At 41.1% G+C, this 144179-nt stretch overlaps 1 protein-coding gene across 11 annotated transcripts; it reads right to left on the minus strand.

The window, feature by feature from the left end:
* Window positions 1-10263: 10263 nt before the first annotated feature.
* On the minus strand, window positions 10264-121469 carry MBNL2 (muscleblind like splicing regulator 2). 11 transcript variants are annotated; one of them, XM_040538502.1, is made up of 10 exons: window positions 104922-105172; window positions 82993-83814; window positions 45077-45241; window positions 41834-42034; window positions 40544-40807; window positions 34060-34113; window positions 33252-33405; window positions 29983-30018; window positions 28470-28564; window positions 10264-13216 (listed from the first exon to the last, which is right to left on the minus strand). In XM_040538502.1, exons 2-10 carry the CDS (start codon window positions 83164-83166, stop codon window positions 13202-13204), a joined length of 1158 nt encoding a protein of 385 aa, XP_040394436.1. In that variant the 5' UTR covers window positions 83167-83814; window positions 104922-105172; the 3' UTR covers window positions 10264-13201. The 11 variants fall into 11 exon arrangements, with proteins under 11 accessions (XP_040394436.1, XP_040394451.1, XP_040394468.1 ...); XM_040538475.1 differs by lacking the exons at window positions 10264-13216; window positions 104922-105172 and adding exons at window positions 27228-27744; window positions 111626-111773; XM_040538468.1 differs by lacking the exon at window positions 10264-13216 and adding an exon at window positions 27228-27744 and having other exon boundaries at window positions 104922-105472.
* Between the last annotated feature and the right edge of the window lie 22710 nt (window positions 121470-144179).

Genomic DNA, 144179 nt, shown 5'->3' on the forward strand with positions numbered 1-144179 from the left:
TGGTTGTTTGTTTTTTTTTCACGGTGTCATATTTGCTGGATTTACACTTTGGTGCAAGCTTCTCTTCCATATGGAAGGTTCTTTCCCTTTTTAATGTAGTGGCCTCACAACTCATCTTCCCCAAGGCTATGTTTTCATGGTATTTAGCTCTGACCAAGAAACTAGATTACAGAATTCCTCCTCTTCCACTTAGCTGCTCACCAAATCAACCCCTAGTGCTTTTTTATCAAGTTAGTCCAGAGCATTTGAGCTCCAACACAGCATTGCTTCTCCTCTTTCAGTCAAAAAACAACCAACTAACCAACCAAAAAAAAAAAAAAAAACCACCTCAACCACCAAACCAAAAAAGTCCCGGCTCTATAAACATGGTGTAGCTCTCAGTTTCCAAAATTAGCTGTGAAGGGTGTTGCTACTGTCTCTAAAGAGGGACAGCATTGAAGATCTTGCTTAGAGATGTCAAGATTGCTGCCACAAGCACCTGCAACTAAAACGTACTGGAATGTACAGCCACAAAATAGGCTGAAGAGTGAATTTTAAGAGTTGACAAGGCTCATGCTCTGCAGTGAGGCAGTTTGAGCACATTGGGGTCAGCCCTGATGGACATCTGCACAACCGTTTCTGAAGGACCTCAAGCGGTCTTGCAGATCTGGTGCTGTATTTTTCTAGTTCGTGAGGTTATATTTTGTCTTCCAACACGCTTGCAGGCCCTTCTCAGCTTGGTATCATCCTCCAATCTAACAAGCATCATCTTTTCCATGTAGTGCCCTGATAAGTGACTAGTTGCTGGATAGTGCCCTAATAAAATAAGTATTCATTATCTTTACTCTTATTACATAAGAAACTAGATTTTAGCAAGTACAGAAATGATGTGCATTGGATACAGCTCTGTAACCACAACAGTGACAGCAGTGCAGAGAACAGAGACCTGAGCTAGCTAGCATAGATAACATATAAATACTCACTTAACCTGAAACAGTAATTAGTAACATACTTTGCACTTTTCTATCTGATCATCTGATTCTCTAGGTAGTGGGTTTTTGTAGTTTTGTTTTTCCCCCCTGAGCAGCTCCTATCTGAAAAAACTTGCTGTCTTTAGATATAGCTGCACCATTGATCATGCTCACACCGAAAAAAATTACTGTTCAGGTAAAACTAGTGATGGCTCAGCTTTTCCATGGGCTGAGACATAACTCTCTCCACATCTCATGCCAGGGAGCTGTTAGTGAAATCTAATTGTTTAATAAAAAGTCTACTGAATAATACACATGGCCATATAGCTTTATTGTACTTACTCTTGCTTCCTAAAAATGTGCATCACGGTGTAATCAAGCGGATTCCTTTGTCAAAGCTGCTGAAAGCTTAAAAATCAAGCATAGGAGTTCCTTTAAGTTTTAGAAAAAATGTTTTAATTGTCCATTCTCATTAGTTTCAGCAGGGAATGCATTAGATAACCTAGAGAGCATGTAAATACCCAGGGAGAAATTGCAGAAAGTGGTAGTCCAGAGAGATGTTGTCATACATGTAGCATGCAGCAGATTAGACCTGCTGCTTGGATGAGAGCTGACAGAAAATCGATGCAAAATTGAACTGGGAAATCACATTTTAGCACAGGCCAAGAGCCATTTCTTTTCACGCAGCCTTGATGGGGACCTCCTGAAGTACCATCTTGGTGGCTTGTGGCCTTTAGGGCCTAAACCAGATGTGAAGAGGTTGGTGAGCCCCCAGGTCATCCAGGTGTTTGAAAGATTTAATCCTGTGTATTTTTGGCTACAGTCTCTAATTTAACATGGGAGGCAAATTCTGTCCCTGAACTAATTCAAAAGTTGTTTGGAACAAAACTCAGAAAATAACCATTTAGGTTTCCAAGAACAACTAGCTGTGGTTTAACATGGGAGGAAGAGGACCCAAGCCAGCAGTAGCTCCAAATCGACCATGAGTAAATGTGCTACCTGTCAGGAGGGGATAGATCCAGAACAGCACTACACATGCACATCTCCGCTGTGCTGAAGGTACGTCTGCAGCTCATGTCAGGGCTACGTGTTGATTTGGGGGCTGTACGGATGCTTGCCTGAAGGGATAAATGTGCAACCCCTTTCTCCATGGGGACTGGACCTGTACGTAGTTTAACGGAGAGGTGGATGTGCATGTATGCTAGCTGCAGTTATGTATGTAACTGCTGTGCCTGCTTTAGGAAAAATACACTTCTGTCAGATAACCTTATCTTATTCTTCTGTACACAGAGGGAGATAGGAGCAGGAAGAGTTACTGGTCACTGTGGCCCTGTTCTGTGAATCACACAGAGCAGCCACCACATATCTACTTAAGGTCTAACTTTCCATAAAATACTCTTATAAGCAAACTCTCGAACTTATAAAAATGTGGTGGGAAAAACAAACAAACAAAAAAAAAACCCACACAACTGTGTTGTATTTTAAAGAGTGATAGCTCAATTTGCAAATATTATTTAAGTTTCTGCGTCTGTGTATACATGCAAGTATATTCTCTCTCTGCGTTCCTGTGTTTGCACGGAGTTTTATCTAAACCTGTTTCATCAGGAAATAATATTGTTTCAAGTTCTAAATCAGGTAGATGTCCAGATGAAAATGATGATAATATAATATAGTTAAGTTCCCCCCCGCCCCCCAATCTATTTACAAAGAAAAGATGAAGCAGCATGTTTTGGTTAAACCAGACTATTTACAACACTCTTTGCCCTTTCTTATTTCTTTTGTTTTCGTATTTTAGCTAGTGCCTAAGAAATAGATTGTCTCTGAAGCTGATATATTGTTATATAGCGCCATTTGATTAGAGGATGAAACATCTATTTAAAAACACATAAAGGAAATTAAAGAGCAGGACCAGTCTTAGTTGCAGTATTTTTCATGGCCTTGAAAACCTTCAGGTAGAGTCTCAGCTGCTATAAATTGGCAGAAACTCCAGTGTCTTAATGCTGCATTGGTTTATGTGACCCAAGGAGGAGACCTCAGGGATTTGTGGGACTACTGTATAAATATCATAGCTTTCAACCTGCCAACGTCGAAATAAATAATGCGTTTGGTCCAGTCCTGGCTCCATGCTTACATGTCGCTCCTTGATTTAAGCAGTGTGGCGCGAAGCAGCTGAGGGGAGAGCGCGGCCTTCAGAGGCTCTGCTCTTCTCCCCGGCCAAAAGCCTGCCCTTCTGGGTGTTGCTGTTTCCATCTTTTGACACCAATGAGTTTATAATACCTCAAAATACCCTGCTCAAGTAACTCAACCCCATAGTCGCTCCTTTCAGCTGCCCATCCAGAGGCAGAAGTAAGTTTCTAATCCCCGCCACTGCGGATCTCGCTGCTGAGGAGCCAGCCGCCAGCTCCAGTCCAACACCGCCATGCTGCAGCACGTGTTCTGGGATAAAACTCATGTTGGGACACGTTCCCATCTCCGAGAGGGCTAAATCCCGGTGTTACAGAAACCAGAGCTTATTAAGGCCATTTTCTCTATCAGTTTTACTGTGAATTGGCTCAAGTGTATAGACTCCTGGAGCTTGAAGCCGCATCCAGCTATGTCTTAGAAAGAAGCTGAAAAATAAAGGAGAGACAGCTGTCTCTGTGAAAGTATTTGTGAGGTAATAATAGCAGTAATAAAGGAAAGTAAAATAGAGTGCTTTCACTGTGGTATTTTTTAAAAAGTAAGGATTCAATTGAATATGAAATGATCATTGATTTTAGGCACTTTGACTAATGTTTGATTCTAACCGAGTCATTTTCTGAGAAGAGCAGAAAGAAAGCTGTGCTACGAGGAAACAACTCTGGCTTTGTATAGAGGTGCTGCTGAGTAGCACTGCCGGAGTCCTTTCTTTAAACAGGAATAATTTTATTGTACAGGAAACTCGGATTTGAGAACAGTTCCTCTGATAATTACTCCTAAAGAGGAATATATCTGCTGCATTCACCAAAGCTTGAAGGCTGGTCCTGTGTCACAGAGGGCCATCTGCATTTGGGCTAAAATTAAAGCAAAGGGAGAGGTAAGAGTCACATAAGAAAGGACATAGATTCCCAAAAGACAAATCCGTGAATAAAAAAGAAAAAAAGGTTCATTTCACCAAGGAGGGGTAAAATGCCTCTTTAGTGTGAACACCTAATGTAGACAGATGTGAGAGGCAAATAAGAGAATAACTATGTTGTGCTTGGATTCCTTTTCAAGTGTCCCTGCTGAATTCTTGCTGGACGATGTTCTTTCACTGCTCTACACCTTCTGCTTTTCTTAGGGTTTCCACAATACCTGGTAGCTCTCATCAAAACCTGTCCTGTGGATAGCATTCCCTGTGAAAGACTGGCAAACTTCTCTTGCCCAATAATTGCATGGGGAGAGCTGCTTCCACTTCTGAAAGTAGGTTTATTTACAGCCAGCCTGGAATGAAGCCTGCCCTCTCCATCTTGTCTCTGATCTCGAAACGTTGCATGGAGCAGGCGCGTCACTGCCTGCGAGGAAGTTGGATCCTCTCCGGGAAGGTCCTGACCACTCTACCTTCAATGCAAAGCAAATCTGTAATTAAACAATGCTTTGAATACTCAGGCCACTGTGGTTTCCTGCTTTAGTTATGAAAATGAAAACTGTCCGGTCAGTCTTACTGGAAATGACTCTCGCATAAGTTTTCGTAAGACTTTCATAGGAAGCTTCTCCATGTGGTGCAGTATGGCTCTTAATTTGGAGCCAAAGGCCTCCTAAAGAAGGCCAGCAGAATCAAGAGGGTGAAAATAAATGCCTCTGCATGCAAACTAAACCAGGATCAGCTAATACTTTTCGTAAGTAGCAAGAGAGCATTTTTCCCTTAAAGTTTCTCTAGATAGTATGGGATTCACGTTAATATGTATACGTAGTGGTGGGGAAAGGTCTTTGGTTACTGCAGGACAAGTCACTTGCTCACAGGTCAGATCCTCACCTTTCAGGCAGCCTGTTCAACCTGTGCTGGCAAGAGAAATCAATTCATTGCAACTAATGGGCAAAAACGACCTGTTAAAGTGCTGCAGTAGAGCAAGGACCTCTGCCACACGATGATAAAAAAAATACATAAACACCACAAAAACAAAACAACCTGTGTCATTTCTAGAAAGAAAGAAGAAGAGGAACAAAATGCTTTAAAAAAACAACTCAGAGAAAAATAAAGGAGCAGAAGCTGGCCGGCAGCTTCCCACGGTGCACATATGCTCAGAAGCGAAGCTCGGGTGAAAGTCAGAGCAAGGAGGATCTGGCTGCCTGGGCGCAGGAGCGGGGATGCTCTGTGTGCCCCAATGCAACTCAGCAGGGGAGTCACCTTGGGCATCTCTGCAGGCAGCTGGGCTGGGCAGGCTCCAGAAGAGGCAATGCTGTGCAGAAGCTGGATGTTGCTGCCCTGACTGGGCCCCTGGCGAAGCCTTTCTCACTCTGTTTGCCTACACAGGAAGTCTGGGGCTGAATGCAAAAGATCTAAATTTTGTGGGGTAAAAATAAACTTCTGCTATTACTCTGATTCGTCTTCCACCTGACTTCAGTGGGCCCGTACAGACAAAAAGATGCCCACTAGAAAACTATTGCTGCAATTTGGGCAATCTGTATAAATACTGTGCTACATCTGGCAAATAGAATGGTTGCAAGTGGGAAAGTGCAGAGTTAGCTGACAATTTGATATAATTAATTCAGTTGCATTTGCCTTATAGGCTCTCTGTATGCTGTTGTAAATTATTTTTCAGATTGTGCTTCATAAAGCAGAATATTTGAAATACCTTGCTGCAGAATCAGTTCTCTGAAGAATAAGAGGAATTGATCTAGAAGACAAATGAGCACATCTGAAATGTGCATTTAAAGAGGACTAAAGCAAATCTGAAATATAAGTAGCCTGGCCCTTAAAAGCTACAAAGGGCGTGCAATCAGTCTAACATTCACGTAAGTTGGGGAGAAAAACAACCACCAAACAGAAGTTCCCATACATACCTGCAGCTCCAAATAAAACGGGGAGTTGAAGTTCAGCCTCTCCCATCAACCAATTAAAAGGAAATTAAATGAAAAGCCCACAAACTGCAGGGAGAGCCACCAGTGTGTTTCCACTGCTGCCCATGAACACATTCCATGGGCTCCAAGGTAGCAGCTGAAGAAGGGGCAGTGCCAGCAGCCCAGGGATTTCTCAAGTGGTCGGTCTGGATCAGAAAGGTCCCACTCATAGAGGAGGGAACTGATTCTCTTTTAGAAGAATTCAACCTCTTTTTTTTTTTTTCTTTTTTTTTTTCTTCCCTGAAATTAATATAAAGTAATCACTTTTAAGATCAAGGAAAAAGGGAAAATGCTTTCTTTCACATCTTGTTAGAAAGTCTACTGAAATCTGATAATCTTTCCCCATGTAAGTCCCAGTTTACTCATGTTTGCTCACGTAGCTTTTCTTTCAATCACATTTGTCTTGAGGAAGGACACAAAACAGGACCCTTGCCTTTCACCATTTATCTTAAACCTGGAAAAGAATGTGCAGGATCTACCAAACACTTGGTAGTGTCAAAGGACAGCTCATTATCTGGCCTTACAGACAGAGAAATTAAAGCAACATGACTAGATCAGACAAAGTAGGGTACAGTGGGCCCACCTGCAACATTTGGAATAGAACAATTTATTTTCATACAAGAATAGTATATCCCATTGCAAGCACATTCATACTAAGTTATACGGATAAAAATAATAATAACAAAATAAAGCTCACATGCAGACTAAGCCTAAAGAGACGATACTACATGCCAAAAGGGTACAAGATTTCTCAAATACTCCCTATAACTTGGTGAGAGATAAGAATATCTCAAAGTCACCAAACCTGTAAAATTCATGTTGTCGATTTTCATTACTTTCTCGAGAATGTTATGAGCTGCTCTTTACCTCCATGAGTATGTGGGCATCTTAGCTGACAAGAAAAGTATTTCTAGGCATCAAGGTAGGAGAAAAAAAGAAGAAGAAGAAAAAAAAGAAAGCTTTAATATGCAAGCTGAAAGTACTCCAAAAGCCTACAAACAAGAACAGGATTTGTAACCATCAGACCATTTAAGCCAATCTCGTGATTTTTTGATTGCTTGTGCTTGATGGTGTTTGGAAATCCATCAGAGCCATTGTTACAATTGACAGTCCCTTGTGAAAACAAGTGGAATTCATTGCTTAAACCCATCTGAGGTGTTGTGGAATCTATGAGACATCTGCAGGGGCTGGCAGACTTGAGTTAAGATATCTGTCAAGATCTGTGCTCCTCCAGAGCAGTGGCTTTAGGCCAAGTCGGTACCCTGCAATGTCTGAAATGATACTAGACAGCTTCAGATAAGAAGCTGAATCCCACCCTAACAGCTTTCCAAGTGAGAAAAACTTGCTTGCTCACAGTCCTGAGCAGTGCTGTTAGCTACCAACTTTAGCATCTCTGAATATGCTCCACTGCTACTCAGTGCGGTGACTGTAAGCATAAAACAAACAAACGAAAAAAGGAATTAAAAGGATTTCCCCCTTCTATACCCCCAGGAAAAGGAGAGGCATTCAAAGAAAATGTAAACACAGTGCTCAGTCACCCTTGCCACCACCACAGGCCAGCACCTGGTTGGTCCTGTGACCCTCAAAGGAGTGACCTACCACCACGCAGGCTCCACCCTGAGTTGTTTTGTGACTTGGACAATTGGAATAAGGAGGACACTCACCAAAATTTCTTTGCCTTAAAGTAGTATCCAAATTCAGCTCTTTGGAGAGGAGAGGGGCAGGGCGTCCTTCGTGCAGTGGTTTTCCTAGATCATAAAGCCACGTGTACTTCCCTCGCTCTGAAAGAAACTTTGGTGGCAAGAATGCAACTGCAACAGCACATTGCATAAGCAGTTCACACCAATATCTCCCTTTCGCATTTCTAAGAGTGTTTTTTTTTTTCTCCCGTAGCAGAAGGTATTTTCATAAAACAACATGTAATTTATTTTCTGCTGTTTCTGTGGGTTCTACAATTACTGAACTAGACGAATAAGAATTTAGAAGGCATTTCTGTAATTTATTCATTCACAGATAATTTAGCTATATAGTCTGTACCTATCACAATTTGCTCAAATACACTCCGTTCCAGAAATAGTAACTGCTTTGATGCAGCAGCTGAGATGGTATTCCCCCCCTTTCCCCTCCCCGCACAAGAGCAATAAAAGTCATCGTGATCCATCTGAAAAGCCCTCAGAACTGTCAATTATATGACATTAAAAAGGGAGGTTACTCGAAAAAGGGCTTGGCCAGAGAAATGATTGCAGGCATAAAGAGCATGGTATGCATGTGATCAGATGCCAAGGAAGGTTTTCAGCAATTCAAGGCATATTTTTGGGTCCCACGAATTCATGCAATAAATGCCTCTAGCAGAAGACTCAATACAGACTATGTTCACACTGTCAAACAACCATGCCCACAAGTCCCTTTTCCTTCATCACCCACAATACAGAAAATGTTGTGTTGTTCCTGGGCTTTCTTCTGGAGCGAAACAGCTCTTTCTGAAACAAACCCCAGCTGCTGCTTTGGTAACTTGCTCAACAGACACTCCCAAAATGCAGCATGGACAAGGCTGAACCAGTTTTGGCTTCCTCCTCTGTATACAAACATGCAAAACTATCCCAGCAGGCTCTGACCCCTCAAATGTCACATACCCTTTTGTTTCATGCTATTAATTCCAGTGGGCCAAGAAAAGAAAAAAAAAAAAAAAAAGAAGAAGAAAAGAAAAAGAAAAAAAGGCTTAGATTGCTTTAGACCTTTGAACTGAAAAACAAACAAAACCAAACTGAAAATAATAATTATGCCTTGTGGCCATGGCAGCACCGTGTGAGGCCGGAGGAGATGCACAGCCAAACGCAGTGAGCATGGACCTGGCCAGGCTGCTCTGGAGAAGGCTGATGTTAAGCAGCGCGATGTCCCTGGGGCAAGGGGACTGCTCTCTGCAGGGGAGACAGCATTTGGCACCAAAGCGGTGGCCCTGGTCTGGGCATGTGGGCATGCCGGGCTGCTGAGACACAACCCGCAGCCAGCTGCCTTGTGGAGAATACCGAAGGTCTCTAATGTCTCGTTTCATTTTGGAGGCACTAAAAATTATCTGAAGGAGGAATACTGCACGCAGAGAAGTACAAACCCACTGGTTTGGTGGGGCGCCCAAAAGCTCGTGCCTCCCACAAGAGCTTCTCCATTGCTTTGCAAGCGCCCAAGTTGACAAGAAACAGAGCAATTTTTAGGCAAGAAAATCAGCACGTCCTGACCCTCCCTGGCTGCTGACAGCTGTCCAGAAAGTCACTGCAGGTTGAGGTTTAGCGCAAGACAGTGTAAACAGACAGGGTTTCCACTCTTCAGCCTTTAGGAGGTGAATTTGAATTGCTTGCTGCTTCTGCTCCACAATGCCCTCTAACACTCGGTCCTCTAGCTCTGCCAAGCATCGCAGTGTCTGTTCTCCATCCCACATGCATGCTCTCAGCAGGCTTCTGGCTCAGTACGTTTGTGATACATCCAAATTGACTGGTTGACCTGGTGGTTTTCCACATCACTTGCGACCTTGGACTCCTCCTTTCAAGCCAGCCCCGTGCTGATGCAATGTATACAACCTTATGACACAAATCCTTCTTGATTCAACATGCTTCTAAGGGAGCGGGAATTGCTATTTCTTTTAAGCATTTGAGAAATGGATCAGAGGAGATCGTGTCAAGAAACCATGGAGCTGCAAACCAGAGGTTTTTATCCTTCCTCTGTCTCTAAGCTTGCTGTGTGATCTCCTGGGCACGTAACTCCTCTGCAGTGCTGCTCTCCCAGGAGGAACGAGTACCTAATGGGGATGACCTGTCAGTATGAAACCCTCCGAGATGTGGGCACGACAAGAGGAGGGGGCATAATGCGCTGACAGTCCCCCCTGGTGGTTACCCATCTGTGAGCCACCCCAGCAGGCAGGTGCAGGCAGAAAGGGCACAAAATGACTGGGGCTAAATCCATGCCCAAACCTCTGCTCTGAGCGGGGTGCATGCAGTGGGCACGGATGCTGGTACTGCGGTCAGTGGGTACGCGGCCTGCAGCAGGAGAAGAGCATGGGCTCCCTCATCAAACATCTGCGTGTCGTGAACCAAGGGACCACACTTAGTGAGTAGTTTCTTGAACATGCAATTAAGTAAAAAGATAAAAATAATCATAATAAAAAATTACAAGTTTTTAAAAGACTACCTCTGTTTCTTTTGGCCCTTTTTGTTGCCCCATCTTGTCAGAGTCACGTCACAAGAAAGGAAAGGCCTGACTCGTCTTTCACTTTAAAATGCTTCTTTTTATTTCAGTGGTTGTACATTGGGTGAATGGATTTAACGTCACAACAGAAATAGAATGGCTATTTAACAGACCACTAGTAGTTATATGCTGGAAAAGAGCAAATGGAGGGGTTTCTCCAACGGTTACCGAAGTATTCATTGTAAGCGTTGTCAATTATACTGTATGAGAGAGGCAAACAAAAAGGTATTTTGGTGAGGTGCTGTATCATTTGAAGAAAATAAACACTGAGGCATCTCAAGTAACTTGAAACTACGCCTCAGCTACAGTATTCACTGTCTCTGTGTTGGCCCATCTCATGGTTCTTTTAGGGGGGTTTATTTGTGTGTTTTTTGTGTGTTTTTTTTTTTTTTTTAATTAAACAAAGCATTTAAAATTTAACCATTTTCATTAGACTTTTTTAAAATATAAACAAAGTTTTGGCAAATAATATTTATACAGAAAAATAGTTTTAGATCTTCCCAAATTTTGAAATAGTCTATAAAATTACTTTATAAATAAATAAAATGCAGAATCTGTTGTACATGTATTTGCACATCTCTGTAATTGCCTCCTTACTGTTAGCATAGGTTTGTACTTGTACAGTTTTTAGGAATATTACAAAGTCATAAAGTCGGAAAGTGGATCTCTTATTAAAAATACATTTTCTCTTTTTGTCTGTCAGTTTATCTGGATGAAAGACCTGATGTATCTGAAGCTTCGTCATCCATGGGCAAAAAATAGTAGTATTGGATTAATTGTAAAAAACATAGAATAACAGTTATTTTGAAACATAAAAAGTTCACACAAAACAATGTCTTGAAGAGTTATCTACATAAAATATTTAAACAACATGGATAATTTACCATTTAGTATTGTACAATAAGCTACCCAAATGCCTAAATTAACTATTATAAAAAAATAAAAACAACTTTGACAGATATAGGCAAGTTGCAGTGTCAACTACCTAGTTATAATGACTGAGAAAGTCTACAAATATTAGTGTTTTAATAGTATATCATGGTGATACCTTAACTGCTAAAGTAACAAGTTAAGATACATTATTTTTCCACAAATTAAAACTAATGCAACGTTACAAGCACTATGTTAATTTTACAATCGAATTGTGATTATTTTTTTTCTGTTGGATGATCAAATCTCCAGCTTTATATATAAATAGATAGTAATTAGACATTGGACAAACAAGATTTAGCCTGGAAAATAATTTCCAAGACAAATAATTATATGGTTAGTGCCTTCAGTCGTTCAGAACAGGCAGTGCTGCCAAAGTTTAAAATAGTTTACAATCAATCTGAAGAGGTTAAGTTAAAATACTGCAATCACTAATAATGTCCACATAGAAAACTTATGCTGCAAACAATTATACATAATATCCACTTATAACAGCTGTCTTGTTTTTTAAACAATAATTTAAAAACTATGTAATTTCTGTGATACATGTGCAACATATAAAATGTGAAATATGAAATATTTGGTACAATAGTGCTTGAAACAAATCTCAAATCAAACAAATGAAATTTTAATTATACATATATAATTACCTTGTAAATCAACAAAGTATTTAAAAAAGTAAACAACATTAAAATCTGCTTCATCCATATATATGTATGTATGTATATATAATATGTATATAATTGTATTAAAGATATCTTCATACTTTTGTGACATAAAATATGTTTTTAAAGAAAAACAATTAAAAGAACTATTTTTTCTCCATTCTAATCTGGTTACAATCTTATAATCCAATTAAAAAAAATGCAAATACAGTAATGATTTATTAAACTGAATCTCATTCTACATTCTTAGTGTTCAGTTAATAACCTAGATTAAAGTCACTTATGAAATCTCAGTGACTAAACTGAATTTTAATTAAATTAGAGTATCATACAAATCTCTTCACCTACATCCTTCTTCTTCTCCTTTTCTTTTGTTAGTTTGGTCTTTTCGTTTGATTTTTACATTTATAGAAGTTACTTCTTAAGAGCTTGGATCTTTTTGGTAATGTGACTATGAGTTTGAGAAATTATTCGCTTCTGGTAAGATTGACTGTTGGCATCAGGCTCACTTTCATCAAGTCTGATGTGACAAAATTTAGGCACTTCTGCAAAGTTTCTTTTAAAAACATTATAAATATACTTGTAAAATAATATTTTCAAGACTTTGTTCTTTTGGGGATTGAAAGGGGTATGAAGTTCATACTGTGCAAAATTTTAAACTTTTTTTTTTCTGCTATTCTGCTATGACTCAAATGCAACTTCTCCATACAAGTCAAACACCAACTATGTGCATCTAAAGAATTTGTGCTTTACTTTGGATTTCTGGCTAAAAATTTTAGACTGGCAGGGTGATGTGCAGGATACCGGGCTTTGTTTCACTTCCTTTGTCTTGGAGTTAACTTGCTGCGGGAGCAAAACCAAGATTTTTTAACCAAGAAGAAAAACCCCAATCGTAATTTGGGTTAAAATCAAACCTGCAACTGGCATAAGTTTTTAGCCAATACAAATTAATTATTGCTGAGCTTGAAAGATTCATGAACACTGAATCTCCCAAGACTAACTTAATTGGACCATTTCCATTAGGTATAGTTATGGAGAAAAGACAATATTTGCAAGAATTAAACTATGTTTTTAAAAATCTTCAAAACTAAATGTTACCCTTTATGTCTTGAAACATCACAGCTGGTATCAGGTAGTTAACTATTTTAGGTCGGAGTATAGTAAGCATACCATATTTAATATTCATATATGACATAGCAGCACTAGCTTTTTAGAGTTTGTGATTTGTCCGTAAGAACAAATTCTTTACTTAGCATGCAGTTTGTGGCAATTCTAGAGAGGAGGAGACAGGATAGTATGTACAGTAGCCGTGCTTGGCCATCCGCAGGGAGGCTTCTTGACACTCCGTCCCATTCCTGCTGATTACTTCAGGATTATCTGTGGAGAGAAAGGAAAGTGTGATGGTGCTTCCAGGTGGCACTTCAAAGGGCGGGTCACCGGAACGGGTGGCACCGGTCTGACTAAATTCACCTCATACGAGACGGCCTCCCGTATCCTTAACGCTGGGCGGGAGGCCTGTGCGTTTCACAAACCTGTTCGTCACGTCCTCCACTGTGTGAGGACACATGAAGGGGACGCTTTAGGTATCAAAATATCAGAAGGGGGCCATTCCAGCTGGAGGACAGCCCTGTGAGGTGCCCCTGCCTCCCCAGCTCGGTGCCTCGTGAGGAGGCTGGGGAGGGCATCGGGGCCTGCTGCCCTTCGGCAGCCCCCATCCCCAGTTGGGAACAGCAAGGGGCAGAGGTGGAGGCAGGGCCACTCACCGCTATCAAGCCAAAAAAAAAATATATATACATATATATTTATGTGTGTACTGGGCTGGATGTTTTCAACAAGCTAAAGTGCCTTTTTAATGCGTTTTTAGCGACTGCTAATTTCCTAACAAATTATCTTCAGGTCAGTGAGCCGAGAGCTTCTTCATGCTTCCTTACAGCAGGAGGTCCAGGGGGATGGTTGTAATGGCACCTCTGTGCACCCGGCTGGTCACTAACCTTGCTGGTTTCCCTCCACCGTGTCTGAAACTAAGGGTGAGGCAACCATTTTGCAGCTGCAAGCTCTCTTGCTTCCAATGCTGCGATGGTTAAATGCAGGATGTGCCCAGCACTCTTCCAAAACGTGAGGGCAACTGGCTCAACCAGCTGGCAGTTTTGGGAAATGACCTGGATTTCCATCATCTGCCATATAAATGGCTATCAGTGGAAGGGATGTCAGAGACAAGGGGTGTGATGTTTTACCGTGCCATTGCTAATCTGTACTCCAGACCTAAGCACAAGTCAAGGAATTGGAGTGCATTGCTTGCTCTTCCTGTTTAATTTGGCACTTGACACATTTTTGAGCTGTATTTGTAGGTAGTATGCAAGGCAGGCATGACAGCACTTTGACCTACTTGTGTATTATGCAGACAGACCGCTGCTCAATGCAATATTTATTTTAAAAGGAAAAGAAAAAAAAAAAAAAAAGATGTTTTGAAAATAACTTCAGCAACATACTACCTCTGACATACAGAAAAGAAACACGCTCAGCACTGCGTGGAAGGCACTTGCTGTAGGCGCCCCCGCAACCACATCGAATGCACCTCACAACCCCTGCACCAGCGAGGAGGGCTTCGCTTTAGGTACAGCACCTAAAGCCGTAGCCCCGTCCATCACTACGTGCTCTCTGTACTCAGCTCCCTGACCCTATATGACTTGCTGGCATGCCTAGAAGTAATCTTTGATTGCCGCTGATAATCTGGTGACACTCAAAGCCCCATTGTAATGATACTGTACAAACACCTGCCAGCTCCAAGGGGCTGAACGTCTAAATACGCCATTCATACGACAAGGACATATATTTTTAATGACTTCCACTCATTGTGGGTTTGTTGGCTTATCGTCTATCTTCTGTTTCCTTTTGAAATAACAAAGAAATACCTTTGCTGAAATAATAAAGCCCTGCCTGTGATAATCCTGGTCCATCTACAGCACTGTGATTTGGCAGTGAGTACAAAGAACAGAGCCGTGCTGGAAACAAGAAGTGACCAACATTATCAGCACTGGTATTTTTAGCATGTTACAGCCCAACACGTCAATGTAATTAATAAAGCAGCTTTATCTATACTGGGTTAGCCATAATCACACAAATGTGTTTAAGGGATCCTAACATCAGTTTTAATGGAACATAACCTGAACGCTACTCAGTTTAAAAAAAAATAGGATTTCAGATACTGCAGCTGCCTACCTCTCCTGACAATTTTTGAGAGGATAGGACTTGTATTTTTCTATAACTTTTTTCTCCTTGTTTCAGAAATACTCAGAGAAAAGATAGAGAGAGATCATTGCGGTTTGTAGAGAGATGTCCTGAAAGGTCAAACAAGCCTGATGCTCCCAGCTCCTCCAAAATATGGGACAGATGAGGCAGAGGGCTGTAACCTGGGAGAAGGGCCGGGCTGTCCCCTGGCACTGTGATTGACCTGGGTGCAACTCACGGGGGGCTCTCGGCATTGTGAAAGAGCAGGGACCCCTTCCCTGCACCACTCAGGGAAATAGCAGAGACCAGGTGAGGACTTCCACCATCGCCTCCCTACTCCTGCCATTTCTCCCCATCTCTCAGCACTCAGGAAACAGCGAAGACAAGATGAACACTTTCCTTTTGTGTCCTGCTTATGTGGTGGTGGGTGCAGGAGGAGCAGACAGCAGCTGGAGCCCTCCCCACCGTGCTCCTCTGCAGCCCGTTCCTACCACATCTTCCTCGCCGCCCCGCCACGCACGCAGGGGATGTAACTAGGGCATGTTGCACCTTGGCTATTTCTAGTGCATGTAGGAGTCCTCCTAGGAAAAAACCTCAAGTCTCTCCTTCAGAAGAAGCTTCTCCAGCACAGGGACTCAGAACAGAGGAGCTACATTTCTTTTTTAACCTTAGCCACAAAGTGTAAAATGCATCCCATAGTCTTTAATTATATCTTCACACCCTATTTCTCTAAAGATATCACAACTCCACCACAGCTACATACACGTGTAGCAGCTTCTGCAACTGTTTTTTTTATTCTTCCTTCTTTTTCTTCCACTGTGTCTGACAGAGAAACATAAAATGCTAAGCTACTTTACATGGAAAATACACTGTGAACCTCTCCCGTTTAATCTACAAACGAAGTAATAAACTGTGATGGAACATGTAAGCTATCTAAGTCTGCATCACTGCTAATTGCTCCACGCTAATTGCACGCTGAAAAAGAAGAAGTTGTACAGACCACACCAACCAAAGGACATCCCTGCAAACACTTATTACAGACTCTCTACTCATTACTTGCAAAGAGGTCCAACAACCTTCATGCTCCCTGTTTGAAGGATTACGTCTCATGTGCACATCCACATGACTCATTACATTTGCTGTGATACTATTATATTCATTAAACTTCACAGCAACTTGATATAGTCCATCTGACCATAGTAAATGCAAGCAACAACAAAAAACCTGAAAAATAAGACTACACAATGAGTGCGTTTGTGTGTGTGCACGCCACACTCCATGTACAAACGTCTACAAGCCAAGCATGGGAAAGCACTTTCTCATGGATAAGACATATCAATGTCTGCAGGACTGGGTACAGACGTGCCAGAAAACAGACTTTCTGCGACTGCAGCAACAGAGCTAATAGGAACACTATTTCTTGCAAAAGCAGAATGGCCCGGCACTTACGATCTGGAATAGTAATGCACAGAAGATTTAATAACAGAAAAGGACATTTTTTTCTGAGGCAATTGCAGACATAGAGTACTCTCTCCACTGCCTTCTCACTTGGTACCTGCTTGAAGAGCCAGAAAGATTGCCTCTCTGTAGACTAAAATCACTAACACAGCACCAGTGTTAGTTACTAGACCTCACTGAAATGAGCATATACAGAGAGTGAACCTAAATTTCTGCTTTCTAACTGCCAGGAAGGGTTTGCTTTTCCAAAATTTCCAGCTGTAAAAAGTGTCTTTTTCACCTCCCAAATATCAAGACTTTCTTTCTCTCTTTTCTATTATTGTTATTATTATTTTTAATGTTTATAGACCTTCGGGAGCTCTGAATGGCCACAGCGGTCATTGAGCCCACTGTGCAGTACACAACATCCATAAATTCAGCCAGGGCAACCCTGGTTACTCCCAAGGGTGATACGCTCCTGCCGTGTGGTCCATGGGAATGGCAACCAGGAGATAAGTTACTGCCAGTCGTCTCAGCTTCTCACCAAACTGCTGGCCCACAGCTACACGTCAGCTGGCAGTTCCCTCAGAACCCCGCAAAGAAGGCTGTGACTGGTTACCGTTTCAAGATTTACAGGGTAAAACTGAGAATTTGTTTTAAATTAAGGTGGCAATTCCACCTTTGTGAACTCTTTTCTGACCCCTAGGTTACTCTGTGCACTGTTCCACTTGGCATGGCTCACATAATTACCTGAATTCCCTAGAACCACGACTGGGCACTACTGATTTCATGCACACAACTCATGGAATTTCTCTGTGTTAAATTGTTTCCAGTTCCGGATTTATCATAAAATGATGAACACAGAAAATTTACCTTTCTGCATGATTTCAGAGTACAAGAATCTTGTTCAATTTAGAGACCTGTCACAGTGGATCAGCTGGAAAACAAGACTTTGCATCAGTCTCCGAGATTTTGCTCTTTAAGGAGTTTTGAAGCAATTTCTCCAAATTACACTTTGCTCTGTAAGCGTTAATACATTCTAAGGTGGGATTTAAGATCATACTTGACCTCCACATTGCAAAGTGTTTATCCCTCTAAAAATGAACTCGTAACGTAGTAACATTTTTAGACTACTCAGCCTTTCATTTTTAGAGCAATGTCGTATTAGGAGTTCTTTGTAGACAAGACTCATCTCAATGATTTCAGACATGGCAAGCCTCAGCTGGTCACCCTGTTTTACATCTTGCTAGCCTACCTCAGGCAACTTATCTTAGCATGAGACAAATTATAAACTCGTGATGCTTCTTGTCCTCCACCCAACGTTAAGAGTCTGTGGCAAGCAGTTCACACCGAGGTATTTAACTCGTAGACACCTGCGTCAGGGCAGATGACTCCTACCACAGTGACATTTTGTATTTTCATGTTTTTCACACTAGTAGCAGAATGGTCAGATATAAGTAGGGTATACATTAAAAACGACAGATATTTTCAGACAGCCTGCTCATATCAGGCTGTCTTATAACTTCTCTCACTTTCTAAAAATAAAACTAACACCTAGTATTTCTTCCCTTTGACATGAAACCCAAGACTATTTATATTTCTCCGTGCCTTTGGGAAGTGCCGCCATCTCTTTATTTTTCATTTTCTCTTAGAATGCTCTTTTGTGGTATGTGCCTTGTTCTTTGTCTTCCAAATGAATGTCTCTCTTTTTCTCAATCAAAAGTGGAAATGGATGAGTTCCAGCCTGAATGGCTGAAAAGATTCAGACATTTACTGAGAGTAATCCCCATCGTATCAGTTATGCTTGGCCATGTATAATTTTTATGTAACCTTGTAGATGGATTTTTTTTTTTTACCTCTTATTTCTCCATGGCTGCAGCAGCAGCACCTCCAGGGAGCACCAAATGGAGCCATTCAACACCCCCCTCCAGGACTTCCACCAGTGCTCCCCATGGGCTGTAATCCCCCGTGGGAAGTCTCTTCCTGACTTACTGTCTGGATGTCATAGCTCTTGTCACTGTCACGAGAGCATCCGTTCCTTGTCTTGACCAAATACATCTATCTACATGTTGATGCATCCGTCTAACCTCAGGCTTGCCTTGCTGACCTGTCCATTTTCAAGTCTACACATTCTCTCCAATGGGAAATTTACCATCCAGCGCAGAGAAAACTGCGCGTTGTCACAGCCAGAATGAAACACACAGACCACACACCCCTACAAGCCAGTTCTGTCCAGTTCCTTTGGGTAAGATAATACGGCAATGCTTTTTCAGCGTGAATTCAAAGGGTCAGATACGGCGACAAGCATAAGCTTTGTTCTTATGGCTGCAGAAGGAGTAAGGAAAACATGTTATGATCTTCTCAAATCTGCATACTTAGTATATTTAGTTCCTTTTGTAAGGAAAAACAGGAGTCGTCTCTTATAAATAGTAAAGATCAATTTCTCATTAAAACAAGATTACAGGTTTTCACTTTTTTATTCCTGATTTATGAATTTTGGGCAAAAAATATGAACTCTCTTATAGTTGCTAATAGGCCTTTGGAAACAGCAGAGGGTCAGATGTCCATGCCGAGGTGAACACTACTCCTAGCATATTTTCACTCCAACAGGGACAAGCTGTTGGTCATCGGGGTGTTACAAAGCTGACAAAGACTTTGTCTGAACTTAGCTTTTCATGATGATCTAAAGAAAAGATCAAGGCAATTATGGGATCCCCAAAGGGCTCAAGGGTTCAGCAGCATCATTCCTCTCATTTAATACTCAGTCCAAAAAGAGAGTACAAACCCACTGGTGCTGCCAACTTCTTAGCATGCTTATGAGCTTTGATAGGTATTTACTCAAATAATACTTTATAATATTTAAGTACAACAAAATAGGTATTTACTCACTTCAGTGAAATAGGACTAGTTGCTTTTAAAATGAAAGCAATCTGGTTTTATTTATTCTTCTTTAAAGTAATTAATAATGCAGTACTTGAAATTGATCCTAACATACTCTTAACACATTCTACCAAAATCTATTTTAACTAATCATGCAGGCAACAGACAGACTACCTAGAAAATGAGAAAATTACTGCTGTAATACTTTAGGAGCCCCCATAGAGTGACTGTTTTGAATGGCCACTCAATGCTACCTTTCAGCAGACCTGAGCTACTGCAATCATTTGTGTTTTTCACTTCCTATTTTTAGGTCATTGTCCTTATCTTCTTGATCTTTAGAAACTGTCATAATGGGCTTGCACAGAGGAACTTAGAGCACAAAGGAGTGAAAGACCAAACGAAGCTGTGAAAAATGTGCACTATGGGATGTGCACGTTCCTCTTGTAGGAATATGGGCACCCTTCTTCAAACCTGTGTTTTCTTAGTCGTCCTCATCCAGCAATTCTTTTTTTTTTTTTACTTTTTTTTTTTTTACAGAACCTGCTTTATATTTTCCTCCTACATGCCATGCACGCCCATGTCACCCAAGATGAGCCTACCACTACAAGGCGAACACTGCCACAGCAGGCAGAGCTGGGCTAGCCCTTCTCCAGGCTCCTCAGCAGTAAAAGCTGGCGTTCAATTCAGATTCCCTTCAAAGCAAGAGATGCTCCACTGCTACATCCAGAACTTCTCCTGAACACAGAAGGGCATCAAATTCACATTTTCTTCATCAAGGTTACCGATGAGACATGACACTTATAATAGGATATATTTATTTCAGTTACTGAACTTTTTGTTGGTTTTATAAAACTCACTATAGTTATCTCTGAGGAGAACTTAATCTTCCTGACTTTTGCCTACTTAGAACTTCCTTAATTTTTTTTCTTATCTGAATACTCTCATACTTACTTCCCTGTCCACGGCAGGGAGGTTGGAACTAGATGATCTTTAGAGGTTCCTTCCAACACAAACCATTCTATGATTCTACACAAACATACCTACATATTCTTGTGTGGCACTGCACGTAATATTGTGCCAAAAGTGAAGGCTGTCAAAGTTAACCAACCTCTGCCTGAAGCCAAAAGACATGGCAGGTACGATAAATAAATAAGTAACTAAGTAAGTAAATAAATAAATAAAGTCAAGCAATGTTTCCACTGCAGTTATGTGGGCAGCCTCCTGCACACTCAAAGCCAAAAAGTGGCATTTCTGGTGTGCAAAATACTCATCCAATAAATCACACACTAGGATAAAAATATGATATTAGTTAATTTCAAGGGCAAATAGCTGCAGCAGCTGTAGATGTACAGACACAATTATTTCAAAGAGCAGAATCCCAAGCAAGTAGTACATCTGGAGCTCTGCACTGCACTGTCTTGTTAAAATTTTATGATGGAAAAAAACAGACTCACAAGAGCTGTGCATACATGCTAAGAACAATGAGACTAACTCATTTTTTCCCCAAATGCCTACAAAATCACTTGACCTCAGAAAAAAAATTTCCTATGTTTAAATAATAGATGCCCCAAAAGACTTTTACTCAACTTGTCAAAGTATCATTTGTTGAATTATTAAAAGAAAGAGCACAAAGGAAAGTTATATCAAATATAACTCCATGTATTAATTTCAATACTATAAAAGTTAAAACAGTCTATAACAGGAAAGAGAACTATGTCTAGATTTTTGTTATATAAAAGAAATGTGTTCGCCTTTGCTTAATGCTCACGTTATGTGATACTGCCATCTAGCAGGCTACCAGGGGAAGCCAGGCTTCAGTCTCTACAGGGGTGGGAGGGAATTACTGAAAAAAACAAATCGATTTTTCATATCTTCCCACTTGTTTCTTGTGTATGAGCATGTGATATAAAACTCTGCGAGTAAGACTGACAGAAGTCTTCATTATCTACACAGAGCAGCAGTCTATCCAAACTGAGGAGACAAAAAAAATATTAAAAGTAAAATGAAGACCTGGTTAAATTTTGCATGAGATTTAAAAAAGAGTTCCTTTAAATTTTCCAAGGTAAATTTTTGTGTTTGCTTCTTTGCTGACTTACAGTTTAAGAAAACATATTTTGCCACATATTTTTTAATGTCAGTTGTTTCAAGGCAATTCAAAGGGTCTTTTCTTGACGCTGCTTGAGATTTGTTGCGGGTTTTAAGATTGAAAACTCTCACTTCTTGAGTCTGAAAAGTGTTCATTCTGAAAGTTACAGCTACTTACATGTAACTCGGTGTCTTCAGACGTTATAACGATCAAATTGAGGCTTGTGATTTTTGGGTGTCTAGCATGAAATAGGCAGCAGCAGTTTCAATTTGCCTTTCATACTGTGACACAATATTGCTATTCCGATACCTTCCCTGGAGAAATTACTCTTCAATATCTTCATGTTCAATGATAGTTTAGGAAAAAAAAAAATCTCCCTGCAAAACAGTAAATGCACCTGTTGCTGCTACACATCAGAAAGGACAGAAATGGAAAAATTTAACCATTCCCCCCAAATGTGTTTGGGATCAGGACTTGTTCCTGTGCCACTCCAGACACAGCCAACCCAGCCGAGTTAATTGGTCAGCCTTCAAGAGCGTGATTTCAGCAGATAGAGTGCAGCACGCTCGGTGTTGCCCACTTAAATTTCAAAGCTGGAGTGCTTGGAGCAGCATTTTGGAACCATCTTCACACTTTCTGGAGGCTCATTTTGCCAGCCCGGCGTGGGCACTCAGTGCCCTTTCACATGCAGCCTGAGGGCCAGGTGAGATGTCCATCCTGCATCCCAGATGCTAAAGCTTGCTGGTACCTCCACGTAGGCTCACCAGAAGCCCAGCGCTGTTCTGCCCAGGGCTCACTCTCTGCAAGCATCCCCTCTGATAATGTGGCTGAGAAAAGAACCTGCTCTTCTGCCTCTGTGTGTTTTTTTTGGACTTTTTCATGCCCAAATGACCCTTTATGCTGTTAGAGCAGAATTTTTTATGGGAACATTTAACTTGGGACTTTCTGGAATTTTTAGACCAAAACTTTCAGCCAAAAAAAAGCCAAAAAATTTTTAGATACCACTACTTCATAGTGACTCTCATTTGCAATGTTATATCCTGGCACTAAAGATGTAAATAAAATTTGTTTCCCCTTCCCACCTTCCTTCTTAAAGTTTGCTTTTAACAATCAAAAAAAGGACGTTTCCAGATTTCCAACTCACTTTTCCCACCATATTGTTGCTCTTCTCCTTGTTTACACATTCAGCAGGTCTCCACAAGGAGCGAAGGGAACAGGAGACAGAAAAAGACAGAAAAAGCCTTTTCACTCCTCAGCAGCTCTGACGACAGCCATTTGCCCCAGCAGGCGGCTTCCTGGGGTGAAATGCGCAGCCTGGAGAAAACACCCTTTTTGGGGACACAGGGCTCTATTTGCAAGAGCGAGCAATTGCCACTCTGTGCTTTGCTCTATGAAGAGGAAGAAATTTGCTTGCATGGGGCTGAGTAGGTGCCACAGGATATTTTGGTCTAATGGCAATCTGCCTTTTCGGGCAGCCCCACACCGATCCTGGCCAAGAGAGGTGTTTTCATGCCGTACTTCCCTGCTCCCCTCCTGCCCAAGAGAGCTGCCGCTCAGGGCTCCTCAAATCCCCACAAAATATTTGGCACATTAGCACAGTGTTAATGACTTTTTGAATCTGGGCAAACATTTTAATTGTTCTCTTGTTTGTGGTACTTGAATGTAACAAAACCATTTTTATTTTCGCTTCTTTGTATTTTTACAGATTTTCACAAAACTGAAGGCTACCGAACGATTTCATAATTAATATTTGCATAATTGCCACCTAATTTAGTGTGAACACTGATGCATAATTTAAAACAGCTGTGCTAGATAATCACAAGCCTTAGCATGAGACAGCCTGTTGATCTTGTAATTCTTTTCAGACATGGCTTATAAGTATTTAGTTTTTCTACTAGATCTACCTTTTAATTTCTCTTCCTTGGCTAAAGCTCACGTAACCAGCAGAACTGTGACTAAGTAGTATCTCTAACCAGTATTCTCTGTAACTCTCTTCTTATATGGTCAGTCTTTGGCCCATTTTCATTGCTGTAGAAAATAAAGGCTTGTTCTGTTCTGTACCAAAGTGATGTGAGCAAAACTATCTTATTTAAAGCAATTTGGAAACTGGTGATCGCCTGTAGTAACCAACAACTAAATAAGCATTCACAGAGTTTGAGGACACAGATTAAAACACAAATGCTGGTGTCTAAACTCCCATCGCAGTCAATGGTGTGCTACAATCTTGTCAGTCAGTCAGTGGAGCCTGGAGATCACTTCCTGTGATCGTCTGCTACAGGCTCAGTTCATTTGCTCACCAGGCTTTGACTACTTTGGGCTAAGGTCTCCTCCCTGTGGTCCAGCTGCATATTCAGAAGCGGGCAGATTTGCCTGTAGGTCCTGTATGGTATCTGCCAAGCCCGTCTTGGATAACCTGGACATTCAAGGTTATCTTAGGACAATCTTAAATGTCAGTAGGCACATGTTTAGGCAAGCGAATCAAGGCCTGTGCACCTTCAGGAGGGTGAGCCAGGCTGTTCTCCAGACTGGGCTGATAATCTTTGCTGCCTACTACAGGCGCTTAAACTTCCAGCTTGCATGTAGACACGTATACTCAGATATCAACTCTTAGATGTCCTTATTTCAGACTCGATCCTAACCTTTAATCCTTGTAGGACTCAGAAATGTGTGTTTGTAATGTAAATGAAGCAGTAGTAAGGCTTTCTACTTGGAAACTAAAGCAAAACAAACAGAAAACAACAAACCAAACTGAAAGAAAACAAAACAACCAAACAACAACAACAAAACCAGCTGTAAGTATGCTGGCATTATTCAAAATTGGGATTCAGTACCAGAATTTAGTATAGCACTTCTCTCAGGTAATATCAGGACAGATTGTCCTCTTTGGAGTCTCATGGCCACCTGTGAGTGAAGCTGAGTGGGGAACAGTTGATCTGCTTGCTCAGGTACTATCTGGTCCACTGTCTGGTCCCACCATCTACATGAGTAATAATTAGAAGTTTTGTTAAAAATATCTGAAGTGTGTATTTACACAGGATTACTGTATTAGTGTTTTAAATAAGGTGTTTACATTTCTCTGCCTACATGCATGCACTAGAGGGAGCTAGTACCAAACCGTCCATTTACGTTCCCTGATGTTATTCAGTTACTCCATAGTTTTTGGAACTTTTTTGGTTCCATCCTGCAAGACAATGCTGTCAACATCCCAAAACACCTAAGTTCATTAAGCCTGAAGTAAGGTGAAGCAGCTGCAGCTTCCAGCACCATTCTGGTGGGAATGGCTGGAGCAGTTGTGTACAGGGGAAGAGGAAAAGGGGAAGGAGTGAGTTACAGAGGGCTCTCCTCTCTAGCTGCTCATACTCCCAGACTCCCCACATAGCTCTCAAAGCCCACCTGCCTTTCTCTGGAAAACCCAAGTGGGGCAGAAGTCCCCGCTCACTCCCCTTTCATCAGTCCCGGCAGCTACAGTAAATGGGGTGTTCCCTTCACGATATTCCCACATGCAGTGAGTGGTGACACCAACAGATCTTGTATGAAACGAGTCTTTTTTTATCAGGACTGAGCCAGAGATTCTCCTCTCCTCTGAAGTACACTAAAAGAAAATTATTTTGGGTTTAAAACATAATTTCTGTAATCAGGAAACACGAGAGACTCCCAATTTTTCTGTTTATTCTTAACTGGGTCTCCCTGCATGTATGCATTATGATATAGCTTTTAATTCTACACAGTCTTCTCTTGTGCCTCATCCACACTCATACTGATCACAAAACACAGAGAGCTGCTGGCTGAGAGTGAATGACTGTGAACAGGCCAACGCAGGCCCATTTTGCACCCTGTTACTAATGTTATTTTCAGAGAGGAACAATCTATATATAAAGACATGAGACACAGATCGTCTTCTTTCAAAGTACAAACTGACAGCATGTACTATATAATTTTCTGGACCCTACAGAGTTGTTAGTTTTTTCAGCTGTCACCTGAGCAACTCCATGGCGTTTGGGATGTTGATGTTTCCTCCCAATGGTGCTTCTAGGACACCTGGATAATCAGACTCAACACAAGGAAGTACAGCAATCTTTCCCCAGGCTCGAATATTAAGCCAAAAGGTATTAAGCGAAATGATTAAGCACTGCTGTGACTCTCCTTTCGTGCCTGGTGTTGTGAGGAGAAGCCATGGGAGCAGAAAAGGAATGGTGTGAAGGCTGCAGGTTGATTAAAAAAGTGCAGTAGATATACTGGAAGGAGGAAACTGTATCCCACAGAGAAGTAAAGAGGCTGCAGAGTGGCACAGACCAGAAAAGGAAATTTTATCTAGATGGGAATAAAGATGTCCACTTCTGAAATACACAAGATAATTTAAACCCGCACAAGAGGACACAAACAAAGGACATGATGACCATGAGCTAAGTCTTAACAGATGAACTCAAGTAAACTACCTGCTGCTTCTGTGTTTCTTGGGCTAGAGGAACACCAAGGGTTAGGAACACAGTTACTACATGGCCTCTCCCAGTGTAGCGTATTCTTCAACTCTTAGGAAGGTGTAAACAAACAGCAAAGTTGGAGCCTTGCCTCTTATAAAGAAGTAACTGCTCCTCCTTTCCCTGCTTTCACATTTTTTAAAAGTAGCTTTTAAAGGTTTACAGGGACTAAAACAAATACAGGAGTGAGAAGAAGACAGTGATGGCACACTGCAGAAGCCAATAAGAAAACCTGCTGGGGTGGGACTCATCCCCTCTAACTGTGGTGGTGCTTCAGTTGCTCATCTAACCTCCTTCCACAGCCAACAGAAAGAGGCAGGACCCTCCAAGGCAACTTATCTTGCTCCAACAAGGACTTTAGAAAAGCAGATGAACTGGATGCCGAGCTTCCCAATGGCTGAAGTCAAACAAGTGGAAACCCATCCCTGTGTTAAACCATCCTTTAATTTCAGCATGGAATTATATGTATACAGAGAGAGAGAGACATACATGCAACTAAATAAATACAGACAGACAATTTTACAACTACTGTTATATTTAAAACGCTCTAATCCACCAACTCAAACAGAATCTGCATTGGGAAAGGAGGGGCTCTGCCTGCTGTCCTGCTAGGTGAGAAAATGCATCGAGGCACACCTCAGTCTCCAGAGCAGCACAAGTTATTCGTGTGAAAGTAACCCCTGTAAAAAGGCCTCCGACTGCTTACTGCTCTTTCTGTAGGTGCCTATATCTTTGACTTCGGCCACAGCCAGCACCTCCGATGCTCAGAGGGCGCAGGAGTCCGTGGCTGCCTTCCCACCACCTTCCTTGGGCACCTCCTCCACAGCAGTGCATGGTGACTCCCTCCCCCAAAACAGCCCAATTTTCTCATTTTCCATTCCCAAGTGCCACTCTGGGATCATATCACTGCCCTGGGTACCACCAAGCAGACACTGTTCTGTGCTCCCTACCAAGAACCTGTGATCCCACACACCCACAGGCTCTTTGGCCTACCCAGCCAGAGGGTCGGCCTGCTACGTTACCACACCGCCTGCTACATCACCACACCCTGAAAAGCAGGAGGGAAGGATGGTTAAATGCATCATGTGCCCGATACACCTTCCTCCTCGTCCTCATCGTGTGCTTTCTTCATTAAAACACGCCAGCTCTCAGAAAGGAGCGCACAAAATGACAACCCTCTCTTGATGAAAACGCTAGAAGCACAAACATCACAGTCTTGGTAAACAAGCCTTTCAAAAAAATGAAGAGAAGAGAAAATGGACCAGTTTGTGTTTCTTTCAGAAAGTAGGGTGTATTTCAGAGGTAGTATATTTTTCCTAGATTATTATAAATTCTTACAGCAAAATCTGTTTTTCTGCAAGATATTTAACCCGTTTTGGGACTTCAAAAAAAGAAAAAATAAACCTGCTAGTATAACATTATTAAGCAAAACATTTTCATGAATTTCCTCGTAATTCTTTGGCAGGTGGAGGGAATCACTCAACGGGCGTGCGTTTCTGCTAGGTCTGCAGCAGCATGTTGGTCTGGCTGGGAGCAACACAAGGGGAGACATGCTTGGGACACAGCCCTTTTCTTTCTCTTGGCTTCTTGCTCTCTTTGCAGCTTGACCTCTCCAGACCTGAGGGAAAACGGGGCATCCCAGCTCTTTCGTGGAAGTGCCCGAGTGTGGTCACAAAGCAAGGAAAAAGCCAGGGCTGAGCCTCTGTGGAGTGAAGGGAAGAATCAACGCTGCTCATGGGGAGCTGCGATAGATACACCTCCCTATGGACCAGGTCCTGCTGGAGGAGGGGGAGACCCTAGCGGTATGAAAACTACCATTAACATAACAAACCGCAGAAGAAAAGGAGAAAGTATCATCTTGCCTAGTCTGTCTCCGCCAATAATCCTGGGGAATTGCTGAAATAATGTCCTTCCTTAGGAAAATACTATTTCCAGGTCAAAGATATTCTTTCGAACATAAAGCAGACACAGTCATGAATACCTCGAGGACTGTTTTGATCACTAGCATTTACAGAAAACATTCAGTTTTCTTTCCTCTCATTTTTTTTTCTAGCTGCCTTGTTCCGCTTGTTATTTCAGACAGCTTTCGTGCTTACAAATTAGTGACTTCCACACACTGCATGGTGAAGGTTACATTAACACACCTGAGTATTTGGAATCTGTGATGGTCTTCATTTGAACTTAAAGAGTTAATAACAGACTATTTTAAGCAGTCCAGTACTACTGTGATTCTAACTTCAGCTGGGTTAATTACACAATAATTAGGTACAAACATCGCAACACAAAACACAGCTACATCATTATTTGCAACAAATGTTAACTCTAAATAAGTGCAACCTGTCCCACAAACACTTGCTATAAACGACTTAAAAATAAAAGTAAAAATTTGATGGGGTAAACACAGAGAAAAAAAAAATTCTCCGGGAGAATTTTTTTTGTTAAAAAAATAAAAGTAAATAAAAATCTCAGCACTCATTTAGAGTTCGGGATCTTGTGAAAGAAAGCTTTAAAAGGAGCAAACCTGATTTGCTGTGGCTGTTGCGGCGAAGGGAACACTTGTTGCAGGAGTTGTTGCTGCAGAGACAGTGGCGGCCGTAGCGTTGTGCATCATGGGTACTTTCAGGAGGGGAACCATGGAAGCAATGAACAGGAGGGTGCAGCATTATGGTAAGAGAAGTGGTATTTTTGGCATGGTGAATATCAAGAGCAGCAAGCCATCGTCATGGGTTAAACCAGCAGATGGCATGCAATCACAGTGCAAAGCGAGAAAGCGTGGCGGAGAAATAAAAAAAAGGGAAAATAGCTTATTACAAGTACAATTAAAGGAAGGTTGTCAACACAATCGGCGATTCCCAGAAAAAAAAAAAGAGCAAGGAACATTGAAAATGTAGATGTTATCTCAAAGAATGGGATAACTTATGTAATAAGTAAGGCCTTTGCCAAAATAGCCTGGTACCTGAGAATTGTTACAGGGATGATTTTTTTTCTCCCATAAATGTTTCCCATTTATGTTGCCATAAAGCACTCCAAAATAAAAGTCTACTAAAAAACGAGAGTGTTTGGAACTGGGAAGGAAAACGGTAACTGTTTATCTTAATTTTTAAACAGAATTAAAACCAAATTATTTTCATGCATCTTCATTTTTAAGTAAGCCAGATACTCACTGTCTTCCTTTATAATCCAATTTATGCATTTTTTTCTACTAGCACTGCATAACTGCTAGACTTTATCAGAGTTAAATTGCCATCTGCTTTGAGGCAAAAATCAGAAGAAGGATAATAATAATTTTCCTGATTTAAATACTATTTTGATCTAAAAAAGCAAGGTCAATTTTGTGAAAGTTGCTGCTTTTGCTCATTTTAAGAATGAATTTTAATCAGCACCTTCATGAGAGAATACTAACTTCATGTTTTAAAGGTTTAATGTTTTAACTGCTTATCTGAGTAGTCCCACAAAAAAAATCACTGGGATGGGGCTACAGAATAGAAGGAAGATTACTCTTCCATCTTAAAGTCTGTTGCGCTGGACTTCAATTTTGCATGCCCCAAATGTTCATTCCAAATGTATTTCAAGGAAGAGTAAGATTCAGATCATGGGTTTCAACAGACCCTTTGTGGATCAAAGCACGCATTTCTGGGAAACGCTGATAAAACTTTCTAACACACAGCAAAAAGGAGAAATAGGCACACCACTATGAAACTTTAAAACACTGATGAAACTTGCTGGCTTTTCCAGTATTTTATGATTTTATAGTACTAGACAATATAAAATATAAAGAGAAATAAAACTTTGAAAACTGAAAAGCAGACTGGAATTCATGATATTATGCTTTTGCAGTGTAGTTGTTATAGCAGGTGGTATCACATCTAAACTGCAGCTTCTTCTACAAATCTAAATACTGCACAAAGTCAACCAGAAGGACAAGTGAACCTTTAATTCTAGTCATTGTCTAAATCTCACCTAGGATTTTTGAAACAAGTGAATATACATCATATACATTATAAAAGAGATCAATAAAGAAATTTGGAACCTACCAATACTGGTAGCGGGTGTCATGCACAAAACTGACCCTGCGTGTCATGCAATGATAGGTGAAAAAAGTGGATAAAGGGAAGAAACAGGTTAGCTGTTTAGAGTTAACATTCAAAGTGAGATTCAAGCATAACCACAGATAAGTAAGTTAGTTAAATGAAAGTTTAAGGTCATTCATAGTTTTGCTTTAACACTAAAAATGTGATTATGTTCATATTAAATTCCTACTTGGGTATACTATATTATTTTTGGCATGTTTCTGTGTGCACACAAGATACTTCCTAAGCTCTTTCATTCAGTACTTTTACCCTTTCCTTTAGAACTACTGCAGCAACAGGTTTTTTGTTTACAGAAACATCTACGATTAAATATCACATTATTTGGCAATTTTAGAACTCACTGCATAATTCAGCGAGCTTAATGCTGCACAGATTCATCAATTTTTTGTGCAGCAGAGAAAAAAGTTAAAATGGAAGTACCCAACATCACTCTGCAGAAACTTTGTCAAATTTACGTTTAATGTTAACATACATGTTCTTAATGCAAGGCATGAAGCAGAGAGGAGTTTCTGATCAGCGAAAACACTACTGGGACAGTTCCCAAGCTAAACACATGTAAGTGTGTATGTACCCTTGCAGCAAAAGGTTCCACAGGCTTTGGTGCTGAGTCCACCTTTAGCCTTTCTAAAAAGACCAAATGAAAAGAAAAATAAAGAATCGATCAAACAAACAAACAAAAAACAACAATGTGTTTTCAGTACAGTGCATATAGCAAGCTGGTGAAGGTGAGGAGGCAAGGAGACTACCACCACGTACACACATATTTGATATAAAATCAAATATGCTTCCTGTATTCCTGTTTAATTATTACAGCAGCCTCTTCCCCGCCCATCACAGCAGCAGCAGCGTAACTATGAATGACCTTACCAAAGAACAACCCCCAGAGAACACACACAGTTCCTAGTCTAGCGGCCATAAAAACGCTAACGAACAGCGATGGGAGGAGAGAGAAGATCTGTTGTTTTTGAGATCATTCACCAGACAAGAAGGAGAGGCGATGAAGCAATCAAACTGATGTAAAACATGGGAAGTGCAAAAATTTGGAGGTAAGCCATGCTAAGTGAAGCCCCACACGTTTTATTAGGGGAGCAAGTGGTTAAGAAAGCAGAGAGGTTATATAAAACAATTACGTTTTATATATATTCCAGCAGCAAAACTTGTCTTAAAAGTTAACTTTTTTAACACACACGAACACACACACAAGGAACACATTTGAAAATTATACCAGTTCAGAAAATATCACATCATCATTTAAAACCCAACAGATAATGTCATGCATTGCTCCTTAGGGCCAGGTGACATGACAGGCCTCGCACCCACCAAATCCAACCTCCTCTTGGACTTCCCAGGAAACACGGGAATACTGGATAAAGCGTCTTTAACAAAAAGCACATTACACCCACTCATATAGAGCGGGTTCCCTCTTTCTAGCCTCCTCCCACACCTCTCTCCTCTCTCTAATGCCCTGATGGTGTTCACAAAGAGCAGGAGGTTCAACACCTTGAGAAAGGCTTTCCACCCCGGGCCTGGGCTCCGTCTGCTTTGTTATCCCTCCCGCTCTATCTTTTTGAGCGCTTGTTTTGGGCTTGCCAACAATCCGGCCCTTAAGGTTTGGTTCCAAGATAGACCCTTTCTACCATCAGAAATTTATAAGGTACTACTGTAATTACAGCCAGTAGCCAGAAAGAGGGATGGACAATAAATGGCACAAAGAATGAGCTACTTAAGGAAGCACGAGCACTCAAAAAATATGGAAAATATCCAAATGCTATTTCACTGAAAAAAAGTTTAAACTACTTTATTTTGCATAGTTAATTTAAATTCTATGGCAGTTCCTTACAATAGTGATAAGCTCTGAAAGGGAGTGCTTACGAGAAGGAGTAATGCATATCAGTACAAATTGTTAGGGTTATGATATACAATAAATTTCTACATCGTTAAGCACAGGGCAGTCTTCCATTCATGTCCAAATAGGCAGTCTTACAATTTTTTTCAAATACTCCCATAAATGTCTGTATGTTTTCTGCCACAGATATTCTGGTGCATGAGTGTGCTAAAAATACAGCATTCTATAACTTGCTATTATCAACACAGGGGCAGGCTCCAAGGTTGTTACTCAGGCCTTATAGCAAAATCTCATGAAGTCAATGCCATCTGTGTTTGTTTTCATCCTCAGAGACATACGGGGATGCTGATAGATTGGGCAATCCTCGCGTGTTGTGTTTCATTCCCTGTTATAACCAGCATTATTTCTATAAACTAAAATAACATTGCTGAAATGTTAAGTGCGTTTGCAAACACGTTGTTTTAAAGGATTCTGACCGTTCTCCATGATCACGTTCTGATACCAGAACATGATATTTGTCAACCGCAGACCACATCACATCGTTCCTTAGAGAGGATGTTCAGCTGCAGAAAGTTCGGAGTAGGGGCGACTGACATAATTTAAGAGATCCTGGTGTCACTGTTTATGCAAATACCAAGTGCACTCCTTCTTTCATGGTGTTGAGGAGGAGCCCCAGCACCAGCACCGTGGTGCAGCTCAAGCCTCTGGATGGTCGGATCTCACAGACTTCCGCTCATGACATGCAAAGCGCGTCCTCTCACCTTTGGCTTGCCCGGACGAAGAACTACAACCTCAGCTATTAGCTGCAAATGCTAGGAAAAGTACTGGTAGCGTGTCAAAAGGAAGGCCATGAAAACAAACCTGATGCCTCCAAGCCCCTTTAGTGCCGAGGCGGGGAGCAATTTGTTTTGAGGATGCTCCTGTGCAGGTATGAGCAGAAGGCCCATGCTGGTGTACTCGTTCTCACCCTGCTGCAGAGCAGCAACGGAGGGGCCATGAAGGGACACACGTGGCATCTCCGAAGCACTACGCTTTTCCCAGCATTTTCCCAGCAGTGTTTTGCCCTCTCATTCCCTGGGAAAGCTCTAGCAGGTGAAGTCAAAATACAGCCAAATCGATGTAAGAAAAAAGGGCGAACTGTGGGCGATGATGAAGGAGGCTATGAAAATGGAAAGCAGCCTAACGGCGTGCCGGGATTTCAGCTTGAACCCTCACACTTTGCAGAAGGAATTAAACCAGCGTGGAAATAACTATGCAGGCCTCATCTCAAGCAGGGCGGGGAGCGTAATAAAACCTTTCCTTAAGCGCAACTGGCTGACGTAGAGGCTACCCTACACAACCTGGGGTCAGTGCAGGTGCAACATACCTGTCGGGATAAACGCTGCATGTTGCTGCAACTGAGCATTGGCAAGAGCCTGTTGGTAGTGCAAGACACTGGGATTGAAAACGGCACTGGCACCATTGCTTTTTTCAAGTGCTTGTCTCTTTGGTAAAGGGTGAAGAACACCAGGAGGAAAGGCCTGTAAATAAGAAAGTTAGTTAAAATGGCGTAATTTCTAAGGCATTGTCTGCAACATATACAAAAGTACAAAAACTTATTATTTTTAAAGCGGCTAAAGATGCCTTGCCATGCATATTAACTCAAAGCACAGCAATGTAAAATGAGTGAAATTTTGTTATTGATAGCAAAAGCATGGTACTATTAACCTAAAACTGTAGCAGCACAACTACTGAAAAGAAAGGCCTTTAAAGCAACGAAAATGGCATTTCCTTTAAATAGGCTTTCAAATATTATAGGGAGAAAAAACCACTTGTGTTTCATTGCCAAGTATGTTCTTTTAATTTAAGTATTGTTTCCTATTATTATATAGATTATGGATTATGTTAAGCGTTTTCAATTACAAAAGCAGTTTTATCTCAATTCGACTTTTTATGAGGAGGTATTTAAAAATGAAACCATGTTAGGAACCAAACTAAATCGTCTGCGTTTATTACGTATGAGAATGAGATGGATAATACGGTACCGAGTTTCCGGTAAATTAAGAGTATGTGAAATCATTTCCGGTTGATGTTCAAAAGAAAGCGGTACAAATTTCATTAGTTGCTTCTCCGAAAAAAAAAAAAAAAAAAAAAAAAAAGCAAAATGCAAAGCAAAAGGTGAAAGGTCAAAGTACCAGGTCTACAGTTGCTTCGAGAGGTCGCTTCATTGCTTTGGCAGTCGACTGAGTCTTTTAATAACAGGCAGCGAGCACATGATGGCAGTGGGCCAATGGGAGTCAAGCGAATTAACATACAGGTAAACAGCAAGCAGAGGTGCGTCATGGGAACGGCATTGCATTGTGGATAGGTGAGAAGGAAAAAAATATTCTGAATGCAATATACAACATACAAAAAACACTAGGCATGCACAACAACAAAAATGTCTTCTAAAGAAATGAATATTACACTTTCGAATTAGTACTGAAGCAAAAACGCATCTACTATACCTTAGTTAAAAGCATATAAGAGAGTAAAATATAGATGTTTGAAATTCAGGAAAGTTGAGTAAAACAGCAGCTTGCAGACACTATTAAGCATTTATAAACACTTCACAGAGATGCAGAGAGTTTTAAGGATACTCCTACAAGAATTTCTGATAAGTTAGTTGAGTCAAATTTGCAAACAAAATCAATTTTGAACACTGAATTTTCAAATCAAAAGGACTAGGGAAAGTTGTAATGCATTACAAACGCTACCGATGCTTGAGCTTGCAAGGTGAGGGTCTTAGGTAATGAAACCACATAATTCAGTAAGTTTGGGATTCAAAACGAGAGGTTCTCCTCTTCCAATACAGAATACATAATATGTCTCACACTAACTTATCATTAATTCCTTATTTTTTTCCCTACAAATGGGTCATTTTTGTAGATTTTTTTTTTCCTTGTGACTTACCACATTACATTGAGAGGAAAAAAACAGCCTTTCAGAATTTAAAACATATTTTCTAAATTTCACTACAACCTTCAGTACCAGCTTGGGGAGCAGGGAGTGAAAACACTGCTCCCGGCTTAAAAGTGAACATTAAAGTATGACTTACGATACTAGCTCAACATTATTAAAAAATTTAAATAAAATATGTAGGCATAGTACATAGACATATAAATTTATGTATATTTCATTGTAAGATTAAACCTATGGCTGATACGATGACATTCTTTAAATTTTTTTCATATAAATATTACTTTTGAGTTTTGTAGTGCAAATAATGTTTACAAACCTTCAGAAAGAAAGGACAATTTACTTATAAATCAGATTTTTTCATTTTTTTACAAGCATATGCTGATATTTAGCTTTTTTTTAGGATACGCCAATTATGTCCATCTTGATATCAGTATGTGGAAATGTGGAACGAAAGTATAAAAAAGAGGACAAGGCACAAAACACCTACAAATAGCTTATGGTCATGGTATTAGCTAGTGCCAAGAGAGTATTTTGCAGGATAGCCCTTGCTTTCCTCATTCACAGCTCTGTTGCAGCTACGTTGCACAAAGCTTCCCTTGGCTCCCTCCTCAAGTCTCCTGCAGCACATTTCTGGATTTTATATACCTAATCTACAGGATCTGCTCATCTGTCTGGGTCAAGACCTGGATATAACAAGAAACACCTGATGCCAAGTGAGGATGTGGATAGCCTTCTTGCATCTAAGCATGGTGCTGTGCTGTGCCGCTGACGTGTGGTACCCACCACGGGGGACATCGCTCCGCTAAACTAACACAGCCTCAGACCCACTCTGCATCCACTACCGATGGAAGTCTACATGGAGGTGAAGTGAATTTAGCTTTATGTGATGATGAAGCCCACAAATTCAAACCAACATCAATAAGAGTAGAGCATTTCAGTTAATTACCTTTATTATCCCAAACCAGGTATTATCCGATCTCACTTGTTTACTTATTATCTCTGTATTTCTGACTGCCTTTCTCCACCTCTTCTCCATGCCCTTTTGCCCTTATCTCCCTACCTTGAGGCTTTTTGCTGGCTTTCCTCTCATCTTCCATACCAAGTTCAACCCAAAAGCTTAAAATTGATCTGTTTCTAGACCTTCAACCTTGTTTCCATTTAGTCTCCCCCTCTTTTCAAGCTTTTAGACTGCCTACCCACTCCTCTCTCCCACCTTTATGTTTCATCTTGTCCTGATGGTAAAAGCTTCTTTTGATTCTTTCTGTTCCATCAGCTAAACTCCTCAACATTTAAGCTCCTACATAACTAACAACCAAAAATAAACAGCTACAGACTGGATAGGAAAATGCTATGGAAAGCAAATAAAGATAATAATAAAAATTATCAAACAGTCTGAGGCATAATATTTTTCTGTTGTATGTCACATCTGGATGCTATAATGCATCCTGGAATATGAGCAAGATACACACAACTGCACGGATGAGCAAGGAGCTCCTAACTAAACTTAAACGTAAAGAAGAGAAGCACACAAGAAGTGAAGAGATGACCCATAGGGGCACTGCCTCAGCATGCAGGGATGGTTTAGGATTGTCAATTCTCACCTGGAGTTGAATCTGGCAAGAGACATGAAAGGTGATAAGAAGGGCTTCTACAGGTGCATCAGCAGCAAAAGGAAGACTGAGGAAAATGTAGACTGCTGCTGAATGGGGCAGGTGACCTGGCGGCACAAGACACAGAAAAGGCTGAGGTATGAACGTCTGCTTCACCTCAGTCTTTACTGGTAAGACTGGCCTATGGGAATCATGGGTCCTTGAGAACAGTGGGAAAGTCTGGAGTGAGGAGGATTTACCCTTGTTGGAAGAGGATCAGGTTAGGGAACATTTAAACAAACTGGATGTCCACAGGACCTGATAAGATGTACCTATGGGTGCTAAAGGACCTGGCCAATGTCACTGAGAGGTCACTCTTAATTATCTTTGAAAGGTCATTATGACTGGGGGAAGTTCTGAAAACTGAAAGAAACTAAAATGACACTCCTATCTGCAAAAAGGGAAAGAAGGGAATGACAGGTCAGTCAGCCTTACCTCAATGTCTGGGAGGGTGATGAAGCAAATCCTCCTGAAAACTATCTTCAAACACATGAAAGCCAAGAAATTGATGGGGACTAGCCAGCACAGATTTATGAAGTGGAAATTGTGCTTAACCAACCTGATAGCCTTCTACGAGACTGGCTTGGTAGATGAGGAGAGAGCAATGGATGTTGTTTCTCTTGACTTCGGGAAGGTTTTCTGCACTGTCTCCCATTTCACTTTCACAGAAAAACTCGTTTAGTATAGGCTAAATAAGTGGAAAGAGTGAGGTGGATTGAAAACTGTCTCAACTGCTAGGATCAAAGGGTTGTGATCAGCAACATAAAGTCCAGCTTGAGTCCAGTCAACAGTGGTATAAAACTGGGAGGAGTGATTGATATATTAGACAGTTGTGTTGCCATTCAGAGGGACCTGGACAGGTTGGAGAAATGGGCATGGAAAAAACTCACGTTCAATAAAGGGAAATAACACATGAAGCACCTGGGGAAGAACAGCCACAGCCAGCAGTACGTGCTGGGGGCCACCCAGCTGGAAAGCAGCTTAGCAGAAAAGGTCCCTGGGGTCCTGGTGGACACCAAGCTGAACATGAGTCTGCACTGTGTCCTCGCAGAAAAGGCAGCCAACAGTGTTTTGGGCTGCTGTGTCCTGGGCTGCAGCGGGAAGAGCATCACGATCAGGTTGAAGGAGGTTATCCTTCCCTTCTACCCAGCTCTGGTGAGGCCACATATGCCTTGCTATGTCCAGGTCTGGGCTCCCAGTGCAAGAAAGAAATGGACGTACTAGAAGTAGTCCGGTAGAGGGCCCCAAAGGTGATGGAGGGACTGAAGCATCTCTCATATGAGCAAAGGTTGAGAGACCTTGGACTGTTCAGAAGAAAAGATGCAGGGGGATTTCAACAGCGTGTATAATAAAATACGGGAGTAAAGATGGAGCCAGGCTCTTTTCAGTGGTGCCCAGTGACAAGATAAGAGGCAATGAGAACAAACTGAACTACAGAATATTTTGTTTTAATATAACTTTAAAAAAATTACTGTAAGTAGGATTTAATCATGGAGTATGTTGCCAAAAGAAGTTGTAGAGTCTCCATCCTTGGAGACATTCAAAAGCCAACTAGGCATGATCCTGGGCAGTCTGCTCTAGCTCATCCTATTAGAGCTGGGAAGGTAGACTAGACAGTCTCCACAGGTCCCTTCCAACCTCAGCTATCAATTCACATTTTAATTTAGGCTGTACATTATTCTGTGACTTTCCATGCTCTCTGATGCTCCACATGAATACCTGCAGCTCCCTGAGTACAATGATGGATGACTATCTTTTAATGAGCTTCGGATTTATGCTGTATGTGGTTTATAGCCTCTGTCACAGTGTCTTTCTCCTTTCTTTTTAGTTCATATTATGAGGGTCACCTAAGGCATCCGAGCAAAATTTCCTAAACTTTAGTGTACAGAAATACAGGCAGGGTATTTTCTGGTACCAGACTGCAAGCTTCATTGACGTTCAATGGTCTTATAAGTTCTGCCTCCAGTGCTGTAACCCCATCCACAATACTCACCTACAAGAATACCCTCTGGACCAGAGCAATGCAGACAATTCCCCCAGGAAGGAAAACCTCTTAGACACAGTTCATCCTGGGAGCAACCTCCAAGTGAGTCCTATAGCTAAGCATTCATATTTCTGCCTTATTTTTTCTCTCTAGATCCAATTAAGTTTTCTTGTTCATTCTTGGGTAGCCTTGGAGGCATGTGTCTTTTCTACCACTTTTTTGTTGTTGTCATTCTGGTGATTTTTCATTCACTTTATCTGATTGCTTCAAGTCTACATTAAATAAAAAAAAATAGTTGGATTGAAAAGAATCTTTTCTGTTTGATAGTCTAAATATTCCATGAAAATATTTTGTATATATTTTTCTGCAAAAAGTTACCCTGAATTACAGGTCCCAGACTTCTTCCTCCATAACATTAGAATGCTAACATTTCAGTTCTGTCTTTCCAAAGATGCTTCATCTTGCTTTGAGGCTAATGCAACTCCAATTACGGCTTATTTAAAATCATAGGATATCCATCCAACCATTACTGAAGTGCAAAAAAAATGAATCCCCTCATCTCTCTCCTTTCTTCTTTAGTATTCTGTCTAGAAATATTACATCCTCTAAATGGTCAATAAATATTGCACAATAGAAGCTAATTAGAATAAAAATACAATCTCCTCTGCTTTAATTTCCAGATGGTATTCAATTTCCGCAAGCACAGGAAAGTTTAACTAAAAATCATCATGTGTGAAACAGTAACTGGGAAACTATACGAGAAAGAATTTACAACTTAAGAAATTTTCTTCTGTTTGGAGGTTTACTTTCTTGCATAACTTATCCTTTGTTCCTCAAAAAGTCTGGTCTTTGCTCATTTGCTAAATACAATAGCTTGGGGTAGTTATATACTGTACTGTATTGTGTTTCTGGTAGGCTCCTTACCCAGAGAATAACTGTATTGTCTGTTACTATTGTATGCACTGCCCACAAGTCCACAAACCACATCTGCTTAATTATTCCTCCAGTGCCAGCAATGAGGACAACGATTCTTTGATTTACTGCCAGCAATTTTGTCTCCCAAGACAAATCCTGCATGCTCGATTTATTTAACTTTATCAATACCACTTTACTTAAATTTAACAACTTTCCTGGTAGCAACCATAAGAGATAACCAATACTGGTAAATGGATGGGCTGACTTGTCTGAACAGCTTTCAGTAAGAGCTTAACATTTCTGAAAATAGGAAAGACCTCAATCTTTTTTTTTTTTTTTTTTCTGGCTATACTCTGCTTTTTCTTAACTACTCCCATTTTAGTTACCTGCTTTTTAACACCATTATTCTAATAGAAAATAAAAAGGTATCATAGAGAGATTCAAGTAACTTGCCTTGCCTTGCCGGTGGGAGAGGTAAAAAAGGTCTCTTAGCATGAGACTCATCTCCCCTAACCAAAGTTCAAAAAAATACAGTCAACACTTCATAGGCAGTGGGGAAAGATCTACAGAGGACAATTCTTCCTCATCCTGTAGCGGTGGGTCAGAATGAACAGCACAGATGAATATGCAGGTTTTCTCCACTGCCTCTGAGGTGGGACCAATGTGTCTGGGTTAGGCTCAGGTATCTAACTGAATGACATCTTAATATAGGTCCCTCTTCTACAACTAACCTTCGAAGCAAAAAGCGTCTCTTTGCTTTTCTTCCTTTTCTTCCAAATTTCCACAACTATATCTTTTTGTATATCTGTTTTCAGAGCTAAACCAGCATATCTGCCCCTGTTTTCCAATGGACACTGAACGATTTTATTTCTGTTTGGAAATACGAGGGGCAAATTTAACATATAATCAAGGCAGAGAACAGAAGTGGTATAGAGTGTCATTTGCTTCACTGTCTTGAATAAAAATACAGCATTCAAATACGGGAATGAAGAAAAAGAGCGCTTCCTCCCATCAAGCAATACTAGCAATTTTATCAATTCTTATATTTTTACCAAAAAAAAAAAAAAGCAAAAGGGAAAAAGAAAGTATAAGCAAACAGCATTAAATTGAAGCAAAATAGGCATCAAAGAGCTTCTGTCACGAAAAGCAGCCATATATGCCAGCACTTACCATCACAGTCGCAGCTGCCGCAGCTGCCTGGGCTGCCACCGCAGCCTGGTTGGCTTGGTGTTGCGCCGCTTTGATTTTGGCCTGCAAATGTGCAGGAGGGTGAAAATACTTGCATTTCTCCCTCATGCAACGACCTTTTATGTAATCCATACACACGGTTACGGTGTTGTCGTTTGTGTCAATCATTGTGCTGTCTGCCGGATGTGCAAAGCGGCAATCAGTCTCTCCACGCGCACAGTTGCCCCGCTGGAACTCCCTGCACACCTATGCGCAAAACAACACTGGTTGCAACCCGAAACGGCAGGGAGAGCCCATGCCCGCCCCAGAAAGGACCATCCCCTTCCCCGGTGAGATCAGTGAATCCGATTTAATAAACCCATTATCTTCTTCTGGAAGAGGGAAATGCGTCTATTTTACCCTTGCACATTGGGTTCCTCAGGTAGCTTTGTGTTATGGTGGCTAATGGACATGGAACAGAAACATTCCCAAATGTCTCTCCTTTTCCTGCTTAGAAAACATCTGGGAAGGATTCTTACTGAAGAAACTTCCTCTGCTAAACTAGCTGAGACTCACAAAATGTTCAGTCCCTTTCTAACTGTAGTTTATATTCTTGCAACTCCACTGCTAGGGAAGCAGTTCCTCTTGCTGATACTGGGGAAGAGAGTCTACAAACAAGGTGGAGAGCCTCCTTAAAAAAATAATTAAATGGACAGAATGGACAAGCTGATTTTTCTAAGGAGAAATGTCCTGTAGACTACCTGGGCCACAGATTCCACTGAGCTTGGCCACGCAGGGATCCACGAGCTCCAAGGAGGCTCTGCACATCACTGCGGGCTTGCCTGCTCAGTCTGCTCCAGGGTTTGTAACATTCAACACCTCCATCAGTAGCTCAAGGCTAAAAAATTCCCCTACTACTGATTAATAAAAATCAGGACCGAATTAATACTGCAGGACAGAGTTAATATTGCAATGAAAATGTGCTTGCTAGGTATTTCACCAAAACATACCTTTACGAGCATGCAAACCTGAGGTATATTTGAAGAGATGAAGTTTAAGAAAGATGAAACTTCATGTTGATTTCTCTGTATTAAATTTGAGGAAATGCACTACCTTATAAATGTATTTAGTTACCATTGGCTGCAAGTGTAGGAATTCTGTCTAGTTATGATGTCTACACTTTGAGCAACTATATTTAAGCATAGTTTCTAAAATAATGCTTTTTCTCCTCCAGGAGCTTCGCTACAGCCTGACAGAGAATTGCATTTCTAGTCATGGTGGTGCCCACAATACCTCCAGTTTATCAGTCCTGAGGAGTTTCTGAGTAGCAGTTGAACCAGGGACTGAAACCGGTGGACTTCCAGGAACAATGACAGGCGGCGTGGGTAGGATCTCGGTCGGGACTAAGCCAACTCCTGGTGTTACTGGCGTTAGGTAAGGAGCAAAGCTAATAGCCGTGTTCGTTCCTATTGTGGGACCCACTGGAAATGTGGGCTGCAAAATGAAAACACAGACCAAGATGAAAAAACCCTTAATCAAGAGCTTATTAGTTGTCTTTTGCATGTTCTCCCTGGCGCCGATTCATTTTCTTAATCAAAAAATTTCAAGCAGCTGGCAAAACACACAGCATATTCTCTTCTTTTAATCACGTAACACATTCCAGCTGCATACTAGGAACGGCACATTGTAGCTCTGCTGTTGGAAAAGAGGCTGCCATTGCAAAGCAAGTCCCACTGTGAACCTGAATCTCTATGGAGGTCCAGCTTATATTGCAGGCTTATTTACACATCAAAAAGTTGAAATAACATAACTATTGCTTTTTCTCAATACCTGCTTTCCTTTGAAAACAGGCTATTTTTTCAAAGTACCAAATTTCACAGGTGAAGCATTATTAACTATATTAAATCCATATTTCTAGTAAGACTATAAATAATGAACTCTTTGGCATGTAACTTCCATCTCTTTGCATGCTGTATTCAGCCACCTCCTGCAACTGTAGGAGTTGCTACGGCTCACACATCAAAAAGTCTCACCTTTCCAAATGTTTGTGTGCTCAGCTGTCACCAGTGGCAAGCAGAATAAATATTATAATCTCAGCTGGACACAATATTTAGAAAGGGATTACTCAGCCTTAGCTTGAGTTCATCTTACAAAAAAAAAGGTTGATTGGAAGGAATGATAAGGGTCTAAAAATCTGTTTCATGCATCCCTAGAGCAAATCAGTGAAGTCAAAACCAAAAGAAAGAGCACTTGTGTAACGCTAAAACCCAGCCCTACCAAGGCAGAATAGTGGGTTTGTCACCACCAGCTCCAAGGGGGGTGGAAGCAGAACATCACCATGGTCAAACCACGGTCACGACTGGCAAGTGATTTAGTTCTGCAGAGATGATGTTTACTCCAGAGAGTGAAGCTATAATGATAAATAATTATAAATGCAAAACTCTGCAGGAATAGTACAAATCTGACATTAGCTTTGTCACAAATTAAGTCCCTGAGTAAGCCAGCAGCTAGAAGTGAACCATGGAATAGCTAGAGAAAAACTTATGAAGACTTAAAAACACCTAATGAAAGAGGAAAGTCTTTCTCATCAAGGTGGCCTGCATACCCTCGGCTGGAGAAGGGAAGCCAACAACACAAATTATGCAGAAAATATGCAAGAGAAAGCACACAAGCTAGGAGGTTTACTTCTAGTTTTTGTTTGTTTGTTTGTTGTTTTTTTACTAAATTATAACTGAGTTTCAGTTAGTACAAGAAGATGCTTAGAGTAGCACATTAGCCAAGATAGCCAACTGTATGGAAATGGCATCTATTTGCCCTAGAGCGTTAGAAGTGAATAATGCTCTGCTTTTACCAGAGATCAAAACTGCTCGATATCAAATAGCATGGTTTATATGCCAAGTGTGAGCTAAATTATTTCGAGCATAATAATGAAGATTTATACGAAACAATGGTTCAACTATTTTAGGAACAGTATGTGTTATGTAAAATATAAATACCATCTTTGTATCAGATACAATTTTAAGAATAAATCTACATGTCAAATGACTTCTATGGAATTTTCATCTACATTTTATCCATTTGGTCAAGGCTGAGTCATCTTAATCAGGCAATTTATGCATGACAGAGAAATAAAACTCTCCACTTTTATCACAGCCATCAGTACAGAAGGCATTACTTCAATGAGATTGTAAAGTTCAAATGATAAAATGAGTGAGTAGTAAAAAGCATGATTTTGCCATTTCCAATTTTTATTCATAATACCAAGAAGTGGAATTATTTTATTATTCCATGAAAACTTTTTTTGGTGAAAACTTAAGCAGTAGAAAATCAGGAAATATCAAAACACGTTATGACGATATATCAAGATACATCTTCCATACATACTGAAAGCTGATAAACATGTACCTGAAACTCAGGGACTCCTGACACCCATTTCTGCTCATGCCTTCCACCTTATGGCAGATGCTTCAAGTGTAAAACCAGGCATCTGGGGTCAGTTAATGTGGCCAAATACAGATGTCCTAACCTGAGATGCTTACACTTATCTCCTTTGACACTCCATGGAAAGACAAAGGCACTTCAAAGAAACCAAACCATATAATCTGAATGCAGATTTCTGAAACAAGCCAAGTGAATGGTAATTAGAAGTGCCTATTTCTTTTGATAAACTATCAAAGGATTTAGGAAGCCCAGCACAAAATTTGATACCAATGCTCTAGACGCCTCAAGTGAGAGAAAGAAATCTCACTCCAGTGCCTTACAGTGGGCATTCAATTTGAGAAAATATCATCAGCCACCATATGTGAAAAGTCTTGTTCAGATTTCGTGTCTTTGGAACTCTGGTGCAACGAAGAGCTGAACTGCAAAGGCAGCCCACAGCAATTGATCATTTTCATGTATAGCCCAAAGTCGCTGCTTGTTCCTGCAGGACACTATTTTTATGTCACCTACTGGATTTGAAGTGTTCCAGGTACCATATGAATTACCTTAAAATAAAACACTGAGTTTGTAGGTGGACGTATCATCAGTTCTTATTTTGGGACACTTCAGATTATAAGAGAGAAAGAAATCATTACCCAGAATGACATTACCCTTTTTTCCTGGTATTGGGATTAAATACTGCTTGAAGCCACTCAAATTCACAGGCTCCTGAGAGGGGAACTCTGCAGTCCTACTCAAATAACTTACTAACAAATTATTATTATACAACTTTACACCTCCAGAGATATTATAGGTAAAATCCTTGCAAATCTAGACAAAACCTAACAAGAACTGAATGAAGGGAAAAAAAAAAAAAAAGAGGGAGGAAAAAAAGCAAGTGAGTCTAGGATAAAAAAAGGTATCAAATCTCCAGCAACACTCCTTCATCTCTTCAAATGCAAATATAAATGAAAATATTTCTAGCATCTCAGCAGTTCCCTAAATCAACAGATGGTGATTATTCTTATTGATACTACTTTAGAGAGCTTTTGTGGGTCAGTATAGTCTTCTACCTTAACTTACTTACCAATAACACCACCAGAGAAATAAACTTACCACTGGCTGTAGTGGTGTTCCTGGAAACATAAACTGCATTTGCTGGGCAAGCATTGCTGCTGCAGTTTTTTGTTGGATTAAGTTGTTCCTGCCATTGATTTCCAGTTGAGTTTTTAAATGCGTTGGTGGATGAAGGTACTTGCAGTTCTCCCTTGTACAACGACCCTGGAAAAAGAAGTCACACTAATTGGTCTATTGCTTTTGATGATAGCTTAATGCCCTGCAGCACAATATTACACCACAAGCTAAGCGAGCAGTAATGAAATGCAGGGTGTTTCCTGGGAACCGTGTAGCAGGCTGGGAGGAGCTGATGGCCTTGAGCTCTGCCTCAGCCCACTACCTCTGACTGATTGTTAAGGGTATTAGCCACGGACAAGGAGAAAGGCTTTGAAAGTTGTTGATGGCACTTTCATTGTTAAGTACAGATCACTGCTGGACAATTAATAGTCTGAGTATTATCCAGGCTGCCTGAATTGCCTCTCATGGTATCTTGGCTTGGGTACCCAGTGTTACCATACCATAAATGTTTTTATGAATTACATTACGTTATGAATAATAAATTTAAACCTCCTTTAAGAGAAATACTTCTTGTAAGTACATTATATTAAAAAATAACCGTGTGGCAACTCTCTGCTTGTACGTTCATGCTTATTACAGTCCACTGCCTTCTGGCCTCCTGTTTTTATTACATCAAATATAACTTTGCCTCCTGTTTTTATTGCATCAAGTAAAACTTTGAACTATTTCCATTCAGGTATAAAATAACAGAAGTCGAGTCGGTATTTTTGGAGCCTAGATTTAGTAGCAGTGCATGGGGCTAAATCTGAAGGTGCACAGCAAAAGGAGACAGCCTGAAGACAGGGGTTTTAGATAGCTATGAGATAGTACAGACAACAGAAGATGGATTATTTTGGAAAGTTGATGGTGGTGGGCAGCCATCCTTGAGGTGATTTGTGTTGGAGGAGATGGGTGTGGAGCACACCTCCAAAAGGACTGACTGCACGCTGGCCAAAATGTAGGCTGAGCAGCGTAAGAAGCAGATGCATTTTCCCCCAGAAAGGGAACTGTAGGGTGCAGTAGCAGGTTGTGTATCTGCCTCTGCAGCCGCAGGGCCGGACTTAGTGAGATCGGCTCTTTGACAACATGGCTCATAAATTGTCACGAAGTTTTGAGAGCTGTGACCGGAGGACCTAGAGCATTAGTCAAACTCGATGTGACACACTCAACTTCGAGAAACAAGTTTCCAAATTGAGACCTTTTTTAGAAGTGCTTCTTAAACTTTCCATTCTCTGGTATGAGCACTTCGTAATACTTTGCCAGACAGGAATACCCTCCTATAGCCTCGAGAACATTAAGATCCCTGTGAGAGAACATCACACAGTACACACGTACTCGGATGCCGCGTATGTGTACGCGCACACACACTTTTTCCTACAAAACCCTCAGTATGCTTTGGATGTCCCAGAACGGCAGTATTAATGTCACACTTTCTACTCACACACTGAAATGCTCCTGGTTCCACCTCTAATCTGCGATAAGGACTTAATAGCTACCTGTGCAGGAGAACATTAAACACGTCTAGGAATGCTCTCCAGCACCGAGGCCAAGGGGAATGCAGACAGCTATTTCCACGCCATTAAACCACGGAGAACAGCCCTTACCTGGTGCTAACACCAGAACTACTCCTGGATACTGTTTGTGACTGTGCTGAATGGCAGAGGCCAAAAGGAGTTCAAGAAAGCTAAAAATTTCAGCACATAGACAGCCACGCCTCAGTACCCAGGAACATTACTTGGTGCTGCTTAGACGTGCTGCTATAGGTGCAGCCATTTTCGGGACAGTGTGCTCTTCCTTCTCACTTCCACGAGTCACTAATTCCGGGGGTTTTAATTATGCACACAAAAGGAAAGTCACTTTGTCAGCCGGCATAAGGAGAACCAGAAGTCGTCACGATTCGCCTTGGACAAAGCAAGAGGCAGGCTCTTCCATTCATGGGGTAATAACGCTGTCGCCTTTACGATGTTAAATGGGAACATGCTTACCCGTGAGCGCGGCAACGAGTGTGTGCTTTTATGTTGCCTGATGAGGATTTCCTGATTAAGACATTTTTAACTGAGACCTATTTAACCTTAATCTAATTTGTAGGTAACCTTAATCTAATTTGTATGTAAATGGTTCATAGAGCAAATGTGAAAACGAAAACAACAAAATAAAATCACGTAAATCTATCTGATGGAAATATCTGCCGATGCAAATGAAAGTGATCCTCAATTAAGGAGTAAGAGTAACTCTCATTTGCAGTGGCTTTTGAAGTACCTCAACTTTGAAGTAAGCTTACAATGAGCACACCACTACCAGCTCCGAAAGCACATGGCTAGCATGTACCATCACTTCAAGCTCTGCAAAGCAACCCACAGAGCACAAAAGCCTAGTTATTTCAGAAAACTCTCCAAAATAATCCAAGCACATAAAAATTTACTCTGTTCTCTTAAGTTATTAATGTGTGTGCCCCATTTACTAGTTTTTTCGAGTTCTTGGTTAGCAATGAACTTGTGCAGCCCTGTCACGCTGCTACAGACGCACTGTAAACAGATCAAGCCTTGTTAGAATGAAATGACCCAAAATAAATGGCAATGGAATGAGCACTGAAAATAGTGAGCGGATGAATCCAGTCCTAGCTACCAAAACAAAATAAATTCTGAGACCCAGTTTCACTTTTTGGACCTTCAGTGGTTGGGGGAAAATGCCTGGAAGTGACTTTTCATTTCTTTGGTGAGAAATGCTCCGTGCCCCTATGAACTGCTGATGGGAACAGTTTCAGAGCAGAACTGGGCTGATTCCCAACAATTGATCAATGCAAGACTGAAAATTCAAACTTGTGGTATCATCTCAGTCAAATGTGACCCTGGATTTTTTGTTTATTGAAATGTCAAAACCAAAGTCCAACTGAGATAATAGCAACACACCAACCCAACAGCAGAACAAAGCACTGTGCACGAAGTGCTGGAGAATTCAACTTGTTGGGTCCACAATAAAGGCCTACTTCGGATCCTTGCAGAAATATTACTGCAGTAGCAGGCCACCTCAAAACAAACAGAGAGGCAAAACTGAGTGCTTTGACTTCAGGGCGCATCAATATCAAGCCTCTGGAGCGAGTCTTGGTTCATCACAGTAGCTCAGGAGCTGCTCCACAGACTGCCTGGTGCACAGCAGCACTAACTACGTTTGAAGGATGAGGCAGGCAGGCAGCAGGGAAAATCCTTGCTTCACACAACTTTTAACCCACTCCCACATATGAGTCAGAGTTCTGAAACAGGGTGTGCAGACAGATTGGTTTGAAACTTGGGCCCTAGAAACTGCTTTCACCCATGAAGTGAAGGTTATCAACATGCACATCACAAGCAGTTGCTCAATTCCCATACAATTTCTCTTGAAAAGCTCACTCGCAGTGAGCTGTCTCCCTACCTGTAATTGATAGTAACGATGAACGGATCTCAAATTAAGTTCCCAGTGCTCTGTTACTCCCTCCCCTCATCCGGGATGCATGGCACCTACCTCTCACCTCTCATTTTTCTTGCTTGGCTCTCTACAGCTAGCCTAGCTGTACATGACACTTCAGGCAGGTAATGGAAAGTTTTAGCAGAAACACTACTTTTCTACTGCTAATTACGTGGACCGAGGACATGCTGTGGCTCGCGCCTGGGGCGTGCCACAGGTTTGTTCCCGTAAGGAAGTGGGAGGCAGAAGGGATGCACATGGGGAGCTGGGAACTCAACAGGGCTCAAAGGGCCCAGGCGCAGCAAGGAGAGACTCTGCTTCCATGGGGTCAATGGTCTTGAGAGCAGCTACCTGCCTGGCTTGGTACCAAACACACGTCCCTTAATGAGCTGTGACACACCACTGACTTCTTCTGAAATCAACAGATTTCCCTAAAAAGACCAATAGGTAGTTTGCCTAAAACCAGTGGCACAAAATGGCCCAGAGACTGGAGTATATTAAAAAGCCAGGAATTATAATTTTAAAATAAGCAAAAAGAAGTAAGTGCAGAAGTAAACCACCTTAACTGTGCATATTGAAATACCAAGAACCCATTTCCATTTCCTGTCTGCAGATTGTATAGCCACATCTCTTTATTTAATATTTTATAAATCCACAGCTTTTTTCAGTATTTTACCCTTGCTTTAATAGTAACAAAAATAATAATAATTCATCCAGGCCCAGGCTGGGAATTGCCTATGCATAATAATAAGTTAGTTTTTACCTTTATCTCTCATAAAAATAAGATGCTTGAATTTTATTATATATATAAAAAAAAAGCAAAATAATATGTCTTTTACCTTTTAAGCTGAGAATCAACTAATACATCCACAAACATTTTGCTTGCCTACTAAAGGCTGCTTTTAAGGCAGGGGTCAGTACATATTCTTAGCATGCTTAGCATAAAAGCCCAGTAGTGAATGGAACAGCCCCAGTCTGTACAGTCAATCCAAAACTCCTGTGAGGTACTTTTCTGCAGCATTTTTTTTTCTTTTTTTTTTTTTTTTTTTCTAAAGTAGGCCCTAATTCAGGTTGGAACGGACTTTGAAAGGCCCCCAGTCCAAGCTGCTCAGAGCAGGGTCAGCCCTGAGGTCAGACCAGTCAGGTCTTGAAAATCTCCATGGATGGAGACTGCACAACCCCTCTGAGCATCCTGCTCAACTGCTTGGCTGTCCTCAAGATGAGGAAGTTTCTCCCTACGTTCAGTCTGAACCTGCTGTGTTTTGGCTTACATTGAGTGTCCTGCGTCCTGCCACCATGCACGGCTGTAAGGAGCTGGGCTGCACCTTTGTGGTGGTTTTACTCGGGTGGGCGGCCGAGCTCCACCACAACCGCTCTCTCACTCCCCCTCCTCAAAGAGGAACGGGGAGAAAATACGATGAAAAGGGCTCAAGGGTTGAGATAAGGACAGGGAGATCGCACAGTAATTATCGTGACAGGCAAAACAGACTCAGCATAGGGAGATAGTAAGATTTATTACCTATTACTAACAAGCTAGAGAAGCTAGAAACAAAGGAAAGAAACCAAAAGCACCTTCTCCCCCATCCACCCTCTTCCACCTCCTCCCCCCGAGCGGCGCTGGGGAACGGGGGAATGGGGGGTTATGGTCAGTCTGTAGCGCTTCTTCGCCGCCACTCCTTCTCGGTCACTCTCATCCCCTGTGCTGTGGGGTCCCTCCCATGGGATGCAGTCCTTGCTGAACTGATCCGGCGTGGGCTGCCCACAGGCAGCAGCTCTTCAAGTACTGCTCCAGATATGGGTCCGTACCACGGGGTCTGTACCTCAGGAGCAAACTGCTCCAACCTGGATCCCCCACGGGCAGCAGCTCCTGCCAGGTCAGCTGCTCCTGCGTGGTCTCCTCTCCACAGGCTACAGGCCTGGCCCGGAATCTGCTCCGGCAGGGGTCTTCCACAGGCCTCAGCCTCCGTCGGTGCAGGTCCACCTGCTCCACCGTGGTCTCCTCCATGGGCTGCAGCGTGGAACCCTGCTCCACCGTGGTACTCCATGGGCTGCAGGGGGACAGCCTGCTTCACCATGGTCCTCACCACAGGCCGCAGAGGACTTCTGCTCCGGCGCCTGGAGCACCTCTCCCCCTCCTTCTTCACTGACCTTGGCGCCTGCAAGGCTGTTCCTCACTCCTCTCATTCTCCCAGATGCTGTGTGGCGCAGCGTTTTTTTTTTCCCTGTCTTAAATATGCTCTCACAGAGGCGCAAAACAACATCACTTATTGGCTCAGCTCTGGTCAGCAGTGGGGCCCTTACCTTACATGGGGCAGCTTCTAGATCCTTCTCACAAATGCCACCGCTACGGCCCCCTGCTACCAAAACCTTGCCACGTAAACCCACTACAACCTTCCAGACACCCCCTTGTCAGTACTGAAGGCCACTCTACCAGGAGGAGCATCATTACACATTCATTATGTTTAGAAGACAGGCTACCCGATGAGGAGCAGAAACGGGGAGGCCTGCTTTCTTGCAGATCCCTTTTTCCCATCCCTCTCCCCAAGATACGTCCAGTTACCCCCATATATACCATCTCTCCCTAAGCTCCCAGATCCCTTCTGTACCCTACGTCCATCCCTCCCTTTCTCCCCCTTTCCCCCAGCACCCTCCCACTTCTCCTGACTATAGACTGGCACACAGGTCGCGCAATAAATATAACTTGCTCAAGCTGTGCATGTCCTAAACAGCCAGCCAAAATGTGCATGTGGCTGGCAGGCCGCACTCGTGAGCGGCTCAATTTATGCTGTAGCCTTTTCCTTAACGGGGCAGTAATTTGGATCTCTGTCTTCCACCCAGACACAGATTTTTGCCTAAGTAGCGAGAACTCTTTCATATCAAGTGATACGTGTTTGAGATGTCTAGTTCTAGCAAAGCGGCCTGAAATTGGCCAGGGTGTTCAAAAGTTATTAGGGTGCAAAGCTGACGCTGACAAAAATAGAGAGTGCAATTATGCCAGATCTGCTTCCTTAAGAAAATGAGTTCAAACTAACAAAAGCAGATGAAATTGTGTGATCTCTAAGGATTAAATATGCAAATTTAAGAAAAAAAATGTTTATGACATTCAAGATGAATGGGTTTAGAAGGTATTTGAGCAACTCGTTCTACAAAGGTCAAAAATTTTTCTGGTTTCCAGCTGGACGCGCATCAATCCCAACATTTCTTGGAGTTAGAAAAACCACACCAAAAAAAAATCAACAAAATCAACCAAGCAAAAAAAATCTCCTCATGCTACAATCACCTCTCCAACAGAAATAAGTAAATAAATAAATATGTAATTCCGTATCATAAAGCTTCAGCAAACTTTCCACACGCTTGTAAAGATCAGATCAAACTCTAACTATATGCATTTGCAACCGTGGGCATGCCAGTCAACAAGACATCACCTGCTCTTGATATTGATATTAGATACCTGAAGATATTACATGCTGTTCAGAGCTTGGCTGAGTAAGAGCTATCACTGGCCCCTGTCTGGGATGGTGGCAGCACATGGCAAGAATAGCCACAGAGAAAGCAATGTCAGCAGCTGTGGAGGTACCTAAGCCATAAATACTTCTCTGGAAGAGTTTCTGGTGACAGTAACTTCTTTTCCTTTGGGATTCTTCTTCAGCAGCCCCTTGGCAAATTCTGGTTGGGAATGAGTGTGTCCTCACCTAATCAATTTCACAATTTCACCATTGCATAAATAAGGAAGTTCTCATTTCCAACAATCTTGGGCTCTGTAGGGCCAAACAACAGACCCAGTAAATATGAGGACAGGGTATTTTTAGATGACCAAAATACAGGGGCTTATGCTCCTGTCCACAGACAGTGACATATTCAGTTCAAATGTTATTTTTCAAGTGCAGAAATACCATAAAGGAATAAAAATTAAAACAAAACAAAACAAAACAACAACAACAAAAAAACAAACAAACAAAAAAAACAAGGTTTGTATATTCACTGAGGTATGCAGAGAAGGATGATTCCTCTTGTTCTCTAGGACTTGCATTTCCTTATTTCCCCCTATATACTTTACTACATGAGAGCTCAAATACCAACAGCCCATTCAACACTCAAGATCAAGGAAAAATACTAAACTTCAGTTTGGTCTGAGTTAAAAAGTATTTTCCATCCAGCATCACAATGTTGGGATTCAATTCTCCTGTGCAGGTTTAGCTGCTTCCCAAGTCCTCAAAGAAAGTAAAAAAACAGACGCCTCATTAAAGTATTCCCTTTTTATCTGCTGTGAATACATACCACCTCACACAATCTATAGGACTTTACATGCCTGCAGAGTTAAGCCTATGTGCAAGGACTTAGGGGATTTAGTTAAGTCTTGGGAGTGACTAGTCATTGATTTTTAAAGATATAACTTAGCATTTTATTTATTCTTTAATGTATATAAAAAAGCTTCAAATGATTTTTGAATTTTGTATTTCATATTGAAAGTATGTTGACTTGCAAATATGCATGCTTATGAAAACATGATTCCTATAGCCTAAGTAGAATTGTATCTAATTTTCTACAAAAAATGGAGATCAGCATAGAATCTTATATTTTGAAAATGAGACATAAGCGAACTATCTGAAAGAAAAAAATTAAAAAGACCAAACTGTGCTAGTAACAGAAATATGAAGCTTTTGATTGAGAGTTCAAACACCTGAAATTTCACTTGTTGCCAAGTGAAATTGTACCTTAGGACAAGGACAAAATTTATTTCAAAAAACTAAACTAAACAACAACAACAACAAAAAAGCATCTCATATATCACACCTAAAATATCAGAGCTGTTAGATCTGCCCCTCCCAAAAAAACTCAAAATTTTGTAGAGAAATTAATTCCTTATTTCTAAAGCTACCTTGCAAGTCCACCCACCAGAGTTAGTGAGTGTGCATACATATTTATACGCACCTACACATATCCACTTTAAGAAAAAGTAGAAGGCAAATTCAGCTTCTCACTTGAAAGTAAAAAAGGAAATGAATGTAAAAAAATCTCAGGTGACTTTAGCTTGATTCATTTTCCGAAAACTAAAGAAAACCCATTAACTACTCTTCTAATTATTTCAATTATTTGTAAGAAACTAAAAGCAGGTAGAATAAAAATGATCATTTTATTCATAAAGAGCTAGAACTGCCTGTTACTGACATAAAAAAAAAAAATTGAAGAAAAATTGAGGTCTTATAAAAAGATGGAATGTCTAAATGATGTAAGAGTCCTAACACTGAAGACTTAATAAGAGATATTTATTTAAATGGAAAAAGACAAAATGTTCTACTGGAGAGCACATTTGCAATGCGCAAAGAGCTCTGAGTCTCTCAAGATGCTCTTTCAAACACATGTTGAGAAGGATGGCTACAGAGAATGGTTTAATAATTTGCCTTGCAATATCAAGGGAATTGTACTCAATATTAAATTGCTCAGACGCATATGAAATTTTAAGTCGTTTGACAAACATCCTTGAGATTAACAAATAAGACAAAGAAAATTCAGACAAAGAAACAACAGTTTACATTAATAACATTTTATTTCTGTGTTTACTGACTCAAACATGAATTGAGAATAATCAGGAAATAAAGATTATTTCTTCCCCAATTACATAGACTCTTCTTTTTTTTTTTTTTTTTCCTCCTTGATTTCCCCCCTTCATTGGCACTCAAAATCTAAACCAGTTATTTTTACCTCAGCTTCATGCTTGGCTACCAGCACTGATGAATATATCACAGGCAACTATGGACAAGCCTTGAAATTCATCTTTGCTCTAATGCACGTAGGCAATGTCCATGGAATAAAGACAAGCCAATGTGCAGTACAGGGGAAAACTCCTATGGAACTAGCATCAAGGAAGCAGATGGAAGTGTAAACTTGTTTAGCTAAAATTTCCCAAATGTACTGCTTTTATTACATCAGTGGTAAGGCTCTTCACAGGATACGAACCCACCTTGTGTGGGGCTCTTTTCAAAGGCCCTAAACCTTTACGGAGTCTTGGTATCTGCTGAGCAGAGAGCATTACACACACATAACTGATGACTGGGCAGTTCCAGTGCACCCACTCATTACAAAGATCGACTGTTTTTCAGACATAAAAGAACTGTATAAATCCTGGGTGGGACCGCATGGCAATTCAGGGTGACGTGGATTTTTTTTGCTGGCAAACGACATGCTCCATTGTTAAGTTCAGCTTGACTGAACTGAACTGAAAATCTCAGGAAGAGGCGATTTTCTTCAACTTTTCTCACTATCTCCAGAGCAGAAACAAATAGCTGTTGCAGAAGTAATGCCAGTAAAGAAAGACAAGTTGTTTGACTGCAGATCATCTGGCAAGAGAAAAGGCAATAGAGGCGTAGAGAAGACTAGCATATATCATGTTCTGACCAAACAAGAAAATGAGCACGGCATGGCGCCGCTCCCTGACAGACCTCCTTCCTCACCTCCTTTACAATCCGCATAAAAGCTTTCAAATAGACGTATGCTTACTTTAACACAAGCCTGCTCATATGAACAGGAGTGAGTTTAAACTCCAAGCTGTGCTTTACCTTGGTGTGGAAACACCATTTGGCAGTGAAAATGTAGGCAAAGGTAACTGCAGTACTGACAGCCATCGCCCTGAGACACCTTATTTTTCTCTCAGTGGCCTGTGGAGGAAAGACAAAATGTCTTCAACATTCATACAACGTGCCTTCTGCAATAACCAGGTTAGAAAAGAAAGAGTGAGCAGTCAGTAGCGAGAACAGGGCTTTGCCATCAGGATGTCTACAAGCCTCAACAACATAGCAAGGATCTTAACATGCCTCAGAAAAAGCCATAAAGGCAGTTACATGGCATTTGAAAGGAGCAGGAAAAACACGTCAGCGATGGGGAGTGGTCTGTGACCAGACCACAACAAAATGGGGGGAGAGCGCTGTAAAACCAATCACCTTAGTCATGTACAGTGAGTCACCTGTCCAAGGGAACCTTGAGAAGATGCTTCATTTGGCAGTTGCAGTGAATCACGGAGATTTGGAAAAGGCACATCAGTGTGATTTGGCTCCTATGTACCAAGGGAGTCTGCTGCTGCGTTAGGAAGAAGGATGGGCCCATTGTATATGGAGCAGGCAACAACCTCGGCCACAAAGTTTTCACAGCCCCCAGCTCTCAAACCAGATGACTCCATGGGACCCAGCAGAGTGAGTTGCTAGGTGGTGACCACCCCTTGGACACTGATCTACTGCTGATGAGTCCCTCTGCTGCTCCGTACATGGACCACCTTTCAGCCCAGCTCTGTCACCTCGTGCCACCCCATGGCACCAGGTCTCCCAGGCAGAGGCTTCCCTACGTGTGCATGTGCACTTACTAACAGGCTGTGGCCCCAAGTCCAGCTGGGGTTTGCTAGGCACTCTGAAGACACAACACAGAAAGCTTCTCTTCCCTTGGGGGTTTCATGCTTTCTTGGCTGATCACTCTACAAACAAAAGGAAAAACCTACAGCCTAGTTAAATATACTGATAGCCTAGGACACATTACATAATTGCAGAGGTGAAAAGTACACTATCTTGTCTCTGTGCAGAAGGAAGAGTGTTTACTAGCCCTTAATGACAGTGCAGGAACCACAGCTGTGTTATTAATAAATCATAGGCTTCGCTCCTGGGACGCACCAGCGAGGCTGGAACCTGACACAAGTTCCCAGTGCATTGGAAAGCTGCTGAAAACACACTGAAATTTCTTGGTGTTTTAGAAACACCATGTATTTGTATTAAAAAGCACAGATTAAGGAGAAAAAAAAAAGAAAGAAAAAAACTCCTAAAATTGAAATGGAAATATACTTGCATTTCCAAAAAAGAATCACACACAAAATCCCTCATACTACCCATCACCACATGAAAAGCCACAAACAAATAATCAAGGTGAGATTAAAAGCCACTGTACTGCTGTAGGACCGCTTACAGACAACAACTTCCACGAAGTGTGCCTGACCTAAAAAGCAGAAGGTAAGCAGGCACCTCTCCTAGCCTTTGCCGTACCTAGTCTGTGTTCCTTCTCTTCTTGGAACTGGCTTTCTTAACATCAGTGATAAATTTCTAGCTTTTCTTGAAGTTTGGCACACCTCAGATTTCCATGTTTAGGGAATGGAGAAACCAGCACTACTAGCAGGAAGGGTAATAAGATCCCTTCCCCTGAAGCAGCAGGGTGCGAGCGTTATTAATGTGAATTACCCAGAGAATCAACGCTACAGACCACCTTAAAAATCAGGGGGAGGAGGGTGGCAGGAGGTCCAGAAACTCAAGCAAGAGGCAAAAATGAACCCCTGACATCCCAGTAAATGAAACAACAACAACAAATCTTTCATTTTTGTCGAAGGGATCCTTGTCCCCTCCACTCTGTATTAGGAAACTTCCAGAAGATCTAACAAAGCCTAGCAAGAAGTAGAAAGCCATTGCATTTATCTCAAATGGTAGCTTACAGAATTAGGAGCTAAATCATGGTTATGAGAAAAGATAAGACATATTAGGATGTCTTATTACCTTATTTGAATGCTATATTCATCTAAGTACCAGAATATGTGATAGTGGTCTTGAAAGTGCTTGTAACTTCTCAATGCTCTGTTGAAGGAGCAGATAATTACTCTTTTCCTTAAGACAGATTCAGTGACGACTAAATAGAATTCTAGGTTAATCTCAAATTAAAATATTGCCTCTAGGTTTTCCAAAGCATATATCCGTGGCTCTCAGAGGAACGTACACACTAAGTACCAATCATTACATTGCAACTACATTGTCAGTGTACACTGATGTCGATGGCATGTTACTTCATCAGTGTCATGAGCAGATGTGGTGATACCAACCTCAATTACATGATCACGTCTACTTTTTCACACAGCCTTCTTTCCCATACAGTGAATAGGCAGTCTGATAGTGTATATATATATATATATATATATGTACACACATATATATATGTATACTGTAATTCACATTCATCTCTCCCTTGTCCTGAATGCAATATATCCATTTCCTTTTGGGCCTACCCATAGGGCTGGCCCTAAAGGATCACTTTATGAATGGCTCCGTTAAAATTATTAATGGGTTTCTTGGTCTCCTTGTGAGATTAGACAGCATTACTCTGAGATTAGACAGCATTACTCCCACTCTACACAGAGCAAACTGAGACCAAATATGGTTAAAATGCTGAGAAATGTCTGCGGTTTTTGGCTGCGGATCTCTGTCCTCCTTTCACTTTGCAGTTGTGCCCACTTGGCACGTACAGGTGGCTTCAGCAGACTCCTACGGCGCTTGATTTTTTGGAGTCCAACCCCAATTTTTGGAGTCCAAGCCCAGTTTTGGGCTGTCACTCCCCATCCTCCAGGGGAGCGGTGAACATCTGACCAGGAGGCCACGTCCTCCAACTCTGCCCCTGCCTGCCTCACTCGCTGAGCTGGTGTCCTCTGGATGGACACCTCAGCTTCTCCACGTCGGCCCCTCTCCAGAAAGCCGTCTGTGATGTGCACGCACCAAGGCTGACGAGAACACACACTGTTGTTAGGTGAACAACACGTCTCCAACATGTTTTCCTCAACTCTTGGCTCCCACCCACCTCATGTGGGCAGACAACCGCTGTGCCCCAGCTCTCCCTTTCCTCTGCCTTTCCTCACCGCCAGCCTCCTCTGGCCTCGCTTCTTCCCGGCTTCGTATGCTTGTGTTTTTAATGTCCATGCTTTTCCTTTGCTCTACACAAGGAGGGCAATCACGGGGAGCACTGAGAACAGAGGGGAACAGACGGAGCAAACACAGAGACAGTTGTGCTCGAAGCCCTGCTCTGAAGCAAGCTCAGAGTCTGTCTGATCTGGGTGCCAACCCGTACAAAGCCTCTGCTAGGCATACATAAAAAGAGAGTTTTCACACTTGCAAAATGACCAGATTTGGGTGAAATTTCACTAAAATAGCATAAGGCAAATTACTGGTATCAGAACAACCCTTCTGCTGCGAGATCTCATGTTTCAGCTTTAAACAATGGGAAAACAATTTTATTATTGAACTAGTTTTAAGAAACACTTAAGAAGGAAAAACAAGGTATTTACCTCTCAGCTGTTTCTCAAAAATGGTTTAAGTGTTTCACCAAAACTGTAAATAAACACTGAGTCAGCTAATGTTTCAGCCCAGGTGATTACATTCTGACTTACAAACCTCAGAAAAGGAGGATATTATATCCTCAGGAGGATACTATATGGAAAGTGGTGGGCAAGATTAAATCCAGGTGATGACAACGGCACAGCGTTGGTAATAAAACACTCATACGTGCTTTATTAACACACCCAACCAAAGGCTAATGATTGCACGTGCTCCAAGCACTTCTGAGAAACAAAATTATTTAAACATGACTGTAAACAAAACGTTTGGTAACATTTAAAAAGTTTAAAAGGACCATTTGTCCAGAAATGTTTTAATGCAAGTAGCCATTACACATCTCAGCTAATGCATTCCATTGACAGAATAATGAGTTGCCAACCAGTGTTCTGAAGAATATAATGCCTTTAAGCATGTAAGCACCATTCCAGTGCAAACTCTCTGATTTATTTTAAGTTCCATCTAAAGTTATCACGTACTGGTGTACAAAGTCTTTCCAATGTGAAAGCAAACGATCTATGCAGCAAGAAAGTCATGACCATTTGACTTAAGCAAGGACTTCTCTGAGTTTTCTTCAACATTTTGTAGATGGTATCTTCACACCCTAACTCTTAACATGTAAAAGCAGTTCAACAAGTATTGACAGGCTGTATTAGGAGATCTGCCAGGAAATGTGCAAACCCACTTGTATAAATGAATCACCTTGGTGACTTGTCCTTCCTTCCCCTTAACGTTTCTACAGGAGACAAGCAGGTTCTCCGTGTGAAGCTGGCAAACTGACAGCTTTCAGTGTCCTCCTCCTGGAAGGCCTCGCAGTTTTGCACCACTCTCACCTGTTTCTTGGGAGAAACTACCACAAGGTCTGAAATACTGTTCTCCAAACAGGAAATCAGAGGACCACATAATTTATGACTTTTCTTTGTGAGTAAAGTGTTTCCACTGTCTGCACTGTATCTGAGCAGCAGTCACAAGGCAAAGACTCCCATCAAACATCTTTTTGTCAAAATGTTCCCCTTTGGGTGCCAAGGAGGAAGACACAGATGCAGTCAGAAATGGGGGGGGGGTGGTGGTCAGCCAAGGCTCCTGCCAGTGCTTTTTATGTCAAAGTGGCAATAACGACTGAATGAGAAACTCCAGGTGAAGATTACACCGCCTGTGGTTGACCGGCCTTCTCCCCCTTCTGCTCTTGAGCAGGACTGAAGAGATTAGAAGTACCAAGAACTTTCCCCTCTAGATCAGGCAGGAGAAGACAACAACTGAGGACCTAAAACTGCACACAGAATTTAACAAGTTGTTTGTCTCACCACCTGGCCTCATGGCATGGCCAAACCATGTTTTTCGCATTTGCTGGAGAATCATTCATCACAGCTACATTGTGGTCAGAAAGGACTGCAGCTGAAATACTCTTTATAAATGTCGAAAGGCTGAAGAACACATTAAACTAAAACTCCACAAACCAAAACAAAGTTTTATGGTGGAAAAAATACATAGTGATCTCATGCTTTTCACAAGAGTTGTTCTTTCAAAGCCAGGAACCATGAAGTACTTGTTTCTGTTTTCTATTTTTATTTGTCTGATACGCACATGATAAAGTGATTAAAATTGCTATAGCACTTCAAATTAGATCTGAAGGGCACCCAAGTTAAAATGTAGTATGGTATGAAATGTTAATCATAATTGAAACAATCACGATTCAGATTTTTCCCAAAGCCTTTGTAATTGCAAACAGTCTGGAAAAGAAGTATTTAGATGGCTAAATCAGTGTTTTTTCCCACCCTGCTGCTTTCCGGTGAAGAAAAATTGTGATGGATGAGTACCATTCATCAGGAGAAATAGCCAAAATATGAGATCACTAACCAGCAGCTAGACAGGGTTTAACCAATTCCTTTGTTTAATCCCTGGGGATTCAATGTCTGGATGGAGAGAAGGAGTGAGGGAGTTTGGACAACTCAATGAATTTAACACTAGCATATTAAAAAAATAAAAGGTTTTAAACAGCCTGTAGCACCCAGCAACATCTATTGTAGTTTCCCAGCACAGCATAGAGACAACTCTCTCAAAAAATAGTGACTCTGTGATGGTTGGCATATGTAGCACTGAGAACTTTTTTGCCATGTTAGGAAGGCAAAGACTATAGTCAGGCTTTCTTTGGCAAATGTAAAACAAAACTATGCCCAAAAGATACAGCTCCTGATACAAGCAGTCATTTACCTCCTACCAGTAATTCACAAGGCAGACTACAAAATATCACTCTTCAGACTATTAAATCCCTACATTATGCTGCTTAGCAAATAAATAAAACAATGAAAGCAAAAAGAAAAGTTGACTTTCACATGTGTTTTTGCATCTTCAAGCCAGTTGTAATGGGACATATGGTGATTTATAGGGCTAAGTGTCAGGATATCCATAAATACAGCATGGAAACTTAAAACTCATTAGGAATTCCCTGGAAGACCTAAGACCCAGAAGGCAATCAATGGCAAAGCTCCATCCCCAGCCAAAAGTCAGATAGATAACAAGCACACAGGGAAAAGGTGTGGGTGGTTGGAAGGACTGCACTCATCTTCCCTCATCTGTAGGCAGGCCATATACTACAGGATATGTGGATTATGTATAGGCAGAGCAACTACATACAGAAAGTGAGATTTTTATAAGGGTGCCTCCATACCTTTAAAGACATGGGCTTTGAAGCAGAGATTGCTTTGGGGATGAGTTGAACATGAATGTCATCATTAGCTTTACAATTATTTAATTCTATCTGTTTTTGTAGATTTTTAGACCCCTTATTGCAGATTGATTAGAAATATCTTGCTTTCCTACAGCAGGTCAAGCGGCATATAGTAAAAAATCTCCATCTTCCTTGGCAAATAACATCATTAGAAAGGAACAAACTGCCAATGCGGAAAATGTCTTTTAATGAATTTTAAATAGACACTAAGAATATGTCAATGCTGCTAACATTTTTAAAGAAAATTGTCTCCTCCAGTATACGTCACTAGGCTTTTTATGTATTTCACTTTACCATCCCACACTGAAACTCCAGTGTTTCATCAGTAAGTATTTATCTGAGTTCTCAGCAACGTTAGTCCCAGACTCGAAGTTTCAGTGAATAGAGAATTCCAAATGAGCTTTAAATGTCAACTCTGGTTTGAGAAGAAGAAATGTAGTGAATTTTAAAGGTACTGAGACCTCAATAGAAGGTTCATCATATGCGCAGCCACTCACCATACTGTAGACCACACTTTATTAGTTTTCCCATGCTGTAATCCTGAGAACAATGAAGCAGAAACAGCAAAAAATGGGGATGCATGCCTCAAGGACTTCCTTGGCTGGTTGTATTTAACAAGTAAGTGTTCAGTTTTAACTAGTTAAGGGACATTTGATTAGCATATCATAGCAAAACCAAAGAAAAGGTAAGAACTATGAAAAACCTTTTCAACCATCAAACAGAAATGAAGCAAACTTATAAATAGCGTTGCCTGCAAGCAAACAATTTCTGGAATGTACTGGGGAAAGCAAAGGAAAATCCCACAACAAAAGAGATTGCAAAAGCCAACCCAGTTTAACAAGTGGAATGACCAGTTTGGAGACTACAGGGAAACAATGCAAAAAACGAAGGCCTGTTATACAAAGGATTTTTCTCAGCATTTACCAAACAAAACCCCAACATAAAGACCAATCATGAGGTAATTAAATATGGCACTTTCGAAACACAAAGCCTTAGAGAGTTGTTAACTACTCATGAAATACCAGAATTAATGAGAAACTAAAGGTGTCTCAGAGTAAAGCTGAACAATTCCAGATAGATTTTAATATATTCAACTTGCTGTGAGCAAGCGAGTGAAATTAGACCAGAATCCTAAACAAACTACACTGGATTGCAGTCGGGAAATGTTAAGCTACTTGAGTACCAGACAACATGTTATATATCATCAAACAGCTGTCTACCAATTTGTCATGTACCACTTGTAGACACACAAAAAGCTGGTAACACTATGAAGGCCTCTAAAAACATGGCTCTAATGCTTTAAATCTACCTTTTATGACTGCTATTAAAAACAAACTCACACAAACACTACGAGACCCTAGATTTTTAATGAAGTGTTCTTCTGATCTCTCTGACTGCAGCTAAGAGGACAACTACAGCCTCGCTACGATGGAAACGTGACGGTTGTCACTGCTCTCCAACAGTCTAAAAATCCTTAACATTGCTAGGGAAGTAAGGGTAAATGAGCATTTGCCTGTCTGGGAATGGCCCAAGCCAACACCATGGCTTGTTGATCCAAGCAGGGAGTTGCCTACAGAGGCTGTGTGAGTGCCTGAGCTGATGGCTACCACACCACACTCGATAGCAATATTCAGTGCCCCCAGTTCCATTCCCTTTTCCCAGTTGGACTGGGTTGGCTGTGAGTAGCTGTACCATGAGATGTGGGATTGCTGGTGCTGCCTACAAGCCAGTGCCCATCACTGAGGTCCCAACAGAAAAGACAGCAAAGAACCCAACCCAACCCAATTTAACGGTCTTCAGATAAATATCATCTTCCTTTTGGAAAAGTAACGTATACAAAATAAACTGCACCTGAGTTTTTTTTTAATTTTTGTTCATGTTCACTAATAGATTAGGGGCTAACACACATATTCGTATGTTTCTTTAGCTGCCCTAAATAAATGTATGATCCAGAAGTTTAAATTTTCCTTTGTTTAAAGCTAAAACAAACATGCTGGCATTCCTTAAAATCAAAGTCCTTCAAGGAGAGTGGAGTCAGATAAAAATATATTGCTTGCTGGCTAGTTCACCATTGCTGGAGAAGGGAAAACTGGTGTTCCAAGCATTCCTAAATACTGCTAGGACATATTTAGGACAGATATTCAGCCAACTTTAACTAACTCCTGAGCAACAAGTCAACAAAGCCCAGTAGCTGTAAATGCTCTGCCAATTTAAAATTTAAAAATATGGGTCAAGGTTCTCAAACTTTCTAGATCCCTTTAAAAACATAAAAAGAGTGTACAGTTAGAAGGTGAATGCATCAAATGGCAAAATTAAAAAAAAAAAGTATGTGAAACAGTAACCTCAGGGAAAATAATTATATCAGATTATAGTGCATTTACTTATAAAACCAGTTCTGATGATCAATTTACTAAGTGGGCAAAAGCACAGTAAAAGTTAATTAAAAGTCTACCTTTGATGTCCAAATGTAGAATTTGGTTGAAAATACTGTGAATTCAAATCCTAATACTAAGAAAACAGGAAAGCTTTCACCTTTACATATGGCCACGTAAGCAGGTAGGATTAATTAATGCCCAGGAATCTTTGAAGACCTCAGTATGAGGTGAACCTTGTAAGCCTATCTTCGTTAGTCCACTGTCATTAATAACAGTATTTCTATGATTCCCAGCCAAGCCTGGGCTCCCTGCAGCATGCCACAACACTGTTACTGACTTCAGTGGCATATGAAGTACTAAAGAAACAAGCACAGTGAGGCAATTGATTTAAAAACAAAAACAAACAAAAAAAAAACCTAACTTTTTATTATGCTACGTATTCAAAGGAATAAAATATTCATGGATCAAAATGAATTACTGATAAAATATAGAGATTTCAAAAATAATGTATACAAAGTTGTAGTAAGTCTCTTAAATTTAGCATCTACAGTTTTGATATGATATTATGGAATTTGGAAAACTTTCCAGTTCTTCCCTATTTCCTTTCCAGAGCAGTGGCAACAACAGCTACCAAGTCTTGGGCAGACTTTGTTCCCATCTGGCACCCTTTTCTTCCCTCCACAGTGCAAGCTGGGACAGTTTCCCTCTTTGCCTGCTGTTGGAGTCCTCTGGCTCTTCTCCTCCTCAAATACGCAGACTTTCTGCAAGTTGCAAACTTCATTGCAACATATGACAACTGACTCTGCGCTCTCCAGAAGGTTACAGTTAGGAACACTTTCGCAATTACTTAGATGAGCTGTTGTACACCTCTGAATTTGGCTTTATATTCTTCAAGAGCAAACCGCAGACTCCACTTCTTGAGAGCCACTGCAGCTGCATAGAAGTAAATAAATAAAAATCACTTTTTCTGACAAATGATTCAGCATTTAAGAAAATAAAAACAGCTGTACTGTGTTAAACCAAGGGCCATCCAGCCCAGTATCCTGTTTCCAAAAGCAGTCAGCAGCAGATGCCTAGGGAGTAGTATAAGAACAAGGAAACCATTTAATGATATATATTGAAAATATTTTTCACATATCCTTGATGGAAAACAGAGACGGAATTTTGACAGAAAGGGGGAAAAAAAGCAAAAGAAAACAAAGAGTCCAACACACATACCCTTTGCAAAAGCATGAAACATTCCTTTCAAAATAAAAAGAGAATTGAGGGGAAGATAAATCTTATGATTTCTCTTTTTTTTCTTTTCTTCTTTTTTTTTTATAAAAAAGCCCACAGGAGCAAGGCAAAGCCAAAATCTCACTTGCTGTGCACAGAAACAGTGTAAGCACATACTGATGCACGTTGCTGACCAGATATTTTTTAAGAACCCTTGACTATGAGTGTTAAAGTCTTTTCTCTTGCAAAATGGTCATCATGGAAACATACTGCCAGGTATTTATGTCATGATATCACAGCTGAGAGTTCCCAGAATATTTAAATCAATGGATTAAAAAAGAAAAATGCTTCAAAAAGTACATGCATCAGATGGAGGGAAAGCCTGTTCCACTTAATTCCCCAGACAGTGGAACAACCATTAAATCAGCATACTGGAAACAGACAAAATTTAGAAAGGTGCAGAAAATCTGGGGACAGTGAAATGCCCCATGAAATCAATTAGAGGTTTATTATAGGCTTAGTAGGACACAGTATCAGTTCCAGGAGAAGTCATCTGTGAGGGCATAGGCTGGAGGGGCTATGAAGTCACAGATGCAGAAACCAACCACTTTGATTACACTGTTAAGCTTCATATCTCCGGGACACCAGATCTGTGTTTTTCAGAAGCTCCAGATAAGCTAGCGAAATGTGCTGATGACTCAAACTCTACTGGCAATAGGAAGATAGAAGAATCAGGGTATGGCAGAAGATGATGACCTTGAAATCTGGATAGTAAGAACCAGTATGAAGGAACAAATTATTTCCAACCAGCAGCATGAACTCTGCACATCAGTTCAGACACAAATAGGTAGTTGTCCAGCTGTCACCTGGGGATGGAGCCAGCCATGCCTGAGGAGAACATCATGGATGCTCTGATCAACCACTGACTGATGGTGGCGACAACAGTGTGACAAAACTGTGAAAAAGGCAAACACTGCCCCAAGGAAGTATCAAACAAGGACAGTCTAGGAAAGGCAGCAAGCTTCTGTGGTAAAAGCTTTTTCTCTCATGGTGCATGCCTACTTGCAATGCTGTGCGTGCTTCTGGTCACCAGAGTTCAAGAAAGATGGATCTGGTCTGGAGCAGGCATGGGTAAGGGCTGCCAATGTGATTCAAGGAAATAAAAGCCTGTCTTACAAGCAAAGAAATAGAGCATGGTGTTTTTTTGGCTTACTAAAACAAGGGCTGAGGAGGGATATGACTGTCTTCAGTGAAGGTCCCCAGAGAAGTTGAGATGGCATGGGAGGGATAATGGGAAAAGGCAATGCAGTTGCTTAAGCTACAAAATAACAGTGGCATTCAACTAAACAGAGGTAAACTAGCAGTGAATAAATCCACACTGAAGATGAGAAGAATGCATATGAGGAGTGAGACTCTAGGAAAGTCTTGTGATGGAAGCAGAAAAAATTCCTCCCAAAAAACTCAACCCATTTTTAGGATGGAAATTAGTGATTTACCCACTGAAGAGGTGACATGGCTGCCTGTGATAAAAAATGGCACAGGAATGTCTGACTTACACAGCCCCCTCAGAACTATATTTCTAACCTGTCGCTAATACAGTAGGTATTAGCTAATGTACAGAAATGGTGTCAGGGATTCAGAAGCAGAAGCCCTTGTTCAATAGGGAACTCAAAGCACTGGTCATAAAACACTGCAGCCTCACCTCGAGTTCTGTGTGCAGTTTTGGGTGCTACAATGTATGGATATAAAGCAGATAGAGAGTCTCCAAAGGAGGGCTACAAAGATGGTGAAGGGTCTGGAGGGCAAGACTGAGTGACTCAGGTCCCTTGGGTTGTTCAGCCCAGAGCAGAGCAGGCTGAGGGGAGGCCTCATGGCGGCCTGCAGCCCCCTCACGAGGGGAGCAGAGGGGCAGGCGCTGAGCTCTGCTCTCTGGGGACAGCGACAGGACCCGAGGGAACAGCATGCTGCTGGGACAGGGGAGGGTCAGGCTGGGGGTTAGGGAAAGGTTCTGCACCCAGAGGGTGGTCGGGCACTGGGACAGGCTCCCCAGGGCAGTGGTCATGGCACCGAGCCTGTCGGAGTTCAAGAAGCATTTGGAAAATGCTTTCAGACATATAGTTTGATTTTGGGGTGGTCCTGTGTGGAGCCAGGAGTGGGACTTGATGATCCTTGTAGATCACTTCCAACTCAGGATATTCTACTACTCTATGATACTTCATGCCTTTCAAATGACAGTTTTTATAGCTAGATAAAGCCTCATCAATGGAGTACACTCCTCCACTCAGAAGTTAAGAGAAGATCACATCAAGCTTCAGCAAATACCCTAATGTAGAAACAAAAATACTGTGTGCTTTACAGGTTTTGAGAATCTCTGGAGTGCTGTTCTTTTCAAAAAAAGCTGGAAACAAAGTCTCATTCCTTATGGAAGCAGGCATTAGTCTCTTGCAGTCTCTCGCGCACTCCTTGCAAAGCCCTTGGGCACAGCGCTTGGCTGTCGGTGTGGCTGGAGGCTGCCGGGCAATGTCTCTTGCACAACCTGCCTCCATTTTGGGGAGCCCGAATGTAAACACCAGGACCAACAGGCCAAAAGGGAGAGATTTATCCTTAGGTACTAGGTCTAGAGGACCTAAATAAATGACGCATCTTCCCCCGAGTGTCAGTATCCTAACGTACACTTCAATCACCAAGCTCCTGGAGGTAGACAAAGATCCCTCTGTAATTTTGAGTATAAATTTCTTCTCTGAGCTGCAGAAGAAATCAACAGAGCTCTTAATTCCTCTTAATTCTACCACTTCAAACTAATCTAACAGTTTTTTGGGTGTCAGGAACCCACAGGTAAATTGCTATTTGATGCCCACTGCATTCTGGATCCACCAACACTAGTGCTAAATATTCTGTGTGTGTGTGTGTGTATATATATATATACATGTGTATATAGGTGATGTATGTATTCACAGATTCCTATGTAAACAGTAAGTTGTACTACAGACACAACCTCTCCCAGTTATTTTTAAATGTTATTTTTTTTGACCAGTGAGAATGACAGATATGATCTGTATTTCCAAGACACTTTATAATTTTTTATAAATATGACCCAATATTTATAACACCTCTTGTGTGAACAGAAGTTTGTGGTTTTTTTTTTCCAGCTATGTTAGTTATTATTATCTCTCTCTTCTAACCTTGAACAGCTTATTCATTTCTGCTACTTCTAAAAGACAAAAATATAAGTTTAAAAAAAAAAAAACAAAAAACAACAGTTGCATTCCTTTCACAAAGGGGAAAACAAAAGCAAAAATGTGTTAAACAATTTGTGTTAAATAGCACATCAAGTCAGACGCCGCCATTTAAATAAACATCTTCTAATATCCAAGGTTATCTATTTGTTATCCAGTAGAGATCTGCTATGAAGCAAGTGGTTACTGTGACTTGTAGCCCCAAGACTGTCACTATTTCAGCTCAGGACAGGCAGACACAAATATTTGGTACACAGTAGTGTGTCTAAATATACATATAAAGATTGCTATCTTGAAAAGATTCTGATTCACCACTCACTAATGTTAAGGTCATAGTAGATCTGTAACTATGAAAAGGTTTTCAACTATTGTAAATTGTACACAGATATTAACAGAGGTCTGCAATGCATTATCAGACAAACGCTGCCTTGTAAAGGTCATAGAAAAAAAAACAAATCACTTTAGGAAATTATAATTAAATAAAATAATTAAGTTACTGCATTTATACTGATAAGTTATGGATATCTATTTAAACCAGGGTCTTAACTGCATCCAGTATGTGCATAAAAAATGCAAAGTCAAAACCACATCAAACTAATCCATTCTTACAGTGATCCTACAGATGCCATATCAGAAAGCTTCAGCCCTGCCTTCAAATCATTTAAGGTCTTTTATTATTTTTCTTTGTCTACAGCTGTACAGCAAATTTTTATTCTGCATGATAATGCTGTTCTCCCAGTCACTCTGAATTAAGCACCCAAGCCAGAGAACACATGATAGTGTCTGAACATCCTCTTAACAATTTTGGCATTCCTGTACTCTCTGTGCCTACTAGTTTTTACCCTCGTTCCAGAAAACAATCAGTTTGGGGGAAGATTCTTCCATGCTTTGCGCAACAACAGCACGCAGTTCTACCCATGTCTTTCCCCTTTCTATATGTTTACGTTATTCTTACAAACGCCACTGAAAAATCAGTAGTGTTTTCCACAAGGTGCTGTCCCCTCTGTGGTCTTGTGGTGTCTGCAGCAACGCAGCACACCAAGGTCAGGTGCTCAGCATATGTGCCACCTCGGACATGCCATTCTCCTCCTTTGGGCTGCTCTGCTCAAATCTCATCTCAAGTCATAAAGCTGTCTACAACCACAAGCATGCTGGGATCAACAAAATCTGCCAGTTATATCAGTTAATTAACTTCCGTTGAACTGAGCTAAAAATCAATTTGCCATCATTTCTCTATGGCCTCTAAAGAAGCAACATATTTATTAACTTCTTGCACCACCTTTCAATTTAATACTTCCAAGTCTATATCAGTAAGTAAACACACTAAATAGAAGTTGGCCATGTGTAGGAATATTTTATGAATTTACTGACCTTCACTTGCTACCTAATTAGCCAGCAATACCATTTCTCGTGTCACATAAGAAACTGGCTGGCTATTTTTACACCTCCAATTTTTGTGTGCACCGCCAAGGTAAACAGATGCTTTATAGCAAATCAATGCACACCATGATACAATTGACAGAGATCACAGGAGATCTCTCCGCAACATCCAGGATTTAAAGGCAAATAACAAACTAGAAAGAACAGCCATATTCAAATACCTAACAATAAATTCCTGTGCTCATTAAGCACATTACATACATCGTAACAGCTGGCATGCTGAAATATCCAATAAAGGAAAACCTGCCTACAGTATTGTTGATGCTTTAGGGAAAGCCGGCTACATGTATTTTTTATAATAGTGCTTGTTTAAAAGACCATCTATGCATGGAAGGACTTCTGCTGCACTGCAGAAATGTCAAGTGTGGGGGAAGAAGGTTGTTACACAAACATCTCTTAGGACAGTCCTGAGTAATGTCAAAGACCAGCTTACACATGCGCTGGGACACAGAAAAAGCCTTTGGGACTGCGCCTCTTAAAACAAAGTGAGATGCTAAGAGCTCAGGACAAAATGGCATATGGTTCTTATATAAAAGTACTGCCACCCCTTCTCCCAGTGCTCCCAGGACACTTTCTTTCTCTCTCTCCTCTCTCTTTTTTTTTTTAATCAATTGCCTGCCTAAAGTAAAACTGCACAAAGAAACCTAGCAGTAGAGATGGTCACCACAAACTCCCTCCTTCCAAAAGAACTCTAACCACTAAATCTATAGATTTACACCTTCTCTTGCTTTCTCTTGCTGTCTTTATAAATTCGTGCTTCCTACACAATAGCCAGCTTCAGAGAGGTGCGTTAAGGCTGACCTTCCCCACCTACCATATGGGATCCTTTCGTTGCCTTGTACAACCATCTAAAATAAGATCTACTCCTGCCTTCCTAATGGAAATTTCCTTCTTGCAGAAGAAAAAGAAGTAACGGTAAGTACCAATGACTCAATAAGATAAATCTGGTATTTGAAAAGGTCAAAAAAGGAAAATACCATGAAAACCACACTTTAAAAGTATGCGGAGGCTAAAGTTTAGAGGGAACAACTGCAAACAGTCCTCTACAACAGCTGCTTCTCAGTAAAAAGGCTACTAGCATCATTAAACAGGTAGTTCTATGAGTGCCGGGACAAATGATGGCAGGAGTTTTACACCTTTGATTGCAAATCCCCAAACCTGACTCAGTTGTAGTTAACTGAGTTTCAAGGATCTCCTGTACTCTGGAACTTTTAAGGAAGCTTCCACCAACCTCCTTTCTTTTGTTTGGGATGCTTTACCGGTCTCTCCTTCTTTGTCCCACCTTCTGTTTGACTCCCTATTTTCACAGAACTTGTAGGAACTTAATTATTCTTGAGACTATGATCTCTTTGTCAAACTTGGCTGCATTTGGCCACTGGGTTCAAAAGTGAGTGGGGGAGGAGGGAAAGAGCGGCAGTCTGATTGCATAAGCCTCATTTCCTCAAGAATCCAGGCTACAAACAATTATAGCCAGAAGGTTCAATTAAAGAAAGAGAACCGTAGACCTTCCCCGCACTTCTAACACAGACTGGTTCATGCATACTAATCAGCCAACACTGCTCTCACTGAAGCAATGAGAGTTTTGCAGCAAATCAATATTCATACTGATTTATACTGAGGACTGTCGAAGGGAGGAACTTCAACAGCATAAACATGTTTAGCACACAGCACAAAATCACCTTTACACAAGCTCTGTAATTTACAGATGCACAAAGATGCCGTAACTCCATATCCATATCCACGTACCTCCATCTGTGCACACGCAAATCCCATGTCTTCACTTTTAGTACCACTGACGTACATTGTATGACTAGCACTATGAAGCACATAGGTAGGGCAAGATGCCTGCAGGGAAGAATCTGCATTTTTCGTGACATTATGTAAAACCCTTCCTTAGGAAAATCATCATTAAGATGGTCTTTGAAAAGTAAATAGTTCTTGTTTTGGATTAGAAGCCAGCTATGTGTTGCTACATCTGATGGTACTTGACACATGGCCACATCTATGACAAACATGAAGTGATGGAAAATTAAGCTTCCAGGGAGCGGGGCTTGTTTTTTTAAACTTTCTTAGTTTTTCAAATGCATAGACCATGTCCTGGTTAATTTCTAGTTTTAAGATCTTCATTAAGAAGTCAATTTAAATTTGCAAAAGATTGCCCATCTTTTTATTTTTAAATAGACTTGAGTTCACTGTCATAAAATCCCTGTGCCTAGAAGGATTTTCCTTCTTGTCATAGATAGCGAACGAGCCTAGTTACATGGGTTACATTTATTTCAAGTTAATGACTTTACATTAGCTGATAGCATTACTAATAGCGAACTATAAAGTACATGCTGAAAACGTTCCTCCCCTGCTTGCTCTCCACGCCAGCATTCTTCTGCTAGAAAAGACGTTTTCTTCTGGGTTTAGCCTATACACTGATTTTCCTCTCAGCCAGGTCATCGCTGTGAAAAATACATTGTCCACCTTTTTACTCAAGGCAGTTGGCAACACAGTCCCCAGTTAGTACAGCAGCTAATGCTGCCTCCTGAGAAGGGCTTCAGTCAGTTGCCATAGAGAAGTCAGCAGGACCATTTGGAGCACCCTGGGACATCCTGGACTTGTGCGCAGTGCCAGCAGATATGACACACTCCTCTGACATGTCACTGGAAAGCCACCAAGAACACTCTAGGGCATTGTAAATGGCATGAGATACCCCTGTTTGGGCAACTGAATCAAGCCCAAAGGCTCGGGTCATACCCACTGCAAACAAATATGCATTAATTTTAAAGTAATGACCTAATCTAGAAAGTGTTCTTAGAAAAAAAAAGGCATTAATATCTCTTGACTTTCACATCTAGCTAGGAAAGTCAGCTTTTGTGAAGTTGTTTACTTGGCTGGGGGTGGGTACCAGGAGAACTGTTTGACAACAGCCACTGTGGTTTATTCTAGTGCCTGACGTGCTGGATTTTCTTTCTTGGCTTGCTGTGAACCAGCAGAGCACATCCCAGCAGCTCAGTTAGCTTCTCAGTCACAGCTGAACTGTTCTTATTAGGTATCTTCACAGATGCCACCAGACTGACACTCGGTAAGACAACACATAAAATGTGGTACATGAACCCATTCAGAGATGGATCTTCACTGGAGAGAGTTCAACTCAAGGCCCCAGTTGAATTTCAAACAAAATAAATAAATCTATTTTTTACAAAATAAATCTGTAAATAAATCTGTTTTTTACGAAGTTCAAAAGCTGTCTGACCTATGGCACACGGAGGTGAAGTAGAAGCAGCACACCTGATGGGCTGCTAGCCCAAGCCATCCAGCCAGCTGCAATGACGGCGTACACATAGATTCCCTCTCATTTAAGCCACAGGAATCTGGGAGGAAGCAAGGGCTGAGAACTTGTAACGCCTCGTGAGAAAGGGTATGTTTACACTGTGGTGACTACACTCAGCCATCTTTCAGTTAGCAGCATGGCACCATGCAGGGCAGCAGTGTGCTGCAGTGTGTGAGCCTGCAGGTTCACAGCTGCCTACAGGAAGCAGGATGGCCCTGTTGGCACGTTGAGCCATCAGTGTTTCATGGATGCAGCTACCTCTGTCATGCGTGATGCTGTTTTCCACTGATCATCTACTTTTTTTCTATTCACAGCTCAATGATTTGTCTTTCCAAGCATTGGGGCCACCTGACTTTTGGGACATTGTTCACAACACCTTGCCCTGTGGCTCCTGGACAAAGCAGATGAGAAGACTGCTTCTTTTCTCCATTATTATTTTTTTCCTTGTCTTGACCGGTCAAGACCTTGCAGGAATCTAATCCTGCATGGCACGGTATGCTGCCACCCACCAGAAACAACATATCAGTGTGGAAGAAAACAGACACTAACCATTTCCTCTTGAATTTTAGTTTTGGGACTGGTACCTCACACCAGGCTTTCAGTGCTGTGTTCCAACATCTCCAAAACCATAACAGCTTTCCTTTTCTTGCAGTGGGTTTCCAGTGCAATCCACCTCCTCAGAAACAAGGTGCCAGTCTTTGTGTGAGATGTGAGTTGGGAGAGCAGGACGGCTGTCAAACGGACTTGCAGATAAACTAATCAAGTCCTTTCTGAGCTTTTGCTATTAAAAATGTCTTTCCAGCCCTGTGGATGACTTTGACTAATAGGAACATGCGTCTTGACTCTGCTAGGTTTTTACATCATGAAGGTCCCTGCATCTGAACACAACCCTGCCTTTTGTATTCATGATGCAGTCTAAGTATAACAGCTTGGGAAGAACAGCTGATGCCTGAGCTGAGAGAAAGCTGCATACACAGGGCCAAGAGAATTAAAAAAGAGCCTGGAAAGAAAGCAGCACCACCTGCCAGAAAAATAAAGGAGTAGGTGGGAAGACCTGGAGAGAGCAAGCCTGTAGGAACAGTGACCTGAGTTAATAGGGAGCGTGGGGGAGGAGTGGGCAGCAAGCAATTGCTCTTGTGTTCAAAATCCTAGTGATGGGATGAGTCAGAGACTCTGATTGAATTTTGCCTTCACTACACCCACAGACCGGTTATTATAAAGCTTAGGGGAGCATGGGTTGGTGCAGCAACAAAAACTACAGAGAATCGGTGGGCATATGAAGGACCCTCGAGAGCACGAGAATCTGAAGAACATCTGCCAAATACTGTGCCCTTCCACACAATGTTTCCTGCAGCTCTAACCAGCCTGCCTAGCTGCTCTTCTTCATGCAGACTGAGACTGATAACTGAGTGGCAGCTGTATCTGAGATAAAGGGGTGCAGCACAACTACCTGGGAATGGTCTTTGTGGGTCTCTGCTGGGGCTTCTGGAAGCAGCAAGCTTCAGGAGTTAACTCCACCCAGGGTGGTCAGTGCCCAGGAACTACTAGAAGAGTAACACAGGTCCCTCAGGACAACACGATTCAAGAAGATATATTTGTATTACATCTTTCAGCTACTGTTCTTTAACTGTTTTCGTCTTCAACCATTACTGCTCTTATTGCTCATTCTCCTCCGCAGGCCAGGGGCCAGAGGACCTGATCAGCAAGTTCTACCACACCGACTGCAGCAAAAAGCTGCTGGTAAACACCCACTCGCTCACTTTGGGCAGCCGTAACGGGCCAAAGGAGGCACGAACTGTTGTGACAGGTCTCCCAAATGCAAAAGGCTTCTGCTCTGATCACAACAGGGCCCTGCACTGTGCAGCTTGATGGGAAAGAGGGGGCCCCACACCTCCAGAGGGAAGGAGGGTCTGGGTAGCTCAGTTATCAAACACCCAGCTTGGCTCTCCTTTGAGAACAGAACGGATTTCAAGTTGAAGCAAAGTGCCTGAACTTAAAATTTGACAGGTTTAGTGGCTACAGAGGGTAATAGTGATGGTCATGATAGCTTCATGCTCACAGCGTTGCCACTAGGAGAGCAAACAAGCAAACAAAAGGCCTGAGGGAGACACCCCGTTTTTCTACAGGACAGAAACACTGTCTACACAGTGCACAGGTTCAACATCTCTGTTTCCCATAGCTCCAGTCTGGGGCAGCCATTTCATGGCAGAAGCAGCGGTGACAGGCTAGGACTTGCTGCTCCAAGTTGTTGTGCTACTGCTGCCCCTCTGCCCAGGCCTGCACAACAGGCCGGGGCTTCTGCAGGCCGTGGGGCCAAGCTACGCCTCTGGACTTTGCTCTGAAGCAGACGAGAAACGTTCCCCTTTCTCTCTCTACAGGGAGAGAGAGGCAAAGTCTAGCAAAGGAGAGGGCCCCTTCCACAGAGAATGATCGTCCAAGGTGTTTTTTTTTTGTTTTTTTAAAAAAAGAAATGCTAAACACTGTATCACTTCAGGTGAAGGCTTGTTTGAGTCTCTCCTCACCAATTCATGGTCAGCCAAGTTCATGGATCTTTAAGTGTGTCTGCAGAGTGCTTCAGCTCGCTGGGTTTTAACAGTGCCTTTAGTTAAGCCAGCACAACTAGCACAAACACAGCTAGGTGAACACAGGGGAGGGAGGCAAAGAGAAAAAAAAGGAAGTGTTTAAGGAGCTTGTGTATGCTGGGAGGACTGCAGAAGAAAATAGGAATACAGAAGGTTTTTCAGAAAACAAACAAGAACAGATGATTGACAAGGCAGGAAATAACTGTAAGCCCCTGAACTCAGAGATAAAGGGCACCTCCAGAAAGAGATTTTCCTTTCTTAAACTCCATTGTACTTCAATTACACTAGATTTTGCTGCCTACATTCATAGTTTCACATTACGTTTAATGCAGTTCTTCTTGTTTCCTATGGACCAGCTCAAACAAGTTGCATGGCTGCATGACTACTTGAACAAAGATTAAGAAAATGGAGTTAGGTGTGATAGGATACAGGACTGGATGTAGCCATCTCTTTCTGTAGCAGCTCACAGTTGCGTGGGTTGGGTATAACACGAAGCCATGCCCACAGCATCAGGAAAAAGGGCAACATAATTTCACACAACATTTCATCCCCTGCACCTTATTCCAAGCCATTAAATTCCCATGCCCCCAGAAAGCAGGGCCTTCATGAAGCATACCTGTCCCAGGAAGCAGATTTAAAACAATGTGTCTTCTCTCACTCCTTTGAACTCACTTGGGAGAAACATGACCCTTCCAGAGGGAAGTCAGTGGGAAAAACTAAATTAGATTAATCCTAAGGATAATTCTCAGCAGGTTCTCTTCTGCTGTTCCAGTACAAGAACTGTGGGTTATCAAGTGAAACCAGGAGGTCTGAAACGAATGGCAGAAGATAGTTTCCACACTGTGTGTAAGGAAGTTGTGGAAACCCTTGCTGCAGCATGTTGTGGGTGCTGAAGGTGTACATGGTTCAAAAAAGAGAGGGAAAACCCAGGGGAAGGATGTTCCCTGAGAGCTATCAGGTACAGCCACATCGTGTCTGGCTGTCAAAGTCTCTGAGCAGCAGACCACTGGGAGCTAGGACAGCACCCCAGGAAGCCTTGCATGCTTGCACACCTCCTCCTATATATGCACTGCTGGCCCTTACTGGACACAGGGTGGTCGCAGCTATTCTGACCACAGAGGGAGCCCACAGAATTAATTCTCAGGATGCTAAAACTGGCCATGATCAACACTTTCTCTTCATGCCCACACTTCTCTGCAATTCAGAGACAGGAAAGCTTCTGCCAGGTGTTCCCAGCTACCTGTAGCTTTTGGGGCTTTTAGGAGTGAAAATATTTGTGAACAAGAAGTGATATGACTGAACTCATTGCTCTGCCTCCTATACAGATAATGCATCCATGAGCAGGAATAAGAGACCTGGATTCTGAATCCTCCACCTGAATGGTTTTGGGCTGCAATTTCCACTTCCTCAGATCCTAAATCTACCCCATCCAACCAGAATTAGGTCACTATGCAGCAAAGCAGGCAAAATTCATGGGCCCGTAAGGAACAAGTGATGCTGTTGCCCAGGAGAAATGAGTTTGCCCATTTCAGTCATTCTTCCCCTGTTCCCACCAGCTATAGGCACAGCCCTTGAACTCACCTTGTCTTCAAAGAGTGTCACACCACATAACTGTGTGATAGGCAGAAATTCAGCCAGCTAAAACACTATGAACACTCATTTAAATGTCTTCTGGTACAGACAAAATTAGACAGTCCCCTCTGCCTACGGTGCACACCTAGAATCTGTCCAGATTGCCTCAACTGCAAAGTGAGAGCAGGTATCATCGACCCCACAGTGTGATATGATCCTTATTCCTTCACATTTGTAAAACATTTAGAGATCCCCAAAAGAACCACAGAAATGCAAATGACTAGCTAGTGCATCCTAACTCTAAGATCACTCAGCCTGCTCAGTTTACAAAGGCTTTTTCCCCCCCTTTTCCTAAATAAAACTGGAGTCCATCTTAAACAGATTCTTTTCAGTTCCAGATATTTCGATAAAGTGGATGTTCCTAAAATTTCTTTTTTTCCTGGAACCCTTTTAACTTGGTAAACAGGTCTCTCTGTACAGCTTTCAATTACCTTTTATTCTGTAGTGCCAAATGAGACCAGATAGGCATGTTCTTAAAAGGCTTTCATGAAAATGCAAATGAACAGTTCACACTAGTCTGCTGGTTCAATAAATAGAACAGTTCAATGTATTTATACACTAGTAAACAGATTAGAAAAATACAGAAAAATCCATCTTTAGCCATAGAGATGCTTTCATTCTCGTCACCACCATGAAATTTGCAATGACAGTATCTTTAAGATACCTCCTCTGTTGTCTATACTAGCTTAGACAATGCATCCTTCTAGTAGCTAACTAGCAGAAAGGATATAAATCTGAGTCAAGAGAAATCAGACCATAATTTAAAAGCTAGACTAGCCTGAGAATGTGAGAATCAACTCTTGCTGAAATGCACATGAACATATTTTATCTGCCAAGCTTCTCCCTTCTCCCCCTCACAGACATCACTATTCATTTTAATATATAAGTTTTTTAAATACAGCAAAGTTCTGCATGTTCTTGGCCCTGAGATTAGATTATATATTAATATTCTTTTGAAAGGATTTTGTTCTTTACCACTAGCAGAACTAGAAAGTCCTGAAAACAGGTTTGCTTACAGTGTTGAACTTGGAAGACTCTGCATGTGATATATGAAGTGTTACACATCCAGGTTCTTCACTTTTAAAGAATTATGCTACTTGAACTGAGAGAGAAGTATGAAAACATAAACAGAGGAGTTCCTGAAATTGAAAATTCCCCTTAAACGGGCCTCTTCACAGACCTAAAACCACTGCAGCATCCAAATGGGAACTTGTAAGGGGAAGCAAACAGCCCCAGAAAGGCTTCAGGAAGGTTTAAGGCAGCAGATGAGGCTCTGGTTCTAGCAGTGCTTCCTCACCAGCTCCCTGCTTTCCATCCACCGGCAATGCTCTGGGCTTCGTCATGTAAGTGTGCTTTAATCCGTGTCAGGCACAGGCAAATGGATTAGCTGGGAGCCACTTTCATCCTGACATTAAGTTAGCAGGAGCCACTCGCCTGGTTCAATTTCGGGTGTCGCATCGGCTGGCAGAGCTGTGGAGGGCTCCTGTTGGTGGGAGTTCAGGTGCTGGAGGCAACGCTGTGAGGGGTTAATGGGTGCTTATCTGCCAGCTGCTGTACCAGCACCAACAGGATTACCAGGAATGATCCCCTACACGCTCCTAACCCCCCAAAGTGCCCTCTTTAAGCCTGGGCAGGCTCTGTCTCTCACCAAGCAGAGGAACAAACACCGAGCCCTATCTCAGAGGTCCATGTGGCAGGACCTGGCATTGGCAAGTTTCTGGCCTGAATTTGAACCAGACTCATTAGTTGTTAGCTATTTCTGTCTAGCCTGGAGCACTGTACAGATGAAGGATATTCAGAGCCTAGACAGTCTTCAACAGTGAGCATTTTGGATCCTCAAAACTGTAATCAGTTTGAGGGGCTGTTGTTGCAACTTCTGCTGGGTTTAAAGTCAAGCATTACAAGGACAGGTATTCAGAGCCAAAAATCCCTTTTGAGTTAAAAGCAAACACTCTTCATTAAATTTTGTTGACCTTTTACTTGGAACCAGTAGACCTACAAATATACTCCTTTAATACAGGAAAGCTTTGATTCTGATGCAATCACATTACTCTTGAAGCCAGGGACTAAGGCCACAGCACTATCAGTGACAGAAGTAATCTGTCTGGTCCCCTGTAGCTGCTGCTGCCACACAGCCCTTCTCCCCTCTGTCAGCAGCAACTACAACACCAACAACTTAGTTTTAACCACAATCAATTTCCCAGCCTGGTGTACTGCACAGCCACAAGACAGTGGTGGTAGCACAAAGGAGGATGCGGTGTGGCACTGAGGCGAGTGTCCCCGACTGGGATTATTTCCTTTCTTAACACCAGCTTTTACTACCTTTGACCGACCATGAGGCTAAGGGCAAAGTCAGAGTAAAGGTGCTTCTGGCAGATAAGGACACCACAATTCCTCTTCTGTCCCAGGAACCCGGAAGGAAGAACACGGCAGAAGGGTACACGTTCCTTCCCCAAACAGGGACCCTTACGGTATGTGGTTAAAGGAGAGCCAGTCTGAGTGCTCTGTCTTGTGTTTGACTGACTTCTTACGGAGCTGCTGTAACTACTAGGCACCACATAAATGTAATATATACCTCAACATTAGACTAAAAAAATCTGCTCCTTCTCTAGGTAGGAAGATGTTTATTCAAGGACCCTCAACTTACTAATTTATTTTTACAGCAGGTACACTGAGCCAAGACAGTAAAAGTGCTAAATCTCCAAAGCTCTAAATATTATGTAAATAAACTCTAAATAATTGTCCACATTAAAGTGTGGTTCAGTGTTCAGCAAGGAAAACAGTTCTTGTTTTCTTTTAATTACATTCTGATTTTATCTATAACTCCAGACTGTTTGTTTATTTACATAACTGCTATCCTGCCTGTTGAATTCCAAAGCGTTATTCTGAAACTGTATGATTAACACCAGCATTGCAGAAAGCCACACATCAGACAGATTTATGTGACTAATGACACAAGTCTCTCCACCGGCAGCATAAACGAATTGAGCTACCCGGCCCCAATTTACAAACACCCTTCGGAATAACGCAGATAATGGCTGCAAGGATGTGAGCTGACAGAGCCCTGCACATGGAACAATTTCTGAAAGCTTTCCATGTACAGGAGGTCAGGCACCACACGCTGGTGCAGAGCTCTGCCTGATGCTCTGGAGACCTTGTCATCCTGCCCGCAGCAGTCGGTGGAAGGAAACCTGAGCCTCCAACTCCGTGGCTTCAGGCCACAGTTTGGCTTCTTGGTCTGATCTCATCTTTACCTGCAATTTCATCAAATGGACTTGAGAAGCACGGCGCAGGAGGCACCGGTTCCTGCTCCCTCCTGCCAGCTGCTCGGGGGTGATGCCACGGAGCAGGGGGCAGGACAGGGCTGCTCGGCTTCGGCCACCAACACCAGGTTTGAGAGCGCCAAGCCATCAGAGCTGGCGACCTACTGCACGAGAACAAAGCACACTCGCTTACTTTGACTGCATTTTTTAAATGGCTTTGGACTTCCTCCCGCTGAGCGATGAGGCTGGTTGTCAGTGAGTTACCCACAGAGATCCCTCAGGATCTCTCTTCGCTGCGTTATTAGCTTTGGCTACAACGCAAGTTTCGATTCTTGGGTGGTGATCATCCCGGCATAAAAGCCTCCAGCTCGAATAACTGGCACCTCAGCCACAAACATCCTGTGCTGTCAGGGGAGGCAATGGGGACTGGGAGCGGCACTGGCACTGGGGTGAGTCAGGCAGCACTGGCATGCTTCGCCACCTCCACTTCGGCCAGAAAGATGCAGCAGCAGCTTCTTGCCCTACAAACCAGCCACTTCGCCAACCCTACCACCCCAGGGTGGACTGAGCCCTTCACCCCGTGTCCAGCCTCCTGCCCAGCAGAGAAAGCAACACAGCACAACGGGGCTTCTTGTCGCAGCAAAACCTGATGTAAGCAGGGCAGCTTCATAAAACGGGCTCCCTTTTTCCCCCCCTAATAGGAGGGGACATAGACTCAAAGGTTTTATGTTGGCTGGGTTTTTCTCCAGTTCTGTTTGTCTGCATGGCTACTAGGGTGGCTGTACTTCTAGACTTTGAAATTAAGAATTGCTTTGGCAGTGATTTGCCTCGCTGCCAAGTTCTATATTGTTTAAAAATTCTTTTGGTAGGGGAATCGGAAGTGCCTAAGACTGATTCTCCTCTCACATTAATCCCTTGCTTCCAGAGCTATAGGGATGAACCACAAATTCTTGTACTGTGACTGAGGTTTGATGTCAGAAATGAAGGATTAAGCCACAGTCTGACCAATTCAAAATCTAACAGTTCTATCAACAAACAAACAAAGCCTTAGTTTAAAATTAAATCTCTTTGGCAGCCCATAAAGTATTTCTCGAGTCTCTACAAAGGGTAAAAAATTGCATCTGAAAAAATTCTACTGACTTGCTTATTTTCTGTAAAAGCTACTTATTGCCCATTTGCTGCAGATGCTAGCCTGCCTGCTTAGGAAAAAAAAAAATATCCCATTGGCAAGTGACCAATATACTAGAACATCTACAAAGAAGCTGTTACAGTTTATCGTGCAGTAATCCATGGATTAAGGTCATTAATAGCACTCGATGACATACTGTGATGACTCCAAAGGTGCTGTTCTGGCTTGTAGGATATACAGAATGTAAACCCCTCACAAATATTTCCACAAAGTCACCTTCTTCTAAATCTTTAGAAGAAGAGAAAAAATGAGAAAACACAGAAAAAAGGAGATGCCTAGTACAGTGTTTTGCACTGCACACACAAAAAAAGAATGTAAAATGAAACTAAAGTAACGTTTTTAAATAGCACAATTTTCTTCTCATTCACACTGATGTTTGCATAATAGGAGTTCTAGGTGAGTAACTTAAATTTTGAATTACAGAGCCAAATTTGAAAAACAGGTCAAGACATTCTCCCGTGACCAAGAGACAAAGCAATTAGTAAAACTTTTAAAATAAAATCTCAAATGGTTAACTTTCCCTGTGCATTATTTACATGTAAAAAAAAAGTATTTTTCCTTCTGTTTACATGAGAATACAAACATTTCTTCACAGAAAACACTGTGTACTCCCCAAATCCCATGGGGTTATTAAAAGTCCTTTCTACAGTACGAAGTATTTTTGCAAAACTTTTTGAATAGTTCTCTAAAGCTTGCTTGATGTCATTAGCAAGTCAGAAGAAGTTGATAGCCTATCAATATAGTTGCTAATTTTTCTCCAAGGGAGAGAAACCCCTCACTTCGTTCTGAACTTATGTGGCTATATGCACTATCAATATATATAATAAGAAATGCTATTCATTTATCTTAGAGTCCACAACACCACGAGTAAACCATCTGTTGTGTCTAAACTGATGGACAGGCTTTTCTTACTTCTGTTGATTTAAATGAAAATGTCCTTTTTTAATATCATTTGTCTCATTAGCACACTGATAATGGCCCAGTACTCTGCCACCATGTATCTTTGTTTGCAGTGAAACAATGGCAATTCATAAAATGTACTTGGGTGACTACAGTTGTCATACCAGCTGTAAGCAATCCTGTATCCCCCAGTTATAAGACATTTTTGTAAACAACATATTGACACTGGAAAAGAAAAATCCTTAGAAAGAAATCTTTTCAAAGCTTCAATAAATAAAAGTTAAGACAAATAACATTTGTATTAATACACATCTCACCAAGAACAAATTACTTTCTGATTAGCTGTAACTCAATTTCATTTTTTGCTTTCAACACAATATATTAGTATTTTCACTACACATGCAATTTTCTTCCTTACCTTTAAGGAATCAAAGCAGGCAATAACTCTTCCATTTTCAACCTGGCAACTTTTAGGGGGATGTGCAAATTTGCATTCTTCATCAGAGCGTGAACAAGTTCCCCTCTGAAACTGCCTGCACACTTCTAACGTTAGCCATTTTGTATCTCTTACCGGAGCAACATTCAAAGCCATGATGAAAAGCTGAATTAGAACTTGTAAACTGCTGTCAAGTGAATTATGCCAAAGATATTTCCAAAACTACTGATGAAAGGAGGGGGAGAAAAAAAAAACACCAAAAAATAATTCCGATTGAAAAGAAAGGTAAAAAAAAATAAAGTGGGGGACGATTAATGATGTCCGACTCACACAACACAGAATAAACAGAGAAAGTTTATCAGCAAGCAGTCACTCATCAATCATTAAGTCCCACTTGTAGACTTTTGGCTGCAAATGACCATGCTCAGTAGCATTTCTGTCCGTAAAACGTGTGGGTCTGCTGATTGTATCACTGATGCACCAGTTTCAAGCACAGGTCCTTCAATGCAATGGCACTCCTTGATGGAATACTAGCTTGCTGCAGGTCGCTTGCTGGTATTGATTACACAAGAAAAGCAATGCAGTCATTTGTTCGTGTCCCACTAATAATAATTCTTCTTCCTGTTTTTACGGTGAGTTCAGTTTCCCATCAATTAATTGGCAAATCAAGACAGTTGAGGTATCTTCTGCCACGGGTAAGGTCAAGGCAACGTCTAGCTGGCAAAGACAGTATTTTGAAAACACAGGCGTAGCAGTCCTCTCTCATAAAAGTGACTTCACAAAGGCACTTTTTAAATCACTGACCTGACAAAACAAATACAGTATCAGTTCACATTCAGCTCATTCACATCAACATTATGAGATCTATCATCACTTCTTATCAGGTATTATAAATATACTGCCAATACTCGCTTCTATTTCTTTTTCCAGAGAAAATCAGCATCCTTCATGAAGTAGTGCATGACAAGGGAATAGCCAGTTGAAACACGTACTGCAGTAATATTCTAGGCAGCAATCCAAAAGTTGGGAATGATTTAAATAGATGAATGTGGCAGACACAATAATTAGGCATGCTGGTTGTGAAACAATTCAATCTAATGTGCTTAGTCTCCAAAACAATATACGAGAACCAGTTTCCATTAATTTATCATTTGGCCCTTCAGATTGTATTATTATATTAGAAACTGCTACTTTTTATTTGTTCTTCCTTAGAAATGAAGATGGTAATATTCTGTTCAGATTTCTCATCTCTCTCCCTCTGTTTCTCTACAACAAAGAAATCCCAAAGAACTGTCATCCCAAAATTACAGGAAAAAAAAAAACAAACATCTCCAGAAAATAGCATGAGTTTCCCTGTTATGCTAAAGGTTGTTTCAGAAAGGCTTCATGAAAGGGCTCACTACTCTAAGTCATCATCCTCTAATGAGTTATTTCTAGTATGAAGCAGCCTTTATCTGAAATTTTCTTTGATTAAATTGGCTTTCATTTACCTTTACAAATACATGGTTCAGCATCAAAATAAAAGGCTTTTAAATATGGAACTTAAGGTATTTTATGACTATAAAATACCTAGGATATTTTACAGCTAAACAGATTTGAAAATCAAAGGGTTAGATGTTATAAACAATTTTTAATAAATGACTATATTATACGCAGATGGTGAAACCATGGCCATGATGTTTCCTCCTGTTCAGCTTCAAAGGAACACACAAACTTCCCTTTGCAGATACCAGCCAGAAACAGTTGATAGATTATTTTTATGCAAGAAGAATAAAGAAAGAGGGAAGGCTGGAATAAGTGATGTTTTAAAATGCAGCAATAAAGATAGCTCTAAAAACACTGACAGCTTTCCCATGCCAGAATAATTACCATCCTGTGCTTGGATTCATCCTATTTAATTGGAGTTGGGACTGCTAGTAATGCGAGTAAGAATTACTCTCACACAGTTTCAGGAACAGATCCCAGTTCTCACTTCCAAGTCTTCTTATCAAAAGGCTCTTCTATTGCTTAGTAATGCTACCAAAAAGGATTTCACTATGTGACTGATACCTGCAACAGAATTTGCTACTACTATCATTAATACAGGTAAAGCAATGCTAATTGCCTGAAAATTCAGTTTCAAATCAAACATGTAATAACACGTGTCTGGATAATACTTAGGTAGCCTTAGAATTAGTACATTTTAAATTAGTACGTTTAGAGTTAGTATATTTTAGAAGTTACACAACTGTAGCACTGTATAGGATATGAATTAAATATTCATTTAATCAAATATTCTATTGATGTTGTCCCACAGCATCAATGAAGAGTGAGGTTAAGCTGAAAATGTACAAAATGGTGAGAAAATACTCCTAAATGATTAAAAGGAAAGAGAGGAGGAAAGAAAAGGAGAGCCTTTCCAAAAAAGCCTGTTGAGCTGATGGCTTGCTGGGCCGATGATGTAGCTGGCTAAATGCAAAAGAGAAAATACTCTTTCTAGAGCCACCCATTCAAATTCAGAAATGCCAGTAATGGTTTTCAGTAACACATGTAGGAGACAGACTGAAATTTTAGGAAAAGGGTAAATGTTAAACTGCACACTGCTCACAATCACAAGTAGTAATACTCTGCTGCACTGCATACTACTAAAAATGACAAAGTCATTTCTCACGTAGTAGGTGTGAAGACTGAAGAAAAACAGACTTTACGCATGGTAGCAATGCAAACAGCCTACATTATATAAATGGCCATAGCCATGGTTTTAAAAAAAATGTGCACAACAGAATCCCATGCAAGATTCATGAGACTGCAGCAAGAACTAACACCACAAAGCGTATGGGGTGGGGGAGTAGAGAGGAGAAGAGGAGTGAAGCACAACCTCATCATACTTCCTATCTTCTTAATATATCAACATCCTAATGGAGAATTTCTAAAGAAAGGGGAGCATGAAAAGTTTTGTCATAAATTCATATCTTGTCAAAAATAACGATACTATCTGACTTCTAAAGAAGCACTGAGGATGAACAAAGAAGTGCTGCTTGGAAAGCTGGAGTTTGAGAGGGAAGTAATACAAGGAGAAGGGAGAGAATATACAAACTGAAAAAAAAAACACTGTAGGAGGAACCAAGGAATGTAGGAGTTCCACACGTGAGGCAAGAGCTCAAGAGGAGGAAAACATGGGAATAGAATGAAAATAAAATGATTGGTTATGGAAAAGGGATAGAGAGGGAGGGAGAGGAAGAAAGGGAGGGGCTTTATGGGAAGTGACCAAAAAATGAGATGGGTGTGAATGAAAGATTGAGGGAGAAAAGGGGAGAAGGAATTTTAGAAGGAAGGCAGAAGAGAATATGGTTATGGGGGAAAATCCAGTGGTTTTGGTAAACAGATTGAAGTAAATGAGGGAAAGAAACAGAGGATTTATGAAAAAAATTGCAATAAAATAATAATAGTAAAAAAGCGCCCATAAAATACCTCTCAGGCCACAAGCCATTACTAACATCACAGCCCACTCTGACCATGAGTGTTGCAGTGCCCACCCGTATGGAGAACACTGGGGCCTCCAGCAAGTGTGAACTCTGCTGTTCTTTCCACCCCTTCTAACGTTGATTTGCATCCCAAAATACCAGCAAAGTCAGCTGTCCTGCTAAAGCAATGGGACGTCACCAGACTACAGACTCAGCAGTAACTGGGTCCCTTACCCAGGCAGAAAGGTTTGCTTTTTCAGTTTGCTCAGGGGTTTCACCTAGTTTTTGTTTGTTTGTTAATAAATAATTAAATGATAATAAATTATTAAATAGTTATTTAAGTAATTAAATAAATTCATGGACATTTATTTGGAAAAGCTACATGGCTTTAGATACCTCCTTGCAGATGCCTTTTGCAGAAAGCTATCAAGGCGTAGAAGAGTAGGAGGCTTCTGCCAATCTCATGTTCTGAGATAGCAGGAAAGAGTCTTTTAGACTTCTGTTTCAAACCTCAAAATCCTTTCTGCTTTTCCAAGTAGGCAAAGAAGGCTTCCCAGTAAAATAATAAAATAATACTAATAAAATCCCTTTAAGTATCAGCATGACAAAGCACTCAGGAGCTAGGAGCCCCCAAAGAAGGTTTTAATTCTGAGCTTGCACAACAAGCAGCCAGCAGCTTTTGGAGTTTCAAGCGAGCACAAAACTCTGCCCTGTTATAAACCAGTGGATCGCTCAGCTGGAAAATAGGAGCTCTTGCTCAACACAAAATATGGGCTGCTCTGGTTTTACTTATCTGACAGATTATGTAGTGATGGATTATGTAGTATCCGTGTAATGGAGAAGCTGAGGCTTCCTGGACATGATATTTTCATGCTTCAGATGATACTGTGTAGCAACGAGCTAAGACTTCATCTTCAAAGAGTTACCTCTGCAGGTACTTGTCAGTTGTAGGCAGCTGAGAACAGGCTGTCTCATAAAATTAGATGTTAACCATAACCATCACTAACTTCAGGCTCCACGATGCAAGTTCGCAAACTAGCAACAACGTCTAAGCCGCATATTGCTCTCAGATTCCCAAGACGTTCAGTCAGTTCCAGCTATTTGTCCAGGACATAAAATAATCTATAAGAAATAACACCCTCAGCTTAGCCTCCGCCTTCAGTCTGGACTTACTAGTTTCAAGCCAGCTATTTTACCTGGGACAGGCAATATTGGACAAAGTACAACCACACCTTGATGTCCCAGGACATTCCATTAAATCCAAACACAAGCTAAGAGGTCTCTGCTACATGAAGCCACTGGCACTGCTGGCCAGCAGCACCTTGCTACTATGGTCAACTGCTCCTGCCAACATCAAAGTGCTGTTCTACCAGAAAAGCTTCAAATTCCATTTGAAGAGAGAAAAAAATGAAATCTGGATGCACACGCACACCCATTCTTTCCCCCTCAAAAGCCTATGAGTCAAAAAGACTCAAAACCTATGGAAAGATTCCATGTGTAAATCTAATACGTAAGGCAGTCTTCTATATAAAGCAGAACCAGATCGACTTGAATATCTTATATATTCATAATGGAAATACAGATATTCAAAGTCTGGCAGCTACTGAACATGACCTCTTACACTTAAAACCGGGAAAAGGTATCCAAACCCCATGAAGCCATACCTCATACTTGCAGCTGCACCGTGGACTCCATTTTCAAAGCACTCAGGACACTGCCACACATCCAGGGGACACTGACAGGCACTTCAGTCCAAAAGATGGTGGGACTGCACTTCAGCTTTTCACCTACTCCTCACTGTTACATTCTTTTAAATGTCATTTTTTCCATTATTTGTGCTTTAAATAGCATTCAAGGCCTCCAAACCGAGTAGGAGCTGCATATCAAGTGACCACCACAAACCCACGAGCGCACTCCAGCATCATTTAAATGCCACCTACCTGCTGTTTCCTTGACCCACCCCGAACTGCCTTCTCTTGTTCTCCCTCAGGCTCTCTACCAAGAGGCTCAAGAAAGCAAGGCAGTGCTAAAACTGGACATAAAGCTCCACACAACAGTGTGCTGGTCTGGTATATTCTCTCAATGAGTTCAAGTTTGCTAACAGCCTTTCAAAAGTTGACTTTGTTCCAGCAGATTTTCTGATAAGTCACCAACTGTCCATTCATACCACTTCACATTACGTGCTGGATCAGCTACGATCTGCCTCCCTAGACAAAGAACAGAGCTGAAAGAGCAGCAAAAAGCAGCCACAAGCCTTGCATCACCCATGCTAACTCCACAGAAACATGCCCATGCCTCATACCTGCTGGACAACTGGGACAGGGCCAGTGTTGATGGGCCTGGCACCATGGGCTGCATCCCTGCTCCCTTCCCCACACTCCATCTGCCCTATCTGCTGCAGCAGGTCTGGCTCTTAGTTGCAAGGTCCTGTATTTATTTATAAAGCCCTATCAGACAGAATGGGCTCCCCATCCCTGGAAAGCAAGGCCGATCGAGTCATCCCACTGGTTTACGCCTCACTGTGCAAAATCCCCTGTTAACCAACAGAGGATCTTATTTCAAAAGATGCTACCGTGAATGGAAGATAGTTCTCCTACAGACGAGCAATATGTCAGTCGGCATGCTTGTTAATCACATTTCAATAAGTCACATTCTGAAAGACAGAACATGCAAGAAATTTTTGTTTGGTAGATAAACTTTTCTCACTCCATTGGCCCACCAGATCAGGAAAGAGGACTAGAAAGTGATACTCAACACAGAGGTATCATTCATCAGTGAGTACAATGCCAGTTTTGTGTCCTTCTTGCAAACCAATTTCTAACGCCTCATTCATACTTTTGATACGTAACCTAATATTAGAGTATCTAGTAAGACAGGACAATGTATCATAGAGTAATGTCTTAGCATAGGTCATTAAAATTAAAGTATTAGAAACAGAAGCAGGCTACTGGCTCTTTTCTGAACTATTGTGAAGTCACAGAAATAATATTCGCTACATTCAAGAAACAAGAGAAAAAAAAGAAAAAACTTTCATGACACATCATCTGTTCTTTGATGGAAAACATGAATGGAAAACCTTTCTGCCACCATAGCATTTTAAGAAAAAAAACTCAATTATAGCAGAAAGTGATTAAGACATTTTCTTCAACAAATTTCATATGTTATTTTGAACATTTCTTTAATCATTTACAGTGTTCCCCCACACACTTTTTTTTTTTTTTTTTTTTAAAGATATTGAGCAGCTTCCATTTTTCATTGAACAAGCCATTATTGCTCAAACGAGGAAGAAAACACAACTGTCCTATCAGGGAGGTAGCCCAGTACCTTGAGCAGTTAGGTGGCTGGGAGCCAAAACCACTAAAACTCTAATGCCAGTTCCTGTATTAATTTGACCTGAACTTTACTGAATCAAATGTGCCCTGACTTACAAAAGACCCATTATTTATGTTATTTGCTTGACTTGGAGATAACTGTTGCAACACCTCTCCTTGTCTGTTATACAACCAGAGATGAACACTCACCAACTGTGATTCAAATGGTAAACCTGCCAAGAGTCGATCCTCACTCTTTTACTTAAGCTGACAGAAGTCCAGGGACAGGTTAGAAAATGTCAGTCTGGTTTATTTGAACTGATCATGACCTCTAAATATCAGTTTTGCTAAATGAGCCACAATCTCCTCGCCAAGATCACTAATGTGCCGTGTTGATCCTTCTGCTGCGCTGCGGTTCAGGTTTTCAGTGTGCTTCACGCTATTTACAGTATAGCGCTGAGCTTCTTATAAAAACCTGTCGGTGTGCTTTGAAGCTGGCTTTATAATATAACAACACTAATGTCCTTTGTCCTCTGGGAAACAGGTGAGGAAAGTGTGCTGCCAGCTGTGAAACAACAGCCACAGCTCAGGACCTTTTCAGCGGTCCCCTGCACTACTTTGGTAATGGACCATGAAATATTTCTGCTGAAGTTCAAGCCCGTAGGTGACTGGAACCCACGAGAGTATTTTCTAACATCAAAGTGCTTAGAAGTCATGCTGATAAAACTAAAGCTCATTATGCTTCAGTTAAAACGCAATTGCAGAAAACAGTTTTCCATTCTTCCAGCAAACATTTTTTTGGTTTTTACAGTTACTTTCACCCTGCTCCACTGAACCTTCACCTCCCTTCTTGGTCTGCATCTTCTCTCACAGTCCGTAACTTAAACACTTCTTGTCTTCAAGTGCAATGAAAAGTTTTCATCCTCTAGCTGTATGAATTTCATACATAAAATCCTGCTCCCACCTTGACAAGAGGGTTAAAGCAATTTCTGTTTCTGTGCTTCTGTGAGCAGAATTAATCATCCCTGGCAGCAATGACGTTATCACTTGGCCTCTTGTGAACACCAATGTTTTGCTTTTGGCAGAGTGCACCATGTAACAGCTATTAATCAAACCTGATTCCCCAGGGAAGGGTACCCCAGTACATTAGGAGGTCCTGCACACACGGCCACAGACATGCATTACAGTTTTTCAGGACTGTAAAAATATTTATAGAAGAGTGTTTGCATATACTCTGAATTTTTTTTATAGTCCTGGACTGGCATGGAGGGAATCCATGATCAAGTGACTGTTCTCACCTGCCAAAGGATCAACAACATGCTGTTACAAAGGAGCACAACTTAAAAGAGCTCAGGCTTCTGTGAGTTTTCTATTTTCTGTACTCCAGTTTCACACTAAGTCCAGAAGACAGAACTTAGGAAGGTATTTATTTATGTGACAAACAGTATCCCTTTCCAGTGAAAGACAGGGACAGTTCTGAATGAACCAATAACTCCATGTAAGTTTAGAACCTGCAAGCTGAAAATACATATAAGACTGCCAATAGCATTATTAATAATGTATTCCAACAAATTACCCTGCTCTGGAAAGCTGTAGGGCACATCCAAACAAAGCTCTGGAGGAGAATGTAGCAAGAGCACTACCTAATGCCATTAACTACAACTGCCTCTTTAGCAGTAAATCCATTGTGATGTACAGATTCCTGCACAACTTCCAGGAAGCACGACTGTCCTGAGATACCTTCATCTCTGGGCCATTTTCTCCATTTCCATTTTAACTGAGAACAGGACACTAAAGTACATGAGGATGACTTTTACAGGTCAGTTGAAATATCCATCTAGCGCAATATCTTGTCTCCTACCATGGCCAAATACCAGACATCTACTGAAGATCATGAAAACAGGGCAGGCAAGAGTGTGGTAATTGCCAGGAATATACTCCCACCTCCAGCATCCTAAGACTGATGCCTTTGTATTTCATAGGTCGTTTGATTTCTCTTCCATGGATTTGCCCACTCCCTTTTTGAATGCTGCTCTGTTAGCAGTGTCTTTCATCACGTGCATGAAAAGTGGGAGGGAATCTGACTGGTTTGCAATTGTTGACAGAAGATTGGCATCTCTGGAGAGGAGAGTGGATATGGAAGGAAACACATCATCATGTTTGAAAGCAGCAAATGTAGCTGAGGAGTAAGGTGGCTAACAAAAAAAAAAAACACAACCAACCAACCAACCAAACCCCCCCCCACCACCACCAAAAAAACGTTTACTGTGTTATTACTGTCTTTTTACTACCCCTGAATGTGTTAAACCAGAAGAGAAGACGTCCATTTTCCTTCCACCCAAAGTGGAGCTTTGAGAGAAGTGCTTTTAAAACCCATCAGCACAGGAAGAAACACCAAGATCCCTTCCCTCTGCATCCCAAGCTCCATAACCTAAAAATAGGCCTAAAAGCAATGTTAACAATCCAAACAATCCAAAGTTAACAAATCCAACAATCCAAAGTTAACAATCCAACAGGGAATTGGAGAGAATAAGGAAAGCCCAAGAGCATGCCCAAAAGATCCAAAGTTTGGCTCGCTGATTGTGCCCTGCCCTACCCTCAACATTTCACAACAATCTCAAACATGTTTTGAAGGCAACTCATCACAACAGGGAAGTACTTACAGCAGGAAAACTAAATATCATCTAGAGTGTCTTTGCTTCTCAAAGGGTTGCCCAGGCAATCCTTTGTCAGCGCCCATTTTAACACAAGTATTCAATTCCCCTTTCTCTCTTCGTTAGTGGCATGCATGTAACAAACAAAGCCAATTTTATTTACTTCCAAAAATAAAAATAAAAAAATCACAAGGCTGAACAGATGCAAGATTTTTACTTCTTACATATTTCATAGGACAAACTGCATAGATGGATTAAAATGTGTATGTCAAAATACCTGACATCTTATGGCAGTTAGAAACATGGAACAGTGACCTAACCTTGATGTCTATGGAGTATCAGACTGTTACCAAGTACCTTCAAAGGCGATTCTATTACATCTTCCTAAAACAATGAATGTTATTGACAACATTCAGACAGTGAAGGTTTTGAATAATCTAAACTGAAACCTTTCACTTAAAAGAATAATCTAAGCTGAAACCTTTCACTTAAAAGCCATTTTTCAAAGACCCCTCCTGGTCAAAGAGAAAAGATTTTTTTCACATGGGCCCAAAGTATGGAGGGGAAAAAAAGTATTAAATAAGTTCATTAGTCTCTTCTGAACGTAGCCTGCTTTTTTTTTTTTTTTTAAGCACAAAGGTTATCTTTGGTCCTCCAAGATGAATAAAGGAAATATCTAATCATGATCAAGGTGAAAATGACAGTAAAAGACCTTTTCTTTTCAAAATTCGTGTCATTTATTTGTCCACGTTAAAAAATAATCAGAGGCTACCTGTGTTGTATTTGACAATACATAATAGAAATTTATATTTAAATAAATTTGCATTTATGAATTACTACTCTGTTGTCAGTGTATCATGAGTTCAAAGAGAGAATGCTCTCCCTCAAAAATTGGTTTTGCAACTGATAGCAAATAAACAAAGAAGAGCTTTTCTCAGAGTACTTGCAAGTTCTGGTGAATTTCTGTTTTCCAGGAAATCCTGAAAATCTCTATTTAATCCTGAACCAAAAGGAAGGAGTTATAACTAGAACAACTGTGCATCAACTGTCTGCAGGTACCACCTCTGACAGTAAACATTTGTCTTTTTTTTTTCTCTGATCTCCAGGATGATGAATTTGGGGGTTGATACGCAGTACTGACCTTCGTTTTTGCCTGAGTTCTGATTAGGAAGTGCTGACCCAATAAAAATGGGTCATTTTGATCTTGGTCCAAAAATCTCATCACCTGTTGGCATTTGAAGACAGTTACTTTTTAACTCAGCTTCATTTTAGAAAAAAAAAAAAGAAACAAACAAACAAACATAGATACATATATATATTTACATAAGTAATGCGAGATAAAGTACTTAAAACAACGGACAAGAAGGATACACAGGAGGAAGCTGAGGAAGTTCACTGGCCAGTAACAAAGCCATCAGGTAAATTTGTACTCAGTTTTCTGCCATGTGCATAGTTTAACTGTCTACAACAGGAAAGGGGAACACTGTATGAGAAGATCGGGTTTGAGACTGCCTAAGGAACCTGAAGGTGCTGAAGTCCATGGGACTTGATGAGAGGGTCCTGAGGGAACTGACAGATTCAGTTGCTATGCCACTATCCATCATACTCGAGAAGCTGTGGCAGTCTGGTGAAATTGGCAGGGATGCCACCCACTAGATGAGGTTGCCCAGGGCCTCATCCAACCTGGTCTTGAACACCTCCAGGGATGGGGCATCCACAACCACTCTGGGCAACCACAACCTCTCTGATCTATGTCAGTGACATGGACAGTGGGACCAAGTGCACCCTCAGCAAGTTTGCCAACAACCACCTGGACAGGCTTGAGAGGTGGTTCAGTGTGAACCTCATGAATTTCAACAAGGCCAAGTGCAAGGTCTTGCACCTGGGTTGGGGCAATCCCAGGCACAGGTACAAGCTGGACAGCGAATGGACCGAAAGCAGCCCTGAGAAAGACTCGGGGGTGTTGGTTGATCAGAAACTCAACACAAGCCAGCAACATGCACTTGCAGCCCAAGATATGGTTAGCTTTCTGGGGCGCATCAGAGGTGTGGCCAGCAGGTTTGTGGGAGGTGATCCTCCCCCTCTACTCTGCTCTTGTGAGACCCTACCTGGAGCCCTATGTTCAGTTCTGGAGCCTCCAGCACAAGAAGGACATGGACGTTTCTAGAAGGACATGGATCAGAACGAGTCCAGAGGAGGGCCACGAGGATGATCAAAGGGCTGGAGCACCTCTCCTACAAAGACAGGCTGAAGGAGCTGAGATTGTTCAGCCTGGAGAAGAAAACGCTCTGGGATGACCTTATATTGGCCTTCCAGTACCTAAAGGGGTTCTACAGAAAAGACATGGAGGGACTCTTCGTCAGGGAGTGTGGTGATGGGACAAGGGAGAGTGGCTTTAAACTGAAAGAGGGTAGATTTAGATTAGATTTCAGAAGAAATTCTTCACTCAGAGGGTGTTGAGGCAGTGGCACAGGTTGCCCAGAGAAGCTGTGGATGCCCCATCCCTGGAGGTGCTCAAGGCCAGGCTGGATGGGGCTTTGGGCAACCTGGTCTGGTGGGAGGTGTCCCTGCCCATGGCAGGGGGTTGGAACTGGGTGGTCTTTAAGGTGCCTTCCAAAACACACCGTTCTATGATAAACAACATCAAGATTTCCAAAAGGAAACAAAGCTTGTTGTAAAAACGACTTTAAATGTATAGTCTTCCTTTTCATTTCTGCTGGCTTCCAAGTTGAAACAGGCATGGATACAGGTGGCAGTACTGACTGGATAGGCAGTGCCAATCCTAGGCTATTTAGTTTCTAAACCCTGCTTCAAAACAAACTGCAAATTTTTATCAATACTGAAATCAAAATCCATCTCTATTTTAACTCAGCTATTTTATATGGAAATAGAGCAATAGGAAAAAGTCCTTCCTACTCTTACTAGGATTTGTTGAAAACTTTCCTGAAGGAAATCTCAGTATCTCAATGCTTCCTTAGACTGAAAGGGGAAAATATCAAGGGAAAAAGTAAAAGTATTTTCAGCAATATTGAAACAATTCCATCTGAGCACTTTATTTTCATATGGCTGAACCATTTTATCGTTAACTTAAATGTTATCATGGACAAGCACACAGTCACTCAGGAACACATCATAAATTTTGTTTTGATATGAAAGTTGAATAAGAGGTCTTTCATCCTACCAAAACAAGGAGCTGCAGTATGTTTTCAGTGAAAATTTCCACTGAATACATTTCCCAGAAATGTTTTGATGGAGCACGTTTCCAGACCTTTGCCTACTATCTCTGCTTACCTGTAACTGCAGAGATTTCTCTCTCCTGCTGGGAACTGCTAAGCGCAGCCTGGTGTTCCTGAGTATTTCTGAACAATGGATATGCTTGTGACACTAAGTACAAGCAACTGGCTTTTGGCAAGAGCGCGCTTTCTCCTCAAATTGCAGAAGAAGATTTGGACTGTTTAAAATAAGTCTAAACAGTTTTGGCCTTTTCAAAGGTTTAATTCGTTTGTTGTAATTCAAACTTAGTCACAAACAGCTATTAAACATTTTGTTTTACGCTCTGTTTTGTACTGCCTTGCATAACTTCTGTGTAAAACTGTAATGCAAAAAAAAAAATCCTTTAAACTTGTCTAACTCTCACCTTGACAGACAGCACTGTTTTTAAAAGGTATCATTTTTTCCTAGCATTTATTTCCCTGAAGAATATTTTCTGTGTGACAAGGTCAACAAATAGCACAAAAAATATTCTGGATTTGGTCAATTAAACAACACCAAAAACACCACTCAGAGATAAAATCCTGTCCATTTATAAACATAAAAAATGGACTGCTGTGATTATGTTTATACATTTCTATCTCAGAAAACAACTTTGCAAAAATGACTTAACAGGTTTCTCTCTTGAATGCGCTTTATTTTTATGCAATGTTTTCTCAGCTTGTAAATAAGAGATTTTATCTCTTCTAACCTCCAGCCTGTATACACACACAGGCCTGTGACACTTGATAGGAGTTCTTCTCATTTCATACATCATTTCCAGGACATAGCAAGTAGGACATAAAATCAAACCAGACCAGGAAAAAAAAAAAAAAAAAAGAACAACAAGTCAACCAGCTCCCTCTCAGTCAAAATTATGCCCTCAAGTAATCCTGTGCAACTTTGTGTGCTGCAAAGTATTCATTACCAATATTTGGATTTTACAGAGATAGCTACTCTATTACAACACATAGACTTTAGAAATCCTGAAAAACTATTTGAAATGTCCTTCTCCAGGTTTATCCCTCTGTCCATCATCTGAAATAGCAGTAACCATGGAACCACTTTACAGGAACTGAACAGAATTGCCCGTCCACTGCCAAAAAATAAGCACTATTGTACTTTGAAAAGTCAGAAAAGGGAGAGACTAAAGGTATAATGGTATTATAGTATCATGTAGCTGGATTTTTTTTTAGAAACAAAGCTTACTTAATTTATATCTTCAGTTATGTTTTTTTTTTTTTTAATTTATTATAATTTTGTAATCTTAGGTGAAATCCACAATTTAAGGCCTCTCTTTTTTTTTGTTGTTTTTTTCTTCTTCTCTGGCTTTATTATAGCCACACACTCACTTGATGAGCAAGGTCTCTATGAAAACTCTGAAGAATCTAAATTTCATAAGTGAAGCACTGAAGTCAATAAAGGCACACAAATACAAACGTTTAGTATTTTTAAATGAGAAGAACAGAAACTTGTCTGCTGTTTCTGAAGTTCTACTTTCAGGCAATCGTTTTTACCTCCAGATGAAGTACTCTAAAGATGAAAACCATCACATTTGCCTTTCCCTCCAGTGACAAGTATGTTAACTTTTTGGTGTCTGAAGGCCAAGAGGGCTGAGATACAGCTACGGATCTTTACCAAAGCAGACCATTCCTACTAAGGCAGCTTTAATTTCATTTATCTTTAAGAAAATAACTTATATTGATTCCTCTCACAGGAATCCTCAAGTTCAAGGATCTACTACACTATTCTACTGCAGCATAGCTAACCCTCACCCGTTTGACTGGAAGCCTTAAAACATCGAGTGCATTTCATAAAGCCTTATCACCTACAAACCATGTTTACAAGAACTGTTTTTAATAAAAAGTACAAATCTGACAGCTGTGGGTAAGAGTTAAAAAAAACACAAATCCTAAAAAGCTCAGAATTAAGCAAAATGAAAGCAAATGAGTCTGTCATCCTTGTAACCTGATGATTTTTGTGGGACCTAACTCTCATGATGATATGAATGTTATGGATGTCAAACAAAATTTAATTAAAAGAGGTAGCTAAAAATGCAAAGTACTTGCAGATGGCATGAAGACTGAAGTCAGCAGAAGTTCTGGGTCAATAAACTCTCTGAAAGGCCCCCAAACTCAGCAAGTTCACATGGTTAAATAGCACACTTTTACTTATCTGCTACAAGTTTTGTAATGAAGGAGTTTACTAACAGTTGTCCTCCTCTGCTGTGCAAAATATCCCTAAACATTGAAAGAGAGTTTGCTGTTAACATTATATACTGTGAAATCATTCCTGGAGCTAACTGTGAGGAGTTATGAAAGTACCTCATGATAATGAGTACACTGGATGACAAAATGACATAAGAATTTAACATAAAAACAGACAAAATAATGCAGTGGAGGGAAAAAAAACACACAACAAAAGTAATAAATAACACACATATAACACCAAGTTCAAACAAGACACTGCTACAGAGGAAAGATATTGTGGGCTCCCTCATCTCAGAGGGGTGACAACTGAGATGGGAAAGAGAGGGACAAGAGCAACAGCACCGTCAGCATTATGAAAAGGCTACTAAATACAATGGCTCAGATGGAAACTTCTCCTCAGAACGTCTCTAACCCCTTGTGACTAAAAGCTGAAGTCACATGCCTGTCAAGGTATGCATTCCTGTCCTCAACTTACCCTTTGCCTTCTCCGCTTTGGGACTGCAACTCCTTACAAGCAGCCTAGTTCTGCAACTAGGGCTGGCAACAGATCCGTGGGGACACGCTGATCCTCAAGCCCTCCCATGAGAAAGTCAACACTCTCATCTCTTATTTCAAACACAGATTTCAGAGACTGTGGACTCGTGCCACCTACCTTCAGGCACATAAATGCGTCACCGGTGACTGAAAAACACAATATCCTTAGTCACCCTCGGTGCCAAAGGAGAGGTGGGTACCTCCAAAGAATGATTTGGAGCGTAAAGGCATGGCTTTACCTCCTGGAGGTACCACAAAGCTTCAGACCATCCTTTGCAGAAAAATCCCCACAGAGAATGGCAGCGTGGGCCACATGCTCTGCTCTGCATGGGAAGCATGTAGCAGCTTGGGAAGGCAAAAAACTGGCAGAAGCGGGCATTTGTTCTCAGGCCATGCTCCTTCACCCTTCATCTGTTGGGCCCTGCTCCTCAAGAGACTGGGGAGAGAAGGGAGGACAGACAGACAGTGGAAAAACAACGGGAGAGAGAGAAGGGGGACTGGATCCCTCATGGTCTACTAGAGTGCAACCACTTCCAGCTCCATGGGCAAAGTCCAGGTCTGTGAGATGGATTTAATTCCAGGTATCGCTCTCCACCTTCCCCCCACGAGATGGATGCTGTGGCTTCTTACCACTTCGGACGTTTTATACTGAGGATTAAGCTGCTGGCGTGTCCCCTGCTGGCGTTTCCACTTCAAAGAGCTGCGGCTGTGGATTGCAAAGCCTTTGAAAGTGGCCTCACCGCACAAAGTCCTGAGCATTAAATGAGGTCTTAAAAAAAAAAATAAAAGCACAACAAGGTAAAAAGAAAAAAATGCTGGCTTTCTAAACACTTCAGTGTAGCTATTTTCAAAGGCTTTCATGCCTTGCTCGCTGTGGCAAAGAAAATCTCCTTTTTTTTTTTTTTTTTGGCATTTCCCTATCCTTCAAAATGATGGAAATAAAGCAATCCAGACTGGAAGCATGCCCCAGGATTAGCAGAGGGGAACTGAAATACACAAGGGACCTGAAAAAGTACCCATGAAGCAAAAAAAAAAAAAAAAAAAAAAAAAAAGTTTTTAAATGCATGTTCTACCGCTCCAGGACAGCGGCGCACCGTGTTGCCGGCACATGTTTAGCATCTCAATAAGGACTGCAGCACTGCAAGCGGTAGCACAAGCGGCCCACACACAACTGTCCTCTGGCACAGAAACCTCGCGACAGAGAAAGGTCTGCTCAAAACCACCGTCACTGCCAAGCTCCTGTTCGCCTTGCAGCTCCCCGCCTCGCTCCTTGGGCCGCAGAGAGCAATTCTTCGTCCCCGCTTTGCGATGGCGTTTGGCCAGCAGCCCACCTTCACCGGCTTGGGGACCTCCTGCCTTGGAGCCCCAGACCCTCCTTTTGGGCTGTGGGTGGAGGGAGGCAAGGTAGGAAAATCAATATTGCTCTTCGCAGAGCAGTAAGAGGCAGGGAAAATGTGCTACCAGTGAATGCAGCTGCCAGGGAAATCCCATAATTGTAATGGCAACCTTTTAAATAAATAAAATGCAAGGCTCTGCTGAAGTCCTGAATCATTAACTGGGCACCCACGTACACATGTGCCAGCTACCGATGTGGGATGGGAAGGATAGCCATAGGTGTCTGTTTACAAACGAGCACAGTTGTAGGAGTGAAATATTTATGTAGCTGCTGATAACAGCACCAAAAAAAACACACCTAAAAAGGGAGAATGAGTAAGGAAACAAAAAATGGACTAAAACTCGGCTTTGGTATTCTACAGGGCAGTCACTTCCCCCACCTCAATGTCAAGCAGAGTCTCCTACTGATTGCTGCCAGCTGAATGCGTTAAAAGCAGAAAACCAACACACTTCAATTCATTTACTGAAAATCATATTCCAAGCTCCTGAAAGTAAGTGGAAAACTTATCTAGCCACTTTCCAATTTAAGGTTAGTTTTAGACTAAGTTCCAGACACTGCCCAAAATAAATGCTGTATAAAATACTTGCCGTAAAATAAAAAATCACAACAGATTCAGGAAATGGGGGGGGGGTGCGATTCAAGACTTTTGATATACACACCTGAAGCTTGAAAACAGCATTTGAAAAAGGATAAAAATCCTCAGTTTCTGAAGAAAAAAAAATCAGCCTGGATAGGAGAGAACCTGAGATGGAGGTGAAAAAAATATTTGCTAGGCCTATCTCATAAAAATGATCACACCCAATAAACATTGAAAATTTGCCTTCAGAATCCTCAAAAAGTGGGAAAAAAAGGCACTTCAGAGTCTGAGCTTCCTTACATAAAACTCTAGAGGGAAAACACATCTGTATTTTTCCTTACCTGTATTCTCTAATTCTTCCTATTGTTCAAAGTGCTGTACTCTCTGCAGGAGGAAAGATTTTACCACCATATGAACCTTCCTACCACTCATGTCTCTGCTTACAAGTTCAAAAATGTGCACTACCCAGACATTCTTCAAATGGCATGCATCATCCACTCAGAAATGTCTAAAAATTATTGATCTAATGTAGATAAAAGAGTAATAGACTCTGATATAAGCCATCTGTTCCTACTTGATTGATTTCTTCATCCAAGAACCACACCAGTAAAACCCTCCTGTCTCATTATGTATTTCTTTGTATTTCAAAAATCACAACAACGGAAGATGAGAATTTAATGCGTATTACACGTTTGTTTGCATACATCTACATATAAAAATAGGAGGGAAGGAAAAAAACGTGCACGTCTCTTTCATTTACCAGAAGTATAGCTGAGCTCTAAATTGTCAGGTTCACGGTGTCACAAGCCCACCAGACCCTTTGCCAGACTTACACCTCCAGGAATCCTACAGGTGTTCTGTAACAGCAGCCAGCTGAACACTGGCATCTCTCAACAGCCTTAGTAACAAGCACTAGCACAAAAAGCCCTCTGCGTACTTTGCATTAGTTACAAGGATTTTTACATTTAATCTCCTGGTGAGTACACTCTTGAATTTTCAGTCCCAAACTTTCCTTTTTTAGCATGCCCAAAATACTGAACTAAAAATTTTATCTACCTTATTATAGATACAGATACACACACATACATGGGGAGATTAAGACATTGGCAAATTCTAAGAAGATGATGCGTCATTTCTTTCTCCTCAAGCATCTTCTACCCCAAACAGAGCTGAAAAGTTTGTTTTTAAAAGGAGACTTTGGGCTCCACACATCAATAACCAACAACTGTCACTGCATAATCTGTAAGATTAGTTTAATAAGTCAGGCAGATAATACTACTATTATTTGAACTAGTTTTCACCACTGACACCCTCTTAAAATGAGTTTTATTTTCCTCAGGCTATCATTTCAGCCTTTACAGACAAGTTACATAGCACTAGTTCACACTAGTTAACCATAACGCATTATGCTAAACACAACATATCAAATTAGCTTCGCAACCAAAGGCTGGAAACTGGTTTTAAAAAGCAAACATACTAATAAATTCTAAAGCAAGAGATTATATTCTCTTTTGCTAGGATTTTGTAAAGAGCTATGTGTTTTTACTCTCAAAGAAAGTAGAAAGTCATTGAGCTTTAAAAAAAAGCATTTCTTCTCTGAAAGATAAAAAGAGTCCTTAAAGTCAAAGAAATTTCCAGTAACTCTGGAGAACAAGATATCATTAATAGCTGTTATTTGAAATTTAAACCTTAGCAATGTGTCTCACTAATGATTTAAGAAATAAAACCATATGTGGAATTACTAATGAGGAATTTCATTTGAACACTAAGTCTTTTTCTCATCTCTCAGTACTATAAAAAGTGAACATTTTACAGAGCTTTTTACAAATAAACACAGTGCAGCTTATTCCTGACATACTTGCGAGCAACAGAGAATAACATTCATCCACAGCTGAGATGACTTACCAGACCTGAGTGCCTGAAATCCTATATAATATTAGTAGCTATTTTTCTTGCTCAGAAAAAAATATTTTTGGCATATGGTTATTTTAGAGTTTTGTAAAATACTTGCTTACAAGTGAAGAACTTGATCTCCCTTTATAAACAATCTGTAGTCACACCCTATACTTCAGGACTAGTAAGCCACTAGTAAATACTATCTTAGGAAAATGAAAAAACTAATTTAATACTGAGTAATTTATACCCTGAAAAAAAGACAGACTGAACACAGTAAGATATTACTGCACAAATAGCTCTGATGAAATCCACAGAGAAATTAAGCAGAAAAGATATTAAATGAGAAGAGGTACCAGAATCTGGCCCAAAATAATTTTATTACCAACTATTTACATAAGAACATAAATTCAGAGTATTTATTACCATCTCTGCCCTCCAAGATGAAAACACACCATAAAAAAAACATACCTTGAACAGGCAAGATTTTTCTTTAAATCCCTTTGTTGACTGATTGTGTATTGCACCTGGCTGTTGTTACAAGCTGTTTGATTGAGTGATAAATGCAAGTTTTCACTTTGGCAGTTAGACATAAGAATGATAATTCTATATAGTGCCATCTCAAAGATAAAAAAAAAAAACAGCCACTTAAATCATCTGAAAAAGGCAGTCTCGAAAAATGAGGCTGAAAATTTTTCTGTGTAAAAGCTGTGCATGAAAATAGTTTTATTTGCAAAAGTAAAAAAAACCTCATACGTCATAACATGAATAAGATTATTTGACTTCTAATTATCAATCTTTGCTTCACATGCGTAGCATACTGTGTACACAAACACTACATTTGAACATTCACAGCAACAGCGAAATGTACATATCCATACTCCATTAATAATAAAGTTCTACTTCCTGACCTATGTTTCTCTTGTTAGCAGCTTGAAATCCTCAGAAGACACACGAGGTTGCTATAACTTAGAAGAGCATGGTGTTTGTAAATTACTGATTCATAAACTGAAGATGTGCCAACATCCCAGCTCCAGGTCTTCAGCAAGCATTTAGCCAGGTAACAAGGAATTCGAATCAACCTCCTCAGAACAAAGTCAGCTGTGAGGAGCTGGGTGACGACATCAGAAGTTTTGAGCCCATGTCCTGTACCTCTCCTTGAAAAGGTGGGGGATGAATGGGGTGGGACAAGGGGGACACTTGGTCTAGCAGGACCTATTTAATGCAAGCCTTTAAAAATTAGCTTAAATTGAAAGGTTTCTTCTTCTTTTTTTTTTTTTTTTAAACACCATTTAAAGTTTTCTGCTCAGTAAAAGGTTCATTTACCTTATTTCTTCTTGGGGACATTGATCGTCAGTCCTCCTTAGCTCACACACTTGATTTTTTTTTACCCACATCTTATCTGAATACAAATATTTATATATAGTGTTCAAGGGTATTATTGTTTCACCAACTGTTAATCTTCATAAAGAAGCTTTTCTTTTATTTTTTAAACTTTGTTATGTGTTATGATGATATTGCTATCAACACAGCTGAAGACAGCATGGTAATTTGGGTAGCTAATTGGGTGGGATCCTGACTGGTACTGAGCGCCATCAGTGCATATGGCAGTCTAAGAAAGTTGAGGAGGTTTTAGCACGTCACAGGATGAGGCAATGTCCTCAGACCCTTCCAGCAATACAATGGTAAAGTTTGCTTCCAACACCTAACAAGTAATAACAATGAATAATAATTCTATCCTTCCAAAATTTTACGGACTTCTGCCTAAATAATCCTTTTTCTTCTCTCCAAAGCACTTAACATAAATCTTCTCCATTGCTTCCTGAGGCTCCTCCTCAGCAAGAAAGTTGATGCGTCTCAGCAGTGAAATCACTGCTGCGAAAGCCAGCCTGCTCATTAAATTATTCTGCTGGCTGTGTGTTCTCTCATTAAAAATGCATAAAGATCAGATAATTGCAGTACATATTATTAACCTTGTTTTCCTTGTTTTCACGTAAAGGTCCTGTTTTGTTGCCGAGACAAAGACCTGGAAATGGCAGGGGAAATGCTCGACTGAACTACAATACGAGAAACTCTAACAGCTTGCCTTCGGGAACACAAGGAATCACTGCGCAGTCTAAAATGCCTAGACTTTTGTAATGGAGTAAAATACTGTAATCTCTCCGTGCAGCTCCTTCAAGCCCCAGGCAGACCATCCTGGCTTTAGTTAAAGCCTCCGATAGGGAATTATTTATAAGAGCCATTCTAATTCACATAAATCTTCAAACATATCTGCTATAAACTTCGCAGATTTCCAGGTTGACTCATTCTCTTTATTAGAGCTGGCAAGCACTGCCAGGCGGCAGCCCAGCTAAAAATCCAATTAGGGTGCCGTACTTCTGAAACACACTGACCTATTTCTTTATTTTTGCTCGCGTTATTTTTAATACGCATATACTCACAGTCTATTTCTGAAAAGAGCTGCTTATGTTGTGACTGAACTCCCCTGGAAAACAAGTTAGCATAAAATCCGCATACTGCGCCCCGACAGCAGGTATTCACCGGAGAAAGCTTGTTTCCCCGACTCCCCCAGGCAACACATACGGTATGCAGCACACTGCAGCAAACTCTTTAAACATTCAATAAAAGACAATGATCCTCCTACCTTGTTCAGCTCTGTCTATTCAGCACATTTCCAACGGGAACAGAAACCTCTGCCACCAACAAACAGCCGCACCTTTCCCGTTCCATCATTGCGATGGATAATTTTCACACAAAACGCTTAGCACTCCCCCCACCCCCCGCCTTTTTTTTTTTTTTTTTTTTTTTTTTTGGCTCTCGGGAAGCCCCGTGCCTTATCGGGGGATTTTTCCCTCAGATGATGAAGCAAAGACACAGCCTGAACTCTGTTGCCGAAGGACCGCAGCCCTTCCTCCTCCCAGAGCCCTCCCAGCATATGGCAGCCAATCACACCCCGCATCGTCAGGCCTGCCGCCCTCGCACCGACTGCATCGGGGTGATTGACACAGCAACACAGCGCTTCCAACGTGTCAAAACAACGCGTCCATACGGATGAACCGGGAATCTCCCTCGCCCGGGAGAGGAGTTCTGCTGGCGAGGAGGTAAAGCGATCCCCTCCATGAAACACCACATGCGGCAAACGCAAGCGACTCCCTTCCCCTCCATCGCCGCGACAGCTCGGCGATGTTTCTGCACGAGGGTTTTAGGAGCTTTTGCTGGGCATAAACAGCACTGGTGAAATCGTAGAACTGCAGCGATGCCGTTTTGTTTGTAAAGGTTTGCCGTGCATCTCAAGGCAAATAATCCGCCCCTTATTTTAACGTGCAGCCAACACGCACTCCGATTCGGACTGTGATGCTCTCGTTTTAATTCTGCACGCCCCTACTGTGCAGTGTTTGCATTTAACAGCGACATACACACAATCACTTTCATAATATTTGAGACCAATTGTCATGGACCACAGATATGGGATGCTCCTCGACAAAGACACGATCTATCTGATGACGTTTTAATACCCTTGGCAGAAAAAACACATAAGCAGCCCCCAAACTGTGGTACACGCTCACAACTGATGTTCGTTAGCATTGAGGTTCAGGCGTAAGGACTATGAAACCAGTTGCCATTTTCAAACCAAACTGTGGGCAGATCGATACACTCGTTACACAAGGTCTGCTGTCAGTCAATTTGCTCACAATTTTTGCTGGAGTTTTAAATAAGAGAGCAAGGCAGCAAAGGATTATCGAACAAGAGTTGCAATTAAGAAAAAAATACAAAAATGAGCTTAACCAGAAAGTCAATCTTTATCCAGAAGGGGATGAAGATTGCAGTGCAATACTACTTTAGACAGCAGTTTATGCAATTCAATCCATTATATAAAAATGTGTAAAATCTATTTAAATTCCACTAAAACTTTAAAAATATGAATAGACAAGAGGAAAACAAAGCCCTCATTCAACCAGCAGTTCCGTCCCAAGGTCCCATTGTTTCCTATCGCCTGTTTTGCATATTAGAAATGACGCTTTCCAAAATCCATTACCCTGTCATCCTGCAAGCAAACACTCTCCTTCGGGCTTCATCACCTCCCATCCAATTTATTAGGGTCTCCCCCTCCCTGGCACCAGCACCACCCCCTGGCTCAGCCCCCTGGCCCACTGCCACCGGTGTCCCCACCGTCTGACCGTGACGCACTCCTCTCCTCCGTCCCTTCGCAGCTCCCCCTCCTTCAAGTTCAAGTTTCTGCTGGCTCCAGCCTAGGAGACTCCTACAAGGCAGCCCTCCCTCTCTGCTGAATCACCCCTTCCATTCCGTGCTTTTAACAACAACAAAAAACCCTAAATAATTGGTACTGAAGAGTCTCAGAAGAACCCCAGAGACGGGTCATACGGCTGGCCTGCTCCATCTATTATCGAGGTGGCCTGGTGCATCTCGTTGGTATTTTCCACGTTCCTCTGATTCTGTCAAACTCAAACTGCCTGTGTTAAAATTTTCCATGCTGGACATCTGCTGCAGGATTTATTTATTTGTCTGCCAAAACGCAGTTTGCCCATTTCTGAGACAGGCTAGACAAAAACACGTTGCTCTGCCGTTCTCACAACCGACTGAACTGGGGAACTCTGCTCCCCCCACTCGCCCTTGACAGGGCTGTCTTGAAATTTGGCACAGTGCTGATCCCTCACTTTATTATTTACTTTGTTATTTATTTACTTTAATTTTTAAAGGCTATTCTTATGAAAATAAGAATAGCTATTTTGCTATTCTTATGAAAACACCTTTGTATCACACAGAGCTCTAGGACCTACCAGAATTCAGCTGATACACCTTCCTATTTTTCTTTTTGAGCTCTGCAACGTAAATCACAGAAAATGTTCTGCAGCAAGCATCCACCACCTCCTCCGTACGTGGCTGGAAAGGCACCAACCCCACAGTGCGACTGAGCATGTAATGGGCTCAAGTTACAGGAGATTAGCAGGATTTCCCCTGTAACTGCTGCTCCCATCTGCCAAAGACCAGACATTGGAAGTGACAGCAGGAAGACAACCTCGCCTGTTGCTTTCGTGACCCTTCGGCTGATGCCCCACGGATGTGCAGGAGACAGACTCTTCATACAGCACCACAGTAGGGTGTGAGAAAGGTCAAGGGGACCAAAACATGGCACGAAGCTGGGCAGGAGAGGAGAGGTCTCAATTAGAGGAAGGGGAGGAAGAGAAGCAAGAGCCAGAGCCTGGGAATCCTGGGTCTGGTTGAGCAAAAGGTTAAAACAAGGAAGCAGAGTGTCTCAGCAGGATGAGGAGCTGGAGAGAGCAGCCAGCACAGGGAACCAGCGGATCCAGCATGGCCAGGAGCCGAGAGATGTTACCAAGGGAAGGACAAAAGACTGATGAAGCCCAGTGGCCCCACAGCACCACATAGGGTCCAAGGATGAGGATGTGCAGCGCAGACACCACCATTCTGCCCACACAGGGGCTAGCCCTGCGCTGTGGAAAGGCAGGCCAGCCATGTTGCTCAGCTTGGTGCCAGCACCCTGTCCCCTGCCCTCTCCTGTCCAGCAGGACACACAGCCACGGTCCCCCTTTCTCAATGAACCAACGTGGCAACACACATCAAGAACTTTGGTGGGGGGTTAGTTTGCTTCTGAGAAGGAAACTTCCAAATTACTTCAAAAAAAAAAAAAAAGAAAAAAAAAAAGAAAGAAATAACTAAATCCAGACGAGTTACCAGCACAAAGCCCAGAAGCACTGGGCTTCACCACTGCCTGCACAGCTTTATTTCAGCGGCACTGCTCCACAGCACAGACACGTTGACCATGCCACCGTTTCCAAGTGTGGGACAGGCTGTGCTATAGGAACAAACCAGGCCCACGCTGAGCAACAGCTCTGAGCAAGAGACAGGCTGAGGGAGCTGAGGTTGTTCAGCCTGGAGAAGAGATCCGGGAAGACCTTACAGCGGCCTTCCAGTACCTAAAGAAGCCTACAGGAAAGCTGGAGAGGGACTCTTTGTCAGGGAGTCTGGCAACGGGTCAAGGGGGAATGGCTTTAAACTAAAAGAGGGTAGATTTAGATTAGATTTCAGAAGAAATTCTTCACTCAGAGGGTGTTGAGGCAGTAACACAGGCTGTACAGAGAAGCAGTGGATGCCCCACCCCTGGAGGTGCTCAAGGCCAGGCTGGATGGGGCTTTGGGCAACCTGGTCTGGTGGGAGGTGTCCCTGCCCATGGCAGGGGGGTTGGGACTAGATGGTCTTTAAGATCCCTTCCAACCCAAACCATTCTGTGGTGATCCTCTTAAATTATGTAAGCAAAACCAGCAGCTACGTGCTCACATGGTTCCTCGTACAGATGATTATATTTTAGTTCCTCCCTTGTCAAATTATCAGAATCCTCTCAAATCATTAAGGTGTGCTGAAAATAAATGGTCGTATGTGTCAGCCCCTCAGCTAAGCCCCATCAAAAAGCTCAAGAGAAAATACATAATCTTCCTAAAAAAAATGGTGTTTGAGTAGCATGCAGCAAGTAAGGCATGAGTTCATGGACTGAAGGAAAAAAAATATACTTAAAAATACCTGCTCTGTACATTAAGCAAGGAGTTCCAGAGTGACTGATCTGAAGTTGAGATGTGCCCATCCAATCATGCATTTTCCACATTAGTTACAAAGAAAAAGGACAGGATTTCATTTTTCAGGCCTCCTTATACATTCTACTATATATTCAATTGCAATATGACAAAATCTTACAGAAGCAGAGAAACTCAGATGTCAAACTGAGAGAAGAAAAACAAATAAAGGTACATTCTGAACACAGAAATGCCATCTGCTCTGTTTGAGAGCTTCCTGTAATTAATGATTCAAGGTAAAAACACTGCTGAAGGTGAGTCTTACACACAATTTTCTGAAGGTTGTAGATATAACTTTTGCAGAAAATTGGACAACTTTGGAAGTAATAATGTAGCAGTAAACTGGAATGAGCAAAACGTACATTTTTCTTTTTGCCTTCTTTACTCTTGAACGATAGCTATTAGATCTAATCCTTGAAACAACAAAACTTCTTGATTTAAACAGAGTTATGCAAGTATGGACTATAGATATCACTAGCATTTAAAGCGCCAAGCAACTTACATGATATTGAGTACAGCAGAAAGATGATTTTCAGCCCTGCATAAATGACCTATGGCAACAGTGACATTTCGGTAAGTTCAGCAATGGGGAAAAGAACTTCAAAACTATTTCTTGTGTCAGTAATAGACTCTTCCCCTAGTAACTTCCCACAACTGCTACTACCAGCAAAATTCAAGCTATGGTCTGAATGACAGCAGAAAGAAAATTCAAGGCAGCTGCCAAGAGTTTAAATCTAGACACCTAGACCTATTCATGCACAATGCTACTGATGCCAGCCTTTGCAAAATCCCTCACTATTTCTGAGATAGTGGGGCTGAAGCGATGGTAGAAATCCTTCTAAGTTACAAAAATAAGATCTCCAGCACTGCCAAAATTCAAGTTACTGACCACAATTAGGCATGATGTTCTGAAAGGATGCTGCTAGATCCAATTTGTTTTTTAAAAATGTGCTTATAAGAACTGTAAGTCCGGGATTTCAAATGCTTTAACTTTCTAGTACCTAGACATCCCAACTTCCTCCTAATCTAGAAAACCTTGAAATTGATCAAACACAGACAAGAAAACAGACTGTTCTAGTTTCACCATCTATGCCGAGAGAAATATGAAACAGAAAGACAGAAGCAAGCACTTTAATTCAAAGTCAGAAGTTAGGATTCACCTTACCAAACCTGAGGTGACTTCTGGTGGCCTTCTCAATCTCCTCTCTCCACCCACTGGTTGCTCAGGGAATTTAAGACATGTCTGTATTATGAGATCCAAATGCATGGGTTCAGGCTCGCACCCTGCCTGCATCCTGACTTTATTTTGGGATGACACCACATCCCCATCAGGAAGAAAATTGAGTATGCATGCACCCTTCCTTCTCACGGTGGTTGCAGTTGGGACGGGTAATGAACATGCCAGCCAGAAGAAGCTGCAGCACACTCCAACCAGGTTTTATAGCTGAACATTTGAGACATGTATCCTGGGTGCACCGCAGAGCCGAGCTGCCTCTGGATGTAGCCTTATGTGCTTAGCTTGAAATATATGTGGCCAAATATAAACAACCACATCTCAATGAGTCACCCTACTCCCCCTCTCTCTTTATAGTCACTAGAGAGAAATAGGCATTTGTAGGCTGTGATTCATCTTAACCCAAAGTAGATATTCTAAGAGATTCTTCCATATCCTAAAAATGTCTTTCTATTGATTACCTGAGATGGCCACCCTTCTATTAAGTCCTTTGTTAAACATATAAAAGGTGAGATCTTACTATAGAAGAATCTTTATCAGAACTTAAGAATTTAGCCTCTTAAGATACATTGCTGGATAGTACCTTTCATTTTCAAATTAACTTAAAGTAACTAAAGACATAAGCATATAGTTTAAGAACACATTTTCACAATGCACAGTTACAGCTTTGGTGTAAATCCTCAGCTTGCTATAAGCATGTTCCAGTCATGTTGCTATATAAGCTACATAAGCTTGTTCTCTAAGCTACGCCGAATATGTTCCAGTTTTTTTTTCCCTGACTGAACATCAGTCCTTGAACACCCTCACGCTTTCTTCCTCTGAACAACTGACTGACACCAAATTAACCTAAGAGGAGTCAGACTAGGTTCTTCTTTCTGATTTTCTCTTTGGTTTTCAGGGGAGGATTTTAGGAGAGGGAAGACTGGTAAAACAACTGACTTCTTGCTGGCTTTATCTGTATAAGCTAGGAAATACACACTGGCAAAATAATAAGTCAGGTAAAATAAACTGTCAAATGACCTTCATTAACTAGCTCTTAGAATGTAGTCTTACACAAAAGTTTCATCAGAAACATTCATGACAGCTAAAAAAGCTGTTTGCAGTTATCTGAAACACCGAATCACAGAAGCATTAAAACAGTAACATCAAAATGGTAGTCACCCAAACTCTGATATCTAGTGCCTTCTTAGACTTCCTAGGGAGTTCCTGTCGGGCTACAGTGGCAACTGCTGAAAGACTGAGCCATTGGTATGGCCTGGGTTGTATCTGCCAGCCCTATGCAGATATCTCAGACATAAAATGGTCCTGTGTCATTTTTGATGCCATATATTTAGGTATCTAAACCCATCCAAAAACGTACACAATATCCTCAATACACATCAGAACAGAACCTTCCAACTTTTTTAGCAACATGTCTAGTTAAGAAGAAATAAAAAGTCTTCTTTAAGTCTTCGGTATCCAGATGGAAACAATGCAAAGGTGTAAACCGCCGCTGTTCAGTACTACCTAAATTATCTTTAGTGAGACCACTGGGTATTGGGAAGTTCTTCCATTGCTGATAAAAACATGCTCCTTCCTCCTCAGATCCTTCCATGACTAATTTCCTCCATAGCTATTGTTCTGGCCTCAGATTTGGAGCAGCTCCCGTTCAAACCTACAACAGGAGGAAACCACTTGATAAATCACCTTGTCAGAGAACCTACTAACCTCATCCCAAAGTCACATGGACATAGGAAAAACCCCTTGTGCTTCAGGGAGCATAGGTGGAGGACACATACACTAAACTTCTGCCTCTTATCCTTAGAAGCTAGAATTTGCTGGCTTCCTGTAACAGCCAACCTACCAGGCTGTTAAAACAGGAACAAGATTTGTCCTTAAAGTTCCTAATTAACACAAATAATATTTCATATAATTACCTGAAAAAATTATTCTGATTACATTTTCTGCAGGTAAAACACGTATTTTTTAATCTTCTATGAAGCTGCAGTTATCAGCCTCTAACATAACCCAGATCCTGCTTATAATTCAAGTAATGGCTGCAAATTATAAATTTTCTGACCAGTGATGTAATGAGAACTCTTTAATTATCCTTTAAATCCAAGAGCTCTACTTTATTACTCCATTATAAACCCAAGGGGAAAAAGATGCCACTGAAACTAAGCTGCATTTTGATTATCCCCATCTTCAATTAGTACAAAAATAATTCAACTCACTCTAATTGGTTAAAATTATTCTATTGTTTTTGCACCCTACTGCGACGTAGGTGCAAAATATCCCATTGCTATTTAGCAGGTGACGCTAGCTGCCATTTCCCTACAAGCTGCCACTTAACAGCATGAGTCCGTAGGGTAGATGCTCAGGGGCATGCAGCAAAATCAGCAAGCAATCTCCACTGTAAGCAGAGAAAATAAGCTCCAGGGGACTTCAGAGAGAATGAGAAGCAATTGAATAATTTTTGTTTTATAAAATCGGTAAGAGCAGGATTGAATCCCTCACCCTTTTACAGCAATTAATGACCCGCACACGTAAGAGTAGAGGACTCCATGTAATTAACAAAGCATTACTTTGGCAAGGAGGATACGCCTGGAGTATGTAAGTACAGGGTTTTATTTCTTTCTGTGAAGTATGGATGACAGGTAGGAGAAAGCTATGCCAAGCATACTAGTCTTTTGGTTAGCAGGCAGCTCTGTTTTGTGAAGTCTATGAGTTTGTGTTCACATAGGCAAGCTTTTCTTTAAACATCAGAATTACATGCATTCAAACAGTAATGAGTTTTACATCAAATTTCAATTTTCACCTCAAAAAAGGTTCATTTGTTTCAGCTTGCTGTATGGTTACTGTGAAGCACCAAGAATGCTTTCATTTGTATAATGTTTTAAAACATTACATGTGGTTCTTTGCCCGGTTATTCTGCCACATAACACTATATAAATATACATGATCATGGACCTTCATTTTTTCTGATGTCACATTAAGCTAACAGAAACCAAGAAAATAAATAGCTGTATACAGAGGAAGAAACAAGAATTGCTTTCACTCAGGAAAAATAAGCAAACAAGGAGTAATGAAGGGCAAGAAACAAGGTCCTCTAGCAGAAGCACTAGGTGTGGGATAAAATGGCATCCAAAAGCCTAATCTCTGGTGACAGTATGGCTCCAGCAGCATACTTCCAGATTTAATCCCACCACCTCAAAAATGAAGTAAATTGCAGAAAGAATGCCTCAAAATCAAAATGCACACACTATTTCATTCACTAGAGGTCCACAGACAGAAAGGAGAGTTTATTTGTAGGGAAAACTCTGTAAGTGGATAGCATCCAGCTTTCTAACGCTGTGCACTTTACTGCTTCAGTATCTTACTCTGACTCTCTTCTCTTCCTCTCTCAGAAAAAATAAAATAAAAAATTGACAGAGCCATTCATTTGGCTATTCCCCCTAGTACCAACTCGAATAACGATTAAATATTAGCACTAATACATATTAGTAGAGGCAAAATAAGATTAGAAGGTATCTCGTCTGCTGCCTTCAGCTTATAGGGAGTACTAGGTAAAGGGGACTGCAGAGGAAAAGTGCAGGATGAAGATTATGTAGATCCTTTGCTGCAGTCGGTATACAGTCTTATGAACTTAAGATCTTAAGGCCAGTTTCACCACAGTCCACCTGTCCTCTCTGTGATCGCTATGGCACCTCATCATGTGAAGCCAGCTTTGGCAGGCCCATGACTTGGGGTTTGTCTGTTCAGGCAGTATTAACCACATAAGGATTTCCGCCCTCCTATCTGGGCTGGGTGAGAAAAAAGAAGCCTATTGAGGGGGGTTACCTACTCTAGCCTCCAACTAAAAACAAAACCAACACCACCAGCAGACCAGTTCAGCTGTTGCACTGTCTCGATGAGTCCTGAGAAGCTCTGGGGACAGGTATTGGCCTCTCTGGAGGACCTGCCACAGTGCTGCACTATCCTCCCAATGTCCAATCTGAATCTACAAAGCAAAAACATGTTGCCATTGCCCTTCACTGTCATCAGGCTCTACTTAGGAGAGGTTTAGCTTTAATATCTTCATAATCATATCCTTGAGTAGCTGAGCTACTACTATTGAGCAGCTACTGAGTTGTCCTTTGGCCTTGTTATCCAACTTAAACCCCGCAGCTCCCTCAGCCCAGGCCCCCGTTCATAATGGTAGCACCATACTGGATCTAGACACGGCAACAGCTCTTCGTCTGAGCTGGACGTAGCACCTTGGACAAAAGCAGTGAAGGTATGCTCAGTTCCCAGTGGGTGAACTACAGAAACGTTAGCTTTATCTCTTTCATAGGATCATTAAGGTTGGAAAAGACCTTCAAGATCATCTGGTCCTTTACTTTTGGCAGCATATACAAGGGAATACCACTCAAGTGTTTTTTGCATTTGCTTCTTTTGATTCTTCTTTGAACTGCTGGCAGAAGGATAGGTTGAAAGCCCTGGTTCCTGCACAGAAAGGTCCACAGAATTTTGGGCCCTGCTATTTCTGTCCTCTCAGATATTGTATGTATTGAGCGCACTTCCATTTTACAAAGATATCTACCACCAAGCCACACTATCTCATCAAAACCCTTCCAGCTACTGAAAGACAACTGAACAACAAAGAAGTGAAGTTATTAGTGCTTACTTTCTAGATGAATCCTTTATACATCCTTCAGAAACCAAGACTTGATGCAGACATTGCTAGTTATGGCCATGTCCAAACATTTCTTTCTGAGACACCATAACCTGAAGTGTATTGACAGCTCTAAAAAAATCCTTTAAGAATATCCCATTTTTTCAGTCTACTCCTTTTTTCAGTCTTTTATGCGGAAAGCAACAAATAATTACAACCCCTTGACAAAATTCTGCAGATGTAAACAAATCAGAACTACAGCAGTTTTAATCATTCCTCCAGTTCAGAAAACTCATTGTCTCAACCCCCAAAGCCTTGTGCACAGCATCCCACAAACTGACATCATCCCTGTTTCCAGTTTGTTTCCAGACTTCCTCCATTAGGGACTCGGCAGCAGCAGGGACCAGCCCTAGCAGGATTGGCACCACTGGTACGGCTGCAAGAAAAAGGGCTTCAATCATCTCTGAAATTTTTAAAGAAGCATGAGGTAAGCTCTCTAGAAAGCGAGACAATGCCGTGCTAATCCTCCTGTCAGCCCTCGGGCCATCATCACAATTCAGACTACCAAACCACCCTGCTGCCTCATGAGGGAGGAGTACTGAGCTCCACCCAGCTCTGGCCTCCAGTTATTGCCATGCCATTAGTCAAGAGGCTGTTTTACAGCTCAGAAAGCGTATTGATTTTTCTTCCCCCTTCCTCTAATTCATGGCAGTAAGGACAGGTTATGTCAAGAAAATGTCGGACTGAAGCCACTCACAATACCTCGCTCTGCTGGATTGTGCCCTAATCATACCATCACAGATATTAAGCCCTCACCTTTCATGTCCACGCTCACCACTGCTTGCACAGGATGCATTGCCAGGTCTAACCATTCCCAAAATTCATCAGTTTGTAGCTCCAGAAAGAATACCAGGGTAACCACACTTCTCCTGTGGCATCTAGCAATCCATATGACAGAGTCCACTACCATGGACTAAAAAAGTATAAACTGGAATAGACGGTTCAAGAAATTTGGAAAAGAGCCATAGAAATCAGATATCTTCTAAAAGCTGTAAGTAGCACGAGAAATACGGTCCACCACAAACAGGAAGCAAAGAGCATAAAGCATTATGAAATTAAGTGAATGAATTGAGTAACATAAGACCTATCTCTAACTGCCAACAGGCAATACAGATTCTCAAGAGTGAAATACCTGATCGGAATTGCATCACCCAAAGCTGTCTACAGGAGATCTAAATCCTACGTCTTTTTTTCCCCCTCATGATGCTAAGTCAAAGACTCAAGGCACAAGCAGATGGCAGGAAGCACTTTATTCACCTGTTCTGCAAATATGAAACCTAAGGTGTTTCTAGTAAGGCATTTTTATTATATTTCACTAATCTGGAAAGCTAAAGTTAACATTTATTCACTTAAAGGCTACAACAGATGAACAGATTTAGGAAGGCTAACGCTAATACCTTGTAATGGAAGGTAGCAAAATGTACCAGAATGGTAAATCTAGGGAATTTCAGCAAGTATATTGACAAGGCTAAACATGCTAAGTCTCCAGAATTCATCTTTTCATGTTTTGTATGAAAAGCCAATTTCTTCATGATTCCCTTGACACCTTCACAGGTCACCTCTGGTCCAACCTGCAGAGCTGGCTGTATTGTGGACCTGACAGAGAAGTTAAAGATTAAGAATATCACAACATTTTGGAAAACGCACCTCCTCATTCAAGCAAGTGGAAGAACTCCCAGTTAATCGGGAACTACAGAAAGCCATAGTAGAGCGAAGGCTGAAAAACTCCAAAATCTTGTACAGTTCACAAAATGCCAGCATGACAAGGGCTTGAGTGCTCAGGGAACTGTTAACTGGTGCCACGAGCATTGATCATAAAACACAGTCAAAACTCAATAACCATTGCTCCAGTAGCATACCCCAAAATCACCTTGATATTTTTTGACTATTTCTCATATACACACATAGGACAGAAGTTCCAGATTTTAGGAGAGCAAATAATGGCCAAGTAACCAATTCATCAAAGCTTATGCTAAGGCCATTGATGCTCAGAGCTTATAATGCCCATATAAACTTAGAGCACTGCAGGGAAATGTCCTACTTCATAAAAACCTTGTGCATGCTTTGAAACCCCTTTCAGCTAACAAGAACACACTTCACCCATACCCACTAACAGCTCACTCACAAACCAAGCTGAGTACATTTTGACATCCCTGTTCTTCAAAACATGTTTTCTTCCAAGACCTGTGAATTCAACCCACACTCTTTCCAGACTTAAACCATTAACAAAATACTCAGAAGTTCCCTTCCTCCTTGAAAATGTAAAAATCTTGCCACGCTCCTGAGCTAGTGCCACATCTCCCTTTCCTGAGAAAGGTCAGTAACAAAGCCAACTGTCAGCTCACCTAATTGAGCCTAAAGATATGGACCAGGGACTAAACTAAAGAGAGGGCACGGACCTTCCTGCACATCTAATGAGTTCCTATTGGAGGATATGCAGGTTCATATATACTCAGCCTCCCAGACCTCCTTCGGATTCCATCAGGCATGAAATATTTGTCACCAGAGGGTGGGGACACCTCACAAGAGTCCACAAAATATGATAAAGTCTGGGTCCTTTCTGAATAAGCTAGGAGCAACTGAAAAGAAGCAGCAATATAATTTGGTAGCAGTGGGAAACTGCTCCACCGGCCCTCAGCCTTCCCCAGTGGAGACCTACAAAACTCAATACTCTCCATGCTGCTTTCCAACATCAGCATCAAACCAGCAAGTGAACACGTCAGAAACAGTCTCTAGTTCTTCCAATATGGAGACAACAAGACCTATTTATCTTTCAGCACAAACAGCTGCGGCACTGTCAAAACGACCTGCTGCTGAGGAGCGGTTGAAGTTAAATTGAATTGAAGTTAAATCTAAACCTGGAATTCACCAGCGAGCAAAGGAAAACACTTGAGAGTCTGCAGCCACCTACAGACTCTGGTTTTGTTGCTTTAAGATACATGATCCCAACTGGTCATAGGTCAGAAGTATTTCTGGACTTTACACTGACATTATACTTTCATACTGAAACATTACTCAATGACAGCATTGCTGTCTCAGCTCTATCTAGGCAAAGAGTGACCTGTGCCTGCAATACACTGTAGCAGCTCATGAAGCCTTCCACTCTAGGAAATTTTATTACCCCATAACATGCTGTGTCTTTCCCCAGTAATACAGCTGCAGACCACCACAACTCTCATCCTCCTGTCTCCCAAACTGCATCCTCCCAGTGCTCAAAAACTGCCTTGCAGTCTTAAAGCACTCTGTGGCCTAGGCCCCGGACAGCAAAAGGGCTACCTCGGGCTCCACAGAAAAACAATCCCTGACAATAATTTCCTTCAGTCACCGAGCATGAGCCAAAAATGTCGGTCTGCAACTGCAAGACAGGGATAAACTATTGCATTATCCACCACTTCCAGCTCTTTGAGGATGCCTGCCCTTCCCTCATACCTGTATTTGTTTGAGCCATACCCGACTGCGTTTTTATTCCAAATTTAGTTGAGCGTTTCAGTATCACGTTTCTCTGAAGCTTTGAAGGTGTCAAACCCAGTTATCACAAATAATCCATCCGTAATGATCAAGACTGTGCAAAAAGCACAGGGGAGATATCAATAGTCTAAAAGGGAGATTATTTTTGTTTTTAAAGGTTTATTCACAAGAAATGAGTGACTAGAAAATGAGAAGTATTTTGATCAACACTTTTCCTGACTTTCACTTCAGTGACATTTTAATGAACACTTTCTAGCTACCTCTACTTACAAAAAGTTGCAAATGAATGTGGGAGAGTACTGACGAAAGGTAATAGAGGAAAAAAAAAAAAGAAAAAAGAAAGAAAATTTCATCAGGCATTTCAATTTATTGGATGCCTATAAAAAATGAATAATAACTCATGTGGGGAAAAGTTATCCAGCAAAGATTTGATTAGTAAAAGACATCTGGAAAGGAGTAATGACTAGACAGAAAGAGTTTGAAATATGATAGAGGGGCATGAGGAAAAATATACTGAGATTTGGAATCCAGTTAGGTTACTTTATAACTCTTCAAAGATGACGGTAGTGTGTTCACATGTGTCCTGAGTACTCACTCCAGCACCATAGAGCTACGAATAAATGGCCAGAACAAAAAAATGTAAAAGAGCAGTAACTGTGATAGTAGCACTGGATGGAGCCATCTGAAGTGAGGTTTCTACCCTGATAACAGACAGTATTAAAATACCTTATTCAATAACAGGTTTAATATGGTTCGTGGATCTTTGTTTCTGTTTTTATTGGCAGGTTAAACCAAATTCTGAAACCTTCTACTAATACCACAGTAAGACCTATGGGGGCCTATTAAAAATGGAAAAAAAAATAGAAGGTAGTATAAACAAGCAGACTGTTCATTCACCTAGCACAGCATCAGTTTCAGTAAGAACATGCCAAACCAAAATAAATTAGGCTCTATAATTTTACTCATCAGTGTAAGGAGTAAAAATAATCATAAAGCATTGCTGAGATTCCAAGAGCTACCCAGAGGATGCAAAAACATCCAACATCATCACGCAGCAAAAGGAATACCAATTTTGTATGCTTTTCCTTCTTCCTGCCATAAATTGTTACCAGAATTTTTTCCACTGCCTTGTAATTGAGCTTTCAAGCTAAGAAAAAAAGCAAGACTAGGAAGGTTCCCAAAGCCGGAGCAGTCACACATCACTGGTCCACCTCACATACCACTTTTGCTATGGTACGTGTACTACAGTTTGAGAATCCCTAGGCTAGAAGAAAAGGCAGTCTATTTGGTACTGCATACTACAATTCTAGAGACTACGCAACTAACAGAGAAGCTACAGACCAGATGTAGTAGACAAGATGAAAATTTCACCCACCAAGTGTTAACAGCAAGTAGACTTTATTTTTAATCTTCTTATGACAACTGTTATTCTGCAAAAGCCAAATTTAAGAAAATGATGCTCAAATGAAGATTTCAGCATCACAATCCCAAACAGACCAATGCCAAAGATTTGAGATTTTGGCAGGTCTACCAAGGTCTAAAAATAGGCTGTTTCTTCAGAGAGGGCCATAACTGATAACGGAGGTAAGTTTCAGAGGGAAAGCACGTTGGGGTGACACAAGCCATGTGGCCCACCCACGTATCTGCCCAGCACAGAGGGACGACTCCTCTGGTGACACAGGGAAACATATTCCAAATTTCACCTGCACATAGATGAGCTATAGCACGGGCCAGCAACACTGGCAAGACCCAAAGACTGGCTTGCCCCACCTTGGAGCTCCAGCCAGCATCTGATGAGCAGCACCAGCTGGCACCCCCAAAACCTCCACAGGATGGAAGGGAGAGGCTGCAGGGCTCTTCCCCGGCTTCACGTACCCTGTAAGAGCCTACAAAGCTGGCGTTACACAAAAGGGCCTTGTCCACAGTGGGAAGAACGGCATGCTTTCCAGGAGCAGTACCAGCTGTAGTGTGTGTATGCAAACAGCCTTAACACCCAGTGCATTGCAAGTTACACACTGGCATCGCTGAGGCAATTTTAAAATAAAAACAAACACATAGTCAAAAGACTGTATCAAAGAAGCTTCCCATCAGTCCTCCACAGTAACTTTAGAGTATTTCCCAAAAGAGTTTAAGCACGTATTTGGCCCTAAAGCCTACTACAGGCACATTTTTCACTCGTGTGCACACACTGGTATGTGCACGCAAGAAGGGAAAAGGCAGGACAGATGGCTAAATCTATGCATATTTACCAAGGTATGAACGCCACGTTAAAATGATAAGCACCGGGCCAAGTCACGTGCTTGAAATTAATCGCACTTCCGCTCCTGCCTGCAAGTCCACACTGCTTAAAAAACCTACAAGCCCGAACAAGGTACACTGGCGCGACACGCTCGCTTCAGCGCGCAAATCCCACGTGGCCGTCCTCCGTGGGGGAATTAAAGGCGACCGAGTTGCTCCTTGCTCCTGTTTCGAGCACGCATTCCTGCTGCCGGGCTCACCTCTGAGCAGAAATGCAAATAAGCCTGAGGGAAACAGAAAGGAAAGCGTCTCGGAACAGAAGCCCGTAGGCAACGATGTCATGGCTCGAAAAATATACGTGTGCGCGTATAGGTGCCGTGTGCGCCTATACGTGCCCATTCCTTGCGTGTGCGGGCTTTCTGCACGCCGCCGGCTGCGGGGAGGACACCCAGCGTGCGTGCCAAGCCCCTGGGGGGGCACGTTGGCCTCTCGCCCCATCGCCTTCACCGACACGGGTGGGTGCGTGGGTGGGTGGGAGGCTCGGGGCGCGTACCCCAGCACCCTGGAGGGGTTGTGTGTGTGCGGTGGGTGCCGCTCGGGGAAGGTGGCTCCGAGCCCCGCCATTGCAAAGTCACCCAAACTTGCTGCCGCGCGCCGAGCCCACGGACCCGGGTCCCACGGGGAACACGAGGGGGGGAAACTGCGGGCGTGGGAGGGGAGGGAGAGGAGGAGAAGGAGGAGGAGGAGAGGCCGGGCAGCGGCCGAGCCGAGCGCTCCCGGGGACATTGGCGACGTCCCCGGGAGAGGGGCTGCGGGGGGGGGGGGGGGGGGCGGAACCCCGCGGGGTGCGGGGCCGCCTTACCTCGGAGCGGGGCCGGGGAGCGGCCGCTTCTCCCAGCCGGGCGGCGGCGCGTCCACGCAGCGCCTCCTCGCCTCTCCCGCCGCGGCGGCGGCGGCGGCTGCTGCCGGAGGGGCGGCCCCGGCCCGCCCCGCACCGCCCCCCCGGCCCCAGCGCTTCCCCCACGGCCCGAGCGGGGCGGTGCGGGGCGGTGCGGACTGGGAAGGAGCTCGCCGGCCGCCTGGTCAACCCCTTGCTCCGGCAGGGCTTCCAGGGCAGGCTGACGGGAGCTGTGTGGGCTCCGCGGCCGCCTTGTCAACCCTTGCTCCAGCAAGGCTGCCTAGGCCCGCGTCCAGGTGGTTTCTGCAGATCCCCAAGGAGGAGACCCCACAGCCTCCCGTGGCAGCCTGTGTCAGTGCTCCGTCACAGCACAGAAGTGCTGCCTGGTGTTTAGGTATCCACACGCTACCACGCTATCTCAGCTGCCCCCTGCTCCAGATAGGACCCTCATATGAGGAGACCCATGATCTGTTCCCACACAGTCCCTGAGGAGGCTCTCTGGAAAGTCAGACAAGAAGGGGATAGTCATACACCTCCAGGAGCACCTCTCTAGTTGAATTTAAACTGTTGTAGCATCACATTGCAAGGGGAAAAAAAGTAAATCAGAAAGCATCTGCACTCCATTTCAACTAAATTCCTTTAATCTACCCCCGGGGTCTTTTGCAAGGATCGGTTATTGAATTTGCAGGCTTCTGTTCATACACAATGTGTTACATTTTGAGAAAGTCAGTAAACCTTTAGATTCATCCACTTCCTTTTTCCAGAGGCTGAAAAAGGAAGAAAAAGATTTTATTTTATTTTTAAAGTAATGAGCAGAGCAATGAATTAATATTTTAAGGCTAATTGGAGATCGGCTCTAACCAGTTTGTTCAAGGTGACCCCGTGAATAAAGGTGTTTGAGTAAAACCAATTAGGAAAAGTATGTTAATATCACTCTGCTTTGAAAGGGAAATACAATGCATGGAATAAATACAAAGATCAGCCAGAGCTGGGGATGGCACCGGGAAGAACCCAGTACAACATGCACCCTCCCCTAGTTGATAGGAGGGAGAATGGCTTTGAAAAGGAGAAAAAATTTTAAAAAATAAAATAAAATAAAATAAAATAAAATAAAATAAAATAAAATAAAATAAAATAAAATAAAATAAAATAAAATAAAATAAAATAAAAACATCTGCTGCTGCTGCTCCAGCTCATCCCACTGCTAAGGACTGTCATCCCCAGGCATCCAGGAACAGCACCAGCAAAATCTCTACCAATTCTTTACCTCCATTTGTACGATTTTGGCCTTGGTGAATGGCACTTCTGCAGAAGAAAATAACTAAGGTTGTAAAACATTTTCATGGCACTTTTTTTTTTCTCCTTAATCTTCATTACATGAGAGAAGAGAGAACCAAGAAAGACATTGTTAAATATGCAAAAAGCCTCAACAGGATGTTCCATCAATAAGATTTTAGTACACAGCTGACATCATAAAATGCAGGATCTCAGGAGGCCTTCTATTAGGCGTCTTGTCAGACGTGAAACAGTATTAGGCGTCGGAGTGGAACAGTATTAAACATATTTCAGGTCAAGTCTAACATGTTTTTTTTGCCATGCTTTTAAAAACCTCAAGTGAAGAGCATATTATCTCCAGGCAACCTGTTGTGCCCATTAACTGTTTTTGCCTAAGCCTCTCTTTCTGCAAATTAACCCAATTAAATTTTGTCTTCCTCTTGTGGAGGACAACTGATATCCTGTTTACAACACTGTTTTGCATATACATCTAAAGGTATGATGAAGTAAATGTTCATGTTTTGCAGATATTTATCATTCTTGTTGGTGTCCTCAAGACACTTGGATGTGATGTCCACAATAGACATTGTAGACCATCTGAGCTTCATTAGTAACGAAAAAAGTAGAACAATTACCTGTGTGTTACGTACAGTGTATTTGCTAATAATCCCTCAATGACATTTCTTTGTGGTGATGACAACTTCACGTTGACTCTTTCTGTACAGGGTGAGCATCAATACCAGCCTTTCTCAACCAGCTACTCACTGTATAAATTTCATGCCATTCTAAGCACTTTCCTAGTGCTTGCCCTTATCTTGCTAATTTTGAATCATCCCTCCACCAATTGAGAGTATCTTTTAGTAGCAATAGTTTAACAATGTACGTTCTAAAGTGGCTTATTGATATTAGAACACGGTTCATTAATTTTGCATGTTTCTTAAAAAAAACTGAATCAGTTTAATGAGGCTTAGTCAATATTATCTTACTTTGAGAGACGCGGTCTAGAAAATTTATGAGAAAATAAGGCAAATTTAAATACCATTAACTCTTTACTATTTTCAGCTTTTTTATCTCATTTGCCGTATTGCTTTTTATTAACGGCATACCACAAAGACTCTCATACCAAACAAGGCATGCAAGTAGGGCCATTAATATTTTACAAAATGCTAAAATCATAACAAGACATTTTGAGTACACTTAAAACAGATCTCTCAATTCTTTTAACAGAGCATGAGATCTGTCCTTTTGGTCTCCTACGTATGCTGCCCTGCTGCACCACTGGCACCTCTGGTGCTTACAGTGACAACGATGCCACACACCCAGAGCCCAGGAGGGCAAAGCAGCCAGACCCCAGAAGGTGCCAGAAGACATTAATTTTCCACCAGCAGCCAGTGGTGCCCCCATGTGTCTTCACGTATGAATTTCAAACATTGGGATTCCAGTAATTTGCTCGAATGTTATGTGACACTTGAAATCTGACGTGCACGGGCTGTACGCTGTGCAACCCCTTTCTTTGGAGCCCCCAAACAGTTAAAGAATTTCATGCAAGGGAGGATGTTTGAAATGAAATAACTTGAGCCTATATTAACATAAGCCATGCTTTTAGTTGGAATACAGTAGGTAACCATAAATATCCAATAGCCTATTCTGGCAAACTTGTAAGTTCAGGCATGAACTCTTGTTCATTGATTTCCAAGACCACCAGTTTAAATAAACATTACAACTTCTTAGTATCTATATGTTCAAATGCTGCAGCTAGGGAAAGTTGGCATGCTTTCACTGAAATTATTCCTCTCTATACAAATTGAAATTAAATGGATGTTTTAAAGGCAGTCAAGTGAGTTCAACTCTGTCTCACTCTTTTTTGTAAAGAACACAAAAAATCACCCAAGTATGAAGTATTCCTATATGTGGACACCTATATATACATACAGAAGCATACTTACAGAAGCATAGCCAGTGCTATACTTTTCTTTCTTTCTTTCTCCTTCTTCCCTTCCTTCCTTCTTCCTTCCTTCTTTTTTCTTTCTTCTTTTCTTTTTTTTTCTTTTTTCTTTCTTTCTTTTTCTTTTCTCTCTCCTTTTCTCCTTTTCTCTTTTTCTTTCATGAGAAAACACATGAAAATTACTTATGAACTTATACAAGTTAATAGATTAATATGCTTATTACTTAATGTTGGAGCATCAGATTTCCATAAACAATTCACCCAAAGTTTGTGTAAAGCAATCACCCAAGGAAAGAAAGTCTGCAAATTTCTTCTTTACAAGTTTTGCAATGCCTTTTTTTCATGCATGTGACGTTAAATTTGTTCGTATGACAATTGGACCATCTGCCCCATCTGTTTGGATTGCTTTTGGAAATAATACTTCAAATACTCTGGCAATATATTTATTAGGAAGTTTCACAGACCTTCAATATTTCAACACTTAAGCCCACAGAGCACAAATAGATTATGGACACCATATGCCATGTGCTGTTAAATTTTATCTAGACACAACCACAGAGAGCCAGCCCAATGACTTTGTTACTCATTTTCAGCAGTCTCAGCAGAAGCTGTCTTATCCTGCAGCAGACTGAGCTTTGCATGCTACACTCAAAGAAAAGGAGAAATCAGGGTTGACCAAGGGCCTGGTAGAGGCTGGCTTCTTCTTTAATTTGCAGTGGTGCCATATCTCCAGATGACCCCAACAGAAAATGCAAAGGAGATAACTCCCAAAATACAACTGGGCTATTGTGCAACAAAGAGGAGCCTTCCCTTACTATAGCAGCCAACCAGCTGAAGTCCAGACATACAAGATTTTAATACATTCATTGTCTTAATGAAGAGCTACAGATGTAATGAACATGTTCAGGACAACACAGTGCTGGTATTCTTCTGCAAAGGGACATCTTTACACTGCTAGATAGGACAGGCCTTGACTCTCATCCTATGGACAAGTGACACAGTGTGCATTGCATGCACATTGCTGAACCTTCTTCTGTGCCCAGTAAAGCTGGCCACATCTGTACTGCCTGGTGCGTGTCATTATTCCCTGACCTTAGGGGACGGTGTTGCCTGTTCACTTGCTCAGTGTTGTCTGAAAGAGCATCAGTTGCTGTGTAAACTATACCATGTACTAGGTAATCATTGAACAGTAGGGTCCAACACCAACAGCCAATGCTCAGCCCAAACCACTGCCCTGTGCAGTTTACTTGTATACACGTGACTTCATGAACTCCTCAACCAAAAGGAACAGGCAATGCTATGACCATCCACTCTGAAACAAAGCTAAGTTGAGTATGTTGAGAAGAATTCCAATGAGGTTTTCACATACCTAATAAGCATGGGTCCTCTGCCTTCCCCAGTAACCTATTCCAACAGTCACATTTGTTGACAACAGGATGTCTCTCATTTCAAGCTTGCTTTTATTCTTCAAACTTCCAGCCACCAAACAATGCGGCACCTTTGACATCCATGTTGCAAAGCCAGCCAGGACTGAGATCTCCCACTTCCTTTTTGCTATACCTAGCAGTCAGTTTAATTCTCTTCAATCTCTGATAAGCTGCATGCACCACATTTCTCAAGCCTCGCATTATAAAATTCCTTTCCAAGTCTCCTACCCTATAGATATGGCTAGTATCATCAGAGCCTATGTGTAATAAATTTTATTTGTCCCCTTTAATTTGCCTTTTGTTGGACTGTAACTCTCAATCAGATGATTCGTCCCCATTGGCAAAAAAATACATATTCTTCAATATTTGCCATTATCTGCAAACTTTATCACAATATTTTATGTTGTCTAGACCGTTGATAAAAGTATTGGGAAAAAATCAGTCTCTGGGTAAAAAAAACCTCAGCACAATAACTGTCTTTGTTTATGTCTTTTCATTAGCAGTGACATCTGGAGATCTACCAGTGAGTCAGTTTTTAATCCATGCAATGTTAATTGCATATAATGGATGTTCTCTTAAATCAAAGTGTTACTGTGGTATTGACTAAAATGCTTTGAAGAAATCAATGCTATTATGTGAACACAGTTGTCCTCAGTACACAGAATTATAAACTTCTCAAAGCAAGCTAAGGAGCACAGACAGCCCCCCAGCAACACAACTTCAGTAAGACCTACCTTCTGTGATGCCATGGTGACTTAATTATATTTTAGCCTCTAATTTTTTTGGATAAGATCACAAATTAGCAATCTCTTTGCTATGGTTATGAATGACATCTGTTATTTATTCAATAGGTCCTTTCAAGCTTGCAAAAACTGAGAAAGTTTTGATAATACTCCTCTGGAATTTCCCATGACCTGAAGAAATATATTGGTAGCAGCTGAAGACAGGTACTCATCTAGCTCTATTAAAGGCTGAAATTTAGTTTGAACAGATCCTGCCCTGCTTGCTTTCTTGCAGGTGATTTTTATTCTATTTGCCACTTTCTCATGTGGATACATAATTTCTTTGTTCCAAATACCAAACAGAAATCTATGGAACTATATGGTTTTTTTTCATACTCTTTACTCACCATACTTCATGAATACTTAATGTAGGATTCTTCTTTCCTTTTCCACCTAATACTAATTAAAAGAGCCCTTTTACTGCATTTAATCCAGTTGCCCACTAGTATTCCAGCAAGTAACTTCTTTTTTCTGTCTTGTTACTTTTAATCCCTGTCATTAATTTCTTTTCTTTTTTTTTTTTTCCCACCTGAGTCTTTACAAACTGATTTTATATTTTCTCATTTCCTCATCTCATTTTTTAACCAGGATGGCTTTCTGCCCAGTAAAAGCTTTACATGCTAATTAAATCATGGCCTTTTACATATCCAACTGGATATCTTTGAAAAACTGGCAGCTTCTGTTAACACTTCCTACTTCAAAGCCATGTTTCTGTCCATTATGATGACAATTGCTCTAAGCTTTGGGTAATTAGCTCTTTTTGAGTTTCATAGATGGATATTGGTGGCAACATTACATGTTTACGCAAATGGAGTGTAATCAGATTCTAATCAGAAATACATAAACAACAGAACAACGTTCAGAGTGAAAATTAACTATTCTTTGTCTGTCATGAGGTCTGATAATGAGTCTTTCCCTTTGGGAGCAGGGCATATTGCATTAAGAAACTTTAAAAACAATAACCCTTCTCTGTGAAGCTTGTCACTTTTTTTTTTTTTTCCATATGTCCTGTCCAGAAAATGTTTCCTACGTGGGATTAACTAATGCTATGTATTTTCTGTGTGATGTTTTATATGTAGTTCATTAGATTAACCATGAAAAAACATGTCATAGGGTAATATCAAAATGTTTTGATAATTTACATACAGAAAAACCTATTTTCTCACCTTTTACTCCATAGCTTTTTGAGGCTAGTAGAGACCATAGAAATAATCCAATCAGCCCTGCATTAAAATAGAATCTACATCAAGGACATATCCTCCTAAACTCAAAGTATCAAGAGGTCAAACTGTACTATTTGCTTCAACATTGGCTAAATCTGTGCAAAATTTAATGCTACAGATACTCCTCTAATAGGTAAGATGTATTTTTAAAATCATATCCTTTCTGTTTTTATACAAATCTCCATTGTGCATCTATTTTAGGCATTGGAACGGGTTGCCCAGGGAAGTGGTGGAGTCACCATCCCTGGGGGTGTTCAAGGGAAGGTTGGATGTGGTGCTTAGGGACATGGTTTAGTGGGTGACATTGGTGGTAGGGGAATAGTTGGACCAGATGATCTTGGAGGGCTTTTCTAACCTTAATGATTCTATGATTGTGTTTCTACACATGCTTTTTAATATATCATTTATGTATGTAAATGTAATCAAACTGTGTAACTGTAGAAAGATAGCATACATGGTTTTAACTGTTATTAGTTCATCAGCAGAGTTTTCTCAGATTCATTATTAAGGTTTCTAAAGCTCATACTTTACAGCTTCACCTACGTCTATTTAATGATTTACAGGGTGAGAATTACATTGCTGAATGCAGTTTCAACAAAGCACTTAACAGTAAGCATTTGTTTAAGTCTATCACTATTTGTCAGACCACTTCAGTATGTCTTGACGTTCCAGTGGAGCCTTGGTATGTTTAAGTGGCCTGCTGAAGAGAGATGATTTTAAGTATACACTTACAAGTTTGGATTTTTTTTTCTGAAATAGAGACATGTTCTCCCATATAATATATACTGGTAGTGTTTCTCCTAGTAAATGTCTGAGAATGACAGCTGTTTAAGAGCTTTGATTTTAAAATTACCTAGGAGTAAAATGCAAATATTTTTTAGAATTTGTCCTTTGAAATACAGAAAAAAGCACTGAAATATCCAATGGCTCATAGACAGTAGTAAAATTTTAAAATGTGCAAATGACTCTTGTAGGGATACACTCAATGAATACTTAACAGATACCTAAAGCTACTGGCACAACTTCACAGAAGTCATGTCAGAGTTTTATACTGATGCAGCACTGCTGCAAATGGATAATGTTTAAATAATTCATTTCCTTATACATGCAATGCATTGATAAGCACAGGTGCCCTATTATGTAGCTGAACCTCAGTTATGGTGTAAAAAAAAGAGTTGAAAATTTCTGGAAACACAGAGGTGCAAAAGTAACATAACCAACAGTGCAGTTGTGCAGATTCTGACATGAGCCGAAAACGAGAGGCAGCTAATCCATTTAAATGAAAAAAAATCCTGGGAAAAGGGCATGATATAATTGTCCCAACTGCAATGAAGCAGGTTCGCAGCCAGTCAATACCTAGTGAGTGTCCCAGTTCTGACTGCACCATCTGGATTGTGAATTAACACAGACAGGGCAATCGGGGAGCAAGTGCTCAGAGAGACCAGCTAGTAGCTGCAGATGACATGATAAAGTTGTGCGACCCTGGTAAAACATGGGACTGGAACTGAGCAACTGATTAGGGAAAAAACAGAAGGGTTTTTTATTTCAAAATCAATAGAGATAGCAATATGAAGCAAAGTTGCAGATGGGAAAATGATACATGCTTTCACATCTACACTACTCTCCACTAATGTATGATTCATATAAACGTTTCGTTGTGGATAAACGCAAGAGTGCACTATGAAGAAGCAATGTATCTATAGGTTAACTAATAGGGTATCTGGCACTGAATGGGGAAATCCTGTACTTGATATGTTACAAATGGAATAAAATTTATTTGGCATCATGCTATTTTTAATTGTGATCCTGTTACTCTGGACCAAATTTAGAGCATGTGGGGTACAAATAGTATCTTAAGTATGCTTTTTACACTTAAACGGATGTCTACATTTAAACAAATGTCTACACTGTGTTTTACAAATCTGAATAGTTATATATACGTTAGGTATGATCCCCAGTATTTTATCTTTGTTTCTTTTTCTCTCCTACAACTTATTGAGTGCCCTGTTTTTTTAGACAACATAACTCAAAAGAAGTTAACAGTGGAAGTCCTCTGCGTACCCAGTTTAAAGTCTTCTTTATTTTAAAAACTTAAATAAAGCTTTATATAGGGGAAAAACTTAAAAATGAAGCTGTGAAACATGTTTTACCTGGAAGCACTATGGAAACATAGTACTTCATCAGTGAAAGTTCAGTTGGGGTTTGTGATGCTAGGAGAAGGTATGATAGTATATAAATATGTAACATTTATCTCAATTTACCTTATGGATAAAACATTTACCTTAATATGTCTACAATGTGGGTGTGGGACTGAACACCAGATTATAAATAAGTAAATGTGGGTGTCCATAAATAAGACAGGTATCTATAGAAAGTGAGTAAATACTGCCAGTGAAGCCCAGGCAGCTGCACAGTTCACCCTAATATGAGCTACTTACTGAGCTCAAAGCTCTGCTGTGTCAGCCAGAGATTCATTGACTATAATGCAAGCTCACCCAACAAGCTCACATAGACACACCTAGGCTATGATCTTAGAGAGCTGAGTCCCCCTCGATATCTACACTGTAAAAATCTGTTTGAGGTAATTTGCCGATTTTAGACTCCTACTTTAGGAAGAGACAAATGGCATCTTAGAATAATGTCCCTCTGTTGTCTGAAAAAGAAGTCAAGACAGTTGATGCATAGACAGCTGCATCATGGATATATGAAATTAGGTGAGCTGAAAACAGCTCTTTTTGTCCTTCTGAGTTGTGTTATCTGACTGTGGCCTCCCTTCTCCAGGACTAGCATAGTGTTTGCTTTGCAATAACACTGTGGCAAAATAATTAGTTAAATTTAATATTGCAGTGCATTTCTAAGTAATTAACCTTAGAAACATAGTTAGAATGAGACCGATACATTTCGTGGGTAGGAAAATCTATACATCTCATGGGGAGGGCACAGGAGCGTTCAAAGCCCCTGTGACAAGTTGTTAGACTGGGAGGTAAACAGCTCTCTGTATCCGTGATTGTACCCAGGCTATCTGGATGGGCTGGTCTCTGCTATTCTAAACCCTCATGTCTCCAGGCACGACTCCAGAGCGTTTGCAGTATATAAGGTTCTTTGTATGTTTGCGGATTTTACGTGTTGGCATTTCAGAACTTGAAAGCACGGTTACTTTATGGCAGCACATCTCAATGGATCTGGGTAGGGTTCAGATTATATGAGCGTTTCTTTTCCTTTTGGATGGATTTCAAGCTGCATTGGGAAAACCAGCTGCAGCTACAAATTGCAACCATGTGAATTCCTAGGTAATAACAAAGGTCAGTAGGACTTAGCCCTTCTTATTCTGTTATTTTGCCTACCATTATCTACCTTTAGAAGTGTCATTTCTGGGGCAGTTGAGTCCTGAATAAAGCAAATTCAGCTCAGTGGAACAATAATACAAAGGAAGAATGGCACCATAGAGAAAATGAGTCAGGCAAAGTGCCTATGAAATCACTGGATAATAAAAAAGTGCTCTGTGTAAAAATTGAGGGGGTTGTTGCAGAGCTATTTCTGTTACTGATCTTTCTAATAAATTTGGAAAAACAGAGAATTACATAGAATAATTAACTCAGTGGAAATCTCACCTTTGGGCTTCTATTCCTCATTGCCAAAACCAAGAGCTGGAATGGATAAAGTCTTTCCTACCCCCAAGTAAAACCACATGCTACCACAGTCTTTTTAAATACTCTGTAACAGCTCTTTGCTGCATGATCAATACTTTATAGCACTTCGCCTCTTCAAAGTCCAACATAAGTGCTAGGGATTCAATATAATGTTACACTGAAGTTTAATAGGCTAAGATTATATTCATTTAAGGTAATGCTATCAAGTCAGACATTAGATTAAAGTCCTCTTACTTGTGTTATTGATTAGAACTATCTAAGTTTTCTTCTAAGGCTTAGTGCTATGCCCATTTGCATTGGTCCTATCTACTTTAACACAAGACTAACACCAGTCCTAAAACACCTTATTCCTCTTGCTCTCTCCCTGCCTGAGCCATCTTTGCTTTGCATACTTTGTACCAATACCACAATACAATGTCCCCATACCTTTGGAGAGGCAAAGGCTCTTCTCTTCATAATTTGCACTGAACTTAATGCTTTGTATGGAATATATATTAACTGATTGTCTGTCACAACATTCTTTTTATTTTTTTCCTGTCTTTTAATTGAGGATATACCCTTTCTATACTAGAAGATTTTCCTATTCGCTCCTATTGCACCTGCAACAAATACAGTAAAGGTTAGTGGTGAATATTACTGCTTTCGAAACACAACTTGTATATAGATTTCTTGAGATGGTGCCTCATATGTCAGGGAGAAAAGGCTGCAGGAGCACAGTTCCCCTTGGGACAAGACATAAAGGCTGTCTGGATGAGGGCCAAACAGCCTTGGCGCAGACATCCCAGGTATATATACTTAGATCGGCCTGCCTGGACTTGAGAGCAGTCTGAAGCAAAAGGAAGATTTTGTTTCTAGGCCCTGCAACAATGCTAACAAGAAATATGCTAATTCAGAGCCAGAGAGGCAGAAAATGATGTTTTTGAGAAAACGCAGCTTCTCCAGAGGGAATATGAAAGTGGGTGACAGAGGCTCTGGAAGGAAAGCAGACTTACCCAGATTCCTGTCTAAAGGATGTGAACTGGATCTGTTCTTTTCCTGCATTCAGAGAAGGACGCCACACAAAGATTAGATGAGATGAAAATGCGTTTTGATTGTTTGCTAAAGAAAATCATTTCAAAGTAACATATTATTCAATTTGCTAATAGTTTTCAAATTGTTTTCAGAAGGCTCTTGTCTCATCCCCAATAGTGTTAGTCCCAGTCTCCATGGCATCGATAAAAACTTAAAGACTGTCATGACAGTGAGAGATCGACCTGGAAGATGCAGTACCATCTGATTCCAGTAAAAGGAGAGGAATGCTATGAAATTCCACACCTATCCAAAAAAGGGACAAAGGCCTAGTGCTTAAAAGGCTACACTCATTTGCTCTTCCAAATCACTCTCTGCTGTTTTACTATATTTTATAAAATCATTGCACACCATATGGAATTAAAACAGCATATGGGAACTGGCTCAGAATTCCAGGTTTACATACGATCCTCAGCTGTGTCTTTCAAATTCATGCATATATTTTGGATATCTTCCAAATTACTTTTAAGATCTATTTTCTAAATGACCAAACAAACAATCAAACAATCAAAAAAAAAACACCACCACAAACAAACAAACAAAATCCCCTTCTATATGGTTCTTCAGGATTTTTTTTTTTTTTTGTCTGATGTATTTATTTTTTATTCCAAGACACAAGATTAGAATCTTATGTCCCTTTTTGGCTTATAGAGTCTCTAGAAAATCATCAGTACCATTTTGTCTTTGTATTTAAATCTCCACCCAAAAGATTTTCTCTGATAATCTCATTAACAGTATTGAAAGCAGCTCCCATAAATCCATATGTTTGCACTCTTGCAGATAATGTTGAAGACCCTGACATGAGTTTTGCAGCTGTGTATCTACACTGTAATGCTCCCAGCATATCCTTCAACAAACACATATAGAGAACCTTAATAATATCACTGATCCTTTATAATGATGTTTTTTGGACAAACAGAAGTGGATGCCTGTGAGCATTTCAGCATCCCAAAGAGACACATAAATGAAGCCTTCTGTGCAAGTTCTTATTTTTTAGCAGATAGATCCAGAGAGAAACAACAGAGAAAGGGATAGATTGGGACACAGCATTTTTTGATGCCGGGATTCCTTACAAGAAGAGCTGTGGTTTCTCAGTCTTCTTCGAATTGTCTCCTGGAGAATGCGAATTGGCAATGAGCTGTGATTGATATTACATTTGCATTATTTACAACTCTTTAAAAGGCAGATTTAAATTGTTCTTTTAGTTACTATGGCAATCTAGGAGACCTTTTCAGCCTCCAGCTTTTCTGAGTAAGGAATGAACTGTTGCTTCAAAACTCTTGCAGTATTGCTAAAGAAGATTATTTATGATTTATATATTTATTTGTTTTAATATTTTCTTTTTATACTCATTTGGCTGGTAACACATTAGATTGCTGTCATCTGTAGTGGTAACTTCAACATACTAATTCTGGCATCAGTTCTGCAGACAGCATGGGTTAAAGATTCTCATACCACTTATCTTCATATGTAATGATGTAAACTTAGGTTTGTCCAATATCAGGTCATAAATGCACTCCTGATTAATAAAATATGAGGTCAAAAGTTGGAATTTATTTTATTATAAGGTTACACAGACTTTATTATTTTCTTGTCTTCATTGAAGGTTTTACATTGAAGGTAACGTTTGAAGTACCCTTACAGATGCCCTTTTTCTGATGAGACTTATGAGAAGTGCTTATTACTACTACCTCCAAACTTCACTGAATAGTACTAAACCTTGGTAAAATGTTTTAAAATAATACTTTATTAGTCAATTTTCGTGCAACCTGAATGCAGAGAGGTGAGAGACTGGGAGAGCCCTGGGGCCTGAGATCTTAACTCACAGAGAAAGTACAATACTGAAGAAGTGCAGTATTGCAGTTTTGCTTAATTTGTCCCACTATTCAGTCCAAACCTCAAACAAAAGCCATAGCGAGCTTAAGAAGGCACTTCTATCGCTACACCTTTCCACTTGCCTACTATCCAAATATTTCAGTTCTTTGTCAGGTCTGGTGGAAGTGTGCTGGGAGAGTTTTATGATACACACACAAGTCTTCAGGGAAACCAGACTGATATTGCCTCAACTGTTTTAGGAAATAATGATCCTGATGATAAGAGATCTCAGTCACTGTTGACCTGGATTTAATTTGAATCACAGATCAAAGGATTAGCTTTAAACTTGATTTATACTAGTTTTTTAATATCTGAATGTCAGTGGATTTAAGTAATATTCTTTTCATCCTTGGCATGACTCTGTGTTGATTGGAAGCCACAATTTTAATTAAAACACATATTTTATAATTTTCTACTGCTGCATTTTCCCCACGTTTGTAAAGGTAGAGGCATTTAAGTATTCAGGGGATTTAAGCAGGCTTTGCATTCAAATCACTTTCTTTGTCCAACCTCCTGTATACACTGCAGCGAAAATGTCACAAAAATATAACGTTAAGTTTGTGTAAACAATCATGTTGCGGTGGTAACGACCATCTCAGGGCTTCTGTTAGATTAACTTGGTTCTCTGGCTTTTAAATCCATTACGTGTGCAGCAGCACAATGCAAGTAAAATTCATATCGACAGAATTCATGCTTCTTTCCAGAAGAAGGCATTGAAACGAAACTTTTGGATTTTTCCACCTCATGATAGTTCATTCGTCAATTTCAAGCTACTTTTAAGTACTCTTTAAAGAGAATGCTTACTAATAACACTGGTTTTAAGTTACATGAATTGGATACATCTTGTTGATGTAAAGGAAACACTGAGCAAGTCAACAAATATAACTAGAAAATGAATTCGACTGTGTCTACGTCGACATTTTGGCTTGGGCTATTAAAGCAGTTTTGAATCAAATTCCCCAGTTGTTCGCACTTACTGCATGTTGTTGCATAAAAGGAATGGGTTTTGTATACACAAACTAGATTTCTTTCAGAGAAACTAAATCTCAAACACCTTACCAGGTGCTCCCCAAATGTGCTCCATCCCCAAGAGGGGTCCAAACCACAGTGCCCAAAACAAACTTCAGACAGTTTCTAACCACATGTGTGCCAGAGGCATTTGGTCCATAACACTAGATTAGACCTAGCCTGAGTCAAAACTCCTGACCACATTTATTGAAGATGTAGAAGGCCAGACATCTAACAGAAGATCTATTGATCCACTCCTAATGCATCAAATTACTGGCTGACATGCTGGTTTTCTCTGCCTCAGTTTTGCCAGTGTGTGTGTAGGCCTGGTGCAGCCGGGAGGGATGTGTCTGCACGTTTTTTGCAAACCATTGTGCAAACCTGTGAGCTGAGGCAGCTATTGCTGTGGCTGAGTGAACCACAGCTACTAAACCTTGCTGCGAGACGTGCTGATCATCGCACTAGCGTCGCTGCATGGCTTCTGTGCAGCTCAGCGCGCAGGCCAGCTCCTGTCTGCCCACCAAAGGCCGCACGCCCATCCTCGGGGCACTGCTCCACATGTGCTGAGCGTGATTCTGCACAGAGCTTCCTTGCGAGCAGGAAGACGCTCTGGGGAGATAACCCAAACACGCTGCTCCCAGGCACAGGGCCTGTTCCGGTGCCCCTCGGAGGAATGTTCTAATGATGGCATGCAAAATTATACAACGCTATCAGATTTCAGCCAAATCAGGACCATAGGTCACGTACTACACAGAGATGTCTGGAAAACAGATGCTCCTCATAGCTCTGGTTATCTCAATGTAGGCGGCTGATTGCTTTTTTCACGTTCGTAAACAGAAATCATGGGAAATCTTCAGAGAAGAGATTAAAATAATCGTGACTGCAGTGGGTCCAGGAGGTCCAAGGGTGTTTTGCAAGCACATTTAAAAATGTAGCAGCTCTGAAGCTACAATGAATACTTGACACAGAGTCACTTCTGTCAATATACATAATGTTTCCCTTACTGTTCCTGACGAGATACTCAGAATACATTTCTGAAGCTTATTTTTAAGCCTGTTTGTGGACAACTTTCAGCAACTCAGTTTTACAAAACAATCCTAACAAGAAGCACACAGTATAGCTTTTCATAACAATATATTTCCTATTCCACTTTTTTATAGGTACTTTATAGTCCACCCATCCTATCACATAAAAGGAAAAACACCTTCATTACTGAGAAACAGCTTTCATATGAAATAGTATAACACAATACTTCTCTGCTAGGTAGAAAAATGAATTGTTCCCTGTTAAAAACTCTGTTTTCATCTCAGTCTTTTCACTTTATCAACCAAACTGAAGATGAGCAAATTTCAAACATACGTTCAGTATTTCAGATAAATATCTACCAGTGTGTTTGAAAAAGCCAAGCTTCAAGCAGGCAGAAAGACAGGTTTTTTCTCTCTTGACACAACTTTGAAGAACACTTACGAGAAGATCCACTCACTTGGTCAGAGAACATTTTAGTAAACAGAAATGGCATTTAAAGCATACTTTTAAGCCCTAAATTGTAATGCCCAGCATTAAACGTTCTGCCATCTCTAAAGCATGCAAAAGAGCTCCACTTTTTTTCTTCCAGTTAGTTCAGCTGCTTGCCTGTACTCATCTTTCCCTCTCTTATCAGGCTTAGAAACTACACAAGAATAATTTCTGTAACAGCATGTTCAAAAAGTAGCATTATCCCTCAGGGTAGGGAGGACTGGATGGCCAAGCAGCAAAAGTTGCTTCTGCAAGATTTATAAAAATAAAGTAAATGAAAGAAAAGTCAAAACATGAATAATCTCTCTTTAAATATAGTTTCTGAATGTAACCTTGAATGTATTCGTGCTACATAGAATTGATCTTACTGCTATAACAAGTGAACACAAGAAAAGAAAGGAAAAGCTTAAGTTCATAAATCCCGACTGTCCTAGACTGAGAAAAGTCATCTTCATTGTTCTAGAGAGGTTCACTGAAGCTGTTGTCACCAGCCAGAGATTCAAATCCATCATATGGCTCAAGGCATTTTAAGATGTACAGAAGCAGAAATGTCACTGTCAATGTAGCTTGCTCCAGTACAACTCAATGGGTGAAAAAAAAGAGAGTTAGTTGTGGATATAAAACAGACATCTGCCCCCAACGATTCTTCAAACACACTTGATGAGCAGATGTAAGCACTCTCTGCTTTTGAGAACTAGTCTTAAATCAGCCAAAATAGTCCTTCCTGGAGTCAAGCAAAAATTAATACCACCTAGTCCTAATGTGACTTCAACTGGACTCCTTTGTGTAGTTCTGCCCACCCATGGTTACGAGAGAGGAGTTTAGATTTCAATAGTTGCAAATGATATTCAGATAATCCAGGGAATGTAGAACGTGTTTCACAACAGGAAGCTAAAAGGCTTTGGATTGCTTAGTCTAGCAAAAAGGTGACTATGAGGGAATATGATTCATGTCATATGCCTGGGTTTGTTCCAAACTGTGTAAATTCTGACCAGCTGGTCAGTACACATGTGCTAGCAGGCTAGTGGGCAAGCCAAACAGATCAAAGTCATGCTGGAGCCTTTCCAACAGTGGCCTGCTGGTATGGGCCTGTCTTGTCTACCTAGCAAAACTTTTCGTTTCGTAAAACTCATAAAAACTTAATAACTCAACTTTCAATCCCTCTGTCAAAGCCAGCTGAAACTGAGCAATGTCTTCAAAAGATACTGAGGTGAGAGCAGACTGAAACAGACTAACCAACAGGCAGATAGACAGAATAGTTTCTTAGTAAACCAGGCAAAAAATGACAGCTGTGGAAACCTTATTAAAACTGTATAACGACAGTAAACGTTACTTAAACAAGAAAACAATGGTGAGACAGGCAAGAGATATTTGCATTGAATAAGCCAAGAGAGAAAACAGCTCTTTTTCTACTTTGATCAGCACTAGCACTGTATTATGTTCTGGTCATCTCTTTTTAACACATACAGACTGCAAGTAGGAACAACTACATTAAAAATACAATAAACAGCATACTGTAACATTATCTTAAATTACGACAATCATAGTTTAAGGAATTGCAATGAGAAAAAAAACAGCAATCTGGTTGTGAATCTGGTTGCAACACAGTCTGCAATTATAGGCATCATGTTTTAACGTCAAAACACTTATTTTAAGAGCTCTGGTTCACTAAGGTATCTGTACAGAGAGATGGGTGTCTGTGAAAACCTCCATCCCTTTACTTCTTAAAAAACTTAAGCCCTTGCTTTGGGAGAGGTGATTCAACAGACATCTAAAATTGATGTACAAGTCAAATATTCAGGAGGCGTGGAATGAAAATCATCCTTACAGTGACGTATGTTCTCAAGCACCATTTTGTTGTTGTTGCTGTTGTTTTGGTTTGGTTTGTTTGGAATCAATACCTTACTGATTGCAAGAAAACACTTACTTTCCTTATTTTTTATATGTACACTGTAAACAACATTGTTTCCTGGTCCCCTGTATTGTAAAGTGTAGATCCCTCCCACATACATTCAACCCTTCAACATCCCACTGCTACATTTTAATTTAGTTAGGAAGTTGGCCTGGAAAGTTTATAGAACGATCAAATAGATTTAACTTTCAGCTGCTGTCATTCACGAGTTTGCACAAGAAATTGTTGTCTTTTCCTCCCTTGAATGTCAGGAGGGAATTTAATTCTTTTTCTGTGACATTTATATCCAGGAAGAAAGTCAGGAGACTCCACAGACCACCAGAGTGGAAGGACTTGTAGTCCAGAATTAAATTATGTTTGAAATACTCAAACATTGTTGTCTTTTACTTATGGTTTATAATCAAAAAAAAACCATTGGTGCGACTTTCTGTTAGTAGCCAGGGCTTAATTAGCATTAGGCGTTGATTACAATGGGTTGTGAAGCATACAGAGAGATTTTCTGGGTGGGCTGAAAGCAATGAGAAATGGGAAAAGAACTTTCTGTGAGGAGGACGGGAGATGGTCCTGTGCCACCTGCAACAGGAGGACTGCCAGGTGGGGTGGCTGCTATAACATTTGTATAGAGCAGCATGGCTTCTGAGACACATGCACACCATGGGAGAGAAGAACTGATGAAAATAAGAATGCAGGGGATCTCATGCCACTTGTGTTCAGCTGCAAGGAGGAGAGCTGCATCACGTCAATCTACTGGGTGATGCATGCAGCGCTCCAGATGGCTAGGAGACCCCTTCTCCCAAATCCCAGTGGCAGCATCTCTGCCTTGATGCTGTCAGGAGCAGTGCAAAGTCCAGATGTCGGGAGCTGTCTAGTGACACTTGTCATCTGAGTTTCCACCAGAAAACATGAGAATAGTGAAAAAACAGTGAATAGTGAAATTATGTTTTTTTGGCAAACGTCCCCATGAAGAAACCATCAGGAGATTCAGAATTGCAGCTTGACAGAATTTTTACAGAGGTGGGGACTTCTTTTCCACATCTCAACTCCTCAAATAAGGAGAGAGAAAAGAGGAAACAACAACAGCAGTAACAACAACACACACACAGGAAGAAAATGAACAAACAAACAAAACTCACAGCCCATACCCTAGCCTTTTCTCTCCTCTTTTTGTTCAGCCCACTGGTACAGAGAGGAGTGTGGCTTTTTATTCTGTGCTGTTTTGCATCTAGTTCTCCACAGGAAGCCTGCCTAATCTAACAACTCCCTCCGACTGACTCCAGGCCAGTAACTGGGTCTTTGCAGGAAGATCAGTGAGCTGCTGAAAAGCCCTGCTGAACTGGACCACATTTCAAGATCAGAGCAACATAACTAAGGAACAATTTTCCAAGAGTACACAATATATTTCAAGGAATATAAGGTATATAATACTTACGGTGGCCTAGCTCTTGTGTAAGATGTTAGAGCGTATGCATCTTTGGGATGGACTGGATAATCCAACATAATGGAAAGCTTTCACTACTAGCATCTGTAACAACATTTCCATATCAGGCATATTTGACAATGATCTTTACTTGCTGTATTTTGGATTAGTCGTCCAAGTGATAGCTTTTCCAGGTATTAGCAGACAGAATAATAACAACTTATTACTGTAGTCAGCAGCAGGCATAAACAGCAGGAGACATTAATTATAACCTTTTTGGTTTACAACTGCAGAGACCACCATTAAACAAAAAACAAAACAACAACAAAAAACAACTAACAAACAAAAATCACACACACACACACACAAAAGATAACTCTTCACTATCAGAGCTTCATTTCCTACCAAAAAGTGATGTAACAAAGGGAATAATGTTGAGATCATGCTGCACTTATTTTTATGAAGTACAGAGGCAATCTGAAAAAAAAAAAAAGATAGTTATATTTGAAATTCTGGTGCACAATATGTGGAGAACAAAAGGGATGGTCAAGTAAGATGTACCAGTAAAAACTGAGCACAGGAAGAAGGAAAGGACTTACTCAGGTTAAGTGTTTTATTGTCTATTAATAGTGACAAGTCCCAGGTAAACTTGACAAATGCATAGATGGCACAAAGGAAAAAGTATCTCTTCCCGTCGCTCCTAAAACACCAGAAGAAAGTAGCCATATTATCTTTTTCTCGGTGTAGACTGACATCAACTCTTCTTTGCCTTAATTGCATTTTCTAATTTTCATTATTGCATTTATACATCTGATGTTTATGTTACAAATATTTCACACCTTATTGCAGGGAAGGCTTCCATATGGGTAGAGATTTTTGGTATCAAATAAATCCATAGCAGTTGAAGTAGTGCTACAGTCATTAAAAGCATAAGGTTCTCTATCTGTATCCTGCTTTCCAACATTATTACTATGTCTGTGATTAGGCAATTTTAGTCAAGCTTTAAGAAGAGGCAATAAGAAGATAGTATTAGCTCTGAAGTCTCCCTCAGAAAGATATGGATTAGGGAATCCTCTCTCAAAAGGAGATGTGATTGAAGCTGAGGTTATAAGAATACACTAGAAACTTTTAAAAGCAATTGGGAAAGAACTGAACTTGAATTGTGTAATGCAACGTTACTCTGGAGATCTTTCAATGCCAAATCTGCATCTTGAAATAATCCTGCAATAATTCTGTTTTAGCAGTTTCATCTATTTCAGATACTCTATTTGTAATCCCAAAGTGGATCAAAGGTGTTTGGTATAAAAAAGCTGCATAGAAGCCATTCAAGAAGGAGCATGCATTAAAAGCAAGATCTTTTATCCTGCAAAAAATCTGACACTGATCCAATTGACCCATCGCAGTATAAACAAATTGTTGCTATACCACATCAGCTTTTCCAAAAACAGACCATGTGATTTATTGGATTGTGTGTTTGTGATCTCACCCTCTTAGGTTTTCAAGGCTAATGATTCTTCATATGCCTATTGTTGGAAGCTTCTAATAGCCTCAGCTATGTATCTGACATTTGATATATACCAAACCAATTCAATTTAACTTTTAATGCAGTGCCCCGACTCTGCTTTTCAACAATATGTAATGTCAGCTTGGATCCAAATCAATTTGGATGACACTTCTTGAAATCCCTCTTCTGGCTGGATTGCAGAATGAAGAGTCCAATGGCACGGAGAGGCATGTACAGAAAGGCACTGGTGTGGTGCAGTCCATGAGGTGTTCAGCTCAGGTGCTGTCAACCTCTTCGTTGTAACAGAGACAGAAACTTCTGCCCAAAGCTTGTTCTACCCAAACCTGTCATTCTTAAAATTTCTTAAATGGTTCTTAGCAGCATGAGGTAGTACTGCCACTGAAAGAAGGGCTCCCCAGTTTCCCACATGCTCTACAGCTCATTCCCACCTCTGTACTATTGCCACCCTTTTGTGGACACAGCTGTTCTCACAGCTACATGCTCAGCCAGACAGCAGATCAGGTCAGGCTGTGTATTAGCCTACAGCTCAGTCTGCTCTCGGCGTAGCCACACAAACATGCATGACTCTATAAAGCAGAGAATGAGCAGCTGGGGACTAGTGGAAGCTTATTCTGGCTTAAAGAGTTTCTCAAATTACAGACTTGGCTATGAGTCACACGTGGTGATGGCGACTCAGGCTGGTGAAGTCCTGAAAAATACCCTTAGAAACATTAAAAGGACTTAACCTAGCCAGGTAAATAAGTAGCATAATGGCAGGCTAAGCTCGACATTGCTAGATAATGCATGTGTGAGGGGAAATTTTGAATTATTTGGGATTCTTGTTCAGGAAGGACACCCGCTCACCAGCAGGGACAACTCAAATGAAAGGCTTTCTTCAGTATACAACTATATTCAGAAGCAAAACCAGACACTGGAATGCCTGAGAATGGGGCAGACAAGAGCACCAAAAAATACTATCGAATCATTATCTGAATGGAAGCTTAGCCTCCTCATTGCAAAAGTGATTGTGCCATGGCAAACAGATTACGGTGTTGAGAGGAAGACAACAAGAATGATTAAGAGTAAAGAAAAAATAAGCATGAATAGATTGAAATGATTGGGATTGTTCATTTTACAAAGCAGACATTTAAAAGAGAGAATGATAATTGTATTTAAAGTACGGAATGGTACAGGCAAAGGTAGATAAAAAGCTGTGTTGAGACAGCTTTGTTCCTTGGCTCAACACAAGACTAGCGAGACATTCAGTGAAATTGTAAGGTAGCAAATTAAACACTGATAAAAAGTACCACTTTTTAGCACAATATGTAATTAGAGGACGTGGTACTGAGGCAGGGGAGTTGAGATGTAGGGTGCATGGGGTAATTTGAGGTTGCTAACTTCTCAGTGAAAGAATAAGCTACTAAGCATGCAGGGTAAGGTAAGAAAGCATGAACTCAGGCAGCTACTACAGTTCGACTGATTGCCACCGGCTGCTAACCTGCACTAGCTTGCTGTCTGTCTGGACTTGTAACCATCCATCTCTTGTCATGCTGAGGGGTTCTTAATTAGAAAAACAGCAAGATTGCCACTTTTTGAATAGTGTGAGAGGTGTCTATTCAAATGAAGTCAAATGCATTCTCTTTAAGGGATTAAGCGTATACAAACACACAATCATGTAGAAGGGGATTTCCTTAAAAATAAAGGTCTACAAAGGGACTTTCACTGCATGAAGAAGACATGCATTACCACAGGAAATGTCTATTGTGTTTTAGAAGAGAGAAACCATCACATCTGAAGACATAGGCCAACTTGATGCATCTGACCCTGCGCATGGAGACAAGCGACCCTTCCTGTTTTCCTACCATTGGACAAGCAGTAAAGACCAATACACTAAGTCATCAAAATAAATTAATTTGGAAACAAGATCTAAGGTTGTGTTTGTCAGAGTTAAATATATATATGTATATAATAAAAACATAAAACAGTTCACTGGGGCTGGGAGAAAAGCAACATTCCTGCACTGGGTGCCTTCACCCATCCCTGCCAAAGGCCGCGCTGTCTCGGGCCTGCCATGTGGCGTGGGTGGTTGGCACCTGAGGTGATATGGCACCCTCAGCACAGTGTGTTGGGCTGGCTGGTGGGCCAGGATTTTTGTCCCTTCC

This window comes from Cygnus olor, chromosome 1, assembly GCF_009769625.2.
Source record: "Cygnus olor isolate bCygOlo1 chromosome 1, bCygOlo1.pri.v2, whole genome shotgun sequence".
In the NCBI taxonomy this organism is placed as follows: domain Eukaryota; kingdom Metazoa; phylum Chordata; class Aves; order Anseriformes; family Anatidae; genus Cygnus; species Cygnus olor.

What these genes read in the sequence shown, in the direction of transcription:
- MBNL2 (XM_040538475.1), bottom strand. Translation starts at nt 83,166, where the DNA reads ATGGCTTTGAATGTTGCTCCGGTAAGAGATACAAAATGGCTAACGTTA. An exon ending in GAACACCACTACAGCCAGTG is followed by an intron (nt 42,035 to 45,076) that starts GTAAGTTTATTT and finishes TTCATTTTGCAG; the next exon opens with CCCACATTTCCAGTGGGTCC. An exon ending in CAACAGCCACAGCAAATCAG is followed by an intron (nt 27,745 to 28,469) that starts GTTTGCTCCTTT and finishes TCATACCGCTAG; the next exon opens with GGTCTCCCCCTCCTCCAGCA.